General features: G+C 43.1%; 2 protein-coding genes across 3 annotated transcripts; both read left to right on the top strand.

Moving 5' to 3' along the window:
- Positions 1 to 12,600: 12,600 nt before the first annotated feature.
- Positions 12,601 to 84,321, top strand: tp53i11b (tumor protein p53 inducible protein 11b). The gene is made up of 7 exons (XM_083764220.1): positions 12,601 to 12,649; positions 64,170 to 64,310; positions 69,583 to 69,641; positions 69,756 to 69,804; positions 70,856 to 70,952; positions 80,841 to 80,942; positions 84,043 to 84,321. The coding sequence occupies exons 2-7, from the start codon at positions 64,185 to 64,187 to the stop codon at positions 84,189 to 84,191; spliced, it is 582 nt and encodes a 193-aa protein (XP_083620346.1). The 5' UTR covers positions 12,601 to 12,649; positions 64,170 to 64,184; the 3' UTR covers positions 84,192 to 84,321.
- Positions 84,322 to 89,766: 5,445 nt separating this feature from the next.
- Positions 89,767 to 125,569, top strand: cd82b (CD82 molecule b). Of its 2 annotated transcripts, none has more exons than XM_083763154.1 (9): positions 89,767 to 89,849; positions 99,532 to 99,616; positions 101,776 to 101,848; positions 115,432 to 115,556; positions 118,272 to 118,346; positions 121,581 to 121,679; positions 123,315 to 123,488; positions 123,674 to 123,757; positions 125,431 to 125,569. In XM_083763154.1, exons 2-9 carry the CDS (start codon positions 99,554 to 99,556, stop codon positions 125,506 to 125,508), a joined length of 771 nt encoding a protein of 256 aa, XP_083619280.1. In that variant the 5' UTR covers positions 89,767 to 89,849; positions 99,532 to 99,553; the 3' UTR covers positions 125,509 to 125,569. The 2 variants fall into 2 exon arrangements, with proteins under 2 accessions (XP_083619280.1, XP_083619281.1); XM_083763155.1 differs by having other exon boundaries at positions 89,782 to 89,845.
- Positions 125,570 to 132,293: the final 6,724 nt, after the last annotated feature.

Here is a 132,293-nt window from a genome sequence, read left to right as displayed (position 1 = left end):
TGTCTACGGTGGATTTTTATGAAACAAAAACTTTACAGATTGAAAGAGGATAATTCAAGCTTTCCTGCTTTATAAAAGGCTCAAATACAACTTGTATAGTTTTATACCAATCGACCAACTGTGACTTTTTATATGAGTCAGTAGGGGTCAGCGTAGAGCTGTGTTTGTGAAACAGTTTTATAAATGTTGAAGAAATGAACTTTAGGCTACTTTTTATTTGTACTTGTTTTTGTCTTTTATGAATACATAATAAACAAATACACATTTTCTCTGCAACATAGACATTTCCATTTGTCAGTCTGAAATGTGGGTGACCAATTGATTGATTGAAGTATTTATTAACAGTTTGCAGAAATACTTTGCAGAAGTACAGTGTACAACTCAATACAAAAACTGTTAACTGTGAGTGGACGACCCAATAAACACTACACGTAAGGGTCCACCGTTTTCAATTCATCATAACATTTAGAGACGTACAAAACAAATATACACTTCTATATAGCCAAAAACAGGAAATCATCATAAAGGAGGTAAAAAGACATATACATTGAGGGGGAAAAGGGGTGGGGATTCAGATTTTACGGTTTACGATTTTTACAGTTTCGAATTTCAGCCGTCCGTAGGTGCCCTTTGAGGGCGGTTTTGAAGGAGTCAAGGGATTCACATGTCTTAATGACAGTTGGTAGGGCGTTCCACATTTTTGTGGCATAGGAGCGAAATTAATTTAGCCCCAATCAGATATTCAAAGTGAGACTATTTCGTTGTGATGTTGGAATCTTGTTTGTATTGTAACCGCCCTTTGGAAATAAATCTTCCACACCGAAGTTGGTCCACGCATTCATCAGATCCCGGATTGACTATACTGCAACAATATACTCAATGGCACCACCTCTAAAGTCCTCAACAAACTACAACACGTGCAAAACACCGCTGACCGCCTGCTCACCAGTACACACTCCAGAGACCACATTGCACCCGTCCTCCACTGGCTTCCCGTCAAACAAAGAATGAACTACAAAATCCTGCTCACCACCTACAAAGCTCTCGATAACCTGGCTCCCCCCTACCTCTCCGATCTTCTCAAACCATATATATGTGCCGGGTCCTCCGCTCCCTCAGGTCCAGTGAAGCCAACTGAAGGTCCACAAGGCCAATTACCGCACCTGGGAGGACAGGGCCTTCTATGTTTCGGCCCCCCAAACTCTGGAATGAACTCCCCAACCATCTCAGAGTTGCTCCCTCTCTCCTCTCTTTCAAAACCTCACTCAAAACCCACCTCTTCAGGATAGCTTTCCCCAGTTGAGGTCTGGTTAGGAAGGATGTCCCCCCCTTACCCTCGTTTATCCTTTTTTTAAATCTTTTTAACCATGTACTGTTGTTGTATCTGTTATGTTTTGCTTTGTTTTTTTCTTTCTTGATAAAGTATGTTCCTAGTGTTCCTGCGACACGTTGTGAGCTTGTAGATCAGCTATTTTCGCTATTTTTGTCCAAAAGTGCCCTACGGGATTTCAGCCCCTGCCTCTCTGTCACTCTGTGCACGTCCCTGAGTTTGTGAGATCATCCGTCAGGATTTGGGTACCATAGTTTACTTTAATTTAGTCAAATAGAAAATAGGTTAATGTTTGACCTGTCTGTGTCAGTGTGTGTGTGTGTGTGTGTGTGTGTGTGTGTGTGTGTGTGTGTGTGTGTGTGTGTGTGTGTGTGTGTGTGTGTGTGTGTGTGTGTGCGTGTAGACAGACAGACAGAGTAGCAGTTTAATGTTTTCACTCTCTGGTGATCTTCCTGTATGGTGTAATCCACTCTAATCTGCTTCTACTGGCCCTAACACACACACACACACACACACACACACACACACACACACACACACACACACACACACACACACACACACACACACACACACACACACACACACACACACACACACACACACACACACACACACACACACACAGAGAGAGAGATTACCCACTACCCCAAAGCTTGCATATTGAATCATTCTCCTGTACAAATGCAGAACTCAGGGGTACAGATTAGCCTCAGACTGGCATAGATTTATTGACTACACGGGGTATTCCCCTGAAATGAACAGCATAAGAACATGAGTAAAAGCAAATACGACCTGTTACATCGCGAATCAAATTCGATCACATCAGTTCGTTGGTCGGGGCGCCCCTCGAAGCAGGACAGAAGGCTTGTCTGTCCTGGAGAATTCTGAAGTTCTTGGGCTGTATTTTGCGTGTCTTAAAGCGCAAATAACATGCATTTTAAAACTGCTTTTAATATTTAAAAATCATATGGTCTATGTCCCTCAAAGTTATTTCTAATGGTTTGAGCCTCACTCACCACTCTGATATAACCAGGCCTTGGCATTTCTTTCTGGACTTTGAAAGCAGTTTTAGCTGCAGTACCACAATGTCCTGAGGTGGTGGGGGAGCTGATATGCAGATTATTTAATATTTGAGTCATTATTATACTGATGCTAGATAAAACCAGGCTTGTTTCAATTTATGCCAGCTTGGAAAATCAACAATGGTGGACATTGTAAACAAAGTGGAAATGCAAATTTGGAACTGAAGACTGAAGAAGAGGGGGAATTATACAAAGTAGGGTGACATTGATGACATCACGATGAGGCCAAAATCAGTTGAGCTGTTCCTGAGAGCAATTTCCATTAAAACACTCATGACATGAAGGCCTGATTGTTCAAAATTGGTTATTTGTGGGGATAGAAAACACACATGGGAGCCCCACAAACACAAAAGAAATTGAAAAAGTTGAATTTTATGTTATAGGTCCTTTAAGTACCAGGTCTTATTCCCTAACTTGAGTAAACTAAAGACCTGGAGGCGTGATCAATGCTCTTTGGCCACTCAGAATAGCCAAATGGCATTGATCACGCCTCCAGGCCTTTAGTTTACTCAAGTTAGGGAATAAGACCTGGTACTTAAGACACGCAAAATACAGCCCTTTATCTCTTACCACTTGCTATATCAAAGCAGCGTTGGCCTATGACCTTGGGTTACAAGTCGCTGCCCAACCATGAGGAATTGGACAGGGGCCTCGGCCCCCATGAGGAATTGGACCTGAATATATATAGGCCTATTGTCCTCGGTTCGTCCCGTTTGTACCACACTAGGTCGCGCCGCGCCCGTTCGTGCAATTCTCGTCTTGCATTGACTTTGTATGTAATCGCGCCGCTCTAACCACCCAAGTCTGGCACCTCTGTTTTCCTCACTGTCCGGGGCGGAGGGTGGACCGCGTTGCCTGTCCACTTGTACACATGCAGATCAGGCATTGAAATGCTAATCATGGGTGCTTGTTTTCACCTGCCAGGTAGGATATATGCATACAGTACTGTAGGCTACTCTGCTTAGGCTATACTTGTTCACAATGAAACCATGCACCAGCAAGAACGTTGAAACCTTCCGCCGTCCTAGCGACAGAACACAGAACCTGCCGAGGCGGTCAGGACTAGCCTGCAATCATGGCATTTTAAAAATGCTCTTCTGTTTATAATCTAAACACAGTGACACGTTTAAAAAGTGTTACAAATAAGTGTTTAGAACCTAAACCCTTGAGTCTTTTTCTCTAAAAACATTTCGTCTCTGTTTATACTGTATGTTAGTGGTGCTCAATCTTTTTCATGTCAAGGACGCCCCGAATTATCTGTATTTGGCCGTGGACCCCCATCTGAAAATATGTAGTTCCAGGGACCGCCCAGGAGCAAAGATTTGAGTTAAAAACATTCGCTCTGAAAGAATATATTCATATATGCAAAATATATTCAAAGATTTGCACCACATTTTCACAATTTTTCAATAGCTACAAAGTATAACATAATACTTAAAACACCAAAAGGGCACTTGACTGAGATTAAATGGAAATTTAATTAAACTCGACATTGTTTAGCAGATTAGCTCTCTTGCCACGTTAGTTTAATTCACTTCACAAACATTGTATGATGGAAACATGAAAGGATGAATTAAGGACGTACAAATTGTACGTCCTTAATTCATCCTTTCATGTTTCCTTCATAAATGTACGCATATACTTATAAACAGCTCGCAGCTGATTATGTTTTATATTCTATAGTTGAGGTCGAGACCCATTTGTAAAAATCCCATTTTCTTTTCCTATAAAAAAACATCCAGAAGATTTTTAATTTTATAACTATAAGAATAATTCCATGAATAAAATAAAAATAATGATTAAGAATATGCTATAGTGAAAATAACCAATCTAAGCTCGCAACATGAAGAAATACATGTGCGCTTGTAGATCTGCTATTTTCACTAGTTTGGGTCCGGGCAAACCTCTACTCCAGACCCAAAAGAGACTGTTCTAGACCAGGGGTTCTCAACATTTTGGGCTGGGGACCACCGGAAATACTTTAGCCATGTCATTAGCCAACCATTCTTGCGACAGGGACGGATTAACCACCACGAGGGCCCTTGGGCCCCTGGGCCATAGCCCCACTGGCCCAATTGCCCTGTCTTGCATGCATGCAGTGACGTCGACTTTGGGAGTGCTTGGTAGCTGAAGCACCCACCAGCCCATGCTGACTGTGAGTCACAGCATGGGCACACTTGAGCCGACAGCCGCGGACAGAAGAAGCTGGGTTTTACGTGATTTCCGAGTTTTTAGACAGCTGGTGGATGGAAAAGAAGCTCCACCTCCGCGGCTGACTGCCGCGACGGACAGTCAGCCGCGGGGGTGGAGCTTCATTTCCATCCACCAGCTGTCTAAAAATCCGGGAAAAGAAGCTGGGAGACAGCCGAAAACGCCTGCGGCTCTTTGGTAAGTGTGGCAACACCTAGACTGTGACACAGACACGGTCAATAATATATAGCATAAATAATAGGCCAAATATAACACTTTCCCTCTATCTGTGACTATGTGATCAGCTCCTCACACACATAACTCCTCTCTCGTGCATGCACGCCTGCTCAATCTCAGAAACTGTTTTAATGTATAAATTTTTTCCCGATCCCAATGGATGGGGACATTCCTATTGCATTCCTATAATACAATAGGAATGAAGAAGTAGTACTTTTCCATTCCTATTGCATTATTGAGCCTTGCACCTAAAAGACTATTCATCTAATATGCACTGCTGCTGTTTTTTTTTTTTTTTGCAGATATTTTCTCTTAATTAGGCCTATATTAAATCCAGTCCCATCTTTATGCAAATTACCTCCTGCAAATAATTAATCATTTAAACTCCTAACGCAGGGGAGGGAGTCGAGAGATGATCATTACAATGTCCTGATGTGAAATAAAATATCAATGTTTTTGTACTGACGTGTGCTTTCGTTTGAAATGTATACCCATTCTGCATAATCTGAAATAAAATGTTCAATCAATCAAAAAAGCCAACTCAATTATACACTCCATGAAGCCTATAATTCATGGATATTTGTTTGTTTTTGTGATTTTGTCGCATTCCTAAGCCAATCATTACCATAATAGGGAACCACTGCTGGGGTGAGTTATCGTCGATAGAAAATAGAACTGTATCCCTACATGGCACACTGACTATCAAGAATATAAATTAATATAAATAAATAAATATAAATATAAATAATAAAACACATTGCACTTTGTGTCAAAGGTAGCTGACCCCTTTTTAATATTTAAATAATGTCACATCACATGTCATTAATGGCTCAATGTATTAGTAAATTAATTGTAATAAATAAATTAACAAATAATATAATTAATAATGTTGGCAGTGTTCCAGTTCCTCCTGGTGTTTTCACAGGAAGCTGCTTGTCACATGACTTCCTGTGGAGTGTTCCTAGTGTGTGTGTGTGTGTGTGTGTGTGTGTGTGTGTGTGTGTGTGTGTGTGTGTGTGTGTGTGTGTGTGTGTGTGTGTGTGTGTGTGTGTGTGTGTGTGTGTGCACGCGCGTGCGTGCGTGCGTGTATGTGTGTGGGGCGGGAATCAGAGAAACAGGATGTTTAATAAAACACAGTAGACACACACACACACACACACACACACACACACACACACACACACACACACACACACACACACTGCCAGTGTGTGCTACTTACCCACAACATGACTCACTGACCCCCCAGTCCCCATGAAAGCATAATTGATTCCATGGATTCATTGTTTGTTTTTAATTTTATAGATGCACTGTGACCTTGTAGATCGGCTATTTTTGAAGAATTTATTTTAAATCGGCACAACCGTATAAGGTGTCTCTGCAGGACATAATTCAGGCCTGTTTGTATGTATGAAATAATGAGAAACTCATTGCTGTCAACTTCACATGCACAGTGCACGCACGCACACATACATGGCGCACACATGATGCACCCCAGATGCACCTCCATTTGGGATGAGATTGTTTTCCATCTGAGACCCTTCAGATCAATGTCAAGTTGCCAATAACCACTTCAAAGCATTCACACCTGCACACCCAGGCAACCACATCCCTATAATCTTGGCATCACGTCATAACAGGCCAAAATATCTACCAGCTGAAATAGATCTGAGGTCTAAACCTCAGGTCAAATGCTTGGCTATACGGTGTGTAATACCAGCATTCAAATCCGAGGGGGGTAAAAAAAAATGTCTGGCCTTCTTTGGCCCTTGGCCGTGGAACAGTCCAGACTAAAATTGGCTTTGAATGTTCCCTTGAGAAGTTTCAAACGGATAGATGTACTTACAGTTCAACACCTGCACATGTTTGGATATGTACTAGCCTATATATGTTCATGCCTATTATTATTCCTGTTTATATTGTGTACATTGTGTATTTTGCCAAAAGATTAGGACTTTGGTGATTTGTTGTATTTATTTCAATATTCTCATACTTTGAGGTGGAGATACATGGATGTTTTATTTGCTGTTCCAAAGCGTGACATTTACGATGTAGTAGGCCTATTGAAAATGTCATTTTATTTCGGCCTCTTGGCCAGTTCCCACTTGTAAAAGAGACGCAGTCTCAATGTGTTTTTAATGGTTAACTAAAGGTTAAATAAAAAACAAGCTCAAAGTAGATCTAAGCTCAAATGAAAGTCCTCTCCCTGCTCCCCCTCACGCTCCATTTTCCTTTTCTCTCTTCTTCACACCTGTAAACCTGCCATGTGACAATCAATGATATCCTATAATGTGATGTGTTTGTACTCGATGGGTATGAGGTGTGTCTATGAGTGCGTGCGTGCGTGCGTGTGCATGCATGCGTACAGTATGTGCGTGCGCAGACTTCACACTGTGGTCTTCTGACTCCTGGGGAGGATAAATAGCAGTCAGGTTGTCATGGCTGCGTGTATAGCCTATATGCGAAGATGGAAGACATTCCTCTAATGGACCACCCCTTGCACCCCATGTGTCCCTGTGCACCAGAGCAATTCAAAGACATCATCTCTCTCTCACACACACACTGCTGTGTACCCTCAGTATCACTGCATCGCGTCTGAATCATGTAGGGCCTACAAATCAGTTTGGTTCTTAATAACATAGATTTCCATTTAGATCTGGCTCTTTCACACGCACGCACGGCACGCACGCACACACACACACACACAGACACACATTGTGACTTCGATATGGACAATTGGTTCCCTTTCTTCCATTACGTCTATTGAGTACAGTGCAATTTGTACCCTCTTCCACAGTCATGAGATAGGGTTTTTTTTTTAAACGTGAACTCCAAAGTGAACCTGTACTTGTGTCTCTCTGACTTCATATTTGGCTCACCATTTTATTTAACTTTCTATGCATTTGATATGATATTTGATTTCATATTTACTTTATAAATGAGGGGCTAAATACCTAGTCCTATACATAATCCATTTTGGGCAGGAACCCCTTTTGGCTTGTAAGTCTGCTATTTTTGAAGAATCGTGAAAAGTGACATGAAAGTGTTTGAGAACGACTGATATAGAAAAACAGCTTTTTCAAGAAAACTGTCAGGATTTAGAAGACATTTGCAGAATCGTTCCCAGGTCAAAATGGGATCATCATTTTAAAGGTATATTCAGTGATTTCACTTAATTCAAATATCACTTATTTTTTTGTTTTGTTGTGATAATCCTCCCTACTATAGAGTGTGCTGGCCATATAAGGAGTTCCTCCCTGTCCCCAGTTAACCCCTGGGGGTAAAAAAAACCTTTTTCGTTTCGTTTTTGACTCTGTATCCTGATTGGACGAAAGGCTGGGTCCCACAGCCAAAAACGAAACCTAAGGTTTTTTGAGTGAAATCACTGAATATACCTTTAATGACATTTCAGGGCATATAGATTTGCCATTGCTACAAAGCCTGTGGGTGTTTGCAGTTGCCCTTTCCGTGATGCGATGGAGCGATTACAGGGCGTCCACAGACTCCACACAACCTGCCCAGCATTGAAAAAACAGGGTCAGTGGCCAAAGATAAATTGCTGTCTGCCTTCATTCAAAATGTCCGGTGTGTGTGCGTGTGTGTGTGTGTGTGTGTGTGTGTGTGTGTGTGTGTGTGTGTGTGTGTGTGTGTGTGTGTGTGTGTGTGTGTGTCTCACTCAGATTACACTGGACGCATACTTCTAGTTCCATACATTACGGTAGAGGCAGTCTATATTCCACTGTTTCCCAAACTGTGGGTCGTTACCCATGTTTGGGTCACGGATCATTTTTTATGGGTAATTAAAAACAAAATCACAACTTTTCACCAATTAAATGAATTCCAATATCAAAAGTATTTCATGAATAAAACTCGAAAAATGCCCTTCTGGGCATAGGTCTCCACCAGAAGGATAGGAGTGTGTGTGTGTGTGTGTGTGTGTGTGTGTGTGTGTGTGTGTGTGTGTGTGTGTGTGTGTGTGTGTGTGTGTGTGTGTGTGTGTGTGTGTGTGTGTTTGATTGATTGATTGAAATATTTATTAACAGTTTGTAGAATTTACAGTACATTTTAAGCACAAACTCAATACAAAGACTGTCAACTGTGAGTGGACGACCCAATTAAGCATTACACTTGTTTACAACAGGGTCCACATTGTTCAATTCATCAAAACATTTAAAGACATACAAACATTTAGAGACATACAAATAGACATTTCTATGTAGCTAAAGTACAGAACAGGAATTCATCATATGGGAAGCAAAAAAGGGAAAAGATACAATATACAGTGAGGGGTGGGGGGGGATTCAGATTTTACAGAGGCCAGTTTCGAATTGCAGCCGTCCGTAGGTGCCCTTTGAGAGCGGTTTTGAAGGAGTCAAGGGATTCACATGTCTTAATGACTGTTGGTAGGGCGTTCCACATTTTGGTGGCATAGGAGCGAAAATAATTTAGTCCCTTGTTTGTGCCGAATCTGGGTTGTACATGGTTTGTTGCACTCCCTCTGGTGTTGTGGGTGTGGACTTCGTTTACATTAAGGAAGTATTTAGACAGGTACATGGGTATCTTGGTGGTGTATCGAATCTTGTAGACCAGACCCATTGCAAGATGCTGTACTCTGTCGTCGACCCTAAGCCATCCCAGCCTGTCAAAGTGGGCAGGGGTGAGGTGGGTTCGGGGGGTGAGGCCAAGTAGGAGCCTGACCAGTTTGTTTTGGGAGGTCTGGAGCCTTGTTTTAAGGGCCTTTGAGGTGCTGTGGTACCAAGAGGTGGATGCATAGTCAAAGAAACCTTGTACGAGGGCTCCTGTTAAGGTCTTCAAGGTGTTTTTGCTGACCAGTGAGGAGATCCTGTAAAGGAATCTTGTTCTTTGATTGACTTTTTTGATTACGTTGGTGGCCATTTTATCACCGGAAAGATTGGCCTCCAGGATGGAACCTAGGTAGGTAATTTGATCTTTTCGTGTGATAATATTGTCACCCACTCTAACCAAGAAGCCATCTGCCTTGCTGAGTTTACTATTTGATCCGAAGAGGATGGATTCAGTTTTTCCCAGGTGTAAGGATAGTTTGTTATCAGCGAGCCAGGTGCAGATTCTACCGAGTTCAGAGCTGAGGGTCTTTTCAACCTGCAGTTTGTTCCTGTCCGAGACCAGCAGTGCTGAGTCATCTGCGAACAGGAACAAGTTGCAGTCACAAGCTGAAGTCATGTCGTTAACATAAATTAGGAACAGTAAAGGCCCTAGTATGCTTCCTTGTGGGACGCCACAGCTCACTGGGAGGGGAGGGGACAGTGTTCCGTTCACCTCCTGTGTGTGTGTGTGTGTGTGTGTGTGTGTGTGTGTGTGTGTGTGTGTGTGTGTGTGTGTGTGTGTGTGTGTGTTTGTGTGTGTGTGTGTGTGTGTGTGTGTGTGTGTGTGTGTGCCAATCAGGATGGATTATGAGAAATCAAACAAACCTGTCTTGATCACATGACTATGGAGAGCATGTGTACCGATTTGCGTGAAATTTGGATCAAATCTGAAGGAGTAATATTAGAAAATGTGTTTTACATATGTCGGCCTCCTGGTGGCGCTATAAAGAGCAGATGTGAAAAAAATCCAGGCAAAGGTTTTTCCTTGGCCTCTAGCTAGGGAGTTGGCATACAAAGTTTTACACAGATCCGTGCAGTTAGAGGTAAATACCCTAATTGGCCAGTTATAGCACCACCATGAGGCTGAGTTGAAAATGTTCCAGTGGCATTTCTTCCTGGGCCTAGTGGGAATGTGCATGCACAATTTCACGGAAATCACACAATGTGTTCATGATTTGCGGCATTTTTTAATCAAATAATTTCCATAAATAAATAAAAGAGACCTTCAACTCTCACTGGAATTGGTCCATGGTCGATTGTGCAGTGGCTGGGATGAAATGGGGGGATTGGATTATACTGGATCTCATTGGGATCCCCCAGGAGGAAGTTGCTAAAGAAGATACTCTGGAAAGGGAAGACTGGAAATTTCTGTTGGAACTGCATGTTCCAGATAAGCGGTTGAAGATGGATGGATGGAAATAATGAAAAAGCGTTTAAGAAGTAGTGAAAATAGCCGATCTACAAGACCACAACGTGGCTCGAAGCAACGCGTTGTGAGCTTGTAAATTTGCTATTTTCACTAGTTTGGGTCGTAGGCGAATGTGTAATATCTTTTTTGGGCTAATCAAAAGGGATTCATTGATTGAAATGAAAACATTTTGCAAAAAAAAAGAAATATCACATGAAATACAGTTTAATACAAATACAATATTAAAAGGATTGAACCCAAGAAAGCACTGGCTTGTTTCCATTGGGGTCCTGTGTATTCAATTCATTGAAGCATTTAGTTCCAGACACATGGCCTACAATACTAACATGAACAGCAAAAAAAATCATAACTATTCTATTCCACACAGTATGGTATACTGAAAACTGAATCCATTTTCTTTGGTTCAAATAGTAATCACACTGACAGCTGACAGCCAGTGGGTGACAATGTTATCACAAGAAAAGATGAAATTACTATAGGTTAAATCCTGGAGGCAAATCTTTCCGGTGAAAAAATGGCTACCAATGTAATGAAAAACATCAACCAAAGACCAAGATTCCTGTACAGGATCTTCTCACTGGTCAGCAAACATACTTTGATGACCCATAACAGGAGCCCTCATACAAGGTTTATTCAAATATGCATGTACCTCATGGTACCACAGCACCTCAAATGCCCTAAAAACAATTCCACACATACCAAAACAAACTGGTCAGGCTACTACTTCCCAGAACCCATCTCACCCCTTCTCATTTTGATAGGTTGGAATGGCTTAGGGACGATAGTGTGCAGCAACTTGCAATGGGCCTGGTCTAAGAGATTCGCTACACCACTAAGATACCCTGCATGCATGAGGCTGTCAAAGAAGTATCGAGGCAGAAATGGCAAAGAGTGGGCTCAGCTGGGGGGATCTCGAAAGAATGACTCAAAGCCGAGTGAAATGGATGGAAATGGATTTGTCAATGTGCTAATGCACCCTAGGAGCAAAGGAGTCAAGTACCTGTACAAGTACTTCCTTTAATGTCCATGCGAGCACAACACCAGAGGGAGTTCAACAAACCACGTTCAACCCAGATTCAAACAAGGGGTTAAATTAATTTAGCTCCTATGCCGCTAAAATGTGGAACGCCCTGCCAACATTCATTAAGAAATGTGAATGCCTATACACTCCTTCAAAACTGCTCTCACTTATACGGGAGCTGCAATTCGAAACTGGCCCCTGTAAAAAGTACCCCCCTATATTTTTCTATACTGTACACGTTTCCCTTTGGTTTAACGTATTTGATGATTTTGTATTTTTTGCATAGCCTATAGATGTGTATATTTGTAGGCCCTTTGTCTTTAAATGTTTTGATGAATTGAAACTGGTGGACCCTGATGTAAACAAGTCTCAGTGTTTTTATCCTCGTAGCAGTTTCTGTATTGACCTGTAGCCTACCTTTTGAACTGTAGGCCTGCCCGTTCTGCTATACAAATTTCAATCAGTCTCAGAATCTATTCCACACACAACGGTAGAGTAGCCTAGAGGCAGTCTATTCCATACAGTACGGTAAAGAGGCAGCGACTCCAGTCCACGCAGCTCTGTTATGTTTGCTTCTCCAGTGCGCGCGCACACACACACACCCAACAGCCACACGCATCCAGCGTGTCCATCTGAGTGAGCGTGCGTGTGTTCCAATCCATTCTGCTACAGACTCAGGCTCACACCGCGGCGCGGACTACATCGTGCGCGTCCATTCCTGCCTTCATTCCTGTAAGTTATTAATTTCGTTAACCTCATGTTTGTATGGAAGTAAATGGCACGGCTTATTTGCATGTAGCGCGGGGTTTGTGTGCGTGCGGGTTGTTGTCTTTGATTCATGTTTTTTTTTACGCCTGCAGGTTTTTAGGCGTGTGGTTCGCATCGGTTTGTTGAGTGTTTGTGCGTGCTGCTGAGTTGTGTTGTGATTCACACACGCTGTTCAAACTTGTCAAGGTGTTTTCAACTATAACGCCGGCATATTTAAACGTAAGCCTATGCGCAAAATAAGACAGAAGTCTGGGGAAGAGTTGATGAGTCCAAAAGATAAAGTAGTTTTCATGTTTTTTAATTTTTAATTTATTTTAGTCTCGAGCGTACCAGACAGTGGCGCTGGAGCACATTTAATAGTTGAAAGACAACAAGTGACTTTATATTTCCACGCAAATTAAATTTCTTAAAACACGGATTAAATTAACAAAGTAATTTATGTTTTAGGCTATTTGTTTTAATGTGTCTGACCTGTTGTCAACCCCGCCCAGAGAATAACGCTCTAGAAAACCATATTATTAGAGAGACTTACTATATCTAATGATTGAGCCATAGGGGCCTATACAGTTTCATATTATGATATAACTCAGACGACACATGCAGCTTAAAGGGACACTTCACCCTTTTTCCCCCAAAAAATACATGTTGATGACGTTTAGAAGCTTTAGAACACTTTCCTGGGGGTCTTTATGTGTGTAAAATGTGGTTTTAGATATTTTAGATTTTAGCAGTGAGCCCAGTGTCTCTGATGTCATCGACACTGGGCTCACTTCCTTCCTGGACTACTATTCCCATAATGCTTTGGTGCACTGCTCCTCCTTGTGGATTGGGGGAGGGCTGCCTGTCTGAAGCCCATCACACACGGTCTGCGACCGCCGCGCGTCAAAACAGCCGCCTCCATTATTTTCAATGAACCTATCGCACACCGACGCCTCGCCTGACGCGCCGATAGAACCAGTTCTATTTTCCAGGCGGCGCGCCGCGTCGGACGGAGCCGGTGTGTGTTGGGCTTTATTGAGACAAATATCTAAAACCACATATTACACAAATAAAGACCCCCAGGAAAGAGTTTTTTTTGGTTTTTTTTGGTTTTCTGTGAATGCAATGCTGTCTGCACAACACGCTGCTTATCGACTAACCAATTAATAAGGCTATCAATTAATTGATGAATCGATAATTTGCATCCGGAAATGGTGAAATAAAGTGTATCAACCATAAATAAAATTGGGCTTTTTCCATTCAAGTCGATGACTAAATGAAGTTTAGTCACAGTTGGCACCGCTCAAAACGTTTAAGCATGCAGGATGGACATACGTACAAGCTTTCTATATGACAGAATATAATTATGTGAACAGCTTGAATCTCAACAGGGGAGTTAATTAATTTATTCCCTATACTCCAAACATAATACAGTCGTAGGTCTTACTCTTAAACATGAAGCTGAACTTTATTAAACCTTTTATGGAAACACTGCTATTATTAACCTCTACAGCAGTTTGTCAGGCTAAGGATCTCTTAGCTGAGATATGTATTAACAGTTTGCAGAATTACAGTACAACTGTGAGTGGACGACCCAATAAAGCATTACACTTGTTTACAAGAGGGTCCAACATTTAATATACAGTACACTTTTATTTAGCTAAAGAACAGAACAGGAATTCATCATTGATTGATTGAAATTTGAAATATTTATTAACAGTTTGCAGTACATTTCAATCGCAAACTCAATACAAAGACTGTTAACTGTGAGTGGACGACCCAATTAAGCATTACACTTGTTTACAAGAGGGTCCACCTTGTTCAATTCATCAAAACATTTAGAGACGTACAAATAGACATTTCTATATAGTCAAAGAACAGAACATGAATAAATCATAAAGGAGGTAAAAAGGGAAAAGAAACATACAGTGAGGGGGAAAAGGGGTGGGCGGTGGGGGGAGGGGATTCAGATTTTACGAATTGCAGCCGTCCATAGGTGCCCTTTGAGAGCGGTTTTGAAGGAGTCAAGGGATTCACATGTCTTAATGACTGTTGGTAGGGCGTTCCACATTTTGGTGGCATTGGAGCGAAAATAATTTAGTCCCTAAGTTGTTTGTGCCGAATCTGGGTTGTACATGGTTCGTTGCACTCCCTCTGTTGTTGTGGGTGTGGACTTTGTTAACATTAAGGAAGTATCTAGACAGGTACATGGGTATCTTGGTGGTGTATCGAATCTTGTGGACCAGACCCATTGCAAGATGCTGTACTCTGTCGTCGACCCTAAGCCGTCCCAGCCTGTCAAAGTGGGCAGGGGTGAGGGGGGTGAGGCAAAGTAGGAGCCTGACCAGTTTGTTTTGGGAAGTCTGGAGCCTAGTTTTAAGAGGTTCTGTGGTACCAGGAGGTGCATGCATAGTCAAAGAAACCTTGTACGAGGGCTCCTGTTAAGGTCTTCAAGGTGTTTTTGTTGACCAGTGAGGAGATCCTGTAAAGGAATCTTGTTCTTTGGTTGACTTTTTTGATTACGTTGGTGGCCATTTTATCACCGGAAAGATTAGCCTCCAGGATGGAACCTAGGTAGGTAATTTCATCTTTACGTGTGTTAACATTGTCACCCACTCTAACCAAGAAGCAATTTGCCTTGCTGAGATTACCAAAGAGAATGGATTCAGTCATGAAGGAGGTATAAAGGGAAAATAAACAAATAACAGTGAGGGGGAAAAGGTGTGGGAACCTTTGGCTCGGTCTGCTCTTTTTTTCTCCCTACAGCAAACCTCTTTGCCTAAAATAGCCGATATACAATCTCACAACGTGCTGTGAGCTAGCTTGTAGATCTGCTATTTTCAGCTAATGTTACCCGCTTGTGGTATAGGCCTACTCTATTGTACTATACTACTGTGCGTGCGTGTGTGAGAGACACTGACTGCTCAACAGCACCATCCAGCGGTATTGTCACGGTACTTTCGTGCTCATACAGACAGACAGACATACACACAAAGTCACGCAGTCAGGAGTGACTAGCACCACTCAAAAATAAAAAAAACTAATTCCCTATCACACAAAGATTTGGTTCCCCGGCCCCTTCCATATACATTTACCCCTTCCACCCAACTGTCACTACATTTAGGACTTGCTCCCCCCCCATAGAACATAGCCTGCTATTCTTATGTCTATGTTCTGGTAGGGGACAGAATATTTTGTATTTTAATGACAGTCATTGTATTTGCGAGGAGATGTAACATTTAATAATATTTGTCATTTTAATGCCTCACTCTCACCCTGCTGCTGTCTATTGTGCCAACATGGGGATAGAGAGAGAGAGAATATTGCTGGTGTGTTGCCCTCATAATGTGTGTTTTTGAGAAACAATGTTTTGTTTTTCATGTTCTTCTTTCCCCGCCATTCTTAGTTGACTAATAGATGATTTTATACTAGTAATCTATCTATAATAGATACTGGTTGCTGAAATACATGCATAGCATGTCAGATTCTATTTTTTAATAATGATAATCATTTACATAATTAAACGGTTATAGGCTATAGTTTGTCTTGTTGCGCTGCATATACTGTAGGCCAGGGGTTCCCACACTTTGTTGGGGAAGACATTTTTTCCTCATCCTCGCAACACCGATAAGCATATTTGCAACCTTACATTTAGATGCCATTGGAACTATTTGTATTTAAAACTTTTATTTTTTTTATAATTCAAATTTGTATTTGTTTTTCCAAGTTCAGTACAAAGCAGCATCAACATTATAAACCTTAACAAATAGCCAGTCCAAGAAACATAACAGTTAAAATGAAAAGAAGAATAAAATGAATTAAAGTTAATTTAAGGTTCATATTATAATTCCATAATTCATCCCATGTCTCTTTCATTTTGCTTTATGCTTTTACCCTGCCCAACATATATTCATACAATGTTATTTTGATCATTTCTTCATTCCATTCTTTAAGCCCAGGTGTTCTGGGGACTTTCCAATGACACAACAGTATTCTGGCAGCGGTAACAAGTCCAACCTTTATAATAATGAAATCATTTTTAGATATGACATTAAAACACAACACATTTTCACAACATTTATTTCAGATGCTATCTTAGAATAGACTAGAATACCTATTTGACAGTGCATGAACATAATTGCCTTCCTTGATCAATTAAGCGTCAACGACCATCAGCTGGTCACTGTCACAGACACTCAGCCTCTGCAGCACTCTAAAGCCAAATTCCAATACCCAAAATCTCGGCCACTCGCTCGCTCACACTCGGTCACTCCGGCATGGCAAATGATGGCGAAATTGGTGACCTGTCAAAATATTAGAGCTGGGACTCGATTAAAAAAATTAATCTAATTAATCAGAGGCTTTGCGATTAATTAATCTAGATTAATCGCATTTTAATCGCATATCAATATTCAACCCGAGAACAGCGAGAAACCTTTTTTTAAATGTTTTTTGGTATCCCAGTGAATCAATGAATAGTGACTACAGGATACCACTCATTTTCAACATTTTACTGTCATTAATATACCTGTTGTGGAAATAATAATAAAAAGTCACCCCATTCTGTGTTGCCTAGAACTGGAGGTCTGAAAAAAAATTAGTAACAGTAACAAGTACATCTCAGTGACATCACAAAGCTGTACTTACTTCATATTGTTACTGTTTTTTGTCAGACCTCCAGTTCTAGGCAACACAAAATGGGGTGACTTTTTATTATTTCCAGTTTTCAGTACTATAGAAAAGCGCCCAGTGAGAAACGTTCCGCGGTGAAATAAAAGATGCGATTAATTTATCTGTCGTTAATCGCGATACATTTTTCTGTAGTTAATTAATCTAAATTAATCGCAATTAGTCCCGGCCCTACAAAATATGTGACCATCTTGTGGACTTCACACAACTTACATGGAGGTCTTTAAATACGTGGCCTGAATACCGCTATATTGAACTCTGCTAATAAACAAACTGCAACGATTTACATTCGGACACTGATGTCATGTGATGTCAACACGTCACATATTTCAGCAGGTCACCAATTTCACCGTAACACCTCCATGCTGGAGTGAGCGAGTGTGAGTGAGCGAGTGGCCGAGATTTTGGGTATTGGAATTTGGCTTAAGGCCCAGGCCCAGACGTATATGGATCTTTTGCAAAACATTTTTTTGTGTGCGTTTGTGCCTTTCAGCCACACGCAAACAGCGTTTTCGGCCACTCAAACGAATGTTTTTGGAAACGGATAAATAAGTGAAGATTTTCCAAAATATCTGACCTTTTGAGAAAATTAGGTGAGAAATGCAGCTACTCGGATCCAATTGTTCACTAACAACTGTAAATAATCATATGGTTGCACCATGTCACCAGCGAGCAAAGGCTCTGCTCTGCTGCATCCAATTATAAATAATATATCGGCCTACTATAGTCCAGTGCAGACTGGTGATTTCATTTGTATTGGTGCTGAGTGCGAGAAGCTTGAACAATGGGTTCATTGCGGACCGCTACATAGAAACTGTGGATATATTAACCTAACGATAAGGACCCAGGCCAAATGCCATTGCGCAGTAGCCTACACCAACAAGTCTATGCGTGGTGTGTGCATATGGTGTGCATAGCCGCATGTGAAACTATTCGTGCCGTATTTTGCTCTCCGTTTCATGGTCATGGGGATGGAGGGAGAGAGAGAGGGAGAGAGGTGTGTGTGTGTGTGTGTGTGTGTGTGTGTGTGTGTGTGTGTGTGTGTGTGTGTGTGTGTGTGTGTGTGTGTGTGTGTGTGTGTGTGTGTGTGTGTGTGTGTGTGTGTGTGTGTGTGTGTGTGTGTGTGTGTGTGTGTGTGTGTGTGTGTGTGTGTGTGTGTGTGTGTGTGTGTGTGTGTGTGTGTGTGTGTGTGTGTGTGTGTGTGAATGCAATATTGCATCGAATAGCGTGGTTGGTGAGAAGAAACTTAAGTATAGTGAGTCATGTCAGTCACAAATTACTTGCCAGCCAGAGCAATGGGAAAGTGTCTATCATCATGGAGAGAAAAGTCGAGAGTCAGGATTTGAAGATTTACGGACATAGTGTGACATGCTGACAGACAATGAAAGAAACATGTTCCACCTCCACTCACAATTTAGGTGGCTTTTAAAATACGGTAGCCTACTTATTCCTCATTCAAAAATATGATAGACATAGGTATTTGGCACCTCATAAGTGTAAATATAAAATCAAATATAATGTAGCCTACAGGCTACAATTGAAACCTGCTACTGCAGCTGTTTTCTCCTGTGTTCAATGCGTTTCTGCGTTTCTGTGTGGATACAAATATCTCTGTCGTATGGGCAAGGATTTCTTTTTTTAAATATCCATTTTGCAAAAGATCCATATATGTATAGCCCAGGCCTAACTGAAAGTGACTGCATGGAGTCTGTTTCATTTGTATCCAAAGGCAATTGAATGATGGAATATTATTAAGGATTACTGTGATTATGGTAAACTCGCATATCACACATACCATAATTCACTGGCAAAAAAACATTTTCTGGACCCCCTGGCTATGTGCCTCGGACCCCACTTTGGGAACCACTGTGTAGGCTATATTTGGGCTATTTTAGCTCAGAATAGGGACTCTAGCCTGGGTTCAGGTGGTTAAGTTTGAAGTGTAAACATGAGTGTTGGATCATCGCAAGTACTGTCAACAAAGCCTGACCGCATGTGAGGGCTGTGTCACCACTACTTGGTCATACAAATAATGGCAATTAGCGATTTAATTGTGTTGCTGTCGAACACTGGAATACAAAACCGTTTAGGCTTCATAATCAAGTCACACGGGGCATCTAAGGTCTCATTCGCACCCAATACTTAGACTCGATGCGACTGGGCAGAGAAGGTGGGATTCTTGCATATTTAATTAGCTGCGTTTGCCTTCACACTGCGCTGTCATCCGCAGCAATTGGAAACGCAGCAGAGAACTTTATCAATGTGTTCAATTCATAAACTACACAGTGAAATCTATGGTGTTAAAAGTATGCTTCTAGTAATAGTTATAGGACTTGAGGGTAACGTGGATGCATGTGTCGTCGGCCATCGGGGACTGTGTGTGTGTGTGTGTGTGTGTGCGTGTGTGCGTGCGTGCGTGCGTGTCACGCACTGACTGTTCTTTTGGGCACATGGCTGAGGCACATGGAGGCGGGAGCGCAAAATTACGCTTAATTAGTTTACATCTGTACTCCTATTAGGGATGCCAACGATTAATCGTTTTTAATTATTTTATAATATAGGCTAATACGTAAGGCTGCATGATATATCGAACATGTACCTTCATCAGAGTGGAGAATATAAGTTTAAATCAAGTTGAGCAAAGCCACTCTTCTCTGCCCCTCTCTCTAACAGACACAGTTAACGATCGCTTGTCAAGTGCCTGCCAGACAGACAATCGGATGAAATGAAGGCAGGTGTAGAGTAGAGGGTAGAGTGAACTGAACGTTTTCTGTTTATATCAAGTACTTCATACCAGCCCCTTATGAAACTACTACTCCCCAAATCCAAATGGATTTAATTTTCCATCCTGAATGGCAGTAACTAGCATACAATGAGAACTGAGAAGATGAGGTTTACTCATCGAAACTGATTATAAAACTGTAACCATCAAAGCATGCACTCAACATATAATGGTTATGTGACCATGGCATGTGCATAATATAAAATCTTAAGTTTTATCTGATATTGATTCAAAAAATGGGGCGGGGGGGGGGGGGGGTTCAATTAATCGAATCAATCGGCAGAGCTGTTGAATATTCGATTTGGCTGATGGTCACTTTCTGGCATCCCTAACTCCTATAGATTAGGCTATCCGATCATCATATAAAATGAGTATGCTACTATGCATATTCTATGTTAGCTCCTTTGTCCCGGCTGCTATTCAACTGCTGAACAGCAGATAGCACTTTATTCTTGCCTCTTTGCACATACTGCCCACTAATGCACTTTTGCTGACTTTGCTACTAATTGAATGTCATGAATTCTCTGTCTCTAGTGCCCTGTTCTTAGATCTTAGTCTTGTATTGAATGTTGTTGTTGTGTGTATTTTTATTATGATCTGGCTGCAAACCAATTTCCCGCAAGGGACAATAAAGCTAACCTTGAACCTGGAGCTGTATACAGTTTATAGATCATGCGTTTCATTTGGCAGTATTTATATTTGCACAACGTTGCATTCAAAAGAAAAATACGCTTGTACTGAGCAAACGCACACAGTGTGCGGGTGCATTCTATTCCCTTCATTGATGTCCACTGGCCTACGCACCTGTGCAGACGCCTGACTAGGTGTGCGGAAGTTTTTTCCTGCAGTATTTATATTTCAGACAAGGGTCTGGCTTGCACCACTCAAAAAAGTTTATTTATATCATTTTCTTTTCTTCTTTTTTTAGCATATACATTTATCTTATTAGGCATTTCTGCCTTTTCATTATTTTAAAGGGGGAAAAAAACCTTATATTGCTATTTTAATGTGCCTCATCATTATTATTTTCAAGGGAAACATAATGCACCTATGCGCTCACACGTGCAAAGTGAGCAGCACATGCAGGGAGGAGAGGGGAGCGATTCACAGTGCCGTGTCGCACAGAACAATACTAAAGTTTACAATAAAGATTTAAGGATATTATGCTTATATTATTAGAAGAAGGGTTTCTATCTACTACAGTCATGGAGTGGACATGGAGTATTTTGTTGGGACTTTTCAGGCGGAATATTCTTCTCCTGCTCCGGGTGGAGAGTAGCAACAACAGTTTTAGCTCTCTCTCTCCCTTTTTAGCACTCAAACAGCGAGTGCATATGCAGAAGCAGATCTGAACAAACTTACAAAGACGTTGCTTAGAAGCCTGTTGATTCGAGGTTACTCCGCTGTGTGTGTCTCTGTGTATGACGATCAATAATTATTCCACAGAGTGGTCTTTTCAAGAACGACGTTTAAAGGTTTTATGACATTCATTTTCATTTATTTTTCTTTTTCTTTTTTCTTTTAGGTTTTATGACCTCAATTACACCCCAAAAACCTGAACTTTGAACATTCAGTGGATTTTCTGTGGTCTGAAGTTTTCTTTGGGGTTTTTTGGGCCTTTTGAGCTACAATGAAAACAGGCAACACAGTGAAACAGTGACATCTGCTGGCAAATCCCATTGACATATATGGGATTTGCAGTAAGTGATGTCACTGACACTTACTGCCGGCAAATCAGAGCACCTGTTTGAGCCAGAAAACCCCAGATCACAGAAAATCTACTGAATGTTAAAAGTTCATGTTTTTTGGGTGCAATTGAGATTAGAAAACCTAAAAAAACAAGAACAATTCCAAAACCTTTTTTTTAATGTCACAATCCCTTTAAAGACGAGGGCTGGATTGAGTGGATTCTCCTCATCATGCCGTCTCTCTCTCTCTGTGTGTGTGTGTGGGGGGGGGGGGGTGACCGAAAGAGTGCTAGACTTCTTAGTAGGACGGTGTGTGACCGATAGAGTGCTAGACTTCTAAGTAGGCCGGTGTGTGACCGAGAAATACAGTCTTCGCAGCTGTAAGAAATTAATTAATGCAAACCGAAATAGCGCGGTTCATTAGAGCGCATTGAACCGTGTATGCTGTACCGAACGGTTCGGTTTTAAACCGAGAACCATTGCACCCCTATTGCATTCCCACCTGCACCGAATCGAAATCAAGTGCGATTGGAAGCGAAGCGAAACCCCTGTTTTTTGGTAGAGTAGAATGCTTTGATGTGCATTAGGATTCGAATGAGGCTTCACACCTGCCAACGAAGCACAATTTCCGACAATGTGCAGCAGGATTCGTTTTAATCGCAGTAAAGCTTTCTGGTGTGAAGGCGTATCCAAAGGCATTCCTGACACTTAATATTTGTATGCGTATTATTGCAAATAATTGACGAGCATTAGACGATCATGTAATGTTTGTGACGAGCCTAAGTTGCAGTAACGTCGTAACACAGTTTCTGTCTAATGTGTGTGTTTAAATCTGATCCCATTTCATCCTCATACATCATCATGCACATAATATCACATTGTCCTCACTTTCTCCAGTGTTAGCTTTTGAGCGCCCAAGGGCTAGACATTTGTGCTTAAGAGGTCTGAGTATTGCATCTCTCGAGTAATGCGCAATGTCTGACACCTACCTATAGATACAACGGGTACCCCCCCCGTGGCACAATTGTTATGCGATGCTCAACCAATGACACATCTCCCACTCAATCACGCAGGCCAATCACAATTTGCGTCCTCATTTTTCCGTAAATTTTCTGTCCTCCCTTTGTATCGTCAATAGAGGGAATGCGCATGCTTACAGCAGAGGTGGCCCGGCGTGGCTCATGTACACAGCAGATGGCTTTGGTCAATGCCTTTTCATGAAGCACCTGGTATTCCCAGGCAGTCTCCCATCCAAGTACTGACCAGGCCCTACCCTGCTTAGCTTCCGAGATCGGACGAGATCGGGCGTGTTCAGGGTGCTATGGCCGTGGGTGGCCGGCACGGATCATGTACACAGCATTTCTTTTAAAGCACCCGACACTGATCGACATATACGTCACCTTCGAAAGCCGTCACTCTCATCCGTATTAATTACAACATTACGTAAATGATTGTTGTTAATTACGTAACGAAAGAATGCATTTGAATTTGACAGTAGCTTGCGCGCTCTGCTTGCGCACTATTAGGGCAAGCAGTTCTAGTTATTGGCTGTAATTGTAATTAACGTTTGTGATTGCTCGATAGTTCCATTTTATGTTGTTGAGCACTCATTGCAGGTATTTAATTAATTCCTGCACTTCCCAGGAGCTCTGAAGTTCAAAGGGATTAATTTAAAGGGGTTGTCAATCACGTCCTGTGCTCATTAGTGCACCGACAGCAATCGCCAATCACTTTAATAGCCGTCAGGCTAGAGGGGAGGGTGCACCCCCCCCCCCCAAGATAACCTTTCAATAGAAAAGGCTTTACGGGATAAAATGGGTGTGGAGTAACTTGTCAGTAGTAGTACATATGTGGCAGTTCAGCCTGCCACTGAGACTGAATTCAACACAGGGTTAAAGTTTGAGGTATAGAGCACCGAAGTCTGACGTCACTTTCAGTAGAGGGCGTCAGTCCCCAGGTTCATGTATTTTTTTAGTTGCATTGTAATCCCCATAGGGGGGATTTTAGATCGCTTCATATAAGAACTGTGTTTGAAAAATAAACATGTCACCCCGGCCGCTTCACTCATATGGATATGAAGAATCAACTGACTGAGAGAAAACTCTAATGTTACTGCTGCTGAATTAGTTAGATTTTCGCTAGAAGCAGACTGTATCATATATGAGTGACTGACTGTTGCAAACGATACAGAGACACCTCCCTGACAATAACGCAGAGACAGCTTGTTTATTTTTGGACCACAACGCTTATAGTAGACGATATTAAGATCACCCCATGTTATTCTCCATAGAGAAATCACTTCCGCGAACCAGGGGAATCGAAGGGATGAGTGAGTTACGTCAGGACTTCGGTGCTCTATTATTTGTGTTGCAGAGTGATATTTGTTATTTTGACTTTTGTATATTGTGTGGCGCTTGCTTGATTACTGATTGGTGGCTCCATTGTAGGGAGCTGCACCTACCAATGTGGGTTTGGGTAGGGGACATGCCATCAGTGTTGTATGTATGTATGTATGTATGTATGTATGTGTATATATATATATATATATATATATATATGGCTTGAATCTAATGCCTTTTTGGACCCATACTACCTCGCACTGAGCAAAGTGTGACAACATAACATACCAAATTTAACCTTTATTTTATTGAAAAAGTTACACAGTAACTTTAATCGGCACAGTAAGATATCTATCTGAAAATATTTTAGGTTAGGCGAAATTGAGTCCCTATTCTTTACAATGGAGAAGTTGCCGCAGGATGAAGCCGTGCGCTGCAGTGTTTTTGGCAGCAATTTTAGTTTTATTCATAGTCTTTTGAATAGTTTTCCTTTATTTCTTTGTCACATTTTAGTCACCAGGAATGTCTTTCTGTTAGTCTAGTTTTGGTCGACTAAATCTACTAAATCACATGCTGAGAATAGCCTTCACGACAAGCAACTCAGCGGTCGGTGCGGTGGGGTGTTCAAAGGTAACTTCAAACATAGGCAGCTCTAGCCTGAAAGACGGCCGCAAATGGTCTGTTAACAAACAAACAAATGCATTGGCCATATCTCTCTATGCCTCGGCCAGCATACGCCTGCTGCAGGCCACAAACAATAACACTGCGCACCACATGAGTGAGGTTCTAACCGTGCCATAGCCTGTAGCGATGGTTACGAGGCTGAACTTTTTCAGGCTGAACCTATAACATTACATCAGACATGCAGGTTCACAAACCTTACCCTAAAAGGTAAAGCAAACCTTGACCACAGTACCTCTTCCATCGCCACCATGGGGTGTCAAAAGGCCCTGACCGCCAGTTTCTATCAGGGGGGCAGTCAGACAGATATTTTGTGAAGCCACTGAGGAAATCGGGATTTCCTGAAAGTTCATATACCCCCAAAACCCCATAGAAGTCCATGTATTTGGGCCCAACTTCACCTAAACTGTATTACCTTAATAAACATGCTCATGAATACTTTCTGCTTCCAGTCACTAGTTTAAAGTCTAATTTCTAATGTCATAATATTCTTTTTGGAAAATTATGGTCCCATTTATTAAAATAATTACCATAAAGTCGCGTATGTTGATGTTCTGAGGGGCGTGGCTACTGTTACAGTCTATGATCGGGATTCCCCACCCACTCGAGTCAAAATAAAAACCAACTAAGAAGAAGGGGGGAAGTCCCGCCTCGTTGTCTGGGCCAGCCAATGGGCCAACATTGCCCCAACATTAAACACGTGTTAAAAAGGCGTAAAAAATAAGTCCTTGGTGATGGATGAGGCACAATGACATAGCGTTGAGGTTAGGGCAGGGCGATTGAACTTCAAATAATTATCACTCATTGTTTATGAATAATTATTTGAAAGGGGGGGGGGGGGGGAATCACACCTGTGTGAATTGAGCGCTCTTATCATCACACATCATCTCATTCCGGCCAATCAGAATTTCGTCTTCAATGTTTGTGTTTACGTAATGTTTGTGTTTACACGAACACTAAAAACTGTCCATTCATTACTGATGACATAACTAAGGTACGTTTGGTGATCGGCTGGTTATGCATGTATGGTGGTCCCTTATTGGCTGTTGATGGTGACGTAACTAAGGTACGTTTCAAGGTTGATATATAAGGTCAATAACGGGTCTAAAGGATTTAGAACAGCAGTTGTAATATACATTAGTTAGTAGCAGTACTTGCCCGCTCTGCTTGCACACAAGTATTCCATGATGTGCTTGCACATATGCACACATGGCATCAACGCATGGTGTTGTGTGCAGGCACACTACACTTTGTCCTCCTTTTATCATTCATTTTTTAAGAGCCTGCCCAGGGACTACAGATGAAATTTAGCTTCGGCTAACTCTGGCCCATTTACATTGATGTGAAAACCGACATGTTGATTAATTTGTCCCTGTCAAATAAATAAATAAAAATAAATAAATGTATGGCCTACGTGTGCAATGCGCAAGCATATTATATTACGCATGATCACAGGGGTAACATGACATTATAATTGTCTGACAATATTAGTGGGAGGGGCCTATGTAAGTGACTGCGGCAACCACACTTTGCAATTTTTCTAAATTGCGACTTTTCTAGTTGTTTGTTTTGGGATAAACGCTCAAAACTAATCAATGGCATTCAATGTTTGTTAGGACAATGTTTGTGTTTACACAAACCCTTCAAAGTTGGACATAGGAGAGGTTAGCCGCTAGTACCCCTCAAAAATCGTGAAAACAGCCCATGTCTGGTGGCCGTACACAAGCCGATAGTCATCATTTTTGACGCTCGGGGGGTTGCCCGACTCAATCAGGAGCGATTCTCGGGCATAAATTATCGTCTAGTGTGAGTGTATAAAAGATCCAATCATAATCCCTGTAAGGCGTCTATAGCGTATGACGCCGAGAGGCTAAAGCGGGGAAATGTTTTATCTGTCAGACTCGCTGCTTTAGTCGTTGTTATAATGAGAATCACTGCTCCAGGCCAGAGTACTGCTTTAGGTATATGTTTATTAAATTTAAGAAGTTTACCACAGTGCATCATAGCATCGTAAAAGCGATTTGCGGTCAACAAAGTTGGACCTCCCCCGTTCACCCCCTCTCTCCTTCCATTCATGAAAATGCCGCTTTGCGAACAGCTGACTTTCTATGAGTGACGTAGGCTAGTAGCACACAACACCACGTGACCCATATAGCTGTCACCAACATTCCGGCCCCTAATTATTACATAATAGACAGTAATAATTATAAATGCATAGATTCGATTCATATTGAAAAACGTTTACATTACATTCTTTTTCACATTTTTGCGATTTTTTGTGCGCAAGAAGTTCATAGTTCGTTGCCGGTCTTGAAAAGAACCCCACGCAAAATCAAAACAAATTCAAAGTCATGAAAAAGTCAAGTACTCCAATGTCAGGGAAAAAGTAAATCCAAATCCTTGGAAAAGGAGTGAAGCGTACCCCAATGTCAGGGAAAAAGTAAATCCAAATCCTTGGAAAAGGAGTGAAGCGTACCCCAATGTCAGGGAAAAAGTAAATCCAAATCCTTGGAAAAGGAGTGAAGCCTTCACGACTCCATAGACTCCTGAAGAAGGCAGATCTTTGTCACAGGTCTGCATAAAAGGCTGGTCCGGGTCTTGATCCGGACCTGTCGAACAAGTCCATTCCGATCTGGAATTGTCTCTGTAATCCTCCCAATGATCCAGGAATTACGTGGTGCAGAATCATCCATTATGAGCACTATGTCGCCGGAGGTAAAGTTCCGCTTGATTTTTGTCCATTTCTGCCGTTCCTGTAATTGTGGCAGGTATTCCTTAACCCACCTCTTCCAGAAGAGATCCGAAATGTATTGCACCTGCTTCCATCTCCTGCGTGCGTAGCTGTCCTCCTTGTGGAACAGGCCAGGTGGTAAACTGGGCTTGACTTTCAGGAGCAGAAGATGATTGGGTGTTAAAGCCTCCAAGTCATTCGGATCTGTGGATTCCTTAGTGAGAGGTCTACTGTTGAGAATCGACTCCACTTCACAGAGTACTGTATGGAGTCCCTCCTCATCCAGACTCTGTGTCCTCAAGGTGGAATTAAGAATCTTCCTGATGGAGCGAATTAACCTCTCCCAAGCTCCGCCGTGATGTGATCCGGTAGGAGGGTTAAACGTCCACTTAATTCCTTTCAAGGAGAGCACATCATTGATCTGCTGCAGGTTCCATCCTTCAATAGCTCGTTTCAGCTCACGCTCTGCACCGATGAAATTGGTGCCATTGTCAGAGCGCAGCTCTTTGATCTGTCCTCTTCTCGCAATGAAGCGCCTCAAGGCGTTGACGAATGAGTCGGTGTCCAAGGATGAGGCAACTTCAATGTGCACGGCTCTAATTGTCAAACATGTGAAGATCACTCCATATCTTTTCACAAGACTCCTGCCACGCTTGATGTCGAATGGGCCAAAATAGTCGACTCCGACATAAGTGAACGGAGGTTCTCCTGTTGACACTCTGTCACTAGGCAAATCTGCCATTTGTTGTTGACCTGCAGCTCCATGTAGCCGACGACAGATGACACATCTAGAAATGATCTTCCTTATGGAAACCCCTGCAGCAGGAATCCAGTAGTGCTGGCGCAGCCTTGACAACATGTGGTTCCTACCGCCATGGCCAACCTCCTGATGTATCTGCCGTAGGATTAGGTCTGAGATGTGGAGATCTTTAGCTATTATGGCTTGATGTTTAGACTCTTCGGGCATGGCAGCCTTACTAAGTCGGCCTCCGACTCTCAACACACCATCTTCCAGCATCGGACTGAGTTTGTAAATGTGGCTGTTCCCTTTCACACTCTCTCCCTTTTCAAGGCAAGAGAACTCCTCAGGGAACCGTCTTCTTTGACAGAACTTAATGATCTCCAGTTCGGCTCCTTTGATCTCTTCCAATGAGAGACAAGTCTCCTTGTCAAGAACATCTTTGTGTTGAGTTCCATTTGATGCCGACTGAGAATCACGTCCAGTGACTTCTCTCCTCTTCCTGTTGTTCCAAAGTAAGGTTCTGAGCCTCAGGATCCATGCCATTACTCTTGTGAGGTGTCTCCAAGATGAGCTGCTGTTGATCAAACGTGCCACATTATCTTCCTCCTCTTCTTCCACAGAGACGATGGCGGCTGACACCTTAACCTCAGGATCTCCAGAGGGAAGTTCTCCCAAGTTGTCTGGGTTAACAGGCCAAGTCTCCTCTGGTTGCATGAGAAATGGTGGTCCGGATATCCATGTCTCATTCTTGAGAAACAGCTCCGCCCTCATACCTCTGGAGGCAAGATCTGCAGGGTTGTGCAATGTATTCACATACCTCCACTGTGATGCATCGGACATCTTGAGGATCTCTGTGACTCTGTTCGCCACAAAGATGCGAAACCTTGATGATTCGTTCTTAATGTATTTCAGCACGGAGGTGCTGTCTGTCCAGAACACTGAGTCTTGCAATTGCAGTCTTAGCTCCTTCCTCCATAGCTTGTCCATGCGAGCTGCCATAACGGCCGCAGTCAACTCCATACGTGGGATGGTCACAGGCTTTAAAGGTGTCACCCTGGATTTTCCCATTATGAAGGCAATGTGAGCCTGGGAATGGTCATTGCGCAACAGCAGGTAGGTGACGGTGCCGTATCCCTCTTCACTTGCGTCAGCGAAGTGATGCAACTGGGCGCTGGTTGCTTCTCCAAAGTTGGGTGGTTTTAGACATCGTCTGACGCTGAAGCCCTCCAACAGATGTAACTCCTTAAGCCAGTCGACCCACTCCTGTGTCGCAGATGTTGGTATGACATCGTCCCATCCTAGTCCCTTCCGGCATAGGTCTTGAATAATCCTTTTAGCTGTGAAGACCACAGGGGACAGGATTCCAAGAGGGTCATAGAAAGAGCTGACAGTAGAAAGGATTCCTCTACGTGTCAGTGGCCTGTCCTGAAAGGTTATACTGAACTTAAAGGTGTCAGACTGGACACACCAACGCACTCCCAGTGCCCTTTCAACTGGTAGGAGGTCGTGGTCCAAATCCAAGTCTTTAACCTCCTTTGCTCTTTCCTCTTCCGGTATTGCTGCCAACACACGTCGACTGTTGCTCAGCCATTTAGTCAGATGAAAGCCTCCCTTGGCACAGATGTTTACCAAATCCTGGTAGAGCGATATGGCTTCATCCTCTGAGGCTATGGAAGCAAGACAGTCGTCGACGTAGAAACTGTGCATGATGGTCTCAAACACTTTCTGGCTGAAGAGCCTTTCATTATCTTCGGCACACCTCCGAAGGGCAAAGTTAGCACAGCTTGGTGATGATGTTGCGCCAAACAAATGGACAACCATCCTGTATTCCACCATTTGTTGATTGAAGTCCCCATTAGGCCACCAGAGAAACCGAAGTAAGTCCGCATCTGCCTCTGGCACTCGAACTTGATGGAACATGGCCTCGATGTCGGACATCAGAACAATGGGCTCCATCCTGAACCTGGTCAAGACTCCAACCAGCCCACTCGTCAAGTCGGGTCCTTGCAAGAGCTGTGCATTGAGCGATGCACCCTGGAATGCTGCTGCACAATCAAAGACAACACGGATCTTTCCTTTCTTGGGATGGTATACCCCGTGATGAGGAATATACCAAACCTTGCAGTCCCTCCGCTCCAGACCTGTAGCTGGCACTCTCTCAGCGTATCCACTGGATATCAAGTTGTCCATAAATGCAGTGTAGTCCTTATGGAATGACGCATCCCTACTAAACCTCCTCTTCAGGTTGAGGGTGCGTTGCTCTGCAACCTTACGATTGTTGGGCATGCTGATAGTTTTGTCCTTCAGTGGCAATCCAACAATATAATGGCCATCAACGAGTTCCACAGTCTCATCAGCCATTTCCAAGAACTTACGATCCTCCCTCGACAGCCCTTGCAATTCATCCTGACTGTTTTCAGGGAAGTCTGTCTTGAACTGCTGGTTCCAGAGCTCATCAAGAGTGACAGCCGAGATCCTGTTAATGCTGACGGATGGAGTCACAGGGTTGTCACTGCTATCCCCTCCAAGTGGTCCATTTACAGTCCATCCAAGCATTGTCTTGACTGCGTATGGCCCTCCATCCATACTTCGGATGACTTCCAGTGGTTCCAAGGCTTTGGGAACGTTCAAACCAATCAACATTTCCACGTCTGCATTGATCTGTGGCAGATAGACATGCTTCAGATGAGGCCATTTTTCCAGATCTTGCTGTCGTGGGATGTTGCTTCTGTTGACGGGCATCTGTTGTTGTGCGAAGATTTTGGGCATTGCACAGTACTGGTCACTGTCCAAGCCAGCGACTTCCAAATCTGATGCAATGCAGCTGTCAACCACCTTCTCTTGGCCCATTGTCCGTAAAAGGATTCTTGTTTTTCTTCCAGAAAGTCCAAGCTTCTCCATCAGACCCACTGTACAGAAGGACGCTGAGCTCCCTGGGTCTAGGAAGGCATAGGTTTCCACTAACCCTTGACCTTTACTTGACTTCACCTTAACCGGTACGATGGCAAGTTTGCAATCTTGATCACCGGCCCCAGTAAGACCACCGGTGTGGATTTCAAATGGAGCTCTGTCTGAGTTGTTCCCGCCTTTCTCTCCATCTGAATTCTCATCGGAGTGGATGTGAAGCAAGCTAGGATGTCGTGAGCCACATTTCTTGCAAATCAGACGTTCCGTACACCGTCTGCTGATGTGCCCAGTGCACATGCATCCAAAGCAGACTCCATGTTTCTTCAGGAACTCCATTTTCTCATGATGAGATTTCCTCTCCAATAAAGTGCACGACGCTAGTGTGTGTCCTCCCTTTTTGCAGAAAAGGCATGTTTTCTCAGGTCTGTCTTCGTCTCTGTTCTCCCAATGAGCATCTCTTTCAACCGTTGTGAAAGTGGTAGCAAAGCTACTCCCTCTAGCCTGAAGACGAGGCACTGGTTTGGCTCTTCCACTTTCATCCTGTATGTCTCCGAATACAGGGTCGGTAGCGATTCTCACTTCACGCTCAACAAAGGTCACAATATCGGTGAACATGGTTCGTTTGCGATGCTTTTCTTGGATGTAACATGCTTCTGTTCGCCACTTGTCCCTCAGCTTGTAGGGCAGCTTCTTGATCATAGCAAGCATGTTTGCGGATGTGTTCAAGTCACATAAGTTGTGCACGTCTTTCATTGCATTGCAACATCCTCGCAAGAACAGGCTGTATGCTTGCAAAGCTTTCCCGTCCTCTGACTTAATAGCTGGCCACGAGAATATTTTTTCCATGTATGCGGATGCAATGACATGCTCATTTCCAAAGTGCTCCTGGAGTAAAGCCTTTGCTGTATCATATCCAGTGCCATCAGTCATGTGCCGACAGCTTCTGACTAGCTGTTGAGGCTGCCCCCTGGTGTATTGCTCCAGATAGTGCAGGCAATCGATGGAATTGTCGGTCCTCCGTTCTATGGTCTGCTTGAATGACTGCATAAAGCCATGATACTGCAGAGGGTCACCATCAAACAGCTGTATGTCTCTTTTGGGCAGTGAAGCAATGCATTGCTGATGCACCAACATTGAAGTTATCTCATTTTGTTTGTTCATTATAGACATCATGTCGTTCTGTTCACTGCTGGTGTTCTTAGAAAGAGCCCATGGGAGAGGTTGTATATCTCTATGCAAAGACAATGGAGGCTCTGTAGCCTCTAGGGCCATGCTCTGTCTCTGTGTGAGCGCTGAGGGCCTCTGGGAAGGTATGGCTCCATCAGATTGTTTTTCCTTTGGCCGTGCACCTTCAACCACAGTGGGTTGTCCTCTTCCATCTTTGTGTGGTGTGAATGGCTTTGCATTGATGTTGAGGCCCTTTTCAAAATAAGAGTTCATTCCATCTGAGCTCCTAGAAGCGGCACTCCGCACAGATTTTCTAGAAGTGGCACTTCGCACCCCTGACCCAGAGGTTCTTAAGACGTTCAATTTAGCCATTGATGCGGCCATGTCTGAATCAAACTGTAGTTGTTCTTTTTGCTTTCTTATGTGGGCTTCTTGATCTTCAAGAGCATGCTTTTGTTGAAGCAACTTTTGCCGAGCCACTAAAGCAGCCAAGTCGGCCTCGGCTCTGACACGTTCAGAAGCAGTTGAGGACACTCTTGACCTTATGGATTTTGAACCATGAGTTTTGCTGCTTATATTGGATATGCTGTCACATGGTAAAACATCCTCCTGGTCATTATCAACTTGATGTGACTGAGTCACATTTCCCACACCTCCATTTTCCTCCTCAGCAGCTTCATGCTGCAGGGGGCTTTCATGAGCCTCTAACTGACGTCCTCCGATCTGTGAGGATTTTAACCAGGCATTAACATCCTCAATAAGACCATCTGTATGTTTGTTAATCTTTGAGAACCATTCATTCTGCTTTCTTTGTTCATCGGGTGGGATAAGAGGCATTAAAGAGACATGAAGTTCATTTGAAGTGTGAGACAGTTGCATCAAAACATCAAGTTGCCCTTTAACCAGTGACACGTTTTTGTCATTTTTCATGAGCTCTTTGATAGAGGTTGTCAGAGCCTTTATTTCATCCACTTTCCTTTTGCGTTCCTTTTGAATTGATTCGATTTTATTTGCAAGAGCCTTTTCAGTGAGATTTATTTTCCTTTTTTCCTTGTCCTGTTTCCCAACGTTTGAATCAACTTTCGTTCCACTCATTTTGAAAGCACAGTTAAATGACACGGTCACAATGAGGATCCAATGCAAGCCAACCAGCCACATAGAACAGCCACAGCGATCGGCGATCGCAAACAGCAGAGCACGTTAATTGTTTGACAGTTGACACACAATAGCGTTAGCCCGGCGGGCACACATCCACAGCGTATTCACACAATGACAGTTTCCACTCGGCGGCGGATCCAGCTCAAACTGTTCCAAACAAGCCAATAATGTCAAAGCAGAACGAAATGGGTCGGGTTGTGTTACGTTACCCCCTGTCATTGTGCATGCGCTCCGGTCCTTGGTGTGTGATCATTCCATTGCTTAGCGTGTTGTGCATTTCGCAAGTTTGCTCCGCGTCCAAAGTGTGACTTGTCACGTCCTTCTGTGGCTCCAATCCTTGTGTTTGTGTCACTCTTTGTTGACAATGTAAGGCGTCTATAGCGTATGACGCCGAGAGGCTAAAGCGGGGAAATGTTTTATCTGTCAGACTCGCTGCTTTAGTCGTTGTTATAATGAGAATCACTGCTCCAGGCCAGAGTACTGCTTTAGGTATATGTTTATTAAATTTAAGAAGTTTACCACAGTGCATCATAGCATCGTAAAAGCGATTTGCGGTCAACAAAGTTGGACCTCCCCCGTTCACCCCCTCTCTCCTTCCATTCATGAAAATGCCGCTTTGCGAACAGCTGACTTTCTATGAGTGACGTAGGCTAGTAGCACACAACACCACGTGACCCATATAGCTGTCACCAACAATCCCCGAGCGTCAAAGATCCTCCGATCTGCTCGGGGCCGCACACAGCGCGATCGGGATCGGCCCGATCAACATCAAGCATGTTTGATATTTGCTCTGCCCCACAACCCTCCTCTCCTCCTCCCCTCTCCTCTCCTCCCCCCCTCCCCTCTCTCCCTCTCCTCTCCACTCCCTCGGGGCTGAGAATCCTTGGGTGAGCAGCGCCCGAGTTTTAAAACCGTGTAGTGTGTGCTGCATATTATCTGGCCCGATTATCCTGTAGTGTGTGTGTGGTGCTATCAGATTTCAGATTGAAAAAAAAAAAATCAGCTAGTGTAAGGCCACCTTTTACATTGTTTGCCCATGATGCCATGGCGATGGAATTTGGAACGCCATGGTAATGGCTGAGTCACAGCGACATGAGCGTGACCTCCCTAAAGCAATTTTATTCATTTTGTCGATTTGTTCATTTCATGGATTCGGATTAGCTGAGGTCCATAGAGTAATTTGTGATATTACGCAAAATTTAGTTTCCACTGCATTAGGTGTGGGGATAAAAGCAGAGAGTTGCAGCAGGCAGCTCTGAAGTGAGCGCAGAACAATACAAGCATGGCCTCTTAAACCCCCTTCTTAGACCTGGTCTGACCCCCCATGTGTGTTGTCAGGTATGCTGATCATCATCATTTGGGAGCCAGGCTGGTATACACATGAGTGTATAGGTTCCCGGGCCGGCACACAGGCCACTGGCCTGTTCTCTGACAGTAAATTTGCTCTCTCAGAGTTCATATTGTAGAGGAGCTGGGGGTCAGTCGGCTAGGCCGGGGGATAATATGAGCATTATGTCGTCTAAATGTCTGTATCCAGGGGAAGTGCGCGGGCGCGGGACAGAATACAGATGTCGGTCCAGGTTATAGACACATTCATGATCATTCATTTCACGTGTCTTTGCGACTTGCCAGCCTGCAGGAATTAACCCATTTTGGGCGGCAACCGCTTTTGGTGTTTTAAACATTATGTTATAATTTAGCTATTGAAAAATAGCAGATCTACAAGCTCATAGCGCTACGAGATTGTAGGTCTGCTATTTTTGAAAAATCGTGAAAATTGGAATATATATATTTTTCAGAACGAACATTTTTAACTCAAATCTTTGCTTCTGGAGGGGTCCCTGAAACGACATATTTTCAGATGGGGTGTCGGCGACCAAATACATATACATTTTGGGGTCCTTGACTTGAAAAAGGTTGAGAACCACTGACAGAAACATGGGTTTTTCTGAAAACTGTCTGATTTAGAAGACATTTGTAGAATCGAACTTAGGTCTACATGGGTTAATGTCTGTGTGACTCAGGCTTACAAAAAATTGACCCTCGCGGGTCCATTTTTGGTTCCATTTTTACATTCATCAGAGTTATATGATCGCCCACTGATATTGTAATTGTATAGCAGATGTTTGAAGTCCATATACAGTATACCAGCTCCATATACAGTGTGATGAAACCCATTGAAACCCAAAACTCATCATGCATGATGGCAAAAACAAATCTATAAATTCCTGAGTGAATTGCTGTCGTTTCTTTCAAGCATGCATGTGTGAATCAGGTCTTCGATGGAACCCTTCTATATTTGGAGTGAAATGCATTACTGGGCTGACTGGGGGGTCATTTTATTTTATGAGCAGACTGTGGAATGATAATGGACTGAGGAAGGGACATGCAGAGATGGGAGCCATTGATAGTGGACTCATTTGTATTCATTTATGATCTTCCTGTATTCTTTCATAGACAGTGGATTCATTGTGATTTTATAGAAGACCACAGATAGCTGGATTCATTCTGTATTATTTGATTTCATAGATGGTAGGTTCATTCTGTATTCATGTATAACCCATTTAGGCCTGACCTCCAAAATAAAATAAAAAAATCCTTCTAAATCCTCCAGTTTTCCGACAAGCTTGTCGGTCTGCTATTTTTGAAAAATCGTGAAAATATGTGCTTGTAGATCTGCAATTTTTCAATAGCTAAATTATAACGTAATGTTTAAAACACCAAAAGAGGTTCCCGCCCAAAATGGGATAATCTTGCCATGTTCTTTCATAGACGGTGGATTAATTTTGTATTATTGTATTATTTCATAGATAGTGGATGTATTCTGTGTTTATTAATAATCCGTAGACTGTGGGATTTTATTTTCTGACAGCTCATCATAATCAAACATGCAGTCCACACCAGACACAGTATACTGTACAGTTACTTTAAACGCAATACACCTTTTATAATTTATTAAATTTTTTCATTTATTTATTCATTTCCCCCCCCAAAACCCTGGGTGCTCACGAGTCCAATTAGACATTAAAGGAGAATTCCATACTCATTTGTAGTTGTTACGTCCCCACCAAAGAGGTCCAGGTGTTATTTTGGGCAAAAGCACATTATTGGCTATTTCCCATAAGCCCTCAATGAATTGCATTGAATTGAATGGGGCTATAGGGTGCTTATTTCCATCGCTCAAAAATCTAATATTTTTTGTATATATCCTCTCTTCATAATGTAAATAGTATCCCAAGCGGCACACTTTACTACTTATTTCGATGGAAATAAGCGAATTGGCACAAAAACCCATCCCCATTGAGGGCTTATGGTAGGGGAAATAATGCACTTTTAATTTGCACAAAATAACACCTGGACCTCTTTGGTGGGGATGTAACAACTACAAATAAATGGAATTCTCCTTTAATGTGAAATATCACTTTTAACTCTTATTTGGCCTCGGGCCCCCATCTGAAAATATTCTATGCGAGGGATACAAAATGTTATCGTTCAAATGTTTCAAAAAGATTTAAAAAAACATGTCACCTTCTTTTGCAAGATTTCCTTTGAAAATATCACATCTTCAAGCTTCAAACATGTTTCATCGTGGAGTGTTTTCCAGGATCAAACTGAAGTCCTTGACAGTTGGCGCACACACACACACGCACACACACACACACACGCGCAGAAGAGGCATGATCTGTTGTGCGGAGGGAGAGCTGGTGTCGTTCGTGTCAATCTTTCCTCGCAGCAGGCGGTCGGCTTGTTTGCATGCATTTGCATACATCTGCATTAAATATGCTTCTCTCGTCCTGAGCTCATCTGTCTCGTTCTGTAACGGCTCATTATCGCGTGCAAAGTGATGTGACACGTCACACGCTGTGACACTTGTAGATGTGGCAGGTTTTTTTCCTCCAAGCAGAGCAGCCAGGTGCTCTAATGAGGCTTTGATTAGACAGCGGTCCGTTATATAGTAGCCTTGGAAACCCTGACGTTTTTTATTTCCAGGGAGAAAAAAAAGATTCCACTTCAATTCGGCATACAGTAAACGTCAAACGTCGGTCTCTCTCTGATGATTTCTGATTGCCTGCACCTTTGTTAAATTGACGCACACATGCACACTCTCTGTCGCTCTAATTAATTAGTCTCATGTCCAGCAGCTGTGCCTAGTTTCTCCCGGCAGGATAGCTGCCCATGCAGCTATCCTAGCTAAAAAGCATAGGTGAGTTCCAGTCTAGTTATATAGCCGATCGTCATTATTCAGAAACTAGACCCGTGCCTGTTGGCTACCGTCCTACGATGAAAGTTGGGAACCTATATGCAATACCCCTTGTCATGGCATAGCATCTCTGTGTCTGTCTGCCTGCCTGTGTCTAAACTCTAAAGAGTGCAAACTGTCTCTGTGAAAACTGGACTGGCTAAGTAATCAAATCGCAGGTGTTGGGTTGCCATGGCAATCAATTGGCTGAGGCAGAGGCTGGGCATTGTAGAGGTGAGTGGACGTGGGCTCATTAGGTTCCACTGGCAGAGCCTGACCGGAGCCTTTCGTGGCACTTCTGGACCACCGTGCGTCCGACCGACTCGAGGCCGGACACTGCACTCCGCGTGGTGGTGGTGGGGAACGTGTGTCAAATTTTAAAGTCTGTAAAAAAAGGTTTGAGAAGACTGCTTTAAATCAAAGCTTCTCAAACTTTTTCTTTTTTACATGTTTCTGGAAGTCTAAGCTCTTCCATGAGCAGTGAGTTACTGTAATCAGTTCCCTTACTACAGACGCAGTCATATGACTTCATGCCCCAGTGCTTGGGGGGAAGGGGGGGGGGGGGGGGGGGGGGGGTCAATGGAGCGCGGCAGCACAGTATATACATTATATTGTGCTGTAGTGAGGGATTAATACACAGTGCAGCAGTACAGTACGGTGTTTATAATCCTAATGAAAGGATTAATGCCGTTGAATACCAGTGAAAGAGAACTTTTGTCCAAACAAGGAGTGCATGGGAATTTGACACAAAGTGAATTCTGCCTCCGCTTACAATGATCCACTGTGTACAGCACGCACTGCAGCAGCACGAGTACACACACACACACACACACAGACACACACATACACACACAGACTCCAGGCAAGCAGGCAGTGTCTGTAAAGCAGACCTATACACATGAATGTCTTTTCACACACTGCACACTTCTTATACTGCTCCACCAGACACATCAGTACAGGCTCTGATGCCTCTGAGCTTCCGATGGCCCGAGGCTCCCGTACAAATTCAACATACCACAGGATATCTCACTGATGCTCTCATCATGCGTCCCTGACCTAGCCTCGTGTAACCCCGCCTTCATCTGCCTTTGCCGTGCATATTCTGGCCCCTGGCAGATGTAAGTCTGGCCCCTGGCTGATTAACCCATTCTGGGTGGGAACCACCTTTTTGGTGTTTTAATTTAAAGCATTATGTTATACTTTAGCTATTGAAAAATAGCAGATCTACAAGCTCTTGTAGAACTTGTAGGTCTGCTATTTTTGAAAAATCGTGAAAAGGTGCCTCAAGTCTTTGAATATATATTATTACAGAGTCAACATTTTAACTCAAATCTTTGCTTCTGGGGAGGTCCCTGGAACCAGGGCTCCAGACTAACTTTTTTCACCAACGTCCCGGAACCGTCCCAAAATACAATTTGAACCGCCCCGAAGTAAATTTATACAGTCCCGGGAAAAAAAGTAAAAAAAGGACCACTCAGATTGCGAAATTAATAACTGTATTCCTATTGTAATAGAAATACAATAGATGTTGTTTGGCTTCATGTTTCTTCTGTAGATAGAGAAAATACACTGATTTAGTCAAAATGCTCCCAGATGAAAAATAGGGCTGGGTTTTAAAACATGAAATATTGAGCACCACTGATACAGAAACATGAGGTTTTTCAGAAAACTGTCTGCGGGAGGACTTCAATGCTGAATGTCAACTGTGCCGATCAGGAGACCGCCTCGGGAGATATAGGACACGACGGGCAGCGAGGCGAGAGGTGTTTGGATTGGAATCTCTTTTCTTAAATCTTTATGGCTTATATGTCGTTGTTTGGTCGTATTCTAGTTGTTCGTAAAATCGGGGGCGTTTTGAAGAATATCTAAGGGGCGTGTTATTTAAATGACGGTACATTTCCAGCCGTGACATTAATCAAAGCTCCGACCAAAAGATACGCTGGGATCAGCTACGTACGATCACTTCATGAATGCCGTGCCGACGTGATCGTACGCCAAAACCCATGCTCAAATTTAAGGCAGAATTCAATTTACGTTCCATTGATAAATGAGGGCCTATATGCCATACTTGTGTGTGTGTGTGTGTGTGTGTGTGTGTGTGTGTGTGTGTGTGTGTGTGTGTGTGTGTGTGTGTGTCCACATAATGACATGCTGATGTGTGTGTGTGCCCATGCAGTGCCACCACTGTGCACAATAATGCCCTGCCATGTGCCCAGTGCTGCATCACAGTTCACGCCGTGGTCCACAGGGGGTGGGGCACAGCTGGCCAAAATTCATGTACTGTAAAGTAGGCTTTACACCGTGGAGGAAAGCCCGGTAATCCTTCTAAGATTGTCCCTGTGATCCAATTTAGGAAAGAAAAGGACACGCAATGCGAATTAATTTAGCTATGAGTTAGAAAATAGGCATACCGAGCCATTATTGCGACTGCAGGTCGCAGTTAACTATGAAATCATGCATTTTCCCGTCAGTCAGTTGGTCACGCCCCATATATGGCCATGCCTCGTGACATCACGTGATGTCATCAACATTAAGCCCATACTGTATATGGAGTCATCGATATTGGCCAGCAACTACAACCTCAAACCCTTAGATTTTTGGCTGTTTTTTACGTGAGAATCGCTCGGGAGCTAGCTAAAAATGTTGCAACATGCTAATCAAACGGGAATTAGTCCCGGATTAAACAAAACTCACTTCCGGCACCCGGGAACAAAGTAGGCTAATTCTGTCTTAACGTCTGCGGCACTTAAGCTGATTATTTAAAGTAACATTGTGTGATTTTAAACGTTTGTTCTTTCTAATACCGAGAAACTTAAAGTCAAAGTGTCTAGCCACTCCGAGGCTTATATAACTCTATGCTCCGAGGCATGTGTGTGACGCCGTGTCTGTGCTCCGTGTTAACCCATTTTAGACCTGAGAAAAGATTCTACAAATGTCTTTTCTGGAAAAACCTATGTTTCTGTGTCAGTGGTTCTCAAACATTTTCACTTCAAGGACCCCAAAAGTATATGTAATTGGCTGCCGACCCCCATCTGAAAATATGTTGTTTCAGGGACTAACCCCCCCCCCAGAAGCAAAGGTTTGAGTTAAAAACGCTCTCTCTGAAAGAATATATATTAAAAGATTTAAGGCACATTTTCACAATTTTTCAAAAATTAGACCTACAAGCTTGTAGTTCTGCTATTTTTCAATAGCTAAAGTATAACATAATGCTTCAAAAGGGGTTCCCGCCCGAAATGGGTTAATAGGCAGGCAGCGAGGCAGACAGCTGATTTATTCTTCATTGTATGCCAGTGTCGTGTGGTGTGGCAAACATAACTAATCTACAAGCTCACAACGCGTTGCATCAACAACTAGGGATATATTGACACAGGGGTGAAAAATGGGTTACAAAATCGTGGGATAAAAAATATATATAAAAAAAAAAGAAGGAATTAAGAAGGAAGTTCAGTCCGCTGCCCCCCCTCAGGTTGGCAGAGGAAGTGTAGCGCCCAGGATTACATCAGATAATTGACAATGGGTGAAAAAAAGAGTTGCAAAATCGTAAAGAAATGAATAAAAACGTCGTACAATTAAGTAAAGCTTGACCTCCTGCCTTCTGCCCCTGACTGATGATCTCACGAGACCAGCCGCCGTTTAACGATACATGGCCCAGAGTCTCGCGATAACTCGCACAGCATTTTTTTTTAATTATTATTTTAATAATAATTTTGAGCTCTTCCACAACCCGTGAGTGAATCTATGTTTCCAGGTCAGAGGACCAGCGGAAAATAATTTAAGAAGGAAGCAAACATTTTGAAAATAGCCGATCTACAAGAACGCATCGTTCTGAGCACCACAGTTTGGGAACCCCTGCTCTACACCAAATCTCTTCAGATCTGTCTCTCTCTCTCTGTGTCTCTCTCTCTCTCTCTCTCTCTCTCTCTCTCTCTCTCTCTCTCTCTCTCTGTCAGTAGCACACGTGCAGTATACGTTGACAGACTCAACGGGGATGTCTCTAATGACACCGGGGGACAAATGCAACCTTTCCACTGATTGGATCAGCATGAGCTTGATGATGATTGGACACTCAAACATCGTGTGTGTGTGGAAGAAATTTAGAAAGTGACACACGGGTAAATGGTTTATATAGCGCTGGTGTGATTGAATTAAGTTCAGTGAAGCTCAGTTGGAGTGCGTGCCGTTGTTGTCGGGCAGAAACCTCCGATCTGTAATACTGCATACGTCCCAAGTTTTTTCGTGAATTGATGTCCTACCACATCATCATACTACACTGTCGGCTTTTTTTAATTTTTAGTTTTTTTATCTCAAATATTTCTCGGCCAGAATGCGATATGCATAATAAGAGTACTATGTTCATGTTGTGTTTACATGTTACATGTTTAGTTGTTATTAATAATCAGGGGGGCACACAACCAATGCGTCGTCAAAATGTTTTCTGCGTTTAGATCAAAGGCATGCAAGGCGCATTTGCGCACCAACAGCTGAGACAGTTATGTAGAGAAATGTGACAGGCATTCAAAAGGAACTCAAATGTGATGTTAATGTCCTGTAAGTATAGACTTAGAAATAAAACTAGTGTTGACTACGTTACGTGAAGGTTCGCTCAGAAATTCATGCCGAAGGTTCAAGTCCTAAAAACAGGGCTAGGGTAGGCTACAGCCTTACTAAATATTGGACAAATGCTAGTTCCATTGTGTACCTGTTGTTATCCTATAGTTTTAAATGTACACAATGCTATTTAGACCTCAGTCCCAGGCTTACTCATCTGCAAAGAGTAAAGCCTGGTCACAATATAAGGCATATGGAGTGCATAGACGGAAATCTCTGTCCGGAACTATCCGCCAGATTTATTTCTCCCCGGATACAATATTTGTCGACCAATCACCACATTCCAGCGATGCACTCTACAGCGCATATTGTGGCCCAGCGCGGCAGGCATGTTGTTTAGACGGTTGCTAGGTTCTTGCCTGGGACCCTAGAATGCTGAGGCCTTAATTACTACAGCGTCTCTCTGCATCTGATGTATCTGTTATTTTACAACGGGTCGTTTCGAGGAAGCAATCTGATTGGTTGAAACGGCTTCTAGCCGTGGGTTAAACCAGCACCATTCACCACCTAATCAAAACAAATAATTCAGCTGCTCTGTTCTCCCAGAGAGCTAGCAAACTCTGTGGCTAGGCTAGCTAGTTTCTTGGGACATTTGTGGTCATAGTGACTACATCTGTCATTAAACAGTTTGACTGATTTTAAACGCTTAACCCTCATTTTAATCAAATACCCTACGCTGCCGAGATTGTTGTATTACCTTTTGAGCATACGCTGAATTATTTGGGCTTTTGATCCGTGAAAATCCGGCGAAAAAGGGTTCCCCCGTTTGTTATGATCCGATCGCACCACCCGCCATCTTGGCCGGTGACGCTTCTCCATGAGGAGTTGTAGTCCATTAATTTGCATTGGCCTCAATTTCCCAGAAGCCCTAGCAGCCCACAGCATGTGTTGATTTCCGGTTTCGTCATCAAAACTCTATCTCTGCGGCAAAGACAGTTTATTTTTATTTATTACAATATGGCGGATTAAACACATGAAACAAAAGGCGGGAATGTCGTAAATAGCAGCGCCAGTAACCTGGATTAAACAATTCCTGGCAGGCAAACTGTTTTAAAATTATAATTTTTTTCAGCGATTTTCTTGTTCCTGACCGCTTCACTGTCGTGGCAATAATCACGTTAACCCACGTCACCCTCTCGTGTAATATTGCTTAATTGTAAGTCACTCTGAATCGGAGTGTCTGCTAAATGCCTAGAGGTCCTAGGAAACGGCGGCGATCCGTTTGGAGCCACCGTCATTTTTAAGACTCAGGACGCAACCTAGAACCTGTCACTCAAACTTCACACGCACGCCCGTTTACACACACCTCCGTTGACTCGACCACTGAGAAACGATCGCGCACCCACGGAAAGCGACGCACAGAGCACCGTGTTATGAGTGTGTGTGTGTGGAGGAGAGAAGGAGCAGGAAGTGTCGGGGAGTCACGCCGCAGAACAGCGTTGCATGTTGTTTAGTTAGCTTCAGTATTAGCTCTAGCGTTGCATGTTGTGTTTAGTTAGCTCAGTATTAGCTGTAGCGTTGCATGTTGTGTTTAGTTAGCTTCAGTATTAGCTCTAGCGTTGCATGTTGTGTTTAGTTAGCTTCAGTATTAGCTGTAGCGTTGCATGTTGTGTTTAGTTAGCTTCAGTATTAGCTGTAGCGTTGCATGTTGTGTTTAGTTAGCTTCAGTATTAGCTCTAGTGTTGCGTGTTCGCCAGGAGGATCGGCTGCTTTCATTCCGATGTCCTCCTGAACAACTTGTTCTCCTGAACAACGGAACAACTTCAGCGCAACACAGAGACCATTAGGCTTCGTGCACACAGCAGTGCTGTCTCTGTGTGTTGCTACTGAGCAAACGTCAAAACCCGGACAGGGTGGGAGTGGAGTGGAATGGTTTTCTGCTGCTGAGTTTGATTGATTGATTGAAACCTTTATTTCAGGGGAATCCAATTGAGACCAAGGTCTCTTTTTCAATGGCGTCCGCCGCCCCATATACAAAGAACAATTACAGCAATGATTTTACATATATGACAAACATGATACAAAAACACACATACACCAGTAAACAGAAACAGAATCAGAATCTTAAAAACACATATTACAAAAGCAGGTGCATACGGTACCCCTTCTTCTATAGTGTGAGGTCAGTTAAAAATCTTTTAAAAATATCATATGAAACAAGGACATCCAGCTTCAACTTGTTTTGACAGATATTCCATAGACTTGAGGTATTGGGTTCTCGCAGCGTTGTCAAATATAGGGGTAGTTTGCCAAGTAGTGCTTTGTAAGTGAACAGGGTAGCATGTTGTTTCCTTCTAAGTGCCAGTGAAGACCATTCTACGGATGTGTATAGGATGCAGTGATGGGTTCTGTAACTTAATTGCTAAAGCGAAGTGCACTGTGACAGATTGCATCCAGGGGTTTTAAAATGCTGTCAGTAGCATGCATACATAAAATATCTCCATAATCAAATATTGGCAGGATTGTTGCTTGAATTATCCTCTTTCTATTTTCTTTAGAAAAGCATGATCTATTACGGTAGAGGAAGCCAATTTTAGGTTACATTTTCTTTGATAGATTTGCTACGTGTGTTTTGAAAGAAAAATCCTCATCTAGCCAGATCCCTAGGTACTTGTAAGATGAGACCCACTCAATGTGTGCCCCACTCAGAGACAGTATGGGGTCACCCGTTTCCACGTTTGTATGGGTTTATGTGAGCGTTCATGCACCCTTTGTAGCGTTTGATTATTTTTTATTTACCACTTGCATGGTAGCTAAACAGACAGCTGGGTATACTTCCAGGTAGAAGTATAATGTATTTTATTTTACTGAGCAATATAGTCTTAAATATTTATTTTCCCAAGTTTATTTCATGGAAAAGCCATGTGTGTTTAATGTGGGCCATGTCATAAATTACACTGTGAAGCAATTGAAATAGAGATGCTCAGCTCAGAGATCTTTAATGTTAACCCACTTGACAGACAGAGAGGCAGGCAGGCAAAAAGCAGACAATGTACATTTTTTTTTTTTTTTTTTTTTAGATATTTTTTTGCGGCTTACGCCTTTATTGATTTTTTAAGGGATAGAAAGTAGGCTGACAGGAAACGGGAGAGAGATGGGGGGATGACATGCGGTAAAGGCCGTGTCGGGTCCGGGAGTCGAACCCGCGGCACACCGCGACTGGATCACCAGTCCGGTGCCCAGACCGTTACGCTACGGCCTGGGCCAATGTACATTGTTTTGTTTGTGTTGAATGTGCTAATTGCACAGAAATTATTTAAAAGAGAAAATGGCCAAGCCATAAAAAAAATGCACACTTGTCTTTTCATATGTTCATATGGAAATAAAGCAAAAAAAGTATCATAAATGTTGTCCTTTCATCAACTGGCCCCTGGCCCCTTGCCATTTTCATAATGTGGCCCACAGGTTCAGCTTTTTCAGTATCCCTGCTCTATGGTGTAGTAAAATTATAATTGCGGATGCACTGGCCCAGACACATTGAATGTTTTTTTAATCTGGTGTGATAATAAAGTATGCTTAATTTGATCATAAAATCTGGCTTTATATTATATTATACTGCTTATAGATGATAAAGTTGGTTCATAAGTGGTCCATAAGTGGAAAAACAAACGCCAGCGACACTGCTTTTAATAACCCGGCAAACATCAACATGAATTATCTTTATTACTCTTTTATTCATCCTCCATGCTGTTGTTTTTAATGCAGCTATAAAACACATTATTAATAAAATAATTACAGTCGACATATCGAATTGATGATGTTGTAAAAGAACGTTGCTTCACAACACATCATCAACACAATGTGCGAGTTAATGTTTCACTAACCAGCAATGAATTGTCTCTCTCTCTTAACAAATTTCCTGACATTTTACGTGACTGTTGAGACAGTTGCCTCTCTTATCCCATTCTGGGCGGCAACCCCTTTTGGTGTTTTAAAGCATTATGTTATACTTTAGCTATTGAAAAATAGCAGATGTACCGCGCTACGAGCTTGTAGGTGTGCAAATTTTGAAAAATCGTGAAAATGTGGTGCTAATCTTTGAATATATATTTCAGAGCGAACGTTTTTAACTAAAATATTTGCTTCTGGGGGGTCCCTCGAACAACATATTTTGAGATGGGTGTCCGTGGCCCAATAGAGATAATTCTGGGGGTCCTTAACATGAAAAAGGTTGAGCACCACTGACATAGAAACATGGGTTTTTCAGAAAAATGAAATTTAGAATCCTTTTGAATTGACTTCAGTCCAAAATGCGTTAAAGCCACCCCCAACATTACTTTTTTTCATCAATTAGCCCTTCGCTAAGTCCCTCCCCAACCCGTCCTTGTCCAATATGCACGTTAGCAGCGAAGAGACATGTCAAGCTGTCCTTGTCACCCATTGAGATGCATGTTAAATAAATGATGGGATTTCTCCATGTAAATAATGCATCATTTCAGAAGCAAAAGCTTCAAAATGTCTTCTAAATCTAGTCAACCAGGCCTGCAGTAGGCTATGCACTATAGGCAAATGTACATGGCATTATTTAAATGAGCTAGAAATAACGAGGAAATGACAGAGGGAGTAATCAGCTTTTAACGACCGCCCGACAGGAGTTTTCATGTTGCACGGTAACACTACGGCCATTAGTATTATTGCCCTCACCTGGGTGGGTCAGTGGTGTAACGTTCCCGACGTTAAGCTGTGTAAATGTTCAACAACACAGCCATGCAAAATAACATTGACAGCTATGAGGTGGCGGAAGCTTGACCTGCATGGCAACAGTTTAACTAAAACTAAACTATTTGGATTGGCATTGGACAATCGCTTTTTGGGGTGGGATTTAGTGAAGGCTAATTACTCACCCCATGGAGACTTAAATTCATGGATATTTGTTTGTTTTTGTCGCATTCCGTAGCCAAGCAAAAAAACAAAAAGGTAAAAATTGATTCTAATTGGCGGAATGTTCCGTCACGAGCAGTTAATTTTGTTACGGGAAAGTGCATCTCCGTCTCTACCTCAGCGGTTGAAAAAAATTGGCATATCGCCCAACGTGTGTGTGTGTGTGTGTGTGTGTGTGTGTGTGTGTGTGTGTGTGTGTGTGTGTGTGTGTGTGTGTGTGTGTGTGTGTGTGTGTGTGTGTGTGTGTGTGTGTGTGTGTGTGTGTGTGTGTGTGTGTGTGTGTGTGTGTGTGTGTGTCAGTCAAACCATATCTTCAGTCAGAAATGTGATTTGAGATGAAAATCTGTCTAAAGACCACACATTCCTCCACAAATAATGTTCCTCCAGGGGAGGATGTGCGTCAGCAACGCTCAGCCTTGACCCATTCTGAACGGGAACCCCATTTGGTGTTCTAAGCATTATGTTATACTTCTATCTACAAGCTCATAGTGTGGCACAGAGATATATGAACTCGTGGATCTGCTATTTATTTTTAATCGTGAAAATGTGGGGCAAATCTTTGAATATATTATATTGAATATACTTTCAGAGCAAATGTTTTTACTCAAATCTTTGCTTCTGGGGGGTTCCCAGGAACAACATATTTTCAGATGGGGGTCCGCAGGCAAATACAGATATTTCTTTCTGGGGGCCTCAGGTCTAAATGGGTAATAATATTGAGGGAGCATTTATCGCCAAAGAGCTTCGTATCTTCCGAGGTGTCTCCTGCCGCACAGCCAAACCAAGTCAATAATATTGAGGGAGCATTTATCGCCAAAGAGCTTGGATTGTGAGCATACATAGATCGTCGGCAGACTAATGGACAGATATTAACATCCTCGAGGCTTTCCCTTGCTGGATAACAATTAGCCTGTTAGAACTTATCCGAAAGAAAGGAAAATTGTTCGAGTCTTCTGGATGCGGTATAGATCTGGGGTAGACCCCAACGTGAAATCTGGGGTGGCTGTAGCGAAGACTCTCGCTTCCAGTCATGTTGTTGGATCTGAGTAGTTGCTCATTGGATATTTAGTCCCCATATACGGGGATATCCGACTAGGACGTTGGCCTATATGACATTATGACATGTCTAGTATGAATATATTTGGCCCGTGCCGACCTAGTGCTGATATCAGATGGATGTGGTAGAACCATATATGGATAGATCTAACTGGCGTAGTCATCGTGACATAGCATAGTCAGAGAATATATAACAAGGGTCGGCTTCGGGGAGAAGGTAGAAGTCGAAGCATCCTGGTTAAGTTCTAATCAGACACCACTGCGGGGGTCCTAACCTATAAGTATTCAGCAATAGAGCCTTGAGCTATGTTATAATATTAACCAATTCAGCATTATGAATGAATGCATTTTGGCCATTTAGAAATAGCAGATCTACAAGCTCACAATGCTTGAGCAAGTATAGGTCTGCTGTTTTCAGAAGATCTGTGTACATTTTATATACATTTGAAAATAAAAACTTGTGGAATGGGACATTCTGCATAATGAGTATACGTTCTGCTGTTGCTGCTGTAACTACATTTTGTTACCAACCTAATTTAACCTGTTTTGACCTGAGATCAGCTTAAAAAAATGTCTTCTACATCCTGGCAGTTTTCTGAAAAAGCTATGTCTCTATGTCAGTCGTTCTTCGATTTTTCAAAAATAGCGGACCTACAAGCTCGTAGCGCGCCACTCGGTGGCGCGCTATGAGCTTGTAGATCTGCTATTTTTCAATAGCTAAAGCAAAGCATAATGCTAACACCAAAAGGGGTTCGTAACCTTGTAGATTACAAGGTTACAAAACTATTTTTGAAAATCATAATATAATATAATATAATATAATAAATGGTTTCAAAATGACAATTATGCAAAAAAGAATGTGATTTATCTAAAATAATTGCAGTTAGACGACTATGTAATAGTTTTGACAGTACTGTACTGTCTGTCTGCCAGGTCAGGCCACACAGAAGTGCCACAGCGATTGTGTGTAAAATGCACAAAGAGGTTAAAGTTTAAAGTGAAGCCAGTCTTCACTTTAGCCTCCACTCCACTTGTCTGCTTCACATTCCAGGAGCTACACACACCATTAACTACGCACACACGCACGCACGCACGCACGCACACTCCAAAACAGTGACTCAATAGGCTACGCACCTTAGTTGGCCTATATTGTTGAGTGACACCTAGTGAGGTGACAGAAAACGTGTCATCTTATAATGAGCCAGTGTGTAGGGTACAACAATACGTCTTTGTGTGTGTGTGTGTGTGTGTGTGAGCTCATATGGGGTGTCGTAAATAGGCTGATATGTTTTCCTGCCTCTCTTCTTTTTTTGTTCCACTCTTCTCATTACCTGATGCTGCCGCTTCATTGTCTGCAAGAAGCCGAACAAAAATCTGTTTTATGCGTACGTGCCTGTATAAACGAGATGCAATAATAAAACCGCAACCTTCGTCCTTTCATTCATCTGAAATGAAAACTGCTCTTATGGATGTATTAAGGACGTCTTGTCTGCCTCCTGTAAAGCCTCCTCCGGTCGGCTCAATAATTCATAACACATAGTAAGAGTTACATAACATAATAACTCGTCTGTGATGTCAGCCAGCAGCAGAAATACTGCACATTCATCACTTCTGCACATTTCTGATCTCATGCTGTTAATAAAGAAATCCCTGCTCATCAATTCCAACTAGGGAGAACATCCAACCGGGAAGCGCGCACATCTCAAAAAAGTTGACGGGCTTAGGACAAAAATATACATACAGGAAGAAGGTATCAATTCCAACTAGACTTGTACGTGCCCGTTGGCCACCGGCCTACAATTTACAATTTAGGCATTTAGCAGACGCTCTTAATCCAGAGCGATTTACATTAAGCAAGAACAAAAGCATGGGAATACATCACATAAAAGCATTTATCATGAAACATGCGTAAGCTAAGAAAGTAACAGTGGAATATCTATATTATGAGACTATACATATAAACTATATATATATACTACTATGCTATACATATGTACTATGGCGTGCTATGACTATATACAATGCAATTATAGTGCTGTCTACATAACATGCTATAAGTCTGTATCAAATGCTATCTAAGTCTACAGAAATGCTATCTAAGGGGGTAGGGTAAGTGCTATGGGCCATGATGGAGTCTGAAAAGGTGGGTTTTCAGACTACGGCGGAAGATTGGGAGTGATGCTGCAGTTCTGACTGCAATGGGAAGTGCATTCCACAGTTTTGGAGCCAGAAGGGAGAAGAGTTTGGGACGTGTGGAGCGTTGTCCCGGCGTTTTTAGTGAGGGTACTTCCAGCTTCCCTGCGTTGGCTGATCTGAGTGCAAGGGAGGGTTTGTAGGGTTCAATCATACTTGCAAGATATGGGGGAGCCATACCTTTGGTTGCTTTGAATGCCAGCATCAGAGTTTTGTATTCTGTGCGGGCAGCGACCGGGAGCCAGTGGAGGGGGCGGAGCAGGGGGGAGACATGTGAGAATTTTGGCTGGTTGAAGACCAAGCGAGCTGCGGCATTTTGGATCAGCTGGAGAGGCTTAAGTGCACATGCTGGTAGGCCAGTAAGGAGGGAGTTACAATAGTCGAGTTTTGACAAGACTGCCTACTTGGGAACGTGTCATAGCACCCGTTTTAACTCTGTCTGTGTCACTTTTGTGCCCATACATGTATATGGAGATGTCTGTAGTATGCAATACTATACTATAATACTGTCATAGTCATAGCACCCTTTTTAACTGTCTGAGTCCCACTGGGGGATCTCTGTATCTGTCTGTGAAGAGTGCAAACTGACTGTGAAAAGTGGACTGGTTAAGTAATCAATTTGGCAGGTGTGTGGTTGCCATGGCAATCACTTGGCTGAGGCACAGGCTGGTGGGAAGGCAGGTGAGAGGAATTGGCCTCGTTAGGCCCACTGGCAGAGCCAGAGGCCGGAAAGTGCACAGGTGAGGGGACTTGGGCTCATTAGGCCCACTGGCAGAGCCTGGCCAGAGCCTTTTGTGGTGGTTCTGGAGAACCGTGGGTCCGACCGACTCGATACCGGGCACTGCACTCCCTGCGGGGGTGTGGACCGCGTGTGTCGAATTTTAAGTCGGTGGGGCAAATGGTTCTCGAGTTACGTGCATTACAACCGTACGCTCGCACACAGACACACACACAGTAGCCTTCAGAAACGCAGATGTTTTTATTTTGTGATTTCCAGGGAGGAAAAAAAAAAAAGAGTCCACTTCAATTCGGCATACAGTAGCGCAAACGTCGCTCTCTCGCTGCTGATTACTGATCGTCTGCACCTATGTTAAATTGACACACACATGTACACACACACACTCCTCCCTCTCTCTCTGTCGGCCTAATTAATAATGCCACAGAGACGTGGCACATTTATAGTAGGATGGAATAAACATATTCCTCATTACTATGGAAAGATGATTTTGTTATCTGGTGACTCCATTCTCTATAGAGGTAAACTGTCCACATGTTGTCACGGTGTTCATTAAATACTGTGTTATTTTTGTCTGGGTATGTGTTCAGTTTATTCCCTTTATCCCCTAAGATTATCCCCTAAGTTTCAGTTTATCCCTGAGCAAGCATGAAGGCTCGATTTAGATCAATGGTAAAATAAATGTCAGCACTTGCACAGGAAACCTGGTTCAAATTCATGGTAGAAGAGGAAAACATAGTGCTGCTTTAAGTTATGCAATGCACAATCTGTTGTAAAACATCTTGGATAAAGGAGCTATATGCACCATTTGCCATTTCATTTATAGTGTGTGCGTTTAACGGTGTGAAGTTAAGTGTAGAAATGTGTACGATGTCAGTTACAAATGAATGAATGAACACGAGTATTTCAATGTCCAGCAGAAACAACTTCACAAACTTAACAAACGCACAGAATAAAAAAACAAAACAAAGAGATGGTGATGGTGATCTGGCCAGATAACATCTGGCCAGGGAACGCCAGAGGCACCGCCGTCGCCCCCAAAGTTATTTGTACAGCCGCGCCCGGCAGCCGGTGAAAACTAGAGTTCAGGCACGAAAATTAAGGCCCGGCCCTACCTGGGCCCTCATCAAACCCTGTACATTCAATACACTGCCCCACCGCTGCCACCCTTAGATCTCCATATATGGAGCTGACCTGTTCTGACATTCCATATCTCATCACACCCTGTACACTCAAGAAACGCTCCATATATGGCCAGTGATCGCGACCTCACCCTCAGGTGTCTTACTGGTACTGTCTTCTGGGAGCTGACCAGTACAACCACAGTCTTCTACTGTCGTACTGGTAGCTGACCAGTACAACCACAGTCTTATACTGTCATACTGGGAGCTGACCAGTACAACCACAGTCTTCTACTGTCGTACTGGGAGCTGACCAGGACAACCACAGTCTACTACTGTCGTACTGGGAGCTGACCAGTACAACCACAGTCTTCTACTGTCGTACTGGGAGCTGACCAGTACAACCACAGTCTTATACTGTCGTATTGGGAGCCGACCAGTACAACCACAGTCTTCTACTGTCGTACTGGGAGATGGCCATTACAACCACAGTCTTATACTGTCGTACTGGGAGCTGACCAGTACAACCACAGTCTTATACTGTCGTACTGGGAGCCGACCAGTACAACCACAGTCTTATACTGTCGTACTGGGAGCTGACCAGTACAACCACAGTCTTATACTGTCGTACTGGGAGCTGACCAGTACAACCACAGTCTTCTACTGTCGTACTGGGAGCCGACCAGTACAACCACAGTCTTCTACTGTCGTACTGGGAGCCGACCAGTACAACCACAGTCTTCTACTGTCGTACTGGGAGCCGACCAGTACAACCACAGTCTTCTACTGTCATACTGGGAGCCGACCAGTATAACCTAGAGCTGCCGTAATTGTCCAAAAATTGGATTCGGATATTCGTTTTAAAAACCCACGTGGATTCGAGCAATTCGACCCATTCGGATTTCGGATTTCAATTCGAGCCATTCGGATTTATTAATAATTATATTTACACCAATACAACCTGAGACATAACATTTAAGATTGCATTGCTGGCGCAACTCTCTCTCCGCGCATTGGTGCTGCTGAAAAGCGAGTTGGAACACAACGCATGCATTCTCCTTTCTCCAGTAAAACTTTTTTTTTTTTAAATGAGCAATCCTACCACACAGCCTTATCAAAACGAGGCACGGAGGAAGTATTATTAATTCACAGAACAGAACACTGCATTGCTGCTGCTGCTGCCGGACCCGGCACCACATTTCATCCTTACGCATTTTATTTATCTTCTTATAATTTCCTGAAGGATAAAGTCGCTTCATGATTCTCCCGTCTGTCCGAAACAACACCGACCCAGATTCTGATCACTAGATACGCTGTTGACGGAAGATTTCACCATTCTGAGCAGCGTATACTCACTGCGCAAAGAACGTAAAAGGCTCCCGCGGCCCCGCCCACCCTGTGCTCACTACGCAGGCTGCGCTGCTAAGAAGAGTACAAGGCATCCGAGCTGATTTATTCTTTAATGTATGCCGGTGTCAGTTTGTCGTGTGGCAAATATAACTAATCTACAAGCTCACAAGTCACAACGCGTCGCTTACCCATGGCACCGTCTCGCGAAAACTAATAATAATAATAAATTATTATTTTTAATTCAAACCTTAATTTGATATATTCGGTTATTCATTATTTTTTTTGATTCGAAAATATATTCGGATATAGAATATCCGTGGGCAGCTCTAGTACAACCACAGTCTTCTATTGTCGTACTGGGAGCCGACCAGTACAACCACAGTCTTCTACTGTCGTACTGGGAGCCGACCAGTACAACCACAGTCTTCTACTGTCGTACTGGGAGCTGACCAGTACAACCACAGTCTTCTACTGTCGTACTGGGAGCCGACCAGGACAACCACAGTCTTCTACTGTCGTACTGGGAGCTGACCAGTACAACCACAGTCTTCTACTGTCGTACTGGGAGCCGACCAGTACAACCACAGTCTACTACTGTCGTACTGGGAGCTGACCAGTACAACCACAGTCTTCTACTGTCGTACTGGGAGCTGACCAGTACAACCACAGTCTTCTACTGTCGTACTGGGAGCCGACCAGCACAACCACAGTCTTCTACTGTCGTACTGGGAGCCGACCAGGACAACCACAGTCTTCTACTGTCGTACTGGGAGCCGACCAGCACAACCACAGTCTTCTACTGTCGTACTGGGAGCTGACCAGTACAACCACAGTCTTCTACTGTCGTACTGGGAGCTGACCAGGACAACCACAGTCTGGGAGCTGACCAGTACAACCACAGTCTTCTACTGTCGTACTGGGAGCCGACCAGCACAACCACAGTCTTCTACTGTCGTACTGGGAGCCGACCAGTACAACCACAGTCTTCTACTGTCGTACTGGGAGCCGACCAGTACAACCACAGTCTTCTACTGTCGTACTGGGAGCTGACCAGTACAACCACAGTCTGGGAGCTGACCAGTACAACCACAGTCTTCTACTGTCGTACTGGGAGCCGACCAGCACAACCACAGTCTTCTACTGTCGTACTGGGAGCCGACCAGTACAACCACAGTCTTCTACTGTCGTACTGGGAGCCGACCAGTACAACCACAGTCTTCTACAGTCGGCCACTGAGCAGCTCCACTGGAGCAGTGCCTTGCTCAAGGGCACTTCAGTGGTGATTGGTCAGGGTGAGTGTTGGTCATTCTCCTCCTGGCGCTCCGGGGAATCACACTCGGGGGAAACTTCCGCCATGTGCACTCCGCTAAGGTTTAGGCCACCTATAGGCTGCCCGGTCACTCAGCATCAATCAGCGCAGCTGCTCTCATCAACAGACAAGCCGACTGCTCCATTGGTGGTTGCCTGGCAACTGCATCAGCATCAGCTGTGGAATGTGGAAGATATTAGATTCACACGTTGCACGCACACACGCACACACAACGCACATGCACACATCTGCACACAAACACCCTCACTCTTAATGTAATTTAACTCTCCGACCAGGGGGCATTTTACCCGCTTTCAACATTTATTTGTATTTCTGATTTTGTTATGCTCCTCCCATGCTGAAGGAATAGGTTTTCTCTGGAAAATGATGATGGCATCTCTTGTGCAGTCGATGTGATCGTGTAATTGTAGCAATCTGTAGGTCGACAGCCCGTACGTGATGTTAAATCAATGTTATGAGCTTTGGTTGTCAAACTGTAAGTGCTCTCGTCTGCATAATTATTATTATTATTATTATTGATGCTGTCTAGTGGCTATTCACTTCAGTTGCCTTTTTTTGATCGGGCCGCCAAAGCACAACAACTTGTCTGAAAATGACAACATAATAGAGGGAACAGAAACATATATGAATTAATCCATCAATCAATTTTCCATTCATTATTTTATTTAAGTGTCATGCCACCTTGTGGCCCTGCATCCGTCCCTCAACAAGTAACATCACAGTACATATGAGTTTTGCAACTGTTCATCGGATTCAAATCCAAAGTATTTCCTTAACTAACTTTGTTTTGTTGTCCAGTGTCACTTCGAAGTGAAAACAAATTCACGGAATGCAGCGACTCGGCCTGGAAACCAGGCTATTTCCAAACGCCACTTCTGCTTTTTTGTTGTCTCCACCAGGCCGAATGCATGGGGAGAGAGTATGTTTTGCACTCTGTCCGTGTGTGTGTGTGTGTGTGTGTCCGTCTGTTAACGGCTAATCTCCGACCCCGTTAACCCGGTCGATGCCAAATTTTGCACACACACTCCCTGGTTGCCAACGATGAACCTCTGCCCCACATTTTCCAGAACGGCCTGTTATAGGCCGACTTTTGAAAAACATTTTTTTTTATAATACTCCTCCAGATTTTGTCCAGAAATCCCGCAAATCGTTACACGCTATCTCTATAGTCATGTGTTCTGTCCGATATTTCATATTCCATCCTAATTGGCTAACATTGGCTTTCAAAGTTTGCAGGACTGGCCTGTTTTTTCAACAAAAAGCCTCAAATCATGAACATGCAATTTACGTGAAATCTTTCACAGACTTTCCTACTAGGCTGAGGAATATATCCCACCCTTTAGGTGGTGGATTTTTGCAAAACGAATTGCCATCCAAGGCGTAAGAAGAAATGTCACCCTTTTTCACATTGGCCTATTATAGCGCCACCAGGAGGCCACATCCTGACCTGCCCTGGTGAAGACCTGTGCCCCGAGGGACACTTTTCTAGTTTATCCATCAAAACGGTCTGCGAAGGTTCCGCACATGCCATGTTGACGAGCCTTTAGATTCCATAAATAGAAATATGAGCAACATTAAAGAACGCAGCAGAGCGGAGAAGAAACAACAGCATCATTAGCGCATGTGTGTGTGTGTGTGTGTGTGTGTGTGTGTGTGTGTGTGTGTGTGTGAACCGTATTTTTCAGAATCTATATTTTTGTTACATAACCCACAACCCCTATCTACTGTAAATTACGCCACAGAGAGAGAGAGACCCAACAATTACAGTGTTATGACAACATATTATCAGCTATAGAGGGTTGTCAGGGTACTGTAGCAGTGGTGGCCATGTTGTAGTTCCACACATGTAGGAAGCCTGTTCATTTCACCCATAGAGATTTCCAAAATTATGACGTTTTCGTTATTTTTAACCCATTTTATCTTCTAATTCCTGACAGTTTTCTGAAATACCGTACCTATGTTTCTGTATCAGTCGTTCTCAAACTATTTAATGTCAAGGACCCCCAGAAATATATGTTTTTGGCCTCCGCCCCCCATCTGAAAATATGTTGTTCCAGGGACCCCCCCAGGAGCAAAGATTTGAGTTAAAAACCTTTGCTCTGAACGAATATATATTCAAAGATTTCCACCATTTTCACGATTTTTCAAAAATAGCAGACCTACAAGTTCATAGCGCGGCACTCGGTGCCACGCTATGAACTTGTAGATCTGCTATTTTTCAATAGCTGAAGTATAACATAATGCTGTGAACATCAAAAGGGGTTCCCGCCCAAAATGGGTTAAGCGTGGAACCAATCCATCCAGGCTCCTGGTGACTCTTGAGTCAAAGATATTTGGAAAAACGCAAAAAAAAGGGTATTTATTAAACACATAGTCACATAATGAATTGCATTTTATAGCGCTTTTCCAAGTGCGCAAGGCGCTTTACAACGGTTCATTCAGTCATACATTGGGAGGTGAAGCGGCGAACAGTCGACGCCAGCGTCCTCACTTTCCACATTCACACACCAGTGGTGGCGAGCTCACACCGACCGACTCATTGGTTTCAGGCTTAAAGAAATCTTTTTGAAATCCCTCTACGCTCATTGAAAAAATTAATGGGCTTTTTATCTGTGGAACCTCAAAACGGAAACACTGATCCACAGCTTGTGTGTGTGTGTGTGTGTGTGTGTGTGTGTGTGTGTGTGTGTGTGTGTGTGCCACCGAGTGGCGCGCTACGAGCTTGTAGGTCTGCTATTTTTGAAAAATCGAAGAACCCACTGACATAGAAACATGGCTTTTTCAGAAAACTGTCGGGATGTAGAAGACATTTTTAGAATCTGATCTCGGGTCAGAATGGGTTATTATCTCTCTCCTGTGGAGGGGGGGGGGGGGGGGGGTGACACAGTGACACGATGCCGCCCAGAAGGTGTCCGAACACAGGTTGTGTGCGTGTACTAATGCCTCCTCTCTGTACCGTCTCCTTTTCTCCTCTCCAGTCCATGTGCTCTTGACTCTATTATTATCGTCGTTCTCCTGTAGAGGGGGAGGGGGGGGGGGGGGGGGGTGAGAGAGTGACACGTCGACGCCTGGAAGGCGTCCGTCCGACCACAGGTTGGTGTGTGTGTGTGTGTGTGGGGGGGGGGGGGGGTGACATCAGTGATGACATCAGCATCGCAGCGATGTCATCACTTTATATGACTACAGGGGCGCTCATGCCGGCCCGGGGGGGCAGAAACCTCATCTATATTCCTTTTGTAGTTTTTGGTGAATCCGATACCTTCGTGGGCAAAAGTATCAGAAATAGCCGATCTACGTCATCATAATAGAAAGAGAAAAAAAGATCCTATCACACAATGACTTGGTGCCCCCCCCCCCCCCTGTTGAAGACCCTGGCATGCAGTAAGAGTGACGATATTCAGTTGTCTTTCTTTCAATCATTTTATTTTTCATTTTCTTGCACAAACTGATACATGACTCACATATACGTACATAGACATGCAGTACCTACATAGATTATGCTTGCATTATCCATATATACATCATCTTCTTCTTACTACTTAGATATTCATATAGTCTTGGAAATCGCCAAAGCCCTTGATAATATTTATTGCGTATTCTCCTCCCATATATATATATTCCACGGCTGGGTCCCCAAACTAATAAGAAGAATCCATCCCTGTCTCCATGGAGAACATGTCTATAGATAGCGGATCTATATTCAGTTTTCTGTTTCGCCAATTCAATTCAGCTCCGTTCTCATTAGCTTCATTGGCAGATTGCACTGTAATAACGCTGACAGTTCTAACTAGCCCATTCCGGGCGAGAACCCCTTTTTTTGGTGTTTTAAGCATCACATTGTACTTTAGCTATTGAAAAATAGCAGATCTACAAGCTCATAGCACTACGATCTTGTAGGTCTGCTATTTTTTGAAAAACCTTGAAAGTGTGGCTCAAATCTTTGAATGTATATTCTTTCAGAGTGAGCGTTTTTAACTCATCTTTGCTTCTGAGGGGGTTCCTTGGACAACATATTTTCAGATGGGGGGTCGGTGCTGGCCAATTACATATCATGTTTGGGGGTCCTTGACATGAAATATTGAGCACCACTGATACAGAAACATGAGGTTTTTCAGAAAATTGTCATCTTTTAGAAGACATTTGTTTAAATTTCGACGTCAGGCCTAAATGGGCTACGCACCATGATCCATGCAGACCTCTGGTCTTCTAGGCATTATGGATCAATCTCCGATCAATGAGAATGTGTGTCAATACTCCCCTCTGGCGGCAGACATCAATAATGGATGCAGTCCATCTTTAATTGATCACCTTGATTAGATCATGATGACCTAATTAATTTGGAAAATAGCAATTGGGTAATGTCACATATATTTGTATTTACATTTTACAATAGTGTGTACTTCTACTCCACATCACAACATCAGCAAAAGCAAGTATTGTAAAAAATATATATTCCACTACATTTATTTGACAACTTTATTACCAGTTACTTTGTAGATTTTGATCATTATTATAACAAAACATACATTTAGCCCTATTTTCTACTCATAGTCATACTGGTGCTCATTAACGTCACGTAGTTAGGTGAACCAACACATAGGTGAACACGGACATTGCTGTTCCTTGGAGTGGTTGCACCACTCAAAAAAGAACCAAGCACATAACGCGACGACTCATTGAGAGCTTGTAGTTCGGCCATTTTTTGACAGTTTTGTGGGACCTAAGTCATTTTACACTTGCATGCGGTTGCATGCTGAAAATAGCCGATCTGCAAGCTCACAACGCGCCGCGCTGCGACGCGTTGTGAGCTTGTAGATCTGCTATTTTCAGCGTGCGAAGGTTCGTCACTACGACGGCATCAAGGCCCGCCAAAACACATTTTTGTCGACTAAATCGGCTGTAGATTTAGTCGACTAAAATCTTATATTTATAGTTTACTAAAACTAGACTTAACACTAAGACATTCCAATGTGACTGAAAACTAAATTAAAACTATTGAAGAGACTATGACTAAAACTAGAATCCAAATTTGCTTCCAAATTTGCTGCCAAAAACAACACCGGTATAGGGAAGCAAGAGGCTCCAGGTGCTGTGGCCATCCAGGCCTGGCTTCTCCTCCTGTGTGGGTCAGCATCTGACCAGAAGTATCTTAACCCATTTTGGCCTGAGATTAAGCTATGTTTCTTCGATTTTTCAATAATGGCAGACCTTACAAGCTCGCTATGAGCTTATAGATCTGCTATTTTTTAATAGCTAAAGCATGACATGATGCTAACGCCAAAGTATTATGTGGCACCCCTTGGACTTCAAAGGCTCTATGTCGTAAAATGCACAGGTTTCACAGCAGTTTTCCTTCTTGTGACATACTGTACTGTATCTTAGGGAAGAAAAAAAAAGTGACGGCAGACACAGCAGGACTGCAGACCGCTTAGTTGACAGAGGCCAAATAATGTTTTGTCCCTTTTTCAAGGGGTGGAGGTCTCTCGCTCTCTCTCACTCACTCACACTCACACTCACACACACGAAAAGTTTTACTAAGGTCAAATAACTAGAGTTGCGGGAGGGGAGTTCATGGTGCCACCTGCTAGGGCCAATAATGAGAACGGCAGCGTTTGCATTACTTCCGCTCTTGGCTTCATTCGCCGTTCATTCGGAACCTCCTCGGGGCCTATGGCGTGCGTACAGGGAGCAGCTGCACAGGTGTATTAATTAGTGTGGCAACTGACAAACAACACCGAGCATGTGAGTGGGAATGCCCCAGGGCCAGTGAGCGTTGTTTATACGTTGTTTATATATAGCCTATAGATATACTAGCTGCTTGTATCATGAGCTACCATCATTATAATTGGTGGTGGTGGTGGTAATGCTTGATGTGTATATGCAGCTTTAAACCATTTCGACCTTAACTCGATTCTACAAAATGTCTTTTAAATCCTGACAGTTTTCTGAAAAACCTATGTTTTTATGTCAACCATTTTCACGTCATGGACCTCCAAAAGTTATCTGTATTTGGTCACCGACCCCCATCTCAAAATATGTAGTTCCAGGGACCCCTCAGAAGCAAAGATTTTAGTTTAAAATGTTTGCTCTGAAAGAATATAAATTCCAAAATTCGCGCAACATTTTCACTGTTTAAAAGAAATTGCAGACCGACAAGCTCGTAGCGTGCCACTCGGTGGCGCGCTACGAGGAATATTCAAATGTCATTTTTTTTGGGACAATTCTGGCAGCACTAGCTCCATATATGGAGATCTAGGGGTGATCAGTGCCCGTTGGGGGCGATCAGGTGTGATCAATATTGGCTAATTAAAGGGCGAGGTAGCGCATCATTGTGATGTCAGGACATCATTGTGATGTCAGGAGACTCAGGACATCATTGTGATGTCAGAACCACAGTTTGATGTCAGAACAGGCCACAGCTCCATATATGGAGATCTAGGCGTGATCAGTGCCCGTTGGGGGGGGGGGGGGGGGGGGGGGAAGGCCCGCTCAACTCAGACAGTTTTATATTATAGTTTCAGGGGAAGAATAAAGTGCTACTCTTCCTATTATAGATTTTGCGGATGCCGTGTTACCGTGTACCAGAACACCACAGACTTAAGGCCCTTGGTGTCTTGTATAACTCCCTGTGCAGGGTACACTGCCTCGTGTACAAGTCGCTCAACTGGCTGCAGCCTAAATCAAGAAGGCAATTACATTGGTTTCTCTTCGTTTTTAAAGTACCCTTCTTACCTGAAGCAGTACTTGGCCCAGTCTACCTCATCATATCCCCTAAGACACCTGCAATGCCCTTACTTTAAAGTACCAAAGATCTTCCACTAGGTTGGAGTTGGACGATAGGTCTTTCTGTTATAAAGCCCCATTTGATTGGAACAATCTTCCTCTATCTCTTAGATCGATTTCATCCTTTCAGTTGCCTTACGACTTCCCTTCATTGCCATCTTGACTCACCTTGTTTATGCTTTTTAGAGTACCAGTTATATCACATTCGCCGATTTATGATTTGCACTTTCATTCCTCTGTTTCTTTTTTTTTTTTTAAGATATTTTTTTGCGGCTTACGCCTTTATTGATTTTTTAAGGGATAGAAAGTAGGCTGACAGGAAACGGGAGAGAGATGGGGGGATGACATGCGGTAAAGGCCGTGTCGGGTCCGGGAGTCGAACCCGCGGCACACCGCGACTGGATCACCAGTCCGGTGCCCAGACCGTTACGCTACGGCCTGGGCCCATTCCTCTGTTTCTTAACAGCTGAGGATGTGGTGGTTGGTGGGGTGTGTGGGAGAGGTTGAGCAAGCTGTCTGTATGCATGTATGTAATGTATTTGTATATATCTGTGTACTGTACGTCTTATGTATCTTGTTTGTATGTTACGGGTCCCCCTCCAAAATGAGATGCTGCAACTCAAGGGTCTATCCCTTCAATAATATCTGAAATCTGGTGGTGTGGAACGGTGGTGTGTCAAATTTGAAGTCGCTGGGGCGAACGGTTCTCGGGTTACATGGATTGCAGACGTACACACACACGAGACATGGTGCATTTATATATATACACACACACAGTTCACCCCTCTCTTACACACATGGACACACACACACACACATATGCTCATGCACCGACACAAATGTAATATACACGCGCAAGTCATGACGCAAGCAGCGACCGATTAAATCAAAACACAAGACATGATGGGGTCACCACCCGTCCCGTAAAATAAGGAATCGTCCTTTTATTTGAGAATTTAAATGATGCGTCCCGCATATTGAACCAATACGGGACGCGGACTTTGTTCCGAATTCTATTTATTCAAAATAATGAATGGTAAATGGTGCATTTATATAGCGCCTTTATCCAAGGCTGTTCTACCGGCCACTCTATACCCCCCCAGAGCCACTGCCGACCCAAATTCCCCCTGCACTGTATATGTGTCACACTAACATTGAATTTAACAACAATGAACAAAATAAAATACCGGAAATATTAAAGTCGGCGCAATTGTTCTGGTGGGGGGGGGGAGGCACGCAGGACCTTCTTTCCAAGAGCATAAACATCCCGTGGCTGCGCCTGGTGTGCTCTGTGCCAAAACCTCTGACTGTATCTGACGCATCGCTGTCTGCCCTGCCCGGCGCCACGCATTTTGTTTTGTCTACAGAGAAATCAGGCAAAAGTAGGCTACAGACGTGAGTGGGAAGAGGCAAATCCTTGGCTTAACGCCACGGCATCATGGTAAACGGTGCATTTTTATATAGCGCCTTCATCCAAGGTGCTTTACATCAGTCGTGCATTACATTCACCCATTCACACGCACATTCGTACACCGATGGTGGCGACACTAACCCTGGGGGAGCCCGGGTTCGAACTGGGAACCTTGCGGTTACCATCCGGCCACTCTACCCCTCAGCCACCCCCCGCCCACCAGTGGAGGTGATTTACGAAAGCGAACTGTAAAAGTATGTCGGCGTATAAACACTCGGGCATGTTTTTTAATTTTCTCAACGGCTCTCGAAAGGCTGATTGGAGCTGACGGCCTTTGATCTCCACGGGCACATGAAGCTAAAACACGCGTTCTGACAAAGGACCCCCCCCCCCCCCCCTCTCTCCCGTGTTACTCACACTGGTGGATGACGCCACACTCATGTCATCCTCGTCAGCCCGAGACAGATTGGCCTCAGTGAGAACACGCTGAACGTTGGGGTTGTGTGGGTTTTTTTGTTTTCTGTGGACGGGGGGACTGGCTGACAGCATGCATCAGAAGATCAACATTCCCGATCACAGAAGACCCAAACAGTAGTCCTATAGTGTTACATAATAGTTCTTCATGACTGAAACATCTCCCGAGATCGATTCTGTATGGGACCGTGTGATCTTATTTATCTGTGTTTTTACAAGATGTCATATCGGTAGTATTTCTAATACCTGCCCAATACATCTTGGCTGATGTGGGCACAGCCTAGAGACTATAGGCGATTTCAGTAGACTTTTAGGCTACTGATTGTTTATTAATGTTGAGTTTGATCTTATTTCAAGATCTCAAAGGTGGCAACCCTAACTGCTTACCTACCTACCGACCTCTCTCTCTCTCTCTCTCTCTCTCTCTCTCGTCAGGTGGTGTGTATCGTCATGACAACTAAGCATCCTCCCCTAATGAAGAAACACAGTCAGACAGACCTGATCAGTCGATTGAAGACCAGGAAGATCCTGGGAGTCGGGGGAGAGGACGATGACGGAGAGGTTCACCGCTCAAAGGTCAGAGGTCAACTCACAGCCGCACCACATTGTCAGTTTTAAGTTTCTTTTTAATGCATCTATTCTATTAACCGTCTTCCTGCCATTGCCGAAGCCCTTCGGCAATTGAAGCATTAATTTGATATTAACGCTTGCTGCCATTGCCGAAGCCCTTCGGCAATTGCGCTTTTATAGTGAATATGATTGATCAAGCCATAATGCTACTCACGTTAGCCGGTTAGCTAGCAATGTTGTTAGCACTGCACTGGATCGTTCATATTAATTCACCGTCGCCATAAGAATCCATTCTATCCGTTTCTTTCAATCGCCTGTATCTCCTATTCCTTGTCCCAGATGGCATTTTTGGTCAAAACAGCGTTTCTTTGACGGCACGAGCCGACGTTGTGGAGTGCTAAAATGTACCGGCATGATTCGATCATGTAAACAAAGGTTGTCTTGGCAACGTAAAGCTGGCAGGGATAAGCTCACTTCCGGTTGAGGCAAAATGTGGCTTTTCAAAATAAGAGCTCAAATAAAAAAAATGCTGGCATGAATTAGGTCCTAATTTCTCAATAAATGGCAGCAGTAAAAGGGTTAACTCCTTGACACCCGGGAACTCCATCCCTGATGACCTTGAGCTGCGGTCGCAATAAATTAAAATAAACAAAAATAAATTGTACACGACCAATAACGCATCATCTACCCGCATCATATGTATCTAAAAATAGCAGCGAACAATCAAAAGGGCATTACCTGCCCATGGGTTATGTCAAGGGCATGCAATATGACTACGGTGCACATTCCACTTCAAATCATATTAGTATCTCACTGATTATTCATCCTGAGAGCCGGCTTCTCTAAAGCGTGTGCTGGAGGAAAATCCTCAGACTTCCATTCTTTAACAATGACCTTCCTACCCACCATTAGCATTGTATGAATCCGGTCAGCGTTGCACTGTTGTCTAGTTGGTCTAGTTTTAGTCGACTAAATATCATAAGATTTTAGTCTACTAAATCTACAGGTGATTTAGTTGAACAAAATATATTTTGGTGGTGCAACTAATGCAACTCATTAGTCCCTTCCTAACATTTTAGTCTAGTTTTTATTTGTTGACGAAATTGTGAATATTTAGTCTTAGTTTTAGTCATCATAGCTTAGTTTTCATTTAGTTTCCATTTAGTTTTCCTCAGTGAAAAAAGGTTTTATTCGACGAAAACACCACTGCAGCATTAGAACAGACACATTTTATTTAATTTTGAATATGTCCATACTGATTTCATGTAGGCTACAGAGCATACAGAGCATAGAGTTACATGGGACAGCGCCCTCTATGGGTCGTCTGTCAGACTACACTTTTCAAATATCTTACCAAATCTCGTGAGAGTGTGTTGGATAGAGAAAAGCTGATTTGTCTCGCTAGAAAGACAAAAAACATTTTAATATGAACATCTTGGAAATATTGTGTGGCTTGTGATGATGATTGGGTCCAGTATTTAGTTCAGTGACCATGGGGCTAAAGCAGGGGTCTACGAATATAACCTTTTTAAATATTCTTTCACGTTGTTATAATGATCATTAGACTCAGAGCAGAGCCCTCCTATCTCCCTCCCCCAGTCAGAGTTCAGAGTTGTAATGAATGTAGAATGATGTGCAGGATGTCATTTACATACAAATATGAGTGAATTCATACATTTCTTTTAATTGTTTATTTACCGGCAATTGTTTTGGTTTTTTTTGCCTGTGTGCCAGTCACCAGAATACCCTCTTTTGTGCGAAGGTTGGCACCGGCACCAGTGCCAAAGGTTGCCTACCCCTAGGCTAAATGGTTTAGAAGCTGTGTTCAAAGTTCATTCTCCCATTGTAATAAATAGACTCCAAATCCTCCGGTCCTCCTAATAATAATCCACCAGTGGTGGAAAAAGTACCAATTAAAGTACCAACTTAAAAGTACCAATACTGCAATTTAGAACTACTTCATTACAAATAAAAGTCTGGAAGTATCGGCATCAAAATGTACTTAAAGTACTAAAAGTAAAAGTATTCATATTGCAGAATGTCCCATTTCACAAGTTCAAACTGTGTACGAAATCTTTTGAAAATAGCCGATCGGCTATTTTCAAATGTCCGAAATGTGTAGGGTTGAAGTTGTTAATGTATGTTTTCTAATCAAAATTGAAATCGCCAAAGTAACTAGTAACTAAAGTTTTCAATATTATTGCAGTCGAGTAAAAGTACACATTTTGGCTCTGGGATGTAGTGGAGTGCAAGTAAAATAGGAGTAAGTAAAAAATTCCAGTAAAAGTACTGGAAATTGGAAATAATCAAGTAAAGTATAAATTCCTCAAAATTTTACTTAACGCATTTTGGGTGGGAACCCCTTTTGGGGTTATGTTATGTTATGCTTTAGCTATTGAAAAATAGCAGATCTACAAGCTCATAGCTCATAGCCTACAAGCTCGTAGCGCGCCACTCGGTGGCGCGCTACGAGCTTGTAGGTCTACTATTTTTGAAAAATCAAAGAATGACTTAAATAGAAACATAGCTTTTTCAGAAAACTGTCATTTTCAAACAGACATTTTTTTAATCTGATCTCAGGTCAAAATGGGTTAAGTACAGTATTTAAAGTAAAAGTACTTAGTTACTTACCACCACTCCGGGTGTCATGTTACAGGAAGTAAAACCGGAGATCTGCGTGTCTCGCTTTTCCCGTCTTGGGCGACGGTGACAATGTCACGTTGACACGGGGTGCATATTATCGTCTCTGTCTGGTGGAAACCGTTTCACTATTCAGGAAATGTATTAACCCATTTTGACCTGAGTTTTCTGAAAAAGCCATGTTTCTATGTCAGTCGTTCTTCGATTTTTCAAAAATAGCAGACCTATGAGCCCCAAAATGGGAGAACCACCTGTGTTCCAAACTTCCACTGGATTCCAGTGTAGTTATTGTTTAGTCACAGAGTTCACCATTTTCACTTTCACTTAGAAAAAATAAGTAAATGGCAACGTGTTTTCCGAAGGGGTAACGGATAACAATATGTTAACAATAGTAGGAAGTAGGTTTCTGTCTGGCTTCCTGCCTCCTCTCGCTCTCTGTTTACAACTCGGGACATTATTAGTGGGCGAGCTATAGGAAGAGAATACATGTTATCTCCTCTCGCTCTCTCTCTCTCTCTCTCACTCTCACTCTCACTCTCACTCACTCACTCACTCACTCACTCACTCACTCACTCACTCACTCACTCACTCACTCACTCACTCACTCTCACACACACACACATATATATATCACCAGAAGGTCGTTGTGGATTACAGGGAGGCGAGGGAGAGCCACAACCTCCTGTCACCATGCACTGGTGGAGAGCTGTGTTGATTTTGTCGACTAAAACTAAGACGAAAAATGTTCGTCGACTACCTTTTTCCACTGACGAAAACTACATGGAAACTAAATTAAAACTAAGCGACGATGACTAAAAACGAAGACTAAATATACTGACAATTTCGTCAACAAATAAAAACTAGACTAAAATGTTAGGAAGGGACTAGTGGACAAGAGATCCACTATAAGTCATTTTTACAATTTGTTGCATGCGTGCAAGTAACAAGCAATAAAATACTGAGTACCTAGAAAAGTAAAACGTTATATAAATTGGATGTAACAATGTTTCCTTTTTAAACTTCAATAAAGATGTTGTTCTCCTCTTCTCTGCTCTCATCTCCTCTCATTTCAACATCCCTCCTTCACTCCTCTCCTCCCCTCCTCTCCTCTCTTTGCCATCTCTCCTCCCCTCCTCCTCTTCTCCTCCCCTCCCCTGTTTCATCCTTTCTTTCCTCTCTCCCCCTCCTCCTCCCCTCTCCTCCCCTCCTCCTATTCTCCTCCCCTCCCCTGTTTCATCCTTTCTTTCCTCTCTCCCCCTCCTCCTCCCCTCTCCTCCCCTCCTCCTATTCTCCTCCCCTCCCCTGTCTCATCCTTTCTTTCCTCTCTCCCCCTCCTCCTCCCCCCTCCTCCTCTCCTCTCCTCCCCTCCTCCTCTTCTCCTCCCCTCCCCTGTCTCATCCTTTCTTTCCTCTCTCCCCCTCCTCCTCCCCCCTCCTCCTCTCCTCTCCTCCCCTCCTCCTCTTCTCCTCCCCTCCCCTGTCTCATCCTTTCTTTCCTCTCTCCCCCTCCCACAGCCCCCTCCTCCCCTCCTCTCCTCCTCCTCCCCTCTCCCCCTCCTCCTCCCCCCTCCCGTCTCCGCTCCTGTGCCTCCCTCGTACCTGCCCGATGCTTCTCACAGAGCTCATGCATATTCATGAATATTCATGAGCATTTGTGTATATTCACGTCACCTGGGGAGACTGTGAAAATGTGTCGGATCAAAGTGATTGTTAACAATATCACACAAGAGATCAGAGTTTCCGTGTGTGCGTGCTATACTCCGTGGTCCATTTGTGTTCCTGCAGGACTTGGAGGAGATCAGTAAAATGTTGTGTGGTCTATCAGATCAGTAAAATGTTGTGTGGTCTATCAGATCAGTAAAATGTTGTGTGGTCTATCAGATCAGTAAAATGTTGTGTGGTCTATCAGATCAGTAAAATGTTGTGTGGTCTATCAAATGAGTAAAATGTTGTGTGGTCTATCAGATCAGTAAAATGTTGTGTGGTCTATCAGATCAGTAAAATGTTGTGTGGTCTATCAAATGAGTAAAATGTTGTGTGGTCTATCAGATCAGTAAAATGTTGTGTGGTCTATCAAATGAGTAAAATGTTGTGTGGTCTATCAGATCAGTAAAATGTTGTGTGGTCTATCAAATGAGTAAAATGTTGTGTGGTCTATCAAATCAGTCAAATGTTGTGTGGTCTATCAAATCAGTCAAATGTTGTGTGGTCTATCAAATGAGTAAAATGTTGTGTGGTCTATCAAATCAGTCAAATGTTGTGTGGTCTATCAGATCAGTCAAATGTTGTGTGGTCTATCAAATGAGTAAAATGTTGTGTGGTCTATCAAATCAGTAAAATGTTGTGTGGTCTATCAAATGAGTAAAATGTTGTGTGGTCTATCAAATCAGTCAAATGTTGTGTGGTCTATCAAATCAGTAAAATGTTGTGTGGTCTATCAGATCAGTAAAATGTTGTGTGGTCTATCAAATCAGTCAAATGTTGTGTGGTCTATCAAATCAGTAAAATGTTGTGTGGTCTATCAGATCAGTAAAATGGTGTGTGGTCTATCAGATCAGTAAAATGTGTGGTCTATCAGATCAGTAAAATGCTGTGTGGTCTTGTAGATCCGATCAGTAATCTGTTGTGTGGTCTTGCAGATCAGCCAGATGTTGGGGAATGAGATCAAGTTTGCAATTCGAGAACCCCTCGGTCTGAGGTGAGCAGAACACTGATTGGACCACTCATCTGTCAATCATTTTTGTCTTACTCACATTCAGGGCAGTACGTGTTTTAGCTTATAAGAATAATAACCGTTGGTTTGTTTGTGTAGGTTGTGGATTCTCATCTCTGCGCTGGCGTTCACAGGCATGTCTGTTTTGGTGAGTGGTTTTAACCCATTTAGACCTGAGAAAAGATTCTACAAAATGTCTTCTAAATCATGACAGTTTTCTGAAAAACCCTATGTTTCTGTCAGTGGTGCTCAAACTATTTCATGTCAAGGACCCCAAACATTATATGTAATTGTCCTCCGACCCCAATCTGAAAATGTTGTTCCAGGTACCTCCCCAATTTAGACCTGAGAAAAGATTCTACAAAATGTCTTCTAAATCAGTTTTCAGAAAAACCCATCTTTCTATATCAGTCGTTCTCAGGACCTCCGAAAATATATGTAATTGGCCTCCGACCCCCATCTGAAAATATGTTGTTCCAAAAACGTTCGCTCTGAAAGTGTGCCGCGCTACAAGCTTGTAGATCTGCTCTTTTTAAATATTTAAAAGTATAACATAATGCTTAAACTATACAAACTAGTTAAGAGATAGTTAACTGAGTCTTAGCATTAACTATAATCATAGTATGACTAAATCTGTGGGTCGCCAATATATTTTGGGGGGATCCCCAAATTATTTTCCAAAAGAAAAAAACAAACGGCCATTCCGTTTTTGCAACTGAATGGCTGGAAAATGGAAATGAAGAGTTTACATAGTACACATAGTGCATGCATAAACTTTCCTTGATGATTATACCTGGTTTCAGTATTCATTTAAGATATCTCTGTTATTAACCCATTCTGACCGGGCACCCATTTTGGTGTCGCCATCATGTTATGCTTTAGCTATTGAAAAATAGCTCATATCGCGCCACCGAGTGGCGCGATACGAGCTTGTATGTCTGCTATTTTTGAAAAATCGAAGACACTTTTAGAATCTGATCTCAGGTCAGAATGGGTTAATAATGAAACTGTCGGGATGTAATAGACATTTTTAGAATCTGATCTCAGGTCAGATACAATACAGTATTTTTAGAATCTGCCTCAGGGTGCGTCTCCCCGTTTGGCTTATATATTGACAGTTGAAAGTGAAGGACACATAAATGGCCTGCAGGCAGATGGAGTACAGACAAACATGGAGCCGTGGTGTTTGTGTGTTTCAGGCGCTGCTTTTCCCCCGCCAGCTGTACGAGGTCATCTTTGACAAGCAACTGACATCAGCCACCCTTCCCATCCGCCTCTATGGAGGGGCACTGCTGAGTGAGTCCTCACAACTATATGAATACACCGCGCACACACACACACACACACACCCCTATATATATTTAGTCATCATCGGTTTAGAGGTGCAACGCTCTCGGTGCTTTCACTTTGTTGCGCTCGCCCCTCTCCTCCTCCTCCTGAGTCATGGCACATAGCAGCAGATTCTCATCATTTCAGAGACATGCTGTGGGTTGGTCTGAGAATCGTGAAGTCCATGTTTGAGGTCTTCTGAGTTCCCTTCTTGCTTAAAATCAATGCTGCAGCGATGGTTTGATGATGTAGCCGTACACTTCCATCTCACGCGAGTCACTGTTGTCAGTCACGCTCCGAAATGTGAACATGCTGGCACTTTTAGTGCCGGAAGTGCTTCAAAATAGGAGCTCTGGGGTGCCGGAGTTGTCTGATCGCTTTTACTCTGAAAGCCATGAACCAGAAACACTTTCCTAAAAAACTTTACAAAGTTGACCTTACATCCCGATCATTTTAATTTATATGATCCAAAAAGCGTTCATATTTTGCGGGAGAGACGGATGAGGAGCAGAAATGAAGCGCCAGCATATCGGTCCATTCATCACCACGGAGAGCGCCCTGGATTAGGAGATACGAGTCATTCTTTCCGCCGCGCTAACATGTGAGTCAACGGCAAGCTAATAATTGCCCAGAGCGTTGGCATACGGCAAGCGAAAAGCGAACGGACAAAAGAAATAATAGGAAAAATTCTGAATATTCTTATCTCGCCCCGTATCTTTGAGGGTGCGCTAGGACGTCCACAGACGTCCAAGGCACCTCTCGGTTCGAATCCTTAAGACGGCCTGAGGCGTCGTATGTAAAAATTGTGTTAATGGTTCTTAAATCATGTGCTACAATAGTGCTCCAGACATCCCCGAAACAAACTGTTCAGCAGTGTTGTTTTTGGCAGAAAATTTAGATTTTTAGTTTTAGCAGTGGTGGAAAAAGTACAAAAATATTTTACTTAAGTAGAAGTACTGATTCTCTACTTGAAAATTACTTAAGTAAAAGTACAAAGTACCCATTGAGAAAGTTACTTAAGTAAAAGTACAAAAGTACCTCAAATTAAATGTACTTAAGTACAAAAAGTACCCGGTGTAAAATGTACTTAAGTATAAAAGTAAAAATTACAAAGTACAAGTACAAAGTACAAGTAAAAAGTACAACATGCTTTTCAAAATGCCTACAAAGAAATGAAGTCCAACAGTGGCTTTATTTCAACACTCGTCTTGAAACTGGCCAATGGCATTTAATGTTTGTGTTGGGATAAACACTAGAAACTGTCCATTCATTATCAATGGCATTTAATGTTTGTGTTAGGATAAACACTAGAAACTGACCATCCATTATCAATGGCATTTAATGTTTGTGTTGGTATAAACACTAGAAACTGACCATTCATTATCAATGGCATTTAATGTTTGTGTTGGGATAAACACTAGAAACTGACCATTCATTATCAATGGCATTTAATGTTTGTGTTGGGATAAACACTAGAAACTGACCATTCATTATCAATGGCATTTAATGTTTGTGTTGGGATAAACACTAGAAACTGACCATTCATTATCAATGGCATTTAATGTTTGTGTTGGGATAAACACTAGAAACTGACCATTCATTATCAATGGCATTTAATGTTTGTGTTGGGATAAACACTAGAAACTGACCATTCATTATCAATGGCATTTAATGTTTGTGTTAGGACAATGTTTGTGTTTACTATATCATTACAAACATTACAAACAACTCAGGTTGCAAGCAGCTCACACAAAAATATATTTCAGATGGGGGTAGACAGTCATTTAGGGGAGAATGGGGAGAGCCATTGCAATTTGCAAAACAGACATTATAATTGCGTGAATTCACACATTATAATTAGTCCTTAACTATTTAAGCCCCACCCACTCCACTCTGTGAGGGCAAACTGTCTCCCATTGAGATGCATGTAAATTATTTCTCCATAAAAATAATCGGTCATTTCAGTAGCAAGAGCTTGAAAATGTCTTCTAAATCTAGTCAAAAAAGCCTACAGTAGGCTATAGGCCTATGCACAAATGTGGATTACATTATTGGGGAGAAAGTTAAAACCGATATCAACTTTAACAACCATCCCGTTTGACAGACGTTTACATGCAATGCACTAGGCCTACAGTGATTATTATTGCAATCACCTGGATCGGTGAGTGTAACGTTCCTGAAGTTAAGCTCGGTATGTGACGAAAACAGAACTGCAATAACCAGCAGATGCAGCGCACGCCACACACACACACACACACACACAGCGCGGCTCGCTGTAATTTATTCACCGCGCGAGAGAGATAGACGGGCGCTTCTGTCCAGCTTTTTCACCCCACCGCACCAACATGCTTCTGCGTGAATGTGAACCATAGAGTATTAAAAGGATAGAGACTGATCTGGCGCGAAGCTCCGCCCCTCCGCTATTCATGTCAGTGGAAGTTGCTCAGTGGCGTTTTGAAGCAGCCCCTTGATGTGAACGAATGAGTGAGGCGATCAAGCGAGCCCCGCATATTTCTCATATTGTGCGCGGAAATGTGTAGCGAGTAACGAAAGGTGTCCAATTTTAATGTAGCGGATTAAAAGTACGATTTTTTACTTGTAAATGTAACGAAGTAAAAGTAAAAATACAGCAAAATAAAAATAGTAAATAAAAGTACAAATTCTCAAAACGTGTACTTAAGTACAGTAACGAAGTAATTGTACTTCGTTATTTTCCACCACTGAGTTTTAGTCATAGTCTCTTGAATAGTTTTCATTTGGTTTCAGTCACATTTTAGTCACCCGGAATGTTTTAGTGTTAGTCTGGTTTTAGTCGACTAAATGTCATAAGATTTTATCTACAGTTGATTTTGTCGGATTTTGGTGGGCCTTGATGCCGTCGTAACGATTTTATACTATTTTCGGCATGTAAAATGACTTATTTTACTCATACCGGTATCTCTTGTCCACTAGTCCCTTCCTAACATTTTACTCTAGTTTTTATTTGACGACAATAATAATAACTAGAACTGCACTCTGTCGAGTGCATACTTGCTTGTTGCACACTAGTAGGCCATAAATGGCCAACTAGTGCGCAAGCAGTGCCTGTGTTGCTGGACCAAATGACCACAAATGACCATATTTCTTACGTCATCATTAAGAGCTAGTCATACACATACACACCACGTACTCTGGTCCCAGCAGATCAGGCACAATTTGCTATTTTATTTTTTACTGATTATGTATATAGTATATGTATGACTAGCTCTAAATGATGACGTAAGAAATATATATAGTATAGTATATAGTATATAGGCATATACTATATATGTATACATATATACTCTATACTCTATACTGTATAAAGTGTGTAGTTGTAAGTTGATTAGCGGTATACTGTGGTTACTTTGCGCCAAAAACCGTGACAGCTGTTCCGCCATTTGAGGCTTACGCAGAAAAACATAAAATCTGTGCCTGTGTTGCTGGACCAATGATGACGAAATGACCATATTTCTTACGTCATCATTTAGAGCTAGTCATACACATACACACCACGTACTCTGGTCCCAGCAGATCAGGCACAATTTGCTATTTTATTTTTTACTGATTATGTATTTAGTATACGTAAATGATGACGTAAGAAATATGGTCATTTCGTCATCATCCAGCAACACAGGCACAGATTTGATGTTTTTCTGCGTAAGCCTCGAATGGCGGAACAGCTGTCACGACGAAGGAGACCGGGCGAAAATATTACTTGCGCGCTCTGCTTGCGCAAGTAATAATACATTTTATTTATAAGGCGCCTTTCAGGGCACTCAAGGTCACCGTACAGGTTAAAAACAGTTGATACAAAAACACAGTTAAAAGCCAAACAAAACTAGGGCACAGCTTGCAGCAGAAGACACAGAGGTCAGCCATATGCCTGCCTAAACAGGTGGGTTTTGAGGTGAGTTTGGAATATGGTGATAGAGTCCATGTTCCTGATGTCAGGGGGGGACGGCGTTCCAGAGGTGAGGGGCAGAGCGGCTGAAGGCTCTTGACCCCATGGTGGAGAGACGGGCTGGGAGGACTTTCAGGGTGTTGGAGGAGGCAGACCTAAAAGACCGGGTGGGAATGTTGACGTGGACAAGGTCAGACCGGTATGGGGGGGGGGGTTATGTATGGCCTTGAATGTATGGAGAAGGATCTTGAAGTCGATACGGTATTTGAGAGTGAACCAGGATTGCAGCACTGTGGGGAGTTAGAGAGGGGCGGAGGCGGTTGATGTTTCTGAGGTGGAAATAGGCGGACCGTATGGTGGTGTTGATGTGGGTGTGGAATGATAGGGTACTGTCGAGGACGACACCCAGACCCTTAACCTGAGGGGAGGGGGAAACCGAGGAGTTGTCAATGGTGAGAGTGAAACTGGGTTGCCTGGTGAGTGTGGATTTGGAACCAATGAGGACTACCTCAGGTTTTATCACTGTTAGGTTTGAGGAAATTAGAGGTGAACCAGGACTTTATTTCCTGCGAACTGGTACGGAGGGAGGAGGGTGGGAAGGTGGAATTTGGAGGAGACTTAGAGCTCGGTGTCGTCCGCGTAACAGATGGAAAAGGATGTTGTGTTTGCGGAAGATCTGTCCAAGGGGGAGGAGATAGATGATAAATAGGATAGGGCCACGAACGGATGGATACTAGTCCAGAGTCAGCAGCTATCAGGAGGTCATTTGTGATTTTGAGGAGGGCTGTTTCTGTGCTGTGACGGGACTGGAACTGTTCATAGAGGTTGTTGTTGGTGAGGTGAGCTTGAATCTGTGAAGCAACTGCTTTTTTCCAGAATGTTTGCGAGAAATGGCAGGTTGGAGATGGATGGTGGCGAAGGTTATTGAAGAAACCTGGTCTAGAGACCAGGTTTCTTCAGTAATGGTGTGACTGCAGCCACATTTGAGAGATGGAGGGACAGAACCAGAGGTGAGGGAGGAGTGAATCAGGGGCAGCAGAGAGGGGTAGGGAGGCTATAACCAGGGAGGATGGCAGGGGGTCAAGTTGGCAGGTGGATGGCTTGGAATCCTGTCCGGATGAGTTTAGATATATCAGCGGCAGAGGGGAGTTCGAAGCAGGAGAGAGGTAGAGAGGGGGGGGGGGGGGGCAACTGGACATATGAGGGGTCAGTTGCTGATGAATGGTGGCTATTTTTGTATCAGGGAGTTGCAGTGGTCAGTGGAGTAGAAGTGTGGGGGGGGGGGGGGGGGGGGGAGTGAGTTATTGACCACTGAAAACAGGGCCCTGGTGTTCCCAGCACCAGCAGTGATGTTGTCTGTGAAGTATTGAGATTTGGCTGAGGAGAGGGCGTCTTTGTAGTGAAGCATGTGGGAGTGGTACATCTGTTTGTGGACAGTGAGACCAGTTTTGCTGGAAAAGCCGCTCCAGCTGGCGACCTTCTGCTTGCAGCTGACGTTAGGTCAAGGTTCAAGGTTCCTTATTATTTGTCTCCCGAGGAAGAAGTTTGTCTTAGACAAAAGGGCCCGCATGCAAGCGTAGCCCTTATGTCCATGTCGCCGCAGCGCAGCGCCAAGAATACATCTTTCTTGCATCAAAGATGCGACCGCCCTCTTCAAGAGGCAAGCAAAGCAGAGAGGTGGGGGGGGGGAGAACCAGGGGGCAGAGTGGGGGAAATGACACAGTCCGGGTTTTGAGGGGGGCAAGTGAATTTAGCAGAGTCTGGAGACCATCATTGTAAGAGGAAACCAGTTGTTCTGGGGTCCATGGGGGGAAAACAGTCAATACCAGTGGTGAGGTCGGTTAGATTAGTGTTTCTGGTATTGCGGAAGGACATAGTGCGTGACAGTTTGGTTTTGGACAGTGTCCTGCCAAGGACTTAATTAACTTCTTTTTTTATCAACCCATTTAGACCTGACATCGATTAAAAAAAATATCATCTAAATCCTGACAGTTTTCTGAAATACCTATGTTTCTATATCCGTGATTCTCAATATTTCATGTCAAGGACCCCAAAGATTATATGTAATATGCCTCCGCCCCCCCATCTGAAAATATGCTGTTCCAGGGCCCCCAGAAGCACCTATTCAGGTTAAAAATGTTCGCTCTGAAAGAATATATATTCAAAGATTTGCGCCACATTTTCACGATTTTTCTAAAATAGCAGATCTACAAGCTCGAAGCGTGGCACTCGGTGCCGCGCTATGAGCTATTTTTCAATAGCCAAAGTATGACATATTTCTTAAAACACCAAAAGGTGTTACCACCCAAAATGGATTAAGACATTTAAGACCAAATGAAAACAATTATTTTGTGTACTATTCCCATGCTGCTGTGCATCTTCTGGTGACACAAATTGCAGATTAAGACTTAAGCAGGACACACACTGTGTGTGTGTGTGTGTGTGTGTGTGTGTGTGTGTGTGTGTGTGTGTGTGTGTGTGTGTGTGTGTGTGTGTGTGTGTGTGTGTGTGTGTGTGTGTGTGTGTGTGTGTGTGTGTGTGTGTGTGTGTGTGTGTGTGTGTGTGTGTGTGTGTGTGTGTGTGTGTGTGTGTGTGTGTGTGTGTGTGTGTGTGTGTGTCGTGCACGGCTTAAGAAAGGACACAGCCTTCATTATGTAGCAGTGTGTCTCCTTATTTCTAAATGTCAGCTGGATTGTGGCGGATTAGCGAGGCCGATCTGGTGACTTCTGACAAGGCGGGTGCAAAGGTGGTATTGATGGCTTGGTCTCCATGGAAACCCTTTCTCCATCCCACGCACGGGGAGCACACGAGGACTGATGTTTTTTAGTGCACGAGTCGGGCGGAAACCTTGTAATGCATGTCCAGAACTGTTACTATACACACACACACACACACACACACACACAGTCAGACAGTCAGACCACACACACACACTTAAAGGAGCACTTTATCCACTTTCAACCATATCTTATCTTGGTCGTCTCTAATGCTCATTATACTATGGCGCCATTTCTGTCTCTCTCTGGCCCTCATTTGTCGCCCGAGAAACGGGCGTATACGCCGAGATCTCTGTCACTTTCCGGATTTATCAAACTATCGCGACTCTCGTCTGGTTTCAGGTCATGTGGGCTTTGGCTACACCAGTTTGTTTTCCATCGTAGACATGCTGTGCAGCTTTGTCTAACAATCTGACTGGCATCTAGACACACACAATTTATATCTAACACACTAATAAATAATCCCTGTGACATTTTTATAAAGGAAAACATTGACATGCACGTCCATTTTATTTCCCAGTGTCTGTCAAGCAATTAAAATCAAGCGATGAAAACAATTTAACATGGCCTATAGAGTGCCAAAGTCCTGATGTCACTCGCTCATCCCCTGGTTCTGCGTGGTTCACGGAAGTAATTCCTCTATGGAGAATAACATGGGGTCATCTTAAAATCGTTTCATATAAGCGCTGTGGTCCAAAAATAAACCAGCTGTCTCAGCGTTATTGTCAGGGAGGTGTCTCTGTATCGTTTGTGACAGTCAGTGACTCATATAGTCTGTTTCTAGCGTAAATGTAACTAATTCAGTAGCAGTAACAATAGCGTTTTCTCTGTCAGTTGATTCTTTTTTTATGATCAGTACTTTATTTAGATTTTTTACAAACGAACAGAAAAAATAAACACAAGCTACAACAACAGAATACGTGTGCATGGACAAGATAAACAAATAAAAATAAAAATAAATAAAATTTAAAGTTTAAATTAGTTTACACGACCAAACACGCAGCATCAGCAACCGTATCATATGTATACTAAGACAGTAAACAATCAAAAGGGCACTGCCTGACCATGGATCAAATCAAGGACCTGCAACATGACTGAGGAACACGTGCCACTTCGAATCATATTTATCTAACTGATTATTCATCTTAATAATAATAATAAACTTTATTTGTATAGCACCTTTCATACATAAATGCAGTTCAAAGTGCTTCACAGGGCAGGACACAGAAGATAACTTCTCCAAAGCAGCCACAATACCAAGCTGAGTGCACCATACTGTACATGTGCTGGAGGCAAAACCTCAGACTTCCATTCCTTAACAATGATCTCCCTGCCCACCATTAATGCTGTATGAATCCAGTCAGCTAGAGGTGCAAGGAGGTGTTTTAATGGCGATGGATCACCCAGAATAAAGAGAGCAGGTGGAAAAGGAATATCCTGGTTCGTGATTTGCATTATATTCTCATGAATAGCACACCATAGCGTCTGTACCCTAGGGCACTCCCACAATACATGAATAAGTGTACCGGTGTCCTCACCACACCTCCAGCAAACCGGACTCTCTCTCTGAGCTTAGCGTTGAACAATCTTGTCGGAGTCCAGTAGACTCTGTCAGTTGATTCATCATATCCATATGAGTGAAGCGGCCTGGATGATTTGTTTATTATTATATTGAGGCAATCTAAAATCCCCCTATGGGGATTACAATGCAAATAAAAAGTACATGAACCCGTGGATTTGTGCCCTCTACCGATATTGACGTCAGACTTCGGTGCTCTATTTCCAATGTTATAAGTTGGGTGCTTCACCCATTTATCCTTTTTTTTGCCAGGGAATTCTTCAAAATAAAGGCGCTAGAGTGCCAGCAGATATGGCAGATTTTACTGCTCCAGTAATGGGTTAAATGGATATTACAAAAACGTATTCCCTTCATAACAATGTGACTGCTGTACTGCTTGACAAAATATTATACCGTTAATCCCACTGGCAAAACACTAATAGAACTGCAGTTTCCACAGTGTGCCAAAATGCAACACACAGTTGACAACGATGACTTGCATGAGATAGAAGTGACAGCCAAAGTTGACAACGGTGACTTGCACGGTTGAGATAAGAAGTGTTAGCCACAATCTCAAACCTGCTCGCTGCAGCATGTTTTTTAAGCGAGAGGGGAACTCAGAAATACCTAAAAATGGACTTCACGCCTCTCACAACCAACCCACAGCGTGTCTCTTGAAATGATGAGAATCTGCTGCTATTTGTGGGAAACTTTCCATGTCGAAGTTGCTTTGTTTTTGTCGTATTCTGGTTTCTTCTTGTCGTAAAATGTGGCCGCTTTGAGTGTATTTAAGGGAGTGTTGTTTAAAATGACACTCTGTTTCAGCCGCCCCAGACTGTATCCTGATTCCTGAATGAGTTCTCTCTCCTGATTGGATCAAATTGGTATCTCGACCTCAAAATGCATTTTCTGTTGAAGAGATGGGGGAGACTCCTATTACTGAACACACTTTTTATAGCAATGATTAGTATCACAATATGGTTATTTAACACTTATTTTAACATGATATTATGACTATCACTTAAATTTCCTTTTTAACAAGCGCTTGTAACTATAACTACATTGGATCCATTTGAACACATGGTCTTTTGCTGTGAAGCCACTGTTTTAGACAATTATGCAAATAACGTGCCAAGTTTTCTGAAAAACCTATGTTTCTATATCAGTGGTGCTCAAACTATTTCATGTCAAGGAGCGCCAGAATTATCTGTATTTGGCCGCCGACCCCCATCTGAAAATATGTTGTTCCAGGGACCCTCCCCAGAAGAAAAGATTCGAGTTAAAAACGGTCGCTCTGAAAGAATATATATTCAAAGATTTGCACCACATTTTCAGGATTTTTCAAAAAATAGCAGATCTACAAGCACATAGCACGGCACATGGTGCTGCGCTGTGAGCCTGTGGGTCTGCTATTTTTCAATAGCTAAGTATATTTTAACAAGAGCTTGTAACTAACTACATTGGATCCATTGGAACACATGCTCTTTTTCCTGTGAAGCAACTGTTTTAGACATACTAGGTTTCCACCCAACCGTGGCAGTTAAATGGTAAATAAAGGTGACTTGCCATTTACTCACCTCCGATCTCTGACCTTTCAGGCCTGGCCCTCATCTTGTGGAATGGAGTTTACTCGGCGGAGAAGGTGGTGTTGCAGTGGACCCTGCTGTCTGAAGCCTGTTACTGCACTGTCCAGATTATAGGTGTGTTTTATTTCCTTTATCCCTGCTGTTTTAAGGCTGTTTCTTAAAGTAGCTATCAGCAATAATATGTCAAAATTTGAATCACTTTTTTTTCTTCTTTTTTTTTGTATTTAGACAGCCAGCAATGAGTAAAACACTCCCAAAAATGTCGCAATCTGCATTCAAAGATGTTCCTAGAAGCTTTGTCAATTGGTCGATTTGTCTGTCTACTTCCTGATTGGTTAGTCATTTCGACCGGGTTTATTTCGACCAATGACAAAGCTTCTAGGAACATCTTTGAATGCAGATTACGGCTCCTAGATGTGTCACAGAGACTACATTTGGCGTTTTACCCATTGCTGGCTGTCTGAATACCAAAAAGAAATTCATAATGTCATAAAAAGTCATAATTTTGACTTATTATTACAGATTAACAACCAATAGGACTGCATGGCACTTTTCTGTTCTCATTGTAAAACAGATTCATAAATGAAAATCATACAGTATGTAACCCAAAAATGATATGTAAGTGGCCTCCGACCATCATCTGAAAATATGTTGTTCCAGGGGACACCCCCCCCCCCCCCCCCCCCCCAGAAGCAAAGACTTGAGTTAAAAACGTTTTGCACCACATTTTCACCATTAAATATAAATAGCAGACCTACAAGCTCGTAGCGTGCCACTCACTCGGTGGCGCTCTACGAGCTTGTAGATCTGCTATCTTTCAATAGCTAAATTATAACATAATGTTTAAAACACCAAAAGCGGTTCCCGCCCCAAAATGGGTTAAAGTAAAACGTTTTGTTTTAACCCAAACAATCACTTACCCCAACTACCTTTAACATTTTGAAAAGGGGTTTATTTTATGTGTTCTATTTGACTTTTGCAGTGTCTAGGAATGCTTTTCAAAGCCTCTGCTTGTTTGAAGACTCATCCACCGTCACCTCTATTCATTTTGCTGTGTTAACGTTGCCCTCTAGTGGTCACTGAGTCGAGCTTTGCATGTTTGGTGACACGTTATTATTACTTATAGGATAATAATAATAAAGGTGTAATCGTAGTAGTAATCAATCAATCAAAACTGTATGTATACAGCATTTCAAACAGCAAGTGCATCCCAATGTGCTTCACAGATTAAAAACTCCATTTATGGAGAAAAATAAATAAAATGGCTGTTCCATGTTATAGGACCGGAGCCTTTTAGTTTTAGGTTTAGCCTTTGGAACCTCTTAAGAGACCAGTTCCAGAGGATCTGAGAGGCACACACCCAGGGAGCATTGCAGATAAATAGGCAGGTGCATTGTTTGACCCATTTAGGCCTGACGTCGAAAATTACTTCTAAATCCGGACAGTTTTCTGAAATACCTCGTGTTTCTGTGTCAGTGATGCTCAATATTTCATGTCAAGGACCCCAAAGATTATATGTACTGTAATTGGCCACCGACCCCCATCTGAAAATATATAGTTCCAGGAACCCCTCAGAAGCAAAGATTTGAGTTAAAGGTTTTATGACATTCATTTTAATTTATTTTTATTTTTCGTTTTTCTTTTAGGTTTTATGACTTCAATTACACCCAAAAAACCTGAACTTTGAACATTCAGTGGATTTTCTGTGGTCTGACGTTTTCTTTGGGGTTTGGAAGCCTTTTGAGCTACAATGAAAACAAGCAACACAGTGAAAACAGTGACATCTGCTGGCAAATCCCATTGACATATATGGGATTTGCAGGATCTTACATCACAATCTGCCGGCAAATCAGAGCACCTGTTTGAGCCAGAAAACCCCAGATCACAGAAAATCTACTGAATGTTAAAAGTTCATGTTTTTTGGGGTGCAATTGAGATTAGAAAACCTACAAAAAATAAGAACAATTCCAAAACCTTTTTTTTAATGTCACAATCCCTTTAAAAACGTTCGCTCTGAAAGAATATATTCAAGATTTGTGCCGCATTTTCACAAAGCTTCTAAAATAGCAGACCTACAAGCTCATAGAGCTTGTAGATCTGCTATTTTTCAATAGCTAAAGTATAACATAATGCTTCAAACACCAAAAGGGGTTCCCACTCAGAATGGGTTAAAGTACATTACTTAAAGTAAAACTAACGGAAAACGGAAGTGACTTTAAAATGGGTGTGATGTGTGCTCTCTGTCTGGTCTTAGTCGGTACACAGGTACTGCTGCTGCGTTCTGGACAAGTTCTAGCCGGGCGACTTATTTTTTCGGCACACCATATACACTGTAAATCCCTGGAACATGTGACGCGTTTAAACCTAAACACCATGTGTGTAATAATAAAATGCCAAATGTTTATTAATGGTCATAAAATACAGTAGAACACGAGTTCACTCAAACACCTCACGAGAACACCTAGTGTTCAAATTCTAAACACCTATAATATGACTGACTTTGATTGTAAAAACTAAACACGTTTATGTGTTTAAAAAGTGTTACAGGCGATTAAACATGTTCTTCTGTTTATAATCTAAACACTGTGACACGTTTAAAAAGTGTTACAAATATGTGTTTAAAACTGTTTATAACCTAAACCTATCCTGTCTAAAACGGTGGCCTATAGTGGCAGCATGTAGAGGTTAAAAAGCATAGGACCTACGATAGAACCTTGGGATTATGCCAATTGATTCTTCCCCAACACACAATTGTGTGTTGTCACATGCTGTTATATCCTACTAACTCACCTGCCATTGACGAGCCCCCACCGGGAGAACGTAGCGCATTCATCCTACTCCCTGCCGACAGACGTGCCCCCAGCTCATACGAGTACGTGCGGTGACATTTGTCACCCAGACCCTGCAGGGACAGACCCAGGGACACACATAGCTGTGTAATGGAGTGGTTGCACCACTCAAACCCGACCCCACAAGTCCTGGGACCTCTGCAGGTGGAATTATAAAGATGTGTGGAGACAAAGAACAAGCCCCTCCCCCCATCTGTTTATTTTTATTTTTATTTTTTTAGGAATGGAACTAGAAGGAGCCATTCTGCCTGTGTGCCACTACAGAACTAGATGGATGGATGAATGAATGGATCCGTCTGATTCAGATGAGTGACATCTTCCTCTGTTATTATTAATATTAATTGTGGTCATGTGTGTGTTTACAGTGACAGGCGCTGCCCTGGTGGAGGCTGACACGGCGCCCAGCGGCGCCATGCTGTTGCTGCTGAGCAGAGCGCTGTTCCTAGTGGTCACCCTGGGGTACTACATCCAGCTGGGGCGCAGGAACAACGCACGCCCCCCAGGGAGGAACTAGGGGGACATTTTGGGGGGAGGAAGTGTTTTTTCTTTTCTTTGTGTGGTGTCGTCGTGAGGGGGATTCGACGCTGTGACGCGCTCGTGTCCGTTTCGCTAGCGCCACCCGGACAGTGTTTTTATCTACCGCTTAGGGCGGCAAGGAGGGGGGGGGGGGGATGAGAACGTACGCCCTCTAGTGGCAATGAACGGCTTGTCATCGCCCCTCACCAGAATGCTGACAAGTCCCTCGGTGCGGGTGTGATGTCATCGCTCTATGGAGGCGGGCCTTGGGGGTGAGGGGGGGATGGCAGGTTTGTAGTGTCGTTGTCCTTGTAGCTGTAGATATTTCCTGTGATTTGATTGGTCGATGTACAACGTCATTTTTCTAGATAAGTTTTACGTTTTGTTGTGATGTAAAGGAGTATTTTAATAGTATGTATTTGAGTGTGTATATTGAATGTTTGTTATAGTATGATGTATTTATGAACCAAATGAACCCTATAAATTGTGTCATGAAAAGGCCAGCATTCCGCAAAAATCTACAGAGCTGGTTGTAGATGTCCTATTTTCACTAATTTGTACAACGAAGCACAACGCGGTCTAAATGGTTCAGACTTTGATGTTTCTATATTTGCGTTATACATTCTGCCTCTGCTGCACACACACGATGATACTAATGCGTCTTTTTAACACACATTGACTGCCCCCTGGTGGACTAATGTGGTGGCGCCTCGCTGCCGCATGTTTTTTTTTGTTAGACGCACGTCCGTTTTGGCGTTCCATTTTAGATGCGGCCATCCTTGCTCTAGAAAACGCAAAATGTTCCAATCGGGATCACCGGACAAGCAGAAAAGACCTCCGGATATTGGCGTTTGGTCAAAACCATGGAGAGCTCTGTAGATTTGGAGTTGGAAGCCTTTTCAATCGGCCTGTATACACAACGGCAGTGTGCATGCGCGAAACACAAGGGAGTCCGCTGAAGAAGGAAGGGCCAAGCTAAAAATACAAATTTGATTACAGTGAGCTTCTGTGATGGTTGACGGAGCATTCCGTCAGAAGCAGCTGACGGTTGGATTTTATATGACGGAATACTGTTTATTTGTTCAAATAATGCTGAAAGTTTTATATTAACGGGACCATACAAATATTTGAAGACGCAGTTCATCTAAGTGAGGAACAACTGTACTTGAATCTGCAACAATTCTGCAACAAAAAAAGCACCTCCAAACATTTTGGATTAAATAAACAATAAATATTTCTATTTCATTCAAATGACATAAACAGTAAATTAGAAATTTAAATTAATTCACAATAATTAAACGGTAAAACAACATTTTAAAGGGAAAACGTATGATCTTGTTTTTGTAGCATTTTTCAAGTTTCTACCAAAGTGAACGAGTCCAAATTATTGTTTTCATTCTTTAACATGTAAGTTTGTTTAGAATAATCCGTTGTTCTCTGCTTATAGATCTGTATGCACGTGCCAGACTCTCATGCATGATCAATGCTTAAGTTTTGAGCTTGTACATTGGCTATTTTGTGCTCAATACCGTCGTGCAATGAAGTGTAAATCAAATCAGGCTTTACAGAAATGTCCCTGAAACACTTGACCTTTCAGCTGATGTTTCCTCATTAGACAATGATGTAGCACAATGTTGTTTAGATCAGTGCTTCTCGAAGTAGGGTCCAGGGACCCCCAGGGGTCCTTGATGGGGTTCCCAGATAAATGATATATCCTCACAATCGGTTGTTAACCATTTTAACCCCATTATACATCGACCTTTTGAAAAAAAAAGGTAAAAAAAATAAGTCTAAACCCTCTACCATCTGAAAAAGTGTAATAAGAGAAGATTTATGTATATTAGTTTATTTTTTTAAGCAAACTAAACACTTTTTGAGGTTTTTCCAAAAATATGAGTGTAGTGTAGATCTGCTATTTTTGAATAGCCAACGTATAATTGGATAAAGCGGTTAAAATGATTGTGATGCTGTATTAAGTTTATCAACACATTGTGCTCTGGACCCTCTGGCAGCCCCCCGCAGATCACACTTTGATAAACACTGCTTATATAAAACTACTTTACCAGAGCAGTCCAAATGCACGGCGTTCCTTTATCTCCTTTAAATAATGTAAAAAGTGTACCATCTGCTATTCCTTTGAACACAAAAATGGTGTGTGTGTGTGTGTGTGTGTGTGTGTGTGTGTGTGTGTGTGCGCGTGCTATATTTACAGTATGAAATAAATCAGTTCTAAGTAATGTGTTGTATTTTTAGTATGAAATAAATACATTTTAATTGACATTGTATTCTGACTTCAAACATTTTGTAACGGCATGCAGTTGAAATCTATTTTTACACCAGAGATATTGTGCCATTAAGCATCATAACTCATTGTTTAAAGTGGGTGTATTGTAATCATTGCTATCACAATATAGCCATTTAAAACTGTTAACAAACACCATACTATAGCAATGAATGCTATCAAAAACACTTTAAAACAATATCACAGCACAGTTAAAGTGACAGGGCTGAAGTCTTCAGAAGTCAAATTCCAATTTCACCTTTGACATCTCGGGCTCGATTTGGCCAATCATATTCAACACTCCACGTGGACTCCGTGTTATGACTGTAAGCCATGTACAGTTATGACTCTAAAGTCTAAACCAATCAGAGAAGGTCTCATGATTATGACTATTTTTAAGCCAATCAGAGATGGTTTTAGTGTTACGCTGTCATTTGAAGTTGGACGGAGAACACGGGCGTTCCCTAGGAGGGTGGTCCGCACGCACGTCGCACATACACACACACACACACACACACACACACACACACACACACACACACACACACAGGTTTGTATATACTTGAGAAGACTTCAACATGTTTAAGACATTGATTTCATTTTATTACAAGCTTGTAGATCGGCTATGTTTCGGTGCGCAACACCGCAGTGTAAAAGTAAGTATAATCAAGCAGAATTCTAACTCCTAAACCTGACCCCTACTGCATTCAGATCAATCCTATAATCCTAAACCCAACCTGAATCTTTACCCAATTTTAAAACACAATCCCCTAATTCTTTTTAACCATGAAAACAAAGCATTTCTCAAATTCTACTATACATGTGGGGACATATCTCCAGCACACACACGCACGCACAAATGCACGTGCGCGTGCGCATACCAAAACCAGCAGGTACGTCTCTGTAGTGTGTGATGGGAGCGGTCCCAGCCAGGCAGGCAGAGGTTTTTGGCGTGGCTCCGGGGGCGTGGCTCTGGGGTTTGTGGTCGAGTTAAAACGTTGAGTGTGTGTGTGTGTGTGTGTGTGTGTGTGTGTGTGTGTGGAGAGAGGGACACATGTTCTCGTAACCTCCACACACACACACACACACACACACACACACATATAGTTGACATGACACAGATGTTGTGCAGTGTTCGGTAGCAGATAGAGGGACGTCAGACATGGGTGTGGTCTTGCTGTGAGTTCTGTTAAAACTAGTAATTATCTTCTTCTCTTTCTACTGGTAGTGTTTAATCAGCCTCATGCGCTCCGTGTAGCTCCTCCTGAAGCCTTCTGCCCTGAACGGCACCATAATTATGATGTTCTATGAGAAAAATATCATTCATTCCATTTCTGTCTACAAAGCACACACACACTCAGCAGGCCTCATGAAACGTTTCAAATGATGGAGGAGAGAAATGGAGTTATTTCTGGATGGGAGGGCCCGGGCCCCGGAGCACACTATACCACAGCGGTTCCCCAACCTGTGGTTCTGTGGACCACTGGTGGGCTGTGAGGCCATTGTAAAGGGGTCCCCAAATAATTAGCAAAACACCCAACATTTCAATGATAATTCCCATTGCTCCTATATGGGCAGGGGGCAGAGCCTGTCAGCAGGGAGTGTTGGGTGGGAGGAGTAGGATGGAGCCTCTATACGTCCTCCCGGTGGGGGCTCCTCACTGGCAGGTGAGTCGGAGGACAGCAGCTGTGACAACGCACAGAAATGTGTGTGGGGAGGAATTAGCCCTTCACTAAATCCCACCCCAGAAAGCAATTGCCCAATGCCAATCCAAATAGTTTAGTGGTTGCTATGCAGGTCAAGCTTTCTTCACTGATAACGTGCCTATTGCACAAGGATGGGTTGGTGAGCGACTGAAGGCCTATTCATAGTCTGGATTTTCGGTGGTGAGGTGACCACCGAACTACAACATGATGTCACGAGCAAACCACCACCACCGCTCCAGCCCTTCTCTCTGTTTTTACTCACCCCCGCTCAACGTTATTTCAACTCCGGTGGTCAGCTCACCACCGGAGCGGTGGTCACCTCACCACCGAAAATCCAGACTATGAATAGGCCTTTAGTGAAGGGCTAATTGATTGCCATAACGACTAAATTGGGTAGAAATAAGAGAATAAGAGAAAACAATAGCATTGCAGTTTTTTTTCTTTAAAACATCAAAGTATAGCCTATTTATGTCAATTACATTGATTGATCATTAAAATAAACATGCTCTTGGCAAGACTTAAATCATGGTCATATGGGTGGGCCCAAACCTTTTTTAAGAGTTTTTGAAGTGGGCCCTATATGCGGTAAATGTTCAGAGAGCCATGCACTGAACCGGTCTTAACCCGCTTTCACTTTCGAAACGTTAAAAAAAGAAAGCTGATCTGCATGGCTCACAGTGCGTCACTATGAAACGCTTTGTGGACTTGTAAATCTGCTATTTTTTTAAAACTTTTACGTGAGACAACAAATACAAGTAAATTCACAGAAGAAGGAAAAATAAAGGTTGACATATTATGGAGATTCGAGGTTTCTGCCCTGCTGTGACCAGTGACTTTTAATGAGGTTGCATCACACAGTGCTACTGGATCATAAAGTAATGACTTCATCATTTTTATCATGTGAGAGCTGTGAAATCTAGATTTCACAGCAGTTTATTTTATTTTATTTATTATCATTGATTAATACTGTGTCCTGCACACAAAGGCACTATGCTATGTTATGCTTACGCAAACTTGTATTCACACAATCTGAGAACCCATTGTCAAAACGACTATAGTATTCACATAATGCATTGCATTCCATCACAGCTCAGAATTCTCTCCTGAAGATTTGCCACAACAAAAGATAGCTATCTGTCTGTCTGTCTGTCTGTCTGTCTGTCTGTCTGTCTGTCTGTCTGTCTGTCTGTCTGTCTGTCTGTCTGTCTGTCTGTCTGTCTGTCTGTCTGTCTGTCTGTCTGTCTCTCTCTCTCTCTCTCTCTCTCATATCAAACATAGGTCTTATAATAAAGCAATAGTTATAGTTCTACTATATATACCTGCTGTGTAAATAAATGTTACAAAAAAAAAGAAAAGAAGACATGCATGTTCTTGCACGCTTTGATTGGCTGATCGGAATCTACGGATTGTACCACTGTCTGCCGCATGGTGGCAGTGTGACAGTGACACACGCACACACACACACACACACACACACACACACACGCACGCAAGCACACACACACACACACACACACACACACACACACACACGCACACGCACACGCACACACACACAGCCTCAGAGTCAGTCAGACTGTAGTCATTCCGTGTGTGTCTCTACAGCGGTGCAGTCGCTGTTTTCTCTTAACTTCTCTCCATCCAGAGACATTAAAGTGGTAAACAGTGAGTATCGACACTCTATTGATCTATCTATAATTGTACGGTGTTTGTTGATGACGTCACGCACACTGTTGTCGTTGTGTTTTGTTTGCTTGTGTTGAACTTTGAACAGAAACCCAGAGAGAGAACATTAAGCCACGAGTTGAGTACGTAAAGAAGTAGACCACGCAAAGTCAACGAACGACTTCATTCGTAAACCTCACAACAGTTAAACTCTACTTATCGTTGTCGTCGTGCTGATAAAACATCGCTTTAGTTGTTAAACGTGTTTTTCAACCAGGCTGCCGCGAAATGTTTAGTTAGGCTACACTACACTACAGTGCACTGTACTGTGTACCTACAGTAGCCATGCACCCTTAGAATGTTGGCTTCACTTTTACTGTTGATTCGTTTGCTCCTTAATACCAATTGCATGCCTGCCCTATTATTGTTTAGGCTATTCTTGTTTATTGTTTGTGGAGATGGATAAGGCCAGTATGAATTCCTGATGGAATACATACAGTACATGACATGTAGACCTATGTAATTATAGCCGCAATTTGCAACTCTATATTTTGTTCATTCATTCATGCTATGGATGCCACTATAGCCACTGACTCATGCCAATAGCAGTGGTTCTCAAGATTGGTGTTAAAAAAAGAAAAGCTGTTAGGTTTAGCCATAGTATCATGGTTATTGTGGTTGAAATGATTGTGACGCTACAGTATATTAACATGCTGGGGGAAAGTTTCAAGATTGTTTTGAAAATAGATGATGTATTCTACACTATTGAGTATGAATATAACATAGCCTATATATAACTGTGCTGCATTGAACTCTAGTCCTTTATGCTTTGATATCTCATCATATCTGCCTGGTTGCTGTAGGCTACTGTATGTCTCTCTCTCTCTGTCTCTAGTAGTCAGTTACAGTTGTACAGTAGGCTACAGTACATGTGTACGCTACGCTGTCAACGCAAATCATTTCACACGGTCAATGGAAGACAAATTGGGCCTGAAACTTTGCCCAAATATGATGATGATTGGCATCAGTGCCGACAGCATAGTTGTGGTGTCATGGACTGTGCAATGTCATCCGAGATCCATATTGAAATAACACTGGTTTTTATTAAAACTCCGTCCATATTGCTTATGTTTATGTTTTTGACCCTGTCTGTCAGTCAGACAGGAGATTGTAAAAGTAATGTTTTTGGACGTGCAAGGTTTCCACAGAATAGGTTGGACATACGGAGATCATCAGTCATGGCTTCCCACCTGATGTTGTGTGGTTACTGTGGTAGTTCTGACTGCTCCAGACCGTACCGAATAACTGGGAGCTTGCATCAGACTATAGGACCCGTGTGTGTCCAAGACATTCAGTTCAACATATTTGGATCCTCCAAAGAGGATGATAAGATCTCCCACCATGCAACAGCAGCCAGCCATACCATACCTATTTGAAAATGGGGCAATTGAATTCCTCTTGGGCTTAACCTGTGTCCGGGAGAAGGTTTTTTAGATTTAATTTCCACAGATCATCATCGTTGATGTAAATCATAGTTTTTGCCACCAAATATATACACCTCTCCATTGTAGACAAAGGCTGAATGACCACAGCGTTTGTCTGGAAGAACCTGTGCAGAAGGCGGCATGCTCAGCCAGTGGTTGGTCTCTGGGGCGTACGGTGGCTCAGGGTGGCCGGATGGTAACCGCAAGGTTGCCAGCAGAGTTAGTGTCCATGACTAGCCTTTATTTTAATGTAACATATAGTGTAATGTTTACGCTATAAATGCACATGCATTGAATATCTTTTCGTGTGTGTAAGTGGGGGTCTGTGTCTACATTGCGTGTGTATATGCGCTATATAAATAATATGTGCTGTATGTGAGCGAGTGGACATGTGTAGTACTGTATGAGCAATATGGTGTCTGTGTGTATAAAGAATGTCGGGCTATTAAAACCTGCTTTTAGCTCATAGGCCAGGGGAAGTGGGAACGCAATCCTATTCCAGCAAGTTAATGGACTCACAGATGTGTATATGGGTCAAATTATTAATACCATACTGTGTGGAGTGTGTGTGTGTGTGTGTGTGTGTGTGTGTGTGTGTGTGTGTGTGTGTGTGTGTGTGTGTGTGTGTGTGTGTGTGTCTGAGTGTGTGTGTGTGTGTGTGTGGGGGGGTGTTCTAAGAGGGTCTGGCCACTGTGCCAGATGGTATATTTGGCACAGTGTCATCAAGGCAACTGACGCATTTTTGGCATTAATCGTGAGATTATTCTGATCCATTCTTATAATACTCAACTCTTGGGATCCAGAACCGGATGCAACATTTTGGAACTGTTTCACATTGTCAAAACTGTATTGACTTCAGGTCTGCTATACAATTTTTAATACCAGTGGTTCTCAAACTTTAATTTTTTTATTTCAAGGACCACCGTAACTCTGAGAGTGTACAAAGGGAACCAAATGGACTCATAAAGTTCCATGTGTACACTCTAAGAGTTCCAGACCTGGCTGTAAGGGTCTATTTGGAACCCCCTCCTCATTCCTCAAGTAGTTACCCATTGGGTCCCTGAACCTTACCTGAACCTCACTTTGAGAACCACTACAATAATATGTGTGCAACACTGATTGAATTTGCGTTTAGCAACAATTATGCCAAGATTGTTTTTTGAGGGGCTCCTATGCCCAGCTCTGCGTGCTTGTGTTTACCCCATAGTTATGTTTTGATAGGCTGAGCACCCTATAGCGATGATTTGATTGGCTGAGCAATGTACGTATTGAGGATCAAAAGTGAGGACGCCACAAGTGATTAGCCGGATTGGACTTGAGGATAAAACGCGAGGACAGAAAAGTGAGGACTACTTAACCATAATAAGATTGATTCCTGATCCATACTTATCCACTTGAACGCCAGCATCCATATTCCGGCAGGAACATTGGCCTCAAAAATAGCAGATCTTACAAAGCTCATATAGCGTGCATGACTTGTTGTGACCAGGAGACAGAAGAAGAAAGGTTTGTCAAGTACATGGCCAACTCAGATCTAGTTTACGAAGTCTAGGTCGTTGACCCGTTATAGTATTAGTTAGTTTTTTGAGAAGACTCTTTAGGATTTAGAACAGTGATTCTCAAAAATGGCAGATATGCAAGCTCACAGAATGTTGGGGGGGAAAGTTTGAGAACTACTGGTTTAGAAGGCATGTGAAGAATTAGCCTCAGGTCTTAAGGGTTAAGTGGTACGCTCGCACGCACGCAGCGCGCACACACGCACACACACTCTCACCATGTGGCATCATCATGTCCATCTGACATGTGCTGGAAGGAACTTAGGAAGAAAGTAAATGTAGGAAAGTCCATGTAGTTTTCATTCTGACTCAGCACTTTCACTATATACAATCAAATATAATATTCATGAAACAGATTTGACCGTAGGCTACATGTAGAAAGTCCAGCTCAACACTTCATAATGACCATGATATGTGCGAGTTGTGTCGGCACCTTTTGTAGCTTGATAAAAAGGTGCGAATGAGGCAGCCAATGTATTTATTGTTGTCGGAGGAGCAGATATTGTTTTCTCACAAGCGTCTTTCAGCAGCCTAGCCTGGGCAATCACCCAACAGATGGTACTACTTAGGGCAGTTAGGGGACGCGTTGTGGTACTGCGTGATACGAGCATGACACTATACTGGATTGTGAGTGAGGAGACGACGATAATTATTAGACCCAGTTTGGCGAAAGGGCCTTTCTCTCTAAACTGCCTCCCCCTGGCCAGCCGGGGCGCCTGATGGAGGGGAAAGGAACTGGTCGGAATAACGTGTTCCTTCCACGCGCTACGTCCAACCAGGGACCCCCCCCCCCCCCTGTCAGGCGTAAAGGAGCAACTTGGACACTCAGGCATGAAGGAAGCTTGAGTTCAAGTCCGTTGCTCTCCACACGTTGACGGAGGGTGTGTAGAGCCCAGGATCACATTAGCTAATTGACACAGGGGTGAAAAATGGGTTACAAAATAGTGGGATAAAAAAAAAATATATAAATATATAAAAAGACCCAGTTAGTCCAGTCTGGGGTTGACTGACTCAACAGAAAACGTTTCTTATCTGTTTCTTATCTGAACGTCAAAATTAAACCATATTATGTGTAGCTGGGGGATTTTAGGGGATTAAAATTAAACCTTTCTATGTAGCTGGTGGATCTTCTTTAGGAGTCTAAAATGAAACCATCTTAGGGGGGTTTCCATTTTACAGTGTAATTCACAAGTCACAACAAGGAAACACTGTAGTCACTCACCGTTTTCACCTTTACTGGACAAAGTGTGAGGTTATTTCCTGTCTGTTCTGTGACTCTGTCGGTGTGTATGGATGCTAGTTAAAAGGTGGGGGTGCATACTTAGTTTAGACTAGTCATTGGTTAGACATGGGTTAGGTTTAGGTGTGCTTCCCCGTGGGAGGTTAGGTTTAGGGTGAGGGTTTGAGATAGGTTGTAGTTGTAGGACTAATGACTAGTCTAATCAATGAGTAGTCTAAACCAAAGACTGTCTAAACTAAGTACTGCACCCAAGTGTAGCAGTGGGTGCAGTGCTTAGTTTAGACAGTTTTTGGTTTAGACTAGTCATACTTAGACCAGTCATTAGTCCTACAACTACAACCTATCTCAAACCCTCACCCTAAACCTAACCTCCCACGGGGCAGCACACCTAAACCTATCCTTAACCCATGTCTAACCAATGACTAGTCTAAACTAAGTATGCACCACCCCGTAGCGGTTGTGTCAGTCAGTGTTCTGTTCAAATAAGTCTTAAATAAATAGCTCTATATTGTGTGATAGTAATCATTTGCTAGAGTGTTCAGTAACAGTGGAATTGCAGTTAGTTAGATAAGCATGCATGTAATGTGTAGCAGAGCGTGTCAGAGCCTCTGTCTGAAGCCTAATATTCCCTCTTAGGCAAGCGGTTAAGATGTTTGGGCTTCAGTGTCCCTTACTCCCTTCCCACGCGGGGAGTCTGGGGATTGAACAGGGAGTTGTCTTCATTTTGTAAACAGACACACAAATCATGAGTAAGTGCGTTAAAGCCCTATCACTCTTCCTCCCACTACACACTAAACGAGACAAAACCCACCACCTACACTGTTGTGTCTGCCTTATGGAGTTGGCATAGTGTACTGACCTTGGTTGGAGTCGGTGTTGCTAGGTTTTTGCGAAAGAGAAAGAGCAACCACCAGGTCTATGAAAACAAGGCCACATGATCACTTTCAACCTTCCGTATGTAAATCGACTATTTGAAAATAGCAGATCTGCAAGCTCAATACAGTATCTTTAAATATATTATTTTTGAAACATTTTAACTAGATGTGTGACGATTTTCACTCCAAATGGCGTCACCAGGCTTTCCACCTCGGAGGAAAGCCTGGTCTGTTTTCCAAAATCGCCGTGTGAACCGGTCTGGAGCGGATGGTAATTTACGTCATGTTGTAGTCATTGATTTGTAGTCATCAAGCAGGAAATAAGAATAAGAAAGTACCTATTCATAGTACTGATTCCGCCTTGTGGCGACTACAAATCATTGACTACAACATGACGAAAGTTACCACCCGCTCCCGACTGGATCATAAACATGAAATGGAATGCTGCCCAGGCTATAATACCCGATCTGGAGAAACCAATCTTTTATACCGTTTAAGTGGTATAAAAGCCAATCAGATATATAGTATAATATCATTTTTGCATCTTTGCGACAGGCCTAAACATTCACCCCTTCCTCCCCGCACACAGGAACAGTTTTGATGTGGGTTTATTTATTTACTTATGCAAAGATCGGTGAGTAAAACAATCAGTGATCGGGATTGGTCCCAAAAAACCCTGATCGGAGCACCTCTAATTTTAACAACATAATTAATTTACACATCTGTTATTATGTGTTCAGTCTGTGGATGTTTTAAATTTAAATTTGGCTTGTTTGAACTTTGAGAACCATTGGTTTAAATATTAGGAAGCGAGACCCCAATAAGCAAATTAACAAGCCCCTAAACCCACAACCAATATACCACTACCAATGTTTTACAGGCTACTTTACAGAAGAAACAAGTCAGACGTCACCTATAATAATCAGTCCAGTGGCAACACTGCTTGGAGACAGAGTAGAGTTTTGATGACATGCATGTAAACCAACATGAGTCACACTACTACACCAAAACACACCTTGGTATTTGGGTGTAGGGCAGGCCTATGGTATGCACTGTACTATTATGGTGCCAGCGACCTTTAACCCCATTTTGACCTGAGGACGATTCTGCAAATGTCTTCTAAATCCTGACAGTTTTCTGAGAAACCCTATGTTTTCTATGTCAGTGCAGGTTCTCAACTAGTTTCATGTCAAGGACCCCAACAAATATATGTATTTGTACAAGCTCATAGCGCGCCACCGAGTGGCGCCCTACGAGCTTGTAGGTCTGGGCTTTTTGCCTTATTGATAGATATACAGTAGTGTAGTCAGGAAACGGTGAGAGAGATGGGGGAAGACAAAGGTCGTCGCGATCGGGACTCAAGGCTGCAACATACTGTCACGCTGGATTACCAGCCTAGGTTGCCCGGACCGCTAGGCCGTCCCCCGGCCAGGTATCGCTGTGTTTTCAGGCTGTTGGCACCGTGCCTATATGAAGGTTGGCCACCCTGTAGTAGTCTGATGATGGATGAAGTGTTGGTGATGTGAGACTGGACGCTTATCTAACCATAAACACACAGAACAGTGTGTGAGAGAGCGTGTGGAGTGTGTGGAATGTGGACGTCTGGACGACATCCACCCGTCAGAATCAGTGTGGTCAGATAACGCGAAAACAAGCCCAAAAGAACCACTATGTATATGCGTCGACTATTGGAAATTATCTGACCTACTACTACAAGCTCACAACGTGTCGCGATGCGACGCGTTGTGAGCTTGTAAATCTGCCGTTTCGAAAAACTAAATCTTTGAAGAAAAATGCCAGGGACATCCCCCCCCCCCATATACAACAAGATCTGTCTTGGTGAAATGTTTAAGTTTAACAACTATACAGATATTTACAAGAAGTGGTGTTTGTCGTGTGAAATGTGGGTGTTGTTCATACTCGGTATGTATTTAACATGAGTCTTGTTCCTTGTTGGGTATTTTCAGACTCCTCAAATAACCAACAACCACCACGTATGTGCTCAACCACACTGCGCGTGTGTGCGTGCGTGCATGCATGCATGCGTGTGTGTGTGTGTGTGTGTGTGTGTGTGTGTGCGTGCATGCATGCATGCGTGTGTGTGTGTGCTCTCATTGCTCTGCCACAGACTATATTTTGAGTTTCCAGGGTGAAAAAATAGCAGGTCTGAATGACGCTGGTGAAAATCTTTACTGCTTCTCTGCAGCCACAGCGGGTGTGTGTGGCAACGCAGATGTTTCTCACAGGAAACTGTGTTTAACACTGACACAGCTGCTTATGTCATCTAGCTGTGTGTGTGTGTGTGTGTGTGTGTGTGTGTGTGTGTGTGTTACTATACTTGTGAGGTCCTGCATTTCCCCACAAGTATATCCAGTGTGTGCCGGCCGGATGCAGGGAGCTTTAATTCTGAAAACGCTTTTCCTTTCCCCCAAAATCGGGAAGTGAAATCTTCCATTTCTACATTGCGCTTATGGAAACATTGATTTCTCTTCAGAAGCGTTAATATTGTACGCTTTGATCCGCTGGACTGATGCAGCGTAGATTCAGAGAGAAACATTTTTTTAAGTCGGGTCTTAAACAAGGAAGTGAACGGTGTGCGCGCACGAAGCCTGCGCAAGGCGTTGCCTTAGCCCAAACATTTAGATTCTCGTAGAGGTTTTTTTCGATTCTGACGAATCTCTCTACGAGAGTCTAAAAGATAACCCCGCCCCTAACGTCGAAAAGGAACGTTTGTGCCTCAAAATCACTCTTACCTTGTACAAATGCAAAATCGAAGCTGCTTTAAATGTTGCCCCACTTGTTTGTGAGGTGTTCGCAATCAGATTAAACACCGCACATGCTTATTTTTCAATAAAAAAGGTATTTTAATCCACTCTGTTTCTGAATCCTCCATTGTAAATGCAGTAAACGGCGCAACAGAATATTGCCCGCGCCCCTAGCGGCCAGGGTTCTCTTGCGCATTTACAATGGAGAGAAAAGCAAGATGGCCGGCAGATTCTGAGACAGTTGATTAAAATACCTTTTTTATTGAAAAATAAGCATGTGCGGTGTTTAATCTGATTGCGAACACCTCACAAACAAGTGGGGCAACATTTAAAGCAAGGTAATTTGTACAAGGTAAGAGTGATTTTGAGGCACAAACGTTCCTTTTCGACGTTAGGGGCGGGGTTATCTTTTAGACTCTCGTAGAGAGATTCGCCAGAATCGAAAAAAACCCTCTAAATGTTTGGGCTAGCGTTGCCTAATAACCGGGTCGGTTCCAAATGTATGATTTTTAGCAAGACCGTTTTATATCGATTAACAAGTATAAAACGTCCCCAGACATCCTAGACACCGCGCGTTTTTTTAAGACGTCTGTGGAGGTGTTAAGATTACAGTTGTGGAAATGATTAAGATCAGGATTAAAGTACAGCCTATATACACTAGACTTTGTTCTTCACACTACAGACTGTAAGTAAAATGAAGTCGCTGACATCAGTCGGTTGAAATGTGTAAAAAAAAAACACCAGACCACACACACCATTAACATTTTTAAGTTGACGATTACTAGTGGAAATAGCCACTATGCGTTGTATATTGTATTGTGATCTACTGAGCTTGTAGATCAGCTATTTCCACTATGAAAATGTTGAACATTTTGAAAATGATTATGATTATACTAAATAAATTTGATTATCTCAAATAATGGCAATTGGGCGATTATGCAATTAATGTGACAAGCCTACCCGTAGCTCATACAATAAAAGCATGCTTTTATTTTGGGATTCTCACTCACCCATATAATAGGCCACGGCCATTTATCTGTGGCCCACAAATGGGTCCCGACCCACTGTTTGGAGAACACTGTGTTAGATGACAGACAGACAGACAGACAGACAGACAGACAGACAGACAGACAGACAGACAGACAGACAGACAGACAGAGGTTGTTGATGTTAGATGCACAGATAGCAGGGTGATATTTGAATAGGTCAGCACAATACTGAGCGTGTGAAATAATATAGCCGATGATGTGTTGAATCAAATTGTATCTGCTTGCAAGACATTCACTCCAAACCCCTTAGTCTATCCCTGGGCGGCCTTCTCCCAGTTCAACCCCCCGCCTCGATCCATTTTAACCAGGGATGCACCGAAAGGGAAATTCTTGGCCGAAACTGAATACCGAGTATAGGAAGCAGTTGGCTGAAAACCGAATACCGAATATTAATATTATATATATTTTTTTTCCTACCATTGCTGTCATGGCCGTACCAAAAATAAATGGTTAAATACTAATCACTATTATGGGTCAATAAAACATTTATTATTATGTATTTATTATGCCAATTACATAATATTACATAATCTTGGGGGTCCTTGACATGAACATTCTTGAGAACCACTGACGTAGAAACATGGGTATTTCAGAAAACCGAAGACATTAGAAGACATTTTTAAAATCGTTTTCAGGTCTAAATGTGTTAATAATATTATTATTTTGTATATACAGCCTTCCAAAAAAACCTATAAACCGGCTTTTGTTTCGTTCCAGGAGCACGTCAGCAGCAGCCGCCATGGGGAAAGGCTGCATCACCGCCACCAAGTACTTCCTGTTCCTCTTCAATCTGCTCTTCTTTGTAAGTGGTCTGTCTGTCTGTCTGTCTGTCTGTCTGTCTGTCTGTCTGTCTGTCTGTCTGTCTGTCTGTCTGTCTGTCTGTCTGTCTGTCTGTCTGTCTGTCTGTCATCTCTAGAATCATCTCTATTGTCACATCATATGTTTTTCTTTCTTTTTTTTTTGTTAATTGGGTGACTGTGTGCAGCTGCATCCTTTTTGTGAATTCCATAAAGGAGAAGAAGAAGAGAGAGTTGGTGGAAGGAAAAGATATCCACATAAATAGTTTATGAGGTTATGACTCGTTATAGACATAAGGGCATCATCGTCGTATCAGCAGGTGTATATATAGGCATATTATACATATACTGTACACTTAGGTCGCATTCACACCAGAATGCTTTACTGCGATTAAATCGAATCCCGTGCGCTTCGTTTGGCTCATTCGAAGTCTGACTCGGATCAAACAATCGCATAAAAAAGAACGGGGGTTTTGCTTCGCCTCAAAGCACACACCTGACTTCGGTTCACTGCAGGTGTGAATGCAATCAATCGCATCGAATAAAGGAAGTGAAACATGAGGCGTGAAGGCAGTTGGAGACGGAGAGGGCATATCTTATGCAGCGCAAAGATGTGATGTTACCGTGGATGGACGTGGTCGAATGAGGATTAACGTCGGATAATTCATTTTGCGCTCCTGTCTCCGTTGTGAATCCGCACTCTGAACCAAAAGAACAGTGTGTGTGTGTGCATGCACACACACACACACTGTTCACACACACACACACAATCCCCGATGACAGACTGCAGCCACGTAACTTTTTGGGCCCTATTAAGTGCTGACTATTACTCGAACTATATTTTTTAACACCATATATTTCACTGTATAGTTTATGAATTGAACACATTGATAATGTGTTGGATTCCTTCTGACGGAACGTTCCGCCAGGTAAAACCTTTAAATATGCAAAAATTATGCAACTTCGATTCTCCGCCCGTTCGCATCGAGTCTACCGAAGTGTGAATGCAAACCTCTGACAAAACTATAGCCCCGTTCTAAAAAATGCCCTCTAAATCAGTTTTCTGATGCTATCGGAGGCTGTGATAGTCCGGTAATAATTTGCCGGTTTTGACCAGAAAATATTTTCTCTCCCTATACCCTGATCGGTTGACGTGACTGCAAATATCTCCCTCCCTCCCTCCCTCCCTCCCTCCCTCCCTCCCTCTCTCTCTCACAAACCTCCTATAATGTGATGTGACAATAAAGATGATCTTGCAGATCTCTCCATAGGGCTTTTAGATCTCTCCATAGGTCTTGCAGATCTCTCTCCGTATAGGGCATAGGGCTTGAAGTCATGTATGTTCTGCCAGCACTCACACTGCAGGGGGGGGGGGGGGGGGGGGGGTGTCCGGTCCACCCCTCCCCCTACGGTTGTGAACCTTTTGATGTCAACATCTGTGTGTGTGTGCGTGTGCATGTGTGTGTGTGTGTGTGTGTGTGTGTGTGTTGTGTGTGTGTGAGGTGGCCTGGGGTGTTTGACAGGAAGTAGAGTGTTAATGACAGCCAGCAGATCTTAATCAGAGCTCTAATTAGTGCTGCACCCGCCCCCCCCCCCCCCGTACACACACACACACACACACACACACACACAGACACGCACACATCTCTTACATGCAGCTCTTCATTATAGAGCTTGTGATCTTTATAGCCTGATTCTAATGAGTTCTGACAGAGGGGTTACTTACGCCGGCGGGACAGACTGACATGCAGCCAGACAGACTGACACTGTGTGTGTGTGTGTGTGTGTGTGTGTGTGTGTGTGTGTGTGTGTGTGTGTGTGTGTGTGTGTGTGTGTGTGTGTGTGCACGTCGTGGGCACTTGTTACATCCAAACACATGTAATATTTAATAGCCTTTGGTGGAACGTATTTTGGACCTTAATTTGGTGAGTCTGGGCCACGGCCGTTCAGAAACTTGTGCTCCGTGGACTGAAGCAAAAAAAGGTTTGCTAAATTCTGTTCTGTCCTCAGCTATCGTAGGCAGTTTGTCTATAAATCTGGAGAAGACTAATACGCATATTGTGTGTGTGTGTGTGTGTGTGTGTGTGTGTGTGTGTGTGTGTGTGTGTGTGTGTGTGTGTGTGTGTGTGTGTGTGTGTGTGTGTGTGTGTGTGTCTGCACACAGATCTTTGGAGCATTGATCATGGGGTTTGGACTGTGGGTTCTCCTTGACAACCAGAGCTTCATCGCTGTGCTACGTAAGTTATATAACACACACACGCGCACACACACACACACACACACACACACACACACACACACACACACTGCCACGTGCAACACTGATTCTGCAATGTTGGCAAATGCTCAACCATTTTGAGCTGTCAGTACAACTTGTGTGTTTGTGTGTGTATGTGCGTGCGTGCGTGTGAGTATGTGCGTGTGTGTGTGTGTGTGTGTGTGCGTGTACACACGTTATCTGGCCTGGTTCCCACGGGAAGGAAACCATTAAAATTAAAACTACTAGAGGCATGTTTCACTGCAAACCAAAACACACACGCACGCACGCGTGCGCGCGCACACAAACACACACACACACACACACACACACACACACACACACACACACACACACACACACACACACACACACACACACACACACACATTTTCAGACGTTCCCACTCATTCCCAAGAATGTGGAAAGGGGGTGTGTGTGTGTGTGTGTGTGTGTGTCAGTCTTCCTTCCTTGAGGCCTGATTCAACAAAGCTGATGATTTCAGAACAATACAGAACAATTCTGCTCGGTTTCTGAGGAACCCGATCCACTGTTGGAAGTCAAGCATGGGTTTCTATTATAAACTACAGTTGATGTACTGTCCACTGGTAAGGGTCCATTTGGTTCTGTTTGTACACTCTCAGAGCTGTAGTGGTCCATTCTGAACCCCCGGGGGTCCCCCCCCCCCCCCCGGTGTCCCTGCAGATATCTAAAAACATAAACGCACACGGTCCGGTGAACGACGGGATCGTACATCTCAGTGTTGTTTTTGGCAGCACATTTTAGTTTTAGTCATAGTCTTTGGAATGAAACTTCATTTAGTTTTAGTCACATTTTAGTCACCCGGAATGTTTTAGTGTCGGTCTAGTTTTAGCCGACTAAATGCCATGCGATTTCAGTCGACTACATCTCCAGTTGATTTAGTCGACTAAAATGTATTTTGCCGGGCGTTGACGTCGTCGTAATGGCTGATTTTACGCTTAGTGAAAATAGCCGATCTACAAGCTCACAACGCGACGCGTTGTGAGCTTGTAAGCCCAGATGCTTGTAGGCCCAGATGCTTGTAGGCCCAGATGCTTGTAGGCCCAGATGCTTGTAGGCCCAGATGCTTGTAGGCCCAGAGGCTTGTAGGCCCAGATGCTTGTAGGCCCAGATGCTTGTAGGCCCAGATGCTTGTAGGCCCAGATGCTTGTAGGCCCAGATGCTTGTAGGCCCAGATGCTTGTAGGCCCAGATGCTTGTAGGCCCAGATGCTTGTAGGCCCAGATGCTTGTAGGCCCAGATGCTTGTAGGCCCAGATGCTTGTAGGCCCAGAGGCTTGTAGGCCCAGATGCTTGTAGGCCCAGATGCTTGTAGGCCCAGATGCTTGTAGGCCCAGATGCTTGTAGGCCCAGATGCTTGAGCCTAAACCGTCTGGGCCTGCTAAATATAGTCTTTACAAGAACCACTGGGGGTGAGCGGTCCACAAAAAAAAAAATGGGGGGCAAGCCTTCCGGTTACTGTTGGGAGACATCCCATTTCTCTTCTGGGCCACAGGCTAAAATGTTAGGCAACCACTGCTTTAATGGACGGTGTCACTGTCACCGTGTCAGGGCATTCCACATGATGGCGGGCGGCAGCGTAGTAGTAGATATTTCTTCCCCATGTTTGTGCTACATTTTGGTAGTACCAGATCGTCTTTTTATTACCAGATCGTGGTGCCTCGGGTGTTGTGCCTGGTGGATGAAGTAGTGGGACAGGTATATGTGAGCACTGGGCACTGTCCCTCTGAGTACCGTGCGTGCGTGCGCGACATAACTGTTTTTAACCCATTTAGACCTGAAAGAATGTATATTTAAAGATTTGTGCCGCATTTTCACGATTTTTCAAAAATAGCAGACCTACAAGCTCGTAGCGCGCCACTCGGTGGCGCGCTATGAGCTTGTAGATCTGCTATTTTTCAATAGCTCAACATAACATAATGCTATAACACCAAAAAGGGTTCCCGCCCAGAATGGGTTAAAAAAACCATGTTGCCCCCACCTGACCCTTTCGTGTGGTTAGGCTTTAGAGCTAAAAGAAAATCTAAAATGTTTTCACGGTTTCTTAATACCGTTACATTGTGTTTGATAGCTGGGGCCGTTTAGGGGTGAGCTATGTTTTCTTTTTTATTCTTCAGTAAGGTCTGCTTCCTCCTCCCTACACACACACACACACACACACACACACACACGCACACTCACACACACACACACACGCGTGCACACATCCCACACACACACAAAACTCCCTGTTCCTGACAGATCCGCCCTGTTCGCAGTTTCACCCAGTCCTTATCATGTGACAAATGTCACTTTTATCATTGTGACAAATGTTCACCGTATGGCCCTGGCACTGTCCTTGAACCTGGAGGTTTGCTCCGTGACCTTAGTGGTTATAGAGCGTCCGTCGCACTGAGACCGGGAGGTCTGGTGATCCATTCCTCGCGCCAGGTCATACCAAAGACTCTAAAATGGGACCCACTGCCGTCCTACTTGGCACTCGGCAGCATCAAGGGTTGGACTGGGGGAGTCCCTGTGAATTTACAGTAGTTTCATGTCCAGGGGGTGTAATTGTACATAGAGTTGTTTCCGATACCAGTATCGGGAAAAGCTGCTATACTGCCTAAAAATTCTGGTATCGTTCAGTATGATACCATATAGTTTATGATATTTAATTTACAGTAATCAATTACTGTGCCATTTTGAATGCTTCAGTTTGGTACAGAGTTTTGTACAGAGTGTAGAAACCTGTAAGGGTCCATTTGGTTCTATTTGTATACTCTCAGAGTTACAGACCTGAAAGGGTCCATGTGGAAGGAACCCCCTCCTCAAGGGACCCAGGTTGTTCCTGGACCCCACTTCGAGACCCTACTGTCCTAGACTCAGTATCGACCGATAGGCAGGGTCATGGGTATGGGTAGGTGTCGGGAAGTAAAAGTGGTACATCGCACTGTTGTTTTTGGCAGCAAATTTCTATTTCAGTTTAGTCATAGTCTTTGGACTGAAACTTCAATTAGTTTTAGTCATCATGGATGGAATGTCTTAGCGTTAGTCTAGTTTTAGTCGACTAAATCATGCGATTTATTTATTTTAAATCTACAGTTGATTTAGTCGACTACGATGTATTTTGGCGGGCCTTGATGCCGTCGTAATGACAGATTTTACACTTGCTGAAAATAGCTGATCTACAAGCTCACAACACGTTGCAGCGTGACGCGTTGCAAACCAAGTGTAAAATGACTGAAACAGGAGATGGTCTCCCGACCTATGACCTCTGACTTATGGGCCACATGGCTCGGGAACTGGACCCACCTTTTTTGCAGAACCTGGGTTTCGATGGGCGCTGATGGGACGCTTGTATTACAGCGCCAGCTACTACTACTAGTAGGCCCGGGCGGTTATATAACCTCAAAAACGATATGCCTAAACCTAACCCTAACCTCACAAATAACCTAACCTGTAAAACAAGCGCCCCCCTCAGCGACCGTCGACACCCAGGCTCTGCGAAAAAAGCCTCTCCCTCGAGAACCATTTGAAGGTTAGTGGAGGTCTGTGTGAGGGAGGAAAAAACATGTCAGAGAGACAAAAAGGACATTTGCAGAGTGCCGTCTCTCCACATTACTAAAGTACTCGGTTGTTTTACTTAAGTAAAAGTACCAATACTGCCATTTAGAACCACTTTGTTACAAGTAAAAGTACGGAATTGAAAATGTGCTTGACAAAACAAAAGTATCGGCAACAAAATGTACTTAAGGTACTAAAAGTAAAAGTACTCATATTGCAGAATGTCCCATTTCACAAGTTCAAAATGATGTACAAAATCTATTGAAAATAGCCGATCTGCAAGATCTTGTAGATCGGGTAGTTTCAAATGGCTGAAATAATAGGGTTGAAGTGGCTATTAATGTATGTTTTCTAATCAAAATTAAAATCGCCAAAGTAACTATAGTAACTAAAGTTTTCAAATAATTGTAGTGGAGTAAAAGTACAAATGTTGGCTCTGAGATGTAGTGGAGTTAGAAGTGAAAGTACAAATAGCTCAAAATTGTACTTAAGTACAGTACTTAAGTAAAAGTACTTAGTCACTTTCCAGCACTGGCTCTGTGTTTAGAAGACCAACCTTTAAGTGTGTAAGTCCCTTATACTTTACCGTACGATTGATGGCAGAAAACAGCAGATGTAAGACAGGCTCTCGACGCGCCATAACAAGCATGCAGATCTGCTATCTAAAGTGTTTACGATGAGATGGACTCAACGTCGTGGTTGTAATGTTAACCGTCACGCGTGTGTATATAATTTGTAATTTTTGTGTGCGTGCGTGCACTTGTATTACTATACTTGTGAGGACCAAATCCCTCCCCATTTCCCTGGTCCTCCTCCCAAGAGAAGTGTCCGTTTTATGGTTGAAATACATCATTTTATAGATCCTTTTACAATCGGAAACAAGATTCAGTTTGTGGGGATAGGATTAGGTATTTTGAGGTTAAGTTTAGGGGGTAGAGTTTTCCTTATTATGTGGTAGCTATGCAGTAAAATAGCCGCTCTATACAAGATTCTCAAGTGTGAGCTTGTAGATCGACATTTATTTTCTGCTATGTTCCTAAAAGTATTATGTCCACACTATACTTTGTGTGTGTGCGACGTGCGCGTGTGCGTGCATGTGTGCGTGCGTGCACGCGTGTTTAAAGTAGGATTTGTAATAGCAAACAGTCGGTCTCTTAAAGGGCCACACAGATATTTTCAATCCTGCCCCTCTCCATGGAACTTTCCATGGAAACAAAACACACACACACTCACTCTCTCTGTTTTGGAGGCAGTCCCAGTGGACCCAAAACCCTACTACGTGTGTGCACACGCACACGCACGCACGCTCGCCGGACAGTCGGGGAACTGTTCTTGTTTGACGTGTAACCACTTAACCCCTGGGGTCCACCCAGGGGTCTGTACATGGTCCCTTCATCTCTCTCTCTCTCTCTGTCTGTCTCCCCCCAAATCTCTATTTTTAACCAGCAGATGTACAAGCGTACATCACGTTGCAACATATTGTGGGCTTGTAGTTATCTGTTATTTAAGCGTTAGTGTTTTGCGATATAGAGCAGGTGTATTCATGGCTATACATTCACAAGGGACAGACTAAGTCTAGGGCTGTGAGGGGTGCTAAATATATTAAAGGCTAACTCATGTTAGACGGTGCCAACACAAACATTAAACGCCATTAACAATAAAGAGACAATATGACGCAATGAGGAACATGATGACGTACATTGTCCCTTCATTGTCAATGGTGTTTACAAAACAAACATTGAACTAAAGACAAATAAATAACTAAAGACTCGCACCTGCCTACCTACATGACTGCCTGCCTAAATATGTCCCAAACCGCCCCCTAAGGTCTTCCACTGCTGGCCTGCTCGCTTTGCCTAAGAAAATGGCAACAAAAAAATACGGGGAAGCAGCTTTTTGGCGCCTTTACCTACTTGGGTTCTCGTCGTGAGATCGCCTTTTGACACTTTTTGAGTGGTGCAACCACTCCAAGGAACAGCAATGTCCGTGTTAACCTATGTGACTATGTATGTGTGTGACTATGTGACTTTAATGAGTACCAGTAGGGGCGCTGTTGTGCCAGAAACAGAGAGAGAGAGAGAGAGAGATAGTGCTGCACTGTTGCCTGCTAATGAGAGAGAGAGGAGGGGGGAGGGGAGTTGCACCACTCAGTTCACACGGGTCTGATTCTTTTATATATTGATTCACAACTCTGTTCTGCTAGCAAAAATGTATTGATTTGTGCCAGTAGATGCTCTGAGTCTTTGATTAGACAGCGGTCGGTTATTGAGTTCAGCTGTTCAGCGGTCATTATTGGAAAAAAAGCGATGAATTCAGTGATTGACCAATGAGAATCCAGCATTCTGTCGGTGCTGTGTTGTGCAATATGTGTTCTGGCTGTGTTTTAATGGCCGCCACAATGCAATTCCAATGGGAGTCACATTGGTTTGACCATACATTTGTGTTTGATGGGCAGAACACAGCCATCAAGGCGGCCATCAAACACAGACGGAACACAGAACATGCGTTTGATACGTGTGTATGAGGCCTTAGATGATCCAGAGTGGGTGCCAAGACACAAGTCCAGGGCTAGTGTTATATTTACAAACTCGTAGTTTGTAGATCTGCTATTTTTGAAAAAATGGTGAGAATGTGGAGCACCTTTTTGAATATATATATTCTTTCGGAGTAAATGTTTTAAACTTAAATCTTTGCTTCTGGGGGGTTCCCCTGGAATAACATGTTTTCAGATGGGGGTCGGTGGCCAATTACATATAGTTTTTGTGGTCCTTGACATGAAATAGTTTGACAACCACTGACATAGAAACATATAGAGTTTTTCAGAAAACTGTAATGATTTACAAGACATTTGTAGAATCTGGTCTCAGTCCTAAATGGGTTAATATAACAGACCCGAGTTGCACTATATCTTTGTGCGTTCTACACCAAATCTCTTCACCGTAAAATAGCCGATCTACAAAGTTCACAAAGTTGCGAGCTTGTTAGATTCGCCTATTTCCGTCGAATGTTCCCCCGCTGAAGGCTGGTGTTCGAGTGGTTAAAGGTTGAAGTTATTTTCAACCTGTCCTAATGTAAGTTTCTCCTGTGACATACCCGCCGTATCTTAGGGGGAAGGATTCACGGTATTCCCGTACCGTAATGTGACATAAATATAAGGTGCTATATATATAAAGTAAAATGCAGGGGTGCCAACCGTGGATGAAAAGGTTATTTATAGGGGTGTCCCGCGTACTCCTCGAGTCCCAGAAAAGGTTTGAGAACCAGCCCCATGGACAGAGCACTAACGGCATGCATGCTCTCTACTTAAAAGAGGTGGGGCACCAAATACACGCTCCAGACTTTTCAATTATCTTCAAAAGGACCGCACCGCCTGTACAGTACCGCCTGTACAGTACCGCCTGTAACCTATAGAGACCCAGCCCTCTGTGTGTGTGTGTGTGTGTGTGTGTGTGTGTGTGTGTGTGTGTGTGTGTGTGTGTGTGTGTGTGTGTGTGTGTGTGTGTGTGTGTGTGTGTGTGTGTGTGTGTGTGTGTGTGTGTGTGTGTGTGTGTGTGTGTGTGTGTGTGTGTGTGTGTGTGTGCGTGCGTGTGTCCACATGTACATGGGTGTGTGTATGTATACACAGTGACCTCTTGAAATAGACTTTATGTGCTTGCTGGTGAAGCCGTAATGTTCACACAGTGTCTGTCTGCATGTATATTATTGTTACTGTCGGGCATTAACCTCTTATATCTCAACATTCTACAAGGTTGAGATTATTATTTTTTTGCTGTTTTTTGTTTAGTTTAGCTCAGCTTAGTTTTTTTTTTGGAATCCAGTACAGTTTTGGACATATTCCGACAGAGATGATGTGTCAATGCTGTTGGGCAGGAACCTTGTATCTCCATATTTCAACATTCATTTTTATTTTATTATTTGTTTTGTGTGTAAATGAATGCCCTATTTATCATACTACAGTGTCACGCCTAAACGTAGCTACAAGTTGTGACGTTGAAGACTGGATTTTTGGTTATTCTGACTACACATGTGTCACTCAGTCACGCATGTGTTTCATTCAGGACGGGGTCGGCGCCATTTTGAAATAGGGCTAAACAGTCAGTTGCAACGAATGGGAACCGGTGTAGAAGTCGTCAAAGATCAGGGTTTTTGGTGAAAATTCCTAGTTTTTGTATAGTTTCATTAAACTTTTTTATTTTTGAACGTCAGTTGACTATTTGGACGGACTCGCGCCAAGCGTGTTAGCTCGGTATAAAAACCGTTGGCGCTCTGAAATACCCGTATATGTCTATGGTTCCTTTTCGTGGCTGGGGAACAAGGAAAAAGTCCCATTTGAGCTTCCAGTTTTTATCTCTTATGTTGCTGCTGCTGTTTTTGCAGTCCCAGACACTACAATACTTTCATAGTGTTGCTTTAGAAAAAACAAAAACGGAGGTTCCGTAATGCAATTCCAATGGTCTTTAGGCCTAAACAAGAATGGTGGATTTGACCACGCCGGGCTACGCACCGAAATATCTGTGTCTCAAATAATTATCGCTATTTCTGAACACATTGGTTAAGTGTGCTTTTATAAACTACTAGTTGCTTCTACTACTACTACTGGTCCCTGAAACAATATATTTTGAGGGTGTATATATATTCCACATATATAGCCTATTTGGGGTCCGTGGCCCTAACCACTGATATAGAAACATACGCTTTTCAGAAAAGTAGAAGACATTTTTAGAAGCAGATCCTCAGGGGTCTTAATGGGTTAAACTTTTGGCTGCTCGTTTGACCCTCCTGCACGGCTGTGTCTGATGACCCGGTCACTGACGACCTGCACCTGGCGGTGAGTCTCGTCACCACAGCCATGGGAAGTCCATTACATTGTTTCAGCCGCGGCGTTTGTGCAAAGAACACAGTGTTCAACGTTGCGTGTGTGAATAAACGCTATCTGTGAGCGCTATGGACACGATGATATCTCATGAAGCACTTTCTGCGGGACACGTACAGCTCCTGAATCAAAGTCCTTTATAACTGTGAGCTGTGAGCTCTGTACTCTGTAGCCCAGTGTTGTTTTTGGCAGCAAATTTATTTTGATTTTAGTTTTAGTCGTAGTCTCTTGAGTTTAGTTTTAGTCACAAATGTAGGCACCCGGAATTCTTTGGTGTTGGTGTCTAGTTTCAGTCGACTAAATATCACAAGATTTTAGCCGACTAGATTAAAAAAAAATAGCCGATCTACAAGCTTGTGAGCTTGTAGATCGGCTATTTTCAGCATGCAACCGACTGTAAAATGACTTGTACTGGATCTCTTATCCACTATAGTCTCTTCCTAACATTTTAGTCTAGTTTTTATTTGTTGACATAATTGTCAATATATTTAGTCTTGGATTTAGTCACCAAAGCTTAGTTTTTTTTTGTTTTTGTCAGTGGAAAAAGGTAGTCGACGGACATTTTGCGTCTCAGTCGTCTTTGTCTTATAGTTGACGAAATCAACACTGTTGGGTCCCATGGACTCTTTTGGGTCTCGACCCCTGCTCTAGCCTGTGGGCAGGGCTGGAATGGGAAAAATTCGGCCAGGTCATTTTCGTGCAAATTTGGCCTAAACCAGCCCACCACAAACAGCGCGCAGATAGCAGAAACTATACCGCCATCGAGGGGGCGGTATACTAACCGCTAACAAACAAGCCCTATAATACCACCACTTTTACAGAACAACATAAATGATACAAACCAACAGACAACTACACAACCCTTTGTTGCTCTCACAAGAATGATGCTGGCAAAAGGATTCAAGATAGAAGAGGGTTTATTTGTCACTCACTGATACAGCCAGGTACAGTGAAATTATCATGATGGCACTGGCAGAATGGCAGCACGCCCGGACCTTTCCTGGTGGCCTGCTGCCTATTGGCCTGTCACAAAAAACTTTTTTAATTTTGTATCATAACTTGAGCGGCCCCCTACTCTCGCGGCCCACCGGGGATATATGCCCGGTGCGTCCTATGGCCAGTCCACCCCTGGCTGTGGGGAGGTCTGTGGATGATGTCTTCATATATGGAGCTCCCCCCCCAGGCCTCAGATATATCACACAAGGACTCAGGATATAATATGTGCTCTTATCTCAGGCGTGCAGCCATGTCATAATTCCCACTGGCCCATTATAAGTAAACCAACCCTATATCCCTAATCCTTAACCTCTCACTAACATAGCGGTTGGAATAGCGGGATGTCGAAATTATCAGCGGACCCCTCGCAGGCTATATCTACTCTATCTCGGGCTAGCTGTCTCCTCTCAAAACATCCAAATCTCTCCACAGAGAGACATTAATCTGCCCCTCTGCTTGGGCCTCTCAACTGTGTGTGTGTGTGTGTGTGTGTGTGTGTGTGTGTGTGTGTGTGTGTGTGTGTGTGTGTGTGTGTGTGTGTGTGTGTGTGTGTGTGTGTGTGTGTGTGTGTGTGTGTGTGTGTGTGTGTGTGTGTGTGTGTGTGTGTGCGCGCGCGGGGGAAAACCTCTGAAATGTTCATAGAAGATCATGGAATGTTTCTACGCATGACAATCATATTTCTGGTCTATTGTAAGGGCCTACAACACTGTGTGTACTTGGTGTGTTACTTATCAGTGTCACATCATGTATTTGGTGTACAATACTACTTATTTAAGGTGACGCGTTAAACCACCAAAACATAGATGCTGTGGTCCTAATGGTTAACCACTTAAATATATAATACAGATACAGATACGCATATTTTCAACTATGTTGGCTAATTGTTATTGTCAGCTAGCCCCTCCTATATATCCAGCTTTTGGTGTGTGTGTGTGTGTGTGTGTGTGTGTGTGTGTGTGTGCACAAACTTTGTCCTATACACAAACATTAAATTCCCTTGACTTGATGAATGAATGGAGAATTGTACGTCATAGTGTCTGAGCAAATAGACACAGGGCTCCATCTTGCGCCACCCCTATCCCTTATCCCGAAACTAATATGCCATTTTTTTACTGTTTTAAAAGGCTTTTTTTAAAGGTATATTCAGTGATTTCACTCAAAAAAACCTTAGGTTTCGTTTTTGGCTGGGACCCAGCCTTTCGTCCAATCAGGATAGAGAGTCAAAAACCCCCAGGGGTTAACTGGGGACAGGGAGGAACTCCTTATATGGTCAGCACACTCTATAGTAGAGAGGAGTATCACAACAAAACAAAAAAATAAGTGATATTTGAATTAAGTGAAATCACTGAATATACCTTTAAATAGTAAAAAAAAAAGAAAAAAGTTTAGGGTTAAGGGGTGGCGCAAGATATAGCCCATGGTGTCTTTTTTACGTCATGATGATAGTACGTTGATAAGAGCGCCCCTCACTTCACACGGGTGTGATTTTATTCAAAACAGAAGGAGATCGTATCGACATCGGTTACCGGTCATAACGGCAATTAATTATATCGGATATCGATGTTGGCCAAAATGTCTCATCGGTACATCCCTACAACCATTGCGTTTCTAGATTGTTGTTCAATTGTCTTTTGAAAGTTGATTTTGTTTTCTCTCAGCAATCAGATCTGGCAGTGTGTTCCAGTGTGTTCCATGTACAGTATGTAGGGGTGTCAAAAACTCGATTCGAATTAGAATCGCGATTCCCGTTATGAACGATTCAAAATCGATTCATAATTTCCCCAAAAATCATAGTCACTTCAGTTGGCTGGAGTAGATTGTGATGAAATCCTATGTATTCAATCGAGGATCATTTTGAATAGAGAATCGTTTTGATTCTGGAGAAAGAAAATGCTTTTGAATAAAAAATTAAAAAAACGTTTTTGGATTGAGAATCGAGTTGAATCGATTTTGAATCGAATCGTGACCCCCAAGACTCGGAATCGAATCGAATGGTGGGACACCCAAAGATTCACAGCCCTAGTTCCATACAACCATATGGCTCTAGCCCATTCTGATTCATACGAGGTTTCCACTGGACACACACTGGTCTGATTAACCCATTCTGACCTGAGATCAGATTTAAAAAAAATGTCAGTCGTTCTTTGATTTTTCAAAAATAGCAGACCTACAAGCTCGTAGTGCGCCACTCGGTGGCGCGCTATGAGCTTGTAGATCTGCTATTTTTCAATAGCTAAAGCACGACATGATGCTGACACCAAAATGGGCTCCCGCCCCAAAATGGGCTAGACAGCATGGTGCGCTTCATAGACCCCATTCTGGCTTTAGGTAGAGGTCTCGTACGGTATAAACCCTGGGGCTTCTTCTTGCCTCCTCCTGGCACTGTTGTTGGTATTTTCATTGAAGATATCTAATGTAGAGCAGTGCTTCCCAAACTCTTTCATGTCAAGGACCTGCAAATTGACACTAATTAGCCCGCAGACCGCCCCATTTGAACAGATAATATGCCAGAGACCCCCCATAAGAGAAGATCTTTACGGCTCTAGCACTGATTCTCAACCCGTTTAATTTCATGGACCCCCCCCCCCCCCCCAGTTTGACATGCATTAGTCTACGGACCCCCATTTCTATCTCTGGGACCCCCGATTTATATTGTAAAATCAATGTTAATTTAACTCTGAGAGTGTACAAAATGGAACCAAATATTTGGTTCCATTTGTACACTCTCTGAGTTCAAGACCCATAAGGGTCCATTTGGTTCCTAACGATCCATTTAGCTGGGGACCCCCTGGAACCCCCTCCAGGACTCCTGGTCTCGTCCGGACCCCGTGTGAACCACTGATGTAGAGAGAAAACCGAAAAGTCACTAGTATATAAAGCACTGAGCTGTAGGAAAATAGGTTGTGGAGAGAGAAGTGGAGAAACTAGGCCAATAGACAGACTCTCATGTCTTATCAAATCTACGCTGCAGATTAACACGAATGTAGGACGGAGATCATATCGTGTCACCGGGGCCAACGCCAAGAACACACAGTATCGGGGCACGACCTTGAAGAAGAATGCTCTGTTCCAAGTTAACGCGAGGACAACTTTCAATTTGAGTTCATGGGAGCACAGCTGAGAACACTTCTTTAATTAGTTGGTTAATTAGTTCATCAATTAAGAGCAGAAAACATATTTAATCTGTCACAGTGCTCGCAGGTGTTCAGTCAACAGCTATAAAAACAGTAGTACAACAGTAGTAGATTTTCAAGTCGGCTTTTATCTTGGGAAATGGACCGTATTTATAAGGCGCTTTTCTGCAAAGCATTGTAAACAATGTCATTTCACGTTCACCCATTCACACACATTCACACACTGATGACGGCGGGAACCATGCAAGGCACCAACCTGCTCATCGAGAGCAGTTGGGGGGGGGGGGGGGGGGGGGGGGGGGGGCGTGCTCTCTCCTCGGCCCCATACCCTGGGTGGGGTTGGTGAAAGGGCCTTTCTGAGTTGAGTTTGTTTGTATGTTTTTGAGGGGCGCTAGCCCCTCCTATATACAGGTTTAATGTTTGTTTTTTTAGTTCAATGTTTGTTTTAAAAACGCCAAAAAACGACAATGAAGGGAAGATTCACGTCATCTTGTCCCTAACACAAACATTAAATGCCATTAACAATAAAGAGTAGTGTGTGTTGGCACCTAATCAACATGAGTTAGACTTTAATATATTAGCGCCCCTCACTTCACACAGGTGTGATTCTTTTTTGTGAGGGTAGGTACCCTAAAAAAAATGCAAAAAAAAAATTACGTAGGGGAAATTAACTATTTGGAACGTGTTCCCTCCACGCACCATGTCCAACTGGGGGGCTTGGGTAATTACAGTTCAGACAACTGGCACTGGGTGAATAATGGGTTACAAAATTGTGGGATAAAAAAAGGTACACAACTAGCAACTAGTGGTGTCTAATGTTGACCTCATCCTGTGTGTGTGTGTGTGTGTGTGTGTGTGTGTGTGTGTGTGTGTGTGTGTGTGTGTGTGTGTGTGTGTGTGTGTGTGTGTGTGTGTGTGTGTGTGTGTGTGTGTGTGTGTGTGTGTGTGTGTGTGTGTGTGTGTGTGTGTGTGTGCAGAGGAGTCCTCCAACACGTTGAAGGTAGCGTCCTACATCCTCATCGCAGTGGGGTCTCTCTCCATGGCCATGGGATTCTTCGGATGCATCGGAGCCATCTACGAGATCCGCTGTCTTCTGGGCCTGGTCAGCGCACGCACACACACACACACACACACACACACACACACACATTGTGTTTGTATATATATAGATGCTGGACGAAGACGAAAGCACAGCGGTGGTTTAAACCCACAACCTCAGTTTTTTGTTTTGTTTTCGCCCACGTTTTCCCGTCAGTTGAGATGGACGAGATGACGTTGCCTTGACCAATCATAACCGTTGTTATTGTGTGACGTGTGTGTATTGACCAATCATAACCGTTGTTATTGTGTGACGTGTGTGTATTGACCAATCATAACCGTTGTTATTGTGTGACGTGTGTGTATTGACCAATCATAACCGTTGTTATTGTGTGACGTGTGTGTATTTGTTTGAACTGCATTCTGTCAGTCCGGTTTCGTCATTTTGCACCAGGACCAGTTTAATGCGAATTAATTTGCATAATATCCTCCCAGCAGCCTGGGTGCTCTTTGTTAGGAGACTGTGTGTGTGTGTGTGTGTGTGTGTGTGTGTGTGTGTGTGTGTGTGTGTGTGTGTGTGTGTGTGTGTGTGTGTGTGTGTGTGTTAGGGATGCACCGATCCGGCTTTTTGGCTTTCGATACCGATTCCGATACATGGGGGTCCAGTATCTGCCGATCCAGAGTACCGATCCGATACCCTATGTCTAATGTATAATGTAATGTATTTAATACATTATTATATATATTATATTATATATAATAATATAATATATTATTAACACGTGGATTAATAATATTGGTCAACCACGGCGATTTCTGAGGGTTTAACATTCTAAGTACAAATAAAAGCTGTGCAGTATTATGCACTTTCATAGTTTTTATTGATTTAATACGCAGATTACGTCTTTGGCCACTAGGGGGTTTTATTATTATTATGCCTATAATTATTATTTTTGGTTTATAATCCATAGTTACTATGCATAATAATATTATGCCTATAATTATTATAATAATTATTATTTTAGGTTTATAATCCATAGTTACTATGTATATTATTATTATTATTATTATTATACATAGTAACTATGGATTATAAACCAGCTAGGCCTACACATAAAAGGAAAGTTGTAAAGCACAACCACAATTTAATTTATTTCTGACGATAGTCAACCACATCATTTTGGTTTCTATTCCTTTTATAACTCTAGTTAATGTTCTATTCAGATATTATTCAATGCATCATTGCCAGCATTAGCCCCATATGTTCCCTCTCCCTACGCACATTCTGTAGCTACTGTGGGCCAGCATACTCAAACTACTATTATTATTTTAATATTCGGAATCCCCGCACGCACGCACGCACACACACACACACACACACACACACACACACACACACACACACACACCAACGATCCCTTTGCTGCAACGTTAGCTTGCTAGCCTAGCAATGTTGTGTAGGTAGGCTACTGTTGATAGCTTTAGCAGCTATCGCTAACATGAGGAACAGCAACAACAAGTAGGATGTAATTGAATGGAGGCTTTGGCAACTGTCCTCTTTGGCTCTCCGTGTTCATCGGATTCTTTATCTTACATAAAGAAATACGAGCGACCTGCTAAAAAAGTTAAGAACACAGCGGGGGGACACCCGGGACAGAAGTGACAGAACGAGACATACTAGTGTAGTGCACAGTGACTGAGCGCAGCCCGAGCCCCTCCTCTCCCTCGAGGATCAGGAGGGAGAGGGCTGAGGGAGCGAGGGGGCTGTTTGACTGTGTGTGCGCACGGGAAGGAGCATGTCTCAAGTTCCAACGGGAGAACGGAGCGGCATCTGACTGGATCGGATAATGGATCGGCCCATTGCCACCGATTCCCGATCTAGAATTTTAGCCTGGATCGGCGCCGATCTCCGATACGAGTATCGGATCGGCGCATCCCTAGTGTGTGTGTGTGTGTGTGTGTGTGTGTGTGTGTGCGTGCGACGGATTCCAATCCTCTGCTACTAAAGGGTTCACAGAAGAACCACTCTGACCTACTTACCCCTAATGACTGTGACCTACTGCCACAGACACACACAGACACACACACACACACGCACAGTGTAAACTCCTACATGTTTAGCGGGCGTTCCTGCACTAATGATTTAGTTTGGTTCTTTGTTGACTGGTCCATTTAAAGTGTAAACGCCACTGTGGCAGAGGGTCAGGTTGTGGTTCCACTTGTACACTGTCAGAGTTACAGACCTGTAAGGGTCCATTTGGTTCCACTTGTACACTGTCAGAGTTACAGACCTGTAAGGGTCCATTTGGTTCCACTTGTACACTGTCAGAGTTACAGACCTGTAAGGGTCCATTTGGTTCCACTTGTACACTGTCAGAGTTACAGACCTGTAAGGGTCCATTTGGTTCCACTTGTACACTGTAAGAGTTACAGACCTGTAAGGGTCCATTTGGTTCCATGTGTTACACTCTCAGAGTTACAGACCTGTAAGGGTCCATTTGGTTCCACTTGTACACTGTCAGAGTTACAGACCTGTAAGGGTCCATTTGGTTCCACTTGTACACTGTAAGAGTTACAGACCTGTAAGGGTCCATTTGGTTCCATGTGTTACACTCTCAGAGTTACAGACCTGTAAGGGTCCATTTGGTTCCATTTGTACACTCTCAGAGTTACACATTGTCATTACCGGTATGTCATTTTAAGCAGCAAAACTGGTGTCTTGCTCTGTTGCTCCGTTGAATATTGAAAACCTCACGTTTATTGTATGTATTCTTCACAGTATTTCACGTGTCTGCTGCTCATCCTCATCGCTCAGGTCACCGCCGGAGTCATGGTTTACTTCCAGAGAGACAGGGTGAGTCGCCTGTCTGTCTGTATGTCTGTCTGTCTGTCTGTCACACAGCTGTTACCATCTTCCTCCGCTCGTTAACAGGTGTGTGTGTGTGTGCGTGTGTGTGTGTGTGTGTGTGTGTGTGTGTGTGGAAAGTGAGACAGGAAACAAGTGGCCTTTAGAACCTCTCCGGAGGAACTAACATTAGAGACACATGTCTCTGATCAGGATCTGCTCTCACTGTGTGTGTGTGTGTGTGTGTGTGTGTGTGTGTGTGTGTGTGTGTGTGTGTGTGTGTGTGTGTGTGTGTGTGTGTGTGTGTGTGTGTGTGTGTGTGTGTGTGTGTGTGTGTGTGTGTGTGTGTGTGTGTGTGTGTGTGCGTGTGCGCGTGTGCGCGTGTGTGTGTGTGCGGTCTGTGTAGACCTGTAGTCCCATTTCTCTAGAAGGTGTGATACTCATTTCCTGTTCCGTTTCCCCATGTGGCTTTGTTTGATTGGCTCAGCACTAGCACATTTGACACCTTCATGTGTGCTGGCGAGCCAATGAAATAAGGTATCTGCTGTGGAGCCAATCAAATTAAGTGAACAGGAAAGACATTAGATGTAACCAGTGGTGTAAAGTAACTAAGTACATTTGCTTACTTTCCCCCCCTAAAAAACGGTGAAAGCTCCATATTGTGTTAGTAATCATTGCCATCCATACAGTGTTGTTTTTGGCAGCAAATTTAGATTTTAGTTTTTAGTCATAGTCTTTTGAATAGTTTGCATTTTGTTTTAGTCACCCGGAATGTTTTAGTGTTAGTGTAGTTTTAGTCGACTAAATATCATGAGATTTTAGTCAACTAAATCTACAGTTGATTCAGTCGACTAAAATGTACTTTGGCAGGCCATGATGCCGTCGTAATGACTGATTTTACGCTGCAACGCGTTGTGAGCTTGTAGATCGGCTATTTTCAGCATGCAACCAAGTTTAAAATGACTAGTCTTTTACTTTGACGGGATTGTCCACTAGTCCCCTTCTTGACATTTTAGTCTAGTTTTTATTTGTTGACGAAATTGTCAATATATTTAGTCTTAGTTTTACTCATCATATAGCTTAGTTTTTGTCAGTGAAAAAAGGTAGTCGGACATTTTTCGCCATAGTTTCAGTCAATGAAATCAACACTGCATCCATATTGTGATAGTAATCATCATTTCCATCCATAGCGTGTTTGTTCACAGCGGTCTCCCCATTTCTCACAGTGGGTTGCCAATTTCAGTCATAAATACGTGTTGTATTATTATAGGTTAAACATGAAGTCAATCAAACCAGTCCCACTTTTTTAACAGCACATTAATGCAATACTTATTACCATCCAATAGAGCGTTGCAGTCCCGCCCCCGCGGCGACAGACCCGGGCGATAACTTCCCATTCATCTTTTTTCCCATAGACGTTTAAAATAGTATATATTTAACCTATTCTGACCTGAGATCAGATTCATACGAGGTTTCCACTGGACACACACACTGGTCTGATTAACCCATTCTGACCTGAGATCAGATTCTAAAAATGTCAGTCGTTCTTCCATTTTTCAAAAATAGCAGACCTACAAGCTCGTAGCGCGCCACTCGGTGGCGCGCTACGAGCTTGTAGGTCTGCTATTTTTCAATAGCTAAAGCATAACATGAATCAAATAATTCGAAAGAAGAACAAAAGGGCAGGGTACAACGGCCCAAAGCATTGTGTTTGTTGTCATGATTTGTCACAACAAGAGTTGGCTTTGTCCGAGGCTTAGATGTCTTTAAATAAATACTTTTTGAAAAGTCTATAGGAAAGAATGAATGGGGAATTCTCTTCCCGGGGCCTGTTTTTGTCATGAAAAGGGGGGCAGCACTGCCATGCTCTTATTATACGATTTTCAATTGGACAATTCTGCATAATCAAGCCATTCATTTGTCTGAGACGCTGGCACAAATCATTCTGTGGTGAAACGCCACCACCTACTGGTCAAAGGAGCACACTGCAGCACATAGAACGTACACCTGCTGGTGTGTGTGTGACTGTGTGACTGTGTGTGTCAGTGTGTGTGTGTGTGTGTGTGTGTGTGTGTGTGTGTGTGTGTGTGTGTGTGAACATACTTTCGACGCCTAAATGTCCCTTACAACTATAGTAGAATGGTTGGTTTATGGTTTCAAAATACTTTTTGAGATACGTTTACAATGAGGGAAAGGTTGGGGTTATGTTTTGGATTAGGCATTTAGTAGTTAGGTTGAGGTCATTCGAGATCAGAGTTATGCCTCATAGTGCCTTGTAGAGATAATATGCTACCTTTCAGCTTTAGGCTCATGGTTAAAATTGCCACCATTTTCTTTTTTTATGACCTCAAGTATAGTAATGCAAACGTGTGTGTGCGTGTGTGTGTGTGTGTGTGTGTGTGTGTGTGTGTGTGTGTGTGTGTGTGTGTGTGTGTGTGTGTGTGTGTGTGTGTGTGTGTGTGTGTGTGCGCTGCTAAGGTTAACCACAGGACAGGGTGGTGCCCTTTCCCAGATCAGGGCGAGGCTTCTGTTACTAAGCTACGCACACGTGCGCGCGCACACACACACACACACACACACAGTAGTTGTGCAACATGTGCGTTTCAGACCAGGTTGGGTTTTCTGCCTGTAAAACAAACCTCAGTTGCAAACCGGGAATCTGAGTCATTTTACACTTGGTTGCATGCTGGAAATAGCAGATCTACAAGCTCACAACGCGTCGCAGACTCGTTTTCAGCAAGTGTAAAATCAGTCGTTACGACGGCATCAAGGCCCGCCAAAATACATTTTTGTCGACTAAATCAGCCGTAGATTTAGTCGACTACAATCGTATGATATTTAGTCGACTAAAACTAGACTAACACTAAGACATTCCTGGTGACTAAAATGTGACTAAAACTAAAGGAAAACATTGCTGCCAAAAACAACACTGCATTGTCCTCACAACAAGAGAAAAGGTTGTTTTATGGCTGAAAAAATATATAGTGTGTATATATAGTAAATATATGTTTAGAGGTTTACAATTAGAAGAAGAAAAAATGATTCAGATTAGGGTCAGGTTTAGGATTAGGCATTTAGTACGGTAGTTCTGTTTAGGGATTAGAGATAGATTCATGCCTGATTTACACTGGTGTAAATGCAGATTTAGGGTCATGGTTTAAAAAAGAAAAAAGCATTCATAGAATCTGTAATAAAGCTGTGTGTGTGTGTGTGTGTGTGTGTGTGTGTGTGTGTGTGTTACAGTTAAAACACGAGATGTCCAACATCATAAAGGACATGCTGGTGAACTACACTGGCGTCAACAGAACCACTGAACACACATGGGACTACATCCAGAGAAAGGTGAGTGTAGAAATAACCCCCTTCTGTGATGATGACACACCCCGGCTTACGCCTCAGGGCAGGATTTCTCAACAACTACCGCCGCGTCATACATGATTATCCCTTTGCATAATCATCATCATCTCCGTCCATAATAATGACACAATCCTGGTCTCTAAACTGCCCCACCCTGGCCAGCCGGGGCACCTGATGGAGGGGAAAGGAACTGGTTGGAATAACGTGTTCCTTTCCACGCGCTACATCCAACCAGGGAAACCAAGGAGCAACTTTGACACTCGGGCATGAAGGAAGCGTGAGTTCAAGTCCGTTGCTCTCCCCATGTCCCCAATATATGGGTACTAGGTTGGTGGAGGGTGTGTAGAGCCCAGGATCACATTAGATAATTGACACGGGGGTGAAAAATGGGTTACAAAATTGTGGGATAAAAAAATATTAAAAGAATAATAATAATGACACAACTACCACTGATTCCCAGGCTGAGACAAGGAAGCTCTGAGAAGGAAGTGAAGTGGTCACGTGACTGGGCTGCGCCATGACACTTTCATCCCAGTCACGTGACCACTTCCCTTCCTTCTCAGAGCTTCCTTGGGCTGAGACAGGCTGCATCCCACATGTCCTTCTGACGGAAGCTTGTAGACCCCATATATTATGAGGGAAATGTTTCGGCGAGGAGAAAGAAGGGTTGTCCGCACACTGCATATATCAGCTCCCAGGAGACTTTTATTGAATAACAATAACGTTTTCGATCCTTCCCGGAGACTTTGTATACGAGTACAAAACATCAAGTAGGCATATTGTATACAACAGCATATGGGGCAGGTCGACAAGGAGCAAGCCGTTTTACAATCGGGGAAATTAAGCAAGACACACCCACCGCATCTGAAAGGATGGGGCTGCATTAGCATAAAGGGCACTAAGACCAACTCTTCACCCCACGCCTCCATATATGGTCATGCCTTGTGACATCACGTGACATCATCAGGAGATCCCTGATGTCCCTGATATTGGCCAGCAACTCTGCATCTGACCTCAAACCCTTACATTCCATATGTTGATCCTTCCCCATCCGTCCTTCCTCTTCGACGTCTCCCTTTTGAATGCTACCTGTCCATTCAAACTGTAAGGTCCCGACCCAAAGTTATTAGTGCAGCCGCGCCCGGCAGCCGGCGAAAACTAGACTTCTCAACAAGCCCGGAAATTAAGACCCAGCCCTACCTGGGCCCTTCATCAAACCCTGTACACTCAAGACACTTCCCCCCCACTGCCATCATATCTCCATATATGGAGCTGACCTGTTCTGACATTCCATATCTTTGATCTGACCTCATCAAACCCTTTACACTCAAGACACGCTCCATATATGGCCAGTACAGAATTAATTCCATATGTTGATCTGACCCCCCCCCCCCCCCCCCAGGCCAAAGCGCCAGTGCTCGCCCAGCCATCTGCCGTCACCCAGATGGCCCTTTAGGCCGAGTTCCCTTCTCGCCCACAGGCGTCTTATTGGTTATTATTATTTGGTGTGCTGTCACGACTCGTTAGACGGTTAGAGCATGTATAAAGCCTATTCAATCAGATTGCTTGGTGGGAACTACCCGTTGTATTAATGTGATGCGATACGAACGCTCTGAACAGATGGAGTGCTGTGGCTGGACCGGGCCGGGCAACTGGTCAGAGAACACCGCCATCAAGAACAGCTCTCAGATCTTCTACGCGTGTTCGTGTCGAAACGTGAGTCTGCCTGGAACCGACGTGAAGGAGACCGGCCTGTGTGAGCACCTGTCACCGGACGTCCCCGTTTATGACACGGTAGGTAACGCACACACACACACACACACACACACACACACACACACACACACACACACACACACAGTAACTGTATGACGTTTATAGCTTATTGTTACAGTTGGCATGCTCTGTGTGCACAGTCCTTAACTGTAACAACTCTCTCTCTCTCTCTCTCTCTCTCTCTCTCTCTCCTCCCCCTCCAGGGATGTATGCACAGTGTGGAAGGCTGGCTGTTGGAGAACTGTGGAGTTATTCTGGGTATCTGTGCAAGTGTAGCTGTCATAGAGGTACGTGCGCGTGTGTGTGTGTGTGTGTGTGTGTGTGTGTGTGTGTGTGTGTGTGTGTGTGTGTGTGTGTGCGCGTGTGTTCGTGTGTATCTTGGGTCAGGATTAAGAAGGCGTTTTTCTAATCAGCCTCCGTCTCAATGGGTTAAGGTGGTAAATAAACAAGAGCCAGAGAGTCCCAGTAGTTCTGGGACTAACACAAGCTCGACCACCAGACAGAAAACAAACGGGACTACACCAAATCATAAGAAAACAAAAAGAAAGCTACGTATCTCACACACTGGAAAACATCTACTCAAAACCAGTGCAAAATGGAATGCTATTTAGCTCTAAACGGATAATACACAGTAGCAGAATACTTGAGCACAGTAACTGACCCAAAACTAAGGAAAACATTAACTCGATATAGACTCAGTGAACACAGTCTTGCGATTGAGAAAGGCCGACCTGGCTCCCAAGAGAAGACAGACTGTGCACCCACTGCACACAAAACGAGACTGAGCTACACTTCCTAACCGTCTGCCCACTGTACCAAGACATCAGAGACATATACTGTCCACTGTACCAAGACATCAGAGACATATAATGTCCACTGTACCAAGACATCAGAGACATATACTGTCCACTGTACCAAGACATCAGAGACATATACTTTCCATGGATTACAATCACCCAAGGAGTGTTTGAAAACATGACTAATGACAAAGAACTCCCATATCTGTTGGGTGAAGTACAACAATGTGCAAACACAGCAGCGAGATTTGTGAGCTGCTGTGACAGGAGAAGGATGTCAAATGGAATACAAGCAACTTAAGGAATTCAAACCATTGTGTGGTACACTGTTTATCAAAAGTATAAAGCTCTCCTATATCGATATATTGTATAACTATCTCTGACAGAAAATGCACAATCGTTTTATAGTTTCACAAGATGGTCTAAAGTGTTAATGTAACACAGCTCTGTTTACACCTTTATTTAATTCCTATTCATATCCAATATTTATTTATAAATACATTGTCTTGTTCCACTTCTGCTTTGGCAATGTTAACATACGTTTTCTCATGCCAATAAAGCTCCTTTGAATTGAATTGAGCACAGTCCTCTGGCTCCCTCTAGTGCGTGTTCCCTGTATTTCACCCCAACCAGAGTAACGATACACAGTGAAGTAGCAAATCACTCGTTTCTACATCACTCCGGGCAGAGACGAAATGTTTTTATAATCGTCATGGGGGCCCGCACTGCCTACCGCAGCCGGCGAGAATTGCGCGAACGGGCGTGGCGCGACCTGGTGCGGTACAAACGGGACGAACCGAGGCGAATATATATATATACCGGTATTCAGGTCCAATTCCTCATGGGGGCCCTGGCCCCCCCGGCCCCCACAGACTCTACGTCACTGACTCCGGGCAGCGCACCACCCGCGCCTCCGCCTCCCAGTTCTTCTGCCCCCTTTTCCATACGGTTGTCACGTTTTTTTTCCTTTTACTTTATACCTGATGTAACCAAGCCTTAGTGCTTTTTTGGCTTATTTTCTTTATTGGCTGCATAAGTGCAGTAACTGCGGTTAGTCTAAAGTCTCAACTCCATCAAGGTTAATGATTACATTTGTGTGTGTGTGTGTGTGTGTGTGTGTGTGTGTGTGTGTGTGTGTGTGTGTGTGTGTGTGTGTCTTTCAGCTGCTGGGAATGATCCTGTCCATGTGTCTGTGTAAGAGCATCGTTCTGGAAGAATACACCAAGGTCCCCAAATACTGAACACACACACGCGCACACACACACACACACACACACACACACACACACACACGCACGCACATACGCCAGTCAGAGTACAACGTTGTTCTTCTCATCCCTCGTTTCATCATCATCTTCATGATCTGTGTGTGTAGCTTGAAGCCTCCATCGCTAGCCAATCTACAAGCTCACAAAACGTGGCGCAGACGCCATGCGTTGTGAACTTGTAGATCTGTTATCTTTGACGAAGCATATTAAATTAATTTTAAGGTTTTTTTCCTCTTCCGTTTGTTGCTTGTTCTCATTGACTATTTGTCATTTTGACTATTTTTTTTTATAAATGTATCTGATCTTTTATTATATTGTTATGTATATATACAGTAGCCTATGTGAAGGGATTTGTTGCCCTTAAAAGAATAGTTCACCCAAATACATTTATTATTATTATTATTTAATTTTTATTTGTTTCACTTTTTTGTTTGTTTTTGCCGGATTGGATTATTGGCTCAGGAATGCAACGGGAACAAAAACAAATGAGGTGAAGTATTCCTTTAATGTGCTTCGATAGCAGTGTGGGATGCTGGAGGTGCTTTCTTTCCGTTGTGGCGCTGCTTATTCTTGCTCAATTCATTCCATTTGTTTCTGTTAATGTTGTTGTTATTGTTTGTTCTATTTTCAATCCACTGTCACATCGTCCTGTTGGCACTGTTTTCTGCCAAAATCTGAAAAAAGTAAGAGCCTTTTTGTTTGTTTTTAAGGCATTTGTCTCTGTCTGTCTGTCTGTCTGTCTGTCTGTCTGTCTGTCCTCAGCATTTCATTTGCATGCTGAGGTTACATCAGCACTTCATTTGCATTCCCTGTTGTATTAGTTAATAGTTGGAGAGGAGTTGAATTTTAACGATAATATTTGTTATTATTGTGTTTGGTCTATTTGAGGGGGGAAAAAATATTCAGCTGCCAAATGAACACATTAATTTAAATTAAATATGTAGATGATATTAATCTATAGATTTTATAACTTAAATATTTAGATGAAGGTTTTTTTTTTTTACTTGTTTTACTTGCGTTTCTAAAATGTTTTTTACATACAAAACAATTGTATTTTGTAAGAGGAAAAGAAAAGGGTTCCAATGTTGTTGTTTCTTTGCTTTTTTTGTGTAAAAGAAAGTGAGAATAAAGTAAATTGTTACAAAATAAAGTAAATCCACAAGAATCTGCATTTCATTTCATTATGTGTGACTGCAACATTATGTCAGACTAATGCTCTGTCGGAATTACTACGTGCGGATCCCACACAGATGGATAGGATTCTACCAGGCTACATTATCTGTCCTGGCTGGAACTGTTGCAGTGAACATAACTTGTATAATCCAACAAATATATGATAATGATTTTAAGCTTGTTTTATGAGGACAAGCTAAAGTGTCAGCTAGTCCCTGTCATAGTGTCCTGCAGGCCCTATAACACTTCAGCTTGTGCTCAACCACAACAATCCAGTTAAAAGGACACACCTGTCACGGGAATTCATAATAAACTTGTATTTATATAGCACCTTTCAAAACTGTTACAAAGTACTTTACAAAGTAACGTACACATCGATTAAAAACAATACAGATGAATGAAAACAATGTAGAGGAATACACTGACTGCACAATGCACATAATGTATAAAACGGGTGTATTTAAAATCAGGAGGAATAGGCATCTTTTAAGCTGACCCTTTCTATACGATGAGTTTTAACCCATTCTGACCTGAGATCAGATTCATACGAGGTTTCCGCCGGACACACACTGGTCCTGATGAACCCATTCTGAATCTGACCTGAGATCAGATTAAAAAAATGTCAGTCGCTCTTCGATTTTTCAAAAATAGCAGACCTACAAGCTCGTATCGCGCCACTCGGTGGCGCGATATGAGCTTGTAGATCTGCTATTTTTCAATAGCTAAAGCATAACATGATGCCGACACCAAAATGGGTGCCCGGTCAGGAGGGATTTAACACGGTGGGCCTGATCTCCAGGGGCAGAGCGTTCCAAAGAGTTGGATGGAGCCTCTGGTAGCCAAAGCCTGGTCTTCTTTTGTTTTGACATACACTTAGGCATGTCCAGCAGTGCTTTATCGGAGGATCTCCGTCTACGTGTTGGGACATAGGCTAAGGGCTTAATATAGGTTCAAGATCTAGGCCTACCGACGGACAGCTGGGAGCAAAAAAAAAACCCAACCTGTATTTAGTATTAGTGAGTAAGATTTAGATAGATCAATTCTAAACACGGGATGCTACAACAGCAGGTGAGATATGATCTTTGACTTAACCATCAGATGTCAGTCGGTCAGTCGCAGTGTTGTTTTCGTCGACTAAAAGCAGGACGAAAAATGTTCCTCGGATACCTTTTTTCACTGACGAAAACTACATGGAAACTAAGCTATGATGACTAAAACTAAGACTAAATATATTGACAATTTCGTCAACAGATAGAAACTAGACTAAAATGTTAGGAAGGGACTAGTGGACAAGAGATCCAGTATAAGTCATTTTACACTTGGTTGCATGCTGAAAATAGCAGATCTACAATAGCAAGATCCACAACACGTCGTGCTAGCACGTGTAAAAACCATCATCACGACGGCCGCCAAAATACATTTTAGTCGACTAAATCAACTGTAGATTTAGTCGACTAAAATCGTATGATATTTAGTCGACTGAAACTAGACTTCCAGACTTAAAGCATTCCAGGTGACTAAAATGTGACTGAAACTAAATGAAAACTATTCAAGAGACTAAAACTAAAATCAAAATTTGCTGCCAAAAACAACACTGGTCAGTCGGTTGTAAAATGGCAAGGGGTTCAATTGGACATTTCTGCTGCTGTCTTGAATCTACTGAAGGTTCCATGACAGTGACTGACTGTTCCCTGTGGACACAAGGCTATACTGCTGTAGGCTATAGGCCTTGAGGAATACTGGCAATGCATCGTGGTGTGCACAGACATTTAGAGGGGCAGGTGCTCAAGTGAAAAAAGGGCACCTTGTGCAGCGAGTGGAACCGGCCGGTTGCCTTAATAGAGCGTCGCAGTCCCGTACTCGTGAGACCCGGAAAATAAATCCCCGTTCATTTCCCTCATAGACTGTTCAGAAAGTATTTATTTAAAGACGTTTACGCCGCGGACAAACGCCAACTCTTGTCGCGACAAATCATGACAATAAAACAATCTTTTGGGCCAAACAAACTATTAGAAAGTAGAAAAAAACTAGATAAAGTGCCAATCGGCACAGGTCTCCACCAGGATTCTTCCTCAGCCTAGTGGGAATATGCGTGCACAGTTTCATCGCAATCGCTGCGTTGAGGAGTTGTGGCGATTTGTACAAAGCGGGCTACTCCTGAAAACTGTAGGAGGCAATCGTGGCCAATCAGGATGGAATATGAGAAATCAAACAAACCTGTCTTGATCACATGACTATGGAGATCATGTGTACCGATTTGCGTGAAATTTGGATAAAATGTGAAGGAGTAATAATAGAAAATGTGTTTTACATATGTCGGCCTCCTGGTGGCGCTATAAAGAGCAGATGTGAAAAATTCCAGGCAAAAGTTTTTCCTTGGCCTCTAGGGAGTTGGCATACAAAGTTATCCACAGATCCGTGCAGTTAGAGGTAAAAACACTTTTGGGCCAGTTATAGCGCCACCTTGAGGCTGAGTTGAAATTGTTCATGTGGCATTTCGTCCTCGGCCTAGTGGGAATGTGGGTGCACAATTTCACGGAAATCACGCGATGTGTTCATGATTTGCAGCATTTTGTTTGAAACTGAGCACTCCTGTGAACTTTGGAAGCCAATCTTAACCAATCAGGATGGAGTGTGAGAAATCTGAAAGACCGGTTTGGTTGAATGGCTGTAGAGAGACTGTGTACCAATTTGCGTGATGTTTGGACACAATCTGTAGGTGTACTGTGCAAAAACTTGTTTTGCACAAAGCGGCCTCCTGGTGGCGCTATAACAGGCCGTTCTGGAAAGTTTGGGGCAGAGGTTCATGGTTGGCATCCAGGGAGTGTGTGTGGAAGATTTGGCATCGACCGGGTTAACGGTGGCCGAGATTAGCTGCTCACGGACGGACACACGGACACACGGACGGACGGACGGACGGACGGACGGAGTGCAAAACATACTCTCCCCTAGCCTTCGGCTGGTGGAGACAACGACAGGTTGCAACACTTTTTTTGTTGTTTTTCTTCTTTGTAATTATTTATTTGGTCCAAAATATTGTGTTTGTTGTCATGATTTGTCACGACTCGAGTTGGCTTCGTATGACGCTTAAAAAAGGTCTTTAAATAAATACTTTATTCATGACGACGCCTGGCACGGGGGCAGGACTGCGACGCTCTATAGTGTGAGATTTATAGATTTTGGGGCCTAAATAATATATTAGAAGTTGTCACCATGGTCCACATACTGTAGGCCTACAGTCAGTGTACACTTTCTTTCTTTCTTTCTTTTTTACAAAAGGGCACATTGCTGTCCAGAGGGAAAAGGGCAGGGGGTGCTCTAGCACCCCCTAGTGTATCTGTGCCCGCCTTGCATCAGGATGATCAAAGAGCGATGAGGTCCGTTCAGCTGTTCACAATGCCTGTTTTGAAGGAAAACACCATATTGGGCTGAGGTGGTCCAATACCGCCCCCATCTGGCAAAGTCAGGTTAGAGGTGGTCGTGGTCGGCCTGAGTGAGGAAGACATCACTGCAAGCTGTTCCTCCTGAGTCCTGATCACTGCTAATTGCATGCTAAAGCCTGGTGGCGTGAGGTTACTGCTATGTAGGACCAGAGGACCTGAAGAGGTGGCCTGGCTGTGAGTGTGATATCTGGCAGCTGGCTGGACAGAAAGGAAGCTGAAAGCTGTGAGTTGTATTTAAAGTAGCCTATGGAGCTACATATACGTTCACATGTGCGGGGCTCACAAGCAGATCTCTAATGCAAAAGATACAAAAATGAAAAACAGATTGATCCCCCCCTTTTCCCCCTCACTATGTTTCTTTTCCCTTTTTGCTTCCTTTATGATGAATTCCTGTTCTGTTCTTTAACTATATATAGAAGTCTAAGAAGTGTCTATTTGTACGTCTCTAAATGTTTTCATGAATTGAACATGGTGGACCCTCACCCTCTTGTAAACAAGTGTAATGCTTAATTGGGTCGTCCACTCACAGTTAACAGTCTTTGTATTGAGTTTGTGCTTGAAATGTACTGTAATTCTGCAAACTGTTAATACATATTTGAATACGGCCACATGGCCGCGGTGCCCATGTGCCCCGGCCCCCGACCGGCATTCACAGCAGTTCATTTTACCGTTTTTCCTCTGCGCAATTTTCCAGTCATTACGGTAACCTTCCCCAAAATGTTGCCATTTGCCAAGTGGTTTGATTCTTTTGCCTCCTCCCTCAGCTCCTCCGCTCCATGCACGCACTGACAGCTCTCAGCCTCTCACTCACTGACACTCGGCACGGCGGTGCTTCAAGATTATTATCACACAGAGCCCGTGTGTTAAGGTGACTCGTCTTCATGGATATAAACCAGGGGGGCAGTCAGACAGATATTTTGTGAAGCCACAAGGAAATTGGGATTTCCTGAAAGTTCATATAATGGCCTGTTGTGGCGCTGTCATTGGGCCCAAAAAAACCCATACCATACCATACCATCTTTATTTCTATAGCACATTTAAAGGTATATTCAGTGATTTCACTCAAAAAACCTTAGGTTTCGTTTTTGGCTGTGGGACCCAGCCTTTCGTCCAATCAGGATAGAGAGTCAAAAACGAAACCTAAGGTTTTTTGACCCCCAGGGGTTAACTGGGGACAGGGAGGAACTCCTTATATGGCCAGCACACTCTATAGTAGAGAGGATTATCACAACAAAACAAAAAAATAAGTGATATTTGAATTAAGTGAAATCACTGAATATACCTTTAAATAACAAGTTGTACCAAAGTGCTTTACAATAAAATAATAAAAATCACAGCTTCATTTAAAAAACAAACAACATACAGTACACAGTGTCACTTTCAACATCAAAAAGCTCATACTATGCTAGGAAAAGCCAAAGAATAAAAATATGTCTTGAGGCGTGATTTAAACAACTGAAGAGTGGGGGCCTGTCTTATGTGCAGAGGCAGCTCATTCCAGAGCTTGGGAGCTGCGACTGCAAAAGCCCGGTTCCCTCTGAGCTTCAGCATTGATTTAGGCACCACCAGGAGAAGCTGGTCAGAGGACCTGAGGGTCCTTGTGGGAACATACGGTTTGAGTAGTTCAGAGAGATAAATGGGTGCCAAACCATTTAAACATTTGAAAACAAAAAGCAAAACTTTAAAATCAATCCTGTAGTAGGCTACAGGACTAATATGGTCACGCTTACGTGTACCTGTAAGCAACCGTGCGGCGGCATTCTGGACTAACTGTAAGCGAGAGATGGAGGCCTGGTTGACTCCAATATACAGGGCATTACAGTAGTCGAGGAGGGATGTCATAAAGGCATGGATAACAGTTTCGAACACAGGGCGGGAAAGACAAGATTTAATCTTTGCCAGCCTTCTCAGCTGGAAGAAGCTCTTTCTGACTGTTTCTTTAAGAAAGGCTCAAGGGGACCTAAATCACCGGGAGGAAACACATTGTTGCTTGGCCCAAACACCATAACTTCGGTCTTGCCGTCGTTAAAGTTTAAAAAGTTTAAAGCCAGCCATGCTTTTACATCCTCCAGGCAAGCGAGCAAGGGTTTTAAGGAGTCAGGGTTGTTACGTTTCAGAGGCAGGTAGATTTGGCTGTCATCA

The sequence above is a fragment of the Protomyctophum parallelum genome (assembly GCF_964188405.1).
Source record: "Protomyctophum parallelum genome assembly, chromosome: 4".
Taxonomy (NCBI): domain Eukaryota; kingdom Metazoa; phylum Chordata; class Actinopteri; order Myctophiformes; family Myctophidae; genus Protomyctophum; species Protomyctophum parallelum.
This window is presented reverse-complemented; position numbering and strand designations above follow the sequence as displayed.

What these genes read in the sequence shown, in the direction of transcription:
- tp53i11b (XM_083764220.1), top strand. Translation starts at nt 64,185, where the DNA reads ATGACAACTAAGCATCCTCCCCTAATGAAGAAACACAGTCAGACAGAC. An exon ending in GAGAGGTTCACCGCTCAAAG is followed by an intron (nt 64,311 to 69,582) that starts GTCAGAGGTCAA and finishes GTGGTCTTGCAG; the next exon opens with ATCAGCCAGATGTTGGGGAA. An exon ending in CTGCACTGTCCAGATTATAG is followed by an intron (nt 80,943 to 84,042) that starts GTGTGTTTTATT and finishes GTGTGTTTACAG; the next exon opens with TGACAGGCGCTGCCCTGGTG.
- cd82b (XM_083763154.1), top strand. Translation starts at nt 99,554, where the DNA reads ATGGGGAAAGGCTGCATCACCGCCACCAAGTACTTCCTGTTCCTCTTC. An exon ending in GAGCTTCATCGCTGTGCTAC is followed by an intron (nt 101,849 to 115,431) that starts GTAAGTTATATA and finishes GTGTGTGTGCAG; the next exon opens with AGGAGTCCTCCAACACGTTG. An exon ending in TTTACTTCCAGAGAGACAGG is followed by an intron (nt 118,347 to 121,580) that starts GTGAGTCGCCTG and finishes TGTGTGTTACAG; the next exon opens with TTAAAACACGAGATGTCCAA.